Genomic DNA, 144,179 nt, shown 5'->3' on the forward strand with positions numbered 1-144,179 from the left:
TCCCACGAGCATAACAAAGCAATCTGTGGTCTGTATCCAGCCTTCAGGCTACCATTTTGCAAAGCGTGATGTACATAATGTGTTCTATACTAACACCGGCCCCAAGAGGGAATTCTATTAGTTTCTTAACTTGAAGGCAAATCTATTACAGTTGACTCAATATTTATCAGTTGCTTTCAATTTCAAATTTGTTTACAATCCAATTGCTTGATCCAGTAGTGCCTTTCCAGTATTATCAAATCTTCTCAACAGCCTGTGAAAGCTTTTTTGCATCCTAAATAGAATCAAACCTCCCTCAAGTCTACCCCCATCCTTCATTATTGTCTGTTCATCCTATTTCTAATTTCTTCGAAGAGTAGTCTCTACTCACTGCCTCCAGTTTGCTCTCCCATTCCCTCCCAACCCAGTGCAATTTGGCTGTTTTTCAGACTACTTCATTGAATGTGCTCCCAGGAAGGTCAGAAATGACCACCTTATCGCAAAATTCAATGGATGCTTTCAAATTCCCGTCTAATTTCTCTCTGGCATTTGATGTCACTGACCGCTTCCTCCATTTTGAAAGTGTCTTATCCTTAGGTTTCATAATACCCACTGTTTCTTGGTTCTTTCTCTACCTCTCAGGCTGCTCCTTCCATGTTTTTTTTTCTTTTTTCCTAGCTTGATTTTATTCAGCTCGTATTTATTGAGCACCTGGCATGTAGCAAGCACAGGGCTAAGCATTTTCCAAAGGTAGCTGGTATATATCTCACTGCACAAGAAATAAAACTTCATCTCCCTAAAATAAATTTCACGTCCTTAAGTTTATTTATTTATTTTGAGAGAGAGAGAGAGAGAGAGAGAGAGCAGGGAGAGGCTGAGAGAGAGGGAAAGAGACAGAATCCCAAGCAGGCTCTGCACCACCAGAGCAGAGCCTGGTGCGGGGATTCAAACTCACGAACCACAAGATCATGACCTGAGCTGAAATCAAGAGTCAGATGCTTAACTGACTGAGCCACCCAGGCACCCCAAATTTCACTTCTAACCTATGCCTCGCCTGGCTTACATGATGTTTTCATTCAGTTTTCTTGAAGCTCCCATCATCCCCCCAGGTCATACCAGAATCTGATAAACGAAAAATGACATGAGAAGTGCAGTTGGCATGCATTTCTTCACTGTACCTGTGTCTAGGTCCCCTGAGGTTTGCTGATCTGCTGTTTCCAAGTTGTGGCCAGGACCCCCAGGGCCTAGGGTTCCACCTCCCTGAAAGGATCACACAGCACATCCTGAAGTGTAACCACCTGCTCAAACCCACAGACTTCTCCAATCTGAATCTCAGGAAAGGTCCCTCTCTCAGCACTCTAAAGGCTATGTCTTTTCATCTCTTCAGTGGGTTTCCGATTCATAAAAGGCAGGAAATCCATGAACTGCAGACTGCTTCTGCTCTCCACCCCTACTCTGCAAAAAAGACTCAAAGCCAAGAAAATACTTTAAAAGGGGATGTCTTCCTTGGTAGGAAATGGAGATAAAAATGAAGGGAAAAATTTAACAAATTATATTCCAGTGAGACTTCCTGCCACAATTCTTATACCAACTCTGAGAAGTAGACATTACTATCACTATTTTACAGATGAAAAAATTTAGAGTGTACATCACCCAGTGCCATGTAACTGCAAATCTCCAGCTTTTAACCATGGCCTCATAGCCTGTCACCTTGCCTCCACCCTGAAATGCTGGTGGTCTTCTTCTTCCAGAATCCTGCAGAGGGTCTCGAGTATTCAGTCGAACACTAATCAGCACTTGAGGCTTTTGGGGAGGAACTACCTAAAGGCAGGGAAAGAGCCACCCGAAGGAATTGGAAGGAACAGTGCCCAGTGTCACACAAGTAATGGAGTTTTGCCTGCTCCCAATAACCAGAGTGCAAAATTCCATTGGGCAGGGGCACCATTTCCATTTTTATATTCCAGCCCAAACTGAACATCCTTGCCAAGAGGGGTCAAGCACATGCGCTTCCTAGAAACGCAGCCCAAAGAGGAACCTACCGCCACACGTGGTTGGTCCTCCGGCACTGCTCTATTTACCCCAGCCTACAAACTCAAACATCTAAATCTGGTTCCTCACTGTCCCATACAATCCCTCTGCTCAAAGCCATGGGAGAATTCCCTTTGCCTTTACCACTTCCCACCCACAAGGCAGCCCAGTCCTGACTCAGCAAAGACGTAGTGAAAGACAGTTGAAGTGAGAGAAGTATCAACAGGAGGAATCATCTGGACTTCACTGCAGCCACCCTCTTCCCAACCACCACAAGGAATAATGGGCACTGGACTGGGGGGGTCTCTGGCCCATAGGCAGTTATACAAACCCAACTGGCACCAACCACTTTCGTTCAGAGATTTTTTTTTTTAAGTCAACTCTCCTAAAAACAATTCAGAATGATTTTGCTCTTGGGAAACTATGTGGCTGCTTTCCTGGTTTACACTATTTACAATGAGCTCATTTTAGAGAGGCAGTTTCTGAATCCATCCACTAGAACAGGACCACCATGCTAGCAAGCAGTTGGCAACTTGCTCAATGAAAGCATGAATGGACTAAGGTCTCCATGTAAAAAAATACCAAGTACCCCAACTTAAAATAGTCTTTCGGTTCTCATTTTAATAGAGCCCCTGTCCATTCAGGGACTTTTGTAAATAACCCCACAATTAATGACATGTGTTTATCGGCAAAGCCACTCACCTGAAATACAGAGTGGTTGATGTTCTCTCTGGATATGAAGTTTATTCATGAGAAAGAAAGATCTGACCTAACGATAAAAATAGAGCAGAAGTACTCAACTAAATTTGCAACTGCTCACCCCAAAAGCCTCGAGTATAACCTATTTTGAGAAGAGTTCAATTTGAGGTGATCTAGCAATCTGGCTAAGCAAAGAGCTTGCGACCATTGCCACTATTAATAAAAAACAGAACTGCTCCTTCTCTTGCAATGTTGCTGTTGGGAAACAGAATTACGGCACCTAATAGGTATTAGGTGTATTTTGTGTGGAATTACATTTAGAGCATACTATAATTGTCGCATATCTATGTCAACATCCTGAAATTGTAAATCAGATTCTGTCACATCGCTGCTTGAGGTTTCTTTATTTTCCACCGTGCTTAGAATCTAATCCAAATGCCTCAATGGGCCTCTAAGGATCTACTCACCTGGTCCCTATCAATCTCGCTGCTGTATCAGGTATACCCATCTCCTTTCAGATCCTCACCCATTCCAAGATCTTTCCCACCCCCAGTCTTTGGCCATGCCCTTCTTTCTGGTCCCAGCTCTTCTCATCCTCCAAGTGTCAGCTATAATGTCACCTACAACGCTCCTCTCTTTCTACCCCTGTGTCTCTCTGCACCTATTTAATTCTTTCACAGCACATGTCACAAGCATGACATCTGGAACCGTGGTTATCTTTTCCAGTGTCATCCCCATAGCAAGTATAAATACTGGAGTGTAGCAACTCACCAATAAATCATTATTGACCATTAAATGTATAAGAAGTCATATTCCAACTCATTTCCACCACACCCTCACCCCAGCCCAAACTACAAAGCCCAATGCAAGCATTCTTCCATGTTGCCAATCTCGTTTTTCTCTGTCCCATAAAATCTTCCCTGAGCTCCTTGTTTCTCAGCGTTCAGAGACAAGGTACATGAAGTGCCAGAGATACGCCTGGAACATAGTGGGTGCTCAATAAATACAGCTGTCATCAGCATTGGAGTGTTCACTTCTTCCCATATATCCCAATAGCTGTTTTCCAGTAAGTACTTTTACTGTTACCACCTCCCTGATTTTTCCCAATGCCCAGTAAAGTCTCCCCCACTTCTGTTGTAAGGTGTTTTTTACTTGACACAATGCCTTCCTTCTTAAACAAGTTGATTTTACTTTTGTTTTATTGTTTTTTACATGTTTATTTATTTACTTTGAGATAGCATGAGCAGAGAGAGAATCCCAAGCAGACTCCACACTGTCAGAGCAGAGCTCAATGCAGGACTCGAACTCACAGACCATGAGATCATGACCTGAGCCGAAATCAAGAGTTGGACACAACTGACTCAGCCACCCAGGCACCCACAATTTGATTTTTAAAGGAAATTGTATAGAAATTAAAAACACACTTCACTGACCATAAATGGGGCAACTATAAGAATTAACATAATGAAAACAAAGCAATATGCTGTCCTCTTCTTTTTTTTTTTAATTTTTTAAATGTTTTTATTTATTTTTGAGAGAGACGGAGACAGAGTGCAAGCAGGAAGGGGCAGAGAGAGCGGGAGACACAGAATCTGAGGCAGGCTCTGAGCTGTCAGCACAGAGCCCGACTCGGGGCTCAAGCTCACCAACTGTGAGCTCGTGGCCTGAGCCAAAGTCAGATTCTTAACTGCCTGAGCCACCCAGGTGCCCCCAGTCCTCTTCTTTTTTTAAAAGGGGGATTAGCAACTGTTAGAGATATGAGGACACTAATGTGATCCTTTCTCCCAGACACAATCAGAAGGATTGAAAAATCTCTGAATGACTTCCTCATCCTGTTTCATTATTTAAAGCTGTGGCCATCTACAATCACCCCACCTAGCATTTAGATGCTTGGCATATTAATTATTACTAACACTTTTCACTTGGCATTTATTATTTTCTACCTGAATTGGTTAATTATACTTTTACAGCTATACCCACCCCACCTTCTTACTTCTCTTTATATCCTCCATGGTTCATAGGTTGGTACCTTATACAGAATATATGCTTCAGATAGTACCAGTTGAGTTTAATACTCAGAGCTTTGAATCAACTTATCAAAAGAACCTACTCCTCCAAAATTCAAAATATTTTTAAAAGAGACTGGTGACAGAGGGTATTCTGGAGGTCTTCTGGTTCTCTTGCCCTTCCGCCCTTCTGATTTCCCACAGATGTGTACCTAAACTATCTCGTCCAAGCCACTATGGCTGAATAGCATGGATGTTCCTTTGACTATATGAATTATATTCAACAAGGAAGAAGGCCCAATACAGAAAATGTATACTTTTCATGCATGAATATACCAGAAGCAAACACTCTAATTTATAAGTGAAATGAAGGCCAAATAAAACCAGAAAAAACTGAATGTGTGATTTATTATATTTAAGATTGGTCTAAAAGGCTTAAATATGTCTGTCATAATTAACAGTAAATGAATGCAACTTTACAAAATCAGTATTTCAATACAGTACAGGACTAAATGTGGCAACTGTGCACTGGAAAATTAATATTTCCTCAATGCAAATATCAAATTTGCAGCACCATTTAGAAGCTTCCACTAAAAATGCAAGCTGCAGTATTTATTACAAGCTCTACTCGGAACATAAGACTACCTAAATCAAGCGTGAGAGAAAACAGTGGAGTCATTCAAGCGTAATATGTCAGATTTGGTACAGGATTAAAATACTAACATTTTTTTTAATGTCCTCGTTTCAAATTAATAAATACAAAAACAATATAAAAATATACACCAGTTGATAAGACTGCACTGCAGATGGTCAGATCGTTAAATCTCACTCTCGTATGTATGCAGGTATGTCTTTAGCGTCAGAATTTCTGGATAGCTGCGACTGGTCTTTCGGAAGAAATCCAGACTGGTGAGATGTTCAATGTCCCGCACCCGAGCTGTGTGCATCTTTATGAGTTCTTCGACCCATTTCGACTCGTCCTCTGAGCTCTGCAATGGAAACAGAATACAATCAGAGTCACAATTTTCCAGAGGAGGTTCTCCAGATGATCAATTTGGTGCAGGGCCACAAACGACCCCTCCATACTCCTGCGTCCAGAGCCAGTGCCTGTGATTCCTTCCTGGCCTCCCTGGCCACTCTACCACATTCCTATTGGTAACACACCACAAATACCTGTCCTTGGCTGTTAACATTTTTGACAGCAATTAGCTGTACCAAATAAATGAGACATGTGGTGTGAAAGGGCCTTTGACTCAATAGGTTTTCAGAACATAAATCCAAATTACAAAAACCAAAGGCCCTGGAGAATTCAGTAATTACTTTCTTCCCCCGCTGCCGTCAAACTGCAATGTTGGGCACAGAGCAACTTGGAATGCTCTTCTGGCTCCTAAGGAAAGTGAAGAGCTTACGCTCAATGCACAGAATTTCACGTGTGCGTTCCTGGTCTTTCAGAAGAACCCGCAATATCAAGAACATCATCTATTAAATTGCAATGAATTGATATTCAAATAATGAGTTCAACTTAAAGCAGCTCAAGATACACCTGGTATTTTGGGGCCCAACAGGCCTGGGTTGGAATTGTGGCTTTACCACTTCCTGGCTATGAGACCTTGGCAACCCACTTGACCTCTCTAGGCTTTCTTCATCGGTTCACAAGGAAAAGAATGCTGACTTCAGCAGCTCCCTGGAAAGTAGGAAGAAGAAGAGAAAGGAAGAAGGGGAACAAAAGACAAAGTAGGGAAACATCATAGAGAAGAGGAAGGAAATCTCTTTCTGCCTTAGCTACTTGCCAAGACTGTCTCATTGGCACAAATTCCAGATGAAAGACATCCGGATGTCCCACACCAAACAATTTATTTGTGTCTCAGTTGAAATTAAAAGGCACTTTAGGACAAGTAATCCTTTATATTTTAAAAATACCTTCTTTCACTTTGGTGCGAAGTTGAGAGAAAGCATGAGATCTGAGAGCTCTGGGAATTGTGGGGGAAATGCCTACCTTCACTAGTAGACATGAGGCAGGAGGGCCTCTGCAAATAATTTCATTCCCAAATGCCCCCAGAACTGCAATGGCCCTCAAGAGCTGTTCCACAAGTTGAAGGGTGGCTGCGTGTCCAGGGCTGAGTATGTTCAGAAATGCCCTCGCCCAGCTCTTCCACCACCAGTGGTCTCAATGAACTCCCCACCAAAGTCCAAGAACCTGCAATGGGTTTTCTCGGAAAGCTCCAACCCACACAGACCTGGACAGGGAGCTACAGCAGCTTTTGCCAGTGCTAAATATGTACCACGAGGGTGTTGGTTCAGGAAACTGAGGCCTGGCCATCCCAGGCAAAATGAAGAAATAGGAAGAAATTGCTTTGCAGGCTGGGGAAGTAAGGATTTTAACCCTCCATGCCCCACCCTCCTAACCCAAGCTAACCAAGGTCTCTGCGATTCACAGGAAAAGACAGACCTAAATATAACTCTGCCCACAACGGTACTGACCAATCCTCAGTGCGACCATATAATTAACGAAGTAGGAGGTCTCCAAATGGATCAGGACCCCCTCAGAGTAAGCAGAGTAAGCATGAAGCTGTATTTTGGAAGAATTTTCATATTCAACTCTTTATTTGATTTTTCAGTGGTCTAATTTTTCCTCTTGTAAATACAGTCATTTGAATGTAAAGACAAAGGGGTAAAAAGGTTTCTCCTAATATAAATAGTGGCCAGCTGGGATTACAAGAATTCAGGGGGAAAATTGTCTTTTGCTAGTTCTTTCCTTGGGAAGTATTTGCCAGTTTCATTCAAAGGGCATTTTCTTCTGGTTCTCACATGCTAAAATCTAGCCTGTCACTAGTCATTAGGAAATGCTGGCTATGCAACACAGGAAGAAAATATCTTCTGCCTGATGCTAGCTGGCAATCCACAAAAGTATTTGCTAGGAGAGACTCTAGGGTGAAATGCAAAACTAATAAAATTCAAATAAAAGTTCATGTGTACCAAGGGAAGAAGAGAAGGAAACATTTTAAAAATAAATAAATAAGTAAATAAACAAACGAACGCCCACCCATGAACTTCTTTATTACCTGTCTTGCTATGGACATTTATTTTTCACCTGCCTTTTCTTCCTCACTTTCTCATAAGATTGTGAATTCAAGCCCCAGCAGTTTTAAAGTGACATTCACAGCAAGGACAGGTTTCTGTGTGGGCAGAATAAGAATAAGAAACATGCTGGCCATGAACTCTACTAGAAATATCTCTAAGCTCTGTGCAGAGTCAGGAGCCAGAAAGTGGAGGGAGACAGCTGTGAGGACATCTGTGGATTTCATTGGTCAGATGTACAATTTGGGGTGACTGAAGAATGTCTTTGAACTCAGTGTCCCATCACCAAATTCCCCTGATGACAGAGAAACTTGAACACATACTCGCCAGGAATCTAGCTGTATCTTAAATGACCTCCTATCAGTCTGAAATGTCTTTTCAGTCTCTATCTTAAAAGTGCAAGGCAATTGTGAATTTCACTCCATAATATATGGGTTTAGTTTTTTGCACAAATGTTTACCTCTCCATAAGTTTTTAGGAAAACTAAAGTTCAAACAAAGTAGATCATGTTATCCAGAGGCATGACATCCCCCTGGTACACCATTAGCCACCCTCGTGTTTCCGAAGAATCAAAATGGAGAAGGTCAAGTCGATAAGCTGACGACAGCTTGCCTTTCACTTGCAGTTCCTCTGCTTCTCCACCTCCTACCAAATTATTATACGATCTTATTGATCCTTCAGTATAATATTGCTGCCTTCTACTCTCTTTGTTACATTTCCAACACCACAACCTCACTTCCAGTTCTGTTCCCTCAATCCCGTGAATCTTGCCAAAGCACTTTGAACACCAGGCTTGACCCCTTCCAACTTAAATTTATCTCCCTAAAGGAGAGCCCTGAAATGTTGCTCTTAAGCACCAGCATTTTCCGTGGCTATTTAATGCTTGTGCAATAAGAAAAGTTTCTAAGGTCCCAAGTTTCTACTGTGGAAATCTGATAAATTTGAAGGAGGATGGGCTTTTGAAGTCAGAGGACTTGAATCTACAGTTCTGTTCTCCTACTGACTAACCAGGTAACAATGTACCAAACTTTTCGATGGGAGCGGGGAGAATAACACATATACCTGCCTCGCAGGATAATTAGATGATTAGAAATAATCTATGGAGAGGACCTGCCCAGTACTTGGGTGGTAACACATACTCAGCAAATGGTAGCGATTCTTACCTCTGCCACTACGGCTTCTATTACTACTACTTCCATTTAAAATTTATTCCAATCAACTTTTGTTTTCTTTTGTTTGGGGGGGGGTTGTTTTTTGTTTTGTGTGTGTGTGTGTGCTTTGAGAGAGAAAGAGGGCTCAAGTGAGCGAGGAGCAGAGAGAGAGAGGAGAGAGAGAGAAGCCAGGGATCACCTGGGGCTCGCGTTCACCTAAAGCGGGGCTCAAGCTCACCTGAAGCGGGACTCGAACTCAAGCGCTGTGAGATCATGACCTGAGCCGAAGTCAGACGCTTAATGACTGAGCCACCCAGGCACCCTCCAAGCAGCTTTAAAAATCTTATCTCCCCCCATTACCCTCAATTCCAATATTCTGGTCAAGCTTAATTAGCTATCTTGGCCATATTTCAAATTTTGTATTTGTGTCCTGCATCCCTTATTTTGCTCTGAACATCCATAGCCTCAGTCTCTTCCCACAGCTGAAGCCCTAGTCCAAAATCTACCTTGCCCATGAAACCGATAACCTCTGTTGAAGCTATTCTCGGGCCTCTTTGCCTTGTAGGGTAGCAAAGTCTGCACCTGTTTTCTGCTCCCCCCTGCTGCAGGCTGCCTTGAGTAGTGCCTATGTTTGACACACTGTTGTTTCTCCCAGAGCACCACACACAGTTTAGGAACTGAGTAGTGCTTGCTGACTAAGATCCTCTTCTGTGATTGTATCTCTGCTCCTGCTATTCTATAAAGCAAAATCATAGAGGTTACTGCTTCTAAAATCAATCTTGGAGCACAGTCTTTCTGTCACATCGAAGAGATCTGGGGAAGTGATGTGATGTGTCCCTGAGTGTAAGCAGAAGGAGTAGAGGGCCAGGAGCACACTGCATGGCTCCCACCCCCCTGCCAGGGGCCTTCTCGTGATGCCTTCCTGCCTCCACTTACAAATAAGGGTATTGGGTGTCATCTGTGCTGTTTGGGAACGGTGACCTGTTACAAGTGCCCTCATAACTAGCAGCAAATGAAAAATCTGATTTATAAAGTATATACTCCCATGTATATGTGTCTTTATAAAAAGTTTTTATTATAGAAATTTTCAAATGCCCGCAAAAGTAGAAAGAATAACATAATGAACCCCTATGAATTCTTATCTAGTTTCAACAATTATCAAAATGTTGCTATTTTTATCCTACCTTTACAAAATACATATGTCTTTTGCAAAACCAAAAACATTTGGGCATTTTATCATTTGACAAAATCAAACACGTAATCGGAACTACAGTGAATGCACACTTCCATGCCTCCCCACACCCTTACACTGAAAATTAAAAAGCCATTCAAACACAAAGTTCTGAGGTGATAAGCAAAGGTCTTTTCTTCTTTCCACTTGGTTTTACTGTGTAGTCCAAATGTCTTATAATAAGTGTATAAGAGCTTAATGGTGGGAATATAAATTAAGAAGCAAAGATGAATCATTTTAAAGGACTCTGTCTTTGAACTCACATTGCAGCTCTCCTCATTGTCTGGTCTGTGAGGGAGAATGAATGAGGAGACAGAGAGGGGGCCATCACACTTGTCGGCAGGCTGGGTGAAATCCAGGCAGCTGGTGATGATGCTGTAATAATGAGTTGGTACGGGAATGGAGCTGCCCTCCACATACCTGGAACAGGAAGGAAAAATAAAGTTACAACACATGTAATAGCTTTCTTGTTTAAATGGTGACCCACGAATATTGCCTAAGTCACTAAAATTAACTTCCATTCAACTGAATCATTTTTCACTTCTAAGAAAGTGGTCCACTTCTGTATTTTGAACCCAATGTTTTTATTGCCTGGAATTCCCTTTCTCTTACCTCGGCAGAGTGAAAACGATATTCCAGGCAAAGAAAACAGCTTGAACCAAGGATCAGACATTGGACACGATGAATGGCTCAAGATAGTAGAAATGTGAGGCTGGAAGAGTCAATAAAAGCCATACTTTGGAGGTTCTGAGGGCTACATTGTGGAATTTGGGTGTTATTGTTTACGTAGTAAGGCCTCACTGAAGGTGTCTGTGGCAGGGAGAGTCATCAGGAGATCCATGTTTTGGGAAGAGAACTTGCATAAAATTGTATAAAGTGGACCTGAGGCAGGAGACGCCGAAGCTGGGGCAATAATAAGCCCTTTCAAACTCCAATGAGATGCTGAGCTTGGTAGAGAAAACTCATTCACTCAAGGAAATACTAAGGACTAATGAGCTAGTGATGAGCGTAGAGATGGAAAAAAAAAAAATCTTTTCCAGTAAACTGAAGTGCAGAAACTCACAATTCCTTACCTGGTTCTCTATTATCTTAATTTTAATCATTTTTAAAATACTGAAATTACGACTAAAATGATAATTTTGGTTAAAAACTACAGCAATGATCAGCAATAAAATAAATGTACAATTAAGTTGACATTTCTCATATGGATGACTAGAAAGGGAGTAAGATAATTCCTATGTTATTAATTATGTGTATGAAAAAAATTATTGTTTGTTTGTAATTATCTGTAAATCACAATTAAACCTTCTCATCATTTGTGCCCCTCTGTTTCACACATGTATAAAATTAAATGACTTCTTATGAATTTGTCATATTTGTATCTACTTCCTTTCTCCATTGAACTGTTAGCTCCTTCTGAGCAAGTATGCCTTATCTTTTTTTAATCTCCCCAACAGCATCATGGAGAAGGGTAGAAACAACTAGATTTTACAAAAGTCTCCATGGAATTTCCTATTAAGGTATACTGATCCGGAAATCTAAGGGGTTCCAAAAGTGTCCTCAAATAATGGAGATGAGGGAAAATTATCATCTTTCCACTGACGAGTTGATAAAGAATAAATGACAAATTAAAAAAAAATCTTTTGATACTTTTCTCTCATGGAATGGAAAAGTACATTTATTTACCACAAAACTCCATTCCATTCCAACCACCAATAAGACATTTAATCAAGCGTCCAAAAGCACTGAAGAAATTACAAGGAGATTCAAAGAGCAAAGGCCGTTAGGGCTATCAGCTCTTCTCTAGTACGTGAATATTTGAAAAAGAGCCTTGAATGAGATCTTAGAATTTAAAAACACACACTGAGTAGAAAAGACAAACTTACTGTTTGATTTTGTCCTGTGTGTCATGTAAGCCATCATAGTCATAGTCAAAAATTGGTCCACTTATCACATTAACTCCATTTCTTTCTGAAGCATATTTCTTCACCAATACCCTTTGGAAATAATTCCAGACTCCTGCGGGGGGGAAAAAAATCTGTTCTTCATGATCAAAACTCCTTGCTTTGGTCAAATTCTCTCTGGGATCAGCCAAATGTCATAAGCCAAGAGACAGTAGAGCTCCTGCGATTCTTGAAAAGAATTCATCCTGAAGTACCAGCTGTGTGTGTCATTTATGAACGAGCAGAGAGAAAGGCATGGAGACACCAGTAGGGGAGTTTAACCCAGCCCAATAAGTCGGGAGAGGGTTCCTCAATGAAGTGGTTACTGAGCTGAGATCTAAAGGATAAGTGGATGCTTTACAGGCAAAGAGATGGAAACAGAACAGGCAAGGGGAATCGTGTGGTCAAAAGAGGAAAGACAGTGTTTGTGAGAAACTGAAAAAAAGGCCTTAATCTACTTTTTCTTCCTTCATGATCTCATAGATATACTTGTTCCCAAGTTTATGTCTCTAGCCCTGACCCTCCCAAGGAGCTCCAGACCTGTTATCCAACCACCCATTTCAGGGTCCACTTGACCTAATGACCATGTCTGGCAAAAAATGATCTAAACAAAATTCTTGGCCTCCATTCCCAATCCTGCTCTAACTCCCTGCTTTTCCATCAGGTAATGACACTCACTCACTCACGTGTTCAGGTCCAAATCCTAGGAGTCATTTCTGACCTGGCTCCTTCTTTCCTACACACGTGAACAAGCCCTTGTCAGTGCTACCTCTGAAATACACCCCCGTCATCCAAATCTGACCACTTTTCGACTATTTTCACTGCATCCATCCTGGTCTCAATTACTATCCTCTCTGCAAAGAACTACCACAAAAGACTACTTCCCAGGCTCCCAGTGAGAACCTCACTCTTCCCTGCAGCCCACTATATAATAGCCACTCGGATCATTTTACACCATACCCAGAATGTGTCACACTCTTCCCAACTTCCCGTTTCTAACATTCCAGATGATGTATCACTGCAATTAGAATAAAATCCTAACCTTGCACCGTGGCCCCTGCCTACCTGCATGACTCTGTTTCCTCCTTCCCCCTCTGGTACATGGCTTTCTTCCCGTCTTCCCATTTGCCAAACTCATTTCAGATTAAGCTTTTGCATTTTCTCTTCCTTTCATCGGGAAAACTCCCTTATCTGTGCTTGTCTGGTTTCTTCTCCATCGCTCATTTCTCATTTTCAAGATCACCTCTGGAGGGGACTTCCTTGTCCACATTAGGTCCAGGTAATATTATAGTCAAGCAGAGAGAGGAGTGGAGAGGAACAGAGTGGGGAGAAAGGAAAGGCAAAAGAGGGAATGACAGAGGACAGGAAATGCGAATAGTGAGTTGGTTCTGAAATGTTAGGTTTCGCTGAACTACGTGCTACTCTACATGAGGGCTGTGAGGCTTGGGCTATTATCACTTCTTATCTCCCCCTGTGAAAAGTACTTGGCTGTTTTTTCCCTAGTGCTTCTACCATTCTTTAGACCCTCTGATACTCTACTCAGAAAGAGCAGTCCACCGGAGCCAAAATACCACAGATAATTATTTGCAAGAGAGAAAGGAGGACCATGGGAGAGAAGTTCGAATGTTAAGCACAAAAACTGGAAAGGCAGAAAGGGAGAAAAATAACAATGAGAACAGTCAAAAGGCCAAACCCACAGAAACGTGGCATGTGAGAAAACCAGTCCCAGGGAAGAACAGGGAGCCCTCTGTGAAAGGCCTTTCGCCATGCCAGCCTCAGGGTGGTACCGTGTGTTTCCTTTATTGCTGCTTGGTCAAAAAAGCATCAGCAAAGAACAAAGAAATTCAGGAAACCCTGATGTGTGGACACTATGAAGATGCATTCCATGTAATATTATGACAAATCTATCTGTGTCAGTTTCTGAAACGTTTCTCAGTTGGGACTAAGAAAAAACTAGGGAACTGCCTTTTAAAAGCATTCTTTAATTTTTCACGCTTAAGCAATGGATTCATTCTACCTTTGAATTAACCTCCACTTACTAACTAGGACATCAAATAAACATTTTTTTCCTCTAAACCATGTTGGCCATTTCACTGATGTCAAATTCTGGAGGCCTGCCACTGGAGATGACACTCCACAATCACGCATTCTGAATCTGACACTTCATTTCAGCCCAAGAGTCCTGGAACACAACCAGTGGTCCTCTGCCAAGTAGAAGTAGGTAGAGGTGCTTCCTTTTCCTACCTTTCCTATAAGAATACAAGTCTCCTCACAGTAAAAGGAGGTAAAAATTATTGCATAATGCTTTCTCTATCTTTGGATGGATGGATGGATGGATGGATGGGCAAATGAGTGAATTATCTGTTATCAGAAACAGAAAATGGATTATTCCATTGGACAATTACGTCATATCCATATAAGCCATAGATGTCATGCAATAAAATCTCATAATTTTGTAAATGAGAGGTTAAATAGCATTTCTGTAATTATATAGCTAGTTGTCAGACTCCAGGGAAGTCAGTGTTTGGACCAGGGCTCACTGTGCCAATACCATCCACGGCATCATTTTCACCCACAAATATTTACGTCACGCACAAAGACATTATGGCTGTTCAAAGAAACTAAAATAATTTACAAAGCTCTAAGACCATCTAAATTTAATACTCTGATGATTCAGAAGATCCTTTAAAGTTCTTCCTGAGTTTCAAGGTCAACATTCAGAATACATCATTACCATCCACCCTAAAGGGGGAAAGTTCTGGTGGCTTTTACTTTAACATTCAATAAATAAACATAAGTGTTGTTAAACATCAAGTGGCCTCCAAAACAAAAGAAGACCCTTCTTAACCACCAATATAATGAGCATTGAAATAGAAGGAGCACCAGTTTAGAAGCAAAACACAAACTGGGTTTGGTTCAGTTTCTATCATTCATGAATTGGGTCATTTCTTGTGACTTTAATTTTTTAATTGTAAACAAGAGACAACCCACCAACCTCCCTCACAGATTCATATTTTGGATTAATAGTAGAGAATTTACGTTAAAGTTCTTCAACAATTATAAAGGCTAAACACATGAAATATATTATTATCAAACTTAATATAGAGGTAGAAAGGGTAAGTGGTAAATTTAGAAATATTTCTTTTCATAAATAATAGTTTACTAGGTAAATATCAGACTTACGTTTGAAAGCAGGATACATTGGAACCATATTGGTTACAAGGAAAGCATCATATTTAGCTTCTGGTGAAGAGCTCAGATCTAAACGTTAGGCAAACAAACAGTGTCCATTACTTCCCAAAATCGACATCAATAAAAATGTAATCTACTAAAATGGTCTGAACAGTTTGAAGTGAATTGTGTATAGATCTACTCTTTTATTTCTACTCATTCCCTACTTTAAACAGTATTTCCCAGTTCCCCTCCCACTCAATCTCTTTTCTTCACCAATAGCTTTCTCCCCCAAATTTTTACAATGCTTTTTCTTCCTACCTAGTCTTGGGTCTACTAAGCATTATGTATATAGGTTTTAGAGTTTAAAAAATGTCATCAAGGTAATGAGAGATAATTAAAGGGCTTCCCATATTCTTTTTTTTTTTAATTTTATATATTTTTTAATGTTTATTTACTTTTGAGAGAGACAGAGACAGAATGTGAGTGGGTTAGGGGCAGAGAGAGAGGGAGGCACAGATCTGAAGCAGGATCCAGGCTCCGAGCTGTCAGCACAGAGCCCGACACGGGGCTCCAACTCACAAGCTGTGAAATCATGACCTGAGCCCAAGTGGGCCGCTCAACCGACTGAGCCACCCAGGAGCCCCAGGGCTTCCCATATTCTTAAGAGATCACATCTCTAGTATTTAAAACATTAATGTCCTAATGATATACCATTTTACTGTCAGATTCCCATTAATGATGTGAGGGGCACGCTATATATTCCCTTGCACTTCAGAATTCTCCTGGAGAACAGGATTTGTGAAAGGTGGTCTGTTTTCTGACCAATTTTGGAAGTATCTCATAGAAGTTCAATTTTTCAATCTCTTGAGTGCTCCTCTTGAAGAAGACCTAAAATCCTGACAGTCCAGGAAATCCTAACAGTCCAGATTCTACGAAATAATATCCCTCTAGAATGGTCAGATCCTGATATGCTAAAACTTACAAGGAGGGAAGAGGAATCCATAGGACATCTGTTTATCATTTTTGTAGGCCAAACAGCTTTGACTGAAACTCGGAGACACACGGACATCAGGCCGGACGCAGTTGGTCAGGTGCTCAGGGATGCCAGAGACCTCAGCCTGCATGTTGAGTCAGAGGTAGTTAGCAATGCCATCACAAAGACCATGCCAAACCAACAAGGAAATACCAAAACCAAGTTGCTCTGTTACGAACAGCCAGAACCCAAACCCCTCTAGCTTTTACCGTAGCTCATACTTGGACGTTGACTCCTTAAAACGAGGCCTCCTCACCCAACACCCCCAAAAACCAGCAAGGATTCAGTTTTAAATATGGTAAGCCAGGAATTTGCAAAATCTTATTTTTTCTTAGTGGCAGAACACTTTTATCAGTCTTAAGTAAAGCCACAATATATAAAGCAGAAATTGCATTGTTGAAATAATGGATGGGATTCCATGGGAGACAGCCTTAAAAAATAACACTCTAAGAAGAAATATAGAAATACCCTCTATAAAAAGAGAGACTGCATATAAATCTGTGCACCAGGGCATATGTACATGCACACCGTACAAGCGAACAAGAAGCTGTGTTTGCAGCAGTAGAAGTGTTCCTTTGTAATCAGAAATTAAAAACATACTTCAACTGCCAAATAAACTTTTCTAATTCCATATATAAACTTACCTATCTCATCTTCACCAAAACTGAAACCCCAACATAAAATCTTTATTAAAAAACAGGATGTTGATAGTCAAAGAGGCTGTGCATGTGTGGGGCCATGGGTATATGGGAACTCTCTGTCCTTATTCAATTTTGCTGTGAACCTCAAGCTGCTCTAAAAAAATAAACTATTAAAACAAACAGTCAAATCTTGGCGGCTTCTGCAACTATCGGGCAATGGCAAACAGAGGAAAAGCAACAAGCATTAGTATATACTTCCTTTAATACGTTGATAATTTAACATATTCCTATGAAGCTCTTAGAAGAACATTGAATAAAGCCTAATTCAAAATACTTTGCAGGACTCCTGGGTGACTCAGTCGGTTACGCATCTGACTTTGGTTCAGGTCATGATCTCGTGGCTCATGAGTTCGAGCCCCGCGTCAGACTCTGTGCTAACAGCTCAAGGCCGGGAGCTTGTCTCGGATTCTGTGTCTCCCTCTCTCTCTCTGACCCTCCCCCACTCACACTCTGTCTCTCTCTCCTTCAAAAATAAATAAAGATTAAAAACAATACTTAGTAATAGATTCGATATAAGATTTCTTTCTTCAAGATAAATTAAAATCTTTTCTAAGACAAAATTCTGTTAAGCAAGCAATCATCACATTAATGCAAAGAATGTAATCGCATGAAGAATATAAGCCCCAATTTTTTCAGTGACCTGTTTGGAAACGGTGTATGACGTCCAGAGTGGCATTAGGAATATTTCACTATAACCGCTTTCAAAGTCAGTGTGATACAAGATATCGTATCGAGTCCGATAAAGCACTGCAGGCCGTCCGTAGAGGAGGTGTCGCTCTAGGAAAGAGAACAAAAATTGTGTTAAACACACATTAAACTTTATATTAAATATGAAAGAAATATTGGCAGAGTCAAGTTGTCCATAATTTGCTTGCTTACTTATTAATAGTGTAGTTCCTTCTTCTTAATTTAATCAAGTTAGTTTCCCCTAACACTTTGTGGTTTATCTGATCACCTAAGCATGGGTCAAATCTTACAGTTATCAAAAGTATAATATAAATGCCATATTTATTTTAATACTTTCTTTAGTTGTAAAGAATTTTAATCTGTATAGGAATGAAACAATATAGGAAATTTTTAAACAATTCAGCTGAATGGAAGTCAATAGGAGTGATTTTTATACAATTAATTCATTTGACCCCTGGAAAGGCTCATCAAATTAGCCAATGATTTAATTAAGAGGAAGGCACTCTTTGATCATTATTTGCAAACTGCAACTCAAATAATGCATTATTTCAGCATAAACAGTGAGTAGTGATGAGCATTTAAAGTAAGCAGATTTGTCACATGGAGAAACACTCTTTAGGTAAGAACTTAAAGGAACATGTATAGATAAAGTAAGTGGGCATTCAAGAGGGTGCTTTAAATACAGAGAGGGGAGGTCATCAGCTACCAAAGAGCTCGATTAAGACCATAAGAATGTAGACCTCCAAGAGAAAGCTCTCCTTTTGTGGGGTGGGGTGGGGGGGGCGGAAAGAGGTCTGAAACCTTACTCTTTTAAGGAGATGGAAGTTTAGTGTGCAAACCTTCATTCCACACCCACAATAAGTGCCTGGAGTTTGATCTGCACATTTTGGATAGACTAAAGTCAGAACTTCCATAGATTCTTGGAAATTGGGGTCCTACGGACCAAAATATTTAGAGATTGAGGCTTAGGTAATTCACAATTCCCTAAGTGATCATCAAAAAAAAATGTTTATGATTATTTTTATTGGAGAAAATCAGTTCTGGTAATCACTTGTTAAATTATGTATACATGTTGCTTTAATTAAAGTATTACCATTCTATGCAAGTAACAGAGAAAACTCTTCGGAGAATATTTTGCAAGCCTTTCCCAAGTAGAACTGCTGACTTGAGGCAAAGGGGCCCACACCTACTAAAGCAAAAGCCTGTTCTGGGTAATGTGGCTTCTTCAGCAAGCAGTCAATGTAGAAGCCTTTTTTAAGCTGCCAAATTTGGGGACCCACCCCTAAAAATTAGAACATAATATGATAACCTTATATAAACAAAATATAATGAACAAATAAAAAGCCAGCAAATCATAACAGTAGTACTTGGGGGCAGTTAACCAAGTCAGACTTTCCTTCAAAACTCAAACCAAACCTTTTCTAGGTTCAAAATTTCCATTAACGTTTTCCTTGTTTTCATTTTTGTTGCCTCTGAATTTCCTGGTTTCAGCTGGAAGCAGAAGTATCAAAATTCTTTGAGAAGCTATTCTCTTTTTATCATTCAAGTTTTAATGCTTACCAAACACATTCCTCCAAATTCAAATACAAGCCTAGCATCCAATCTATTCCATTAAGAGACAACAAAACAGCAGCCATGTTTTTCCATGCAATACCCCTCCTAAGAGCAGCCACCAACAATAGTCTTGGGCAATCTAAAGATTCCACCAAACCTGGCTCCCCCTCCAGTCCTCATTTACTGGCATTCCTCCGCATAACAGCCCCTTCCATGAAGGCTGGTTTATTTATAACACTCTGGTCATAACCATCCTTAGCAATTCTATGCTATTATAATGTGATTCCTTTTCATTCTACTGGGAATGGCTTCTCCAACAGACCTGTCATGTCTCTCCCTTCAAATTTATCATTAATGTATTCTCCCTCATCAGACATTTACTGAGTACCTTCTTTGTGCCAGGCCTTTGGCTATAGAAGAGAGATGCTGGGCAAAGATAATTAAGTTACAGCTCTTACCTTCAAAAAAACTCACAGTTCAATGGGAGAGACCAACATGGTACAAATAACTCAAATGCAATATGATACACACTATATCAGAGATATCTACAGAGTGCAATGGGAACACAGAGCATGATGAATATCGTGGATGGGGATGAGGTGGCATCAGTACAGTCTTTACGGAACGCACAAAGATAAGCCAGGTTGACCCCAGCCTTCCCTGTCATAATTGGTAATAGTGCCCCTTTCCATACCCAAATGTGGATGACAAACAACAAGCTCACATAGTCCAGCCCCCATGGAAGCGAAATGAAGAAGCGGGTTGGGGGGGGGGGGGGGACAAAAGGGAAAGAGACATCTTAAGATTCACTTTCTTTTGAAAGATTTCCTCAGTTGTTTCTGCATCTCTATTCACTCTTCTGCTTTGCGTGTATAGAAATGTGCACTGCAAGGTCGCCTGGGTGGCTCAGTCAGCTGCACGTTCGACCTCAGCTCAGGTCATGATCTCCCGGTTTGTGAGTTCAAGCCCCACGTCAGGCTCTGTGCTGATAGCTCAGAGCCTGGAACCTGCTTTGGATTCTGTGTTTCCCCTCTCTCTGCTCCTCCCGTGCTCATGCTCTCTCTCTCTAAAAAATAAACATGAAAGAAAGAAAGAAAGAAAGAAAGAAAGAAAGAAAGAAAGAAGAAAGAAAGGGAGGGAGGAAGAAAGGGAGAAAGAAAGAAAGAAAGAAAGAAAGGGAGGAAGAAAGGGAGAAAGAAAGAAAGAAAGAAAGAAAGAAAGAAAAGAAAAGAAAGAAAGATAGATGCACTGCAGGGGTGCCTGGGTGGCTCAGTTAAGTGTCTGACTTTGGCTCAGGTCATGATCTCACAGTTTGTGAGTTTGAGCCCCAGGTTGAGTTCTGTGCTGACAGCTCAGAGCCTGGAGCCTGCTTCAGATTCTGTGTCTCTGTCTTCCTCTGCTCCTCCCTTGCTTGTGCGCTCTCTCTCTGTCTCTCTCCCAAAACTAAATAAACATTAAAAATATTTAAAGAAATGTGCACTTCATAGCTCCCAAGCTAAGCACATTTGCTGTTTTGGGCACATAGCTGAAGTACAAATATCTCATGATGTGATTTCTTCTCAATTGTTAACTGGACATATTTGGCATGAAGAAAAAAACAATATACTGGTTTTGATAGTTTCCTAAAATTCAACTACTTTCCCCAATTAACCCAAAGAATCTACTTGGGTCTTCCTGAAGCATAATTGCTTCATCTAAGCAAGAGACGAAATAATCTTTGCAGTAAGAAACACAAACTTTATAGTCCAGAATCAAAATTTAGATCTTCCTTTTTCAGTTTATCAGAGTATCAACGGGCCACTGATTCTTGGTTACAGCCTGACTCTGTTACTTTTTGTGACGTTGTAGGCAAGCCACCCATTGCATTTCTGTTTAACAAAAAGTTCCTGTTTGAGCCATAAAAGTGTGCTTGAATCTCAGTCTCTGGACATGTAAGATCTTCATCCTGAGACCAGCCACCCTGCAGATGAGCCTGCAACCTTCTACTTTAGAAACATGCTCCTCATGATTTCTTGATATGGGTCTAATGCATTCCATGTTTTCCCAGCTGGGTTCCTCCTCCATCAGATTCCAGACAGAGTCTTCATTCCATACCCAAGTTCCCTGTTTACAACACTTCTCTGGCATTTTGGGCATATCCAAGGTTCTCCTCCAGACACCACATTTGAAAAAATACTTGGAGGCATATCTTTTTAAGTGGTGTGGACTTTCCCAGGGCTCATTCTTTTGTCTTCCAAAATTTGGTCATCCAGACTGGAGTTTGTATTTTTTTCCCTCTCAGCTTCCTGATTCATATTCCCACAGATTAGCTGGCTGACTTGAGAGCCACATGAAAATCTTTTTTTTTTGTCTTTTTTTTTTTTTAAAACATTCACTCCCACAAAATATGCCCTTGGATTTTACCACATAATCTCTACTCAAGGTCTTTCCTTTTCCTGCATCCTTTCTCCTCCTTCCCCTTGCAAGTGCCTGCTATCATTTATTGCCACGTCAACCTCCCCTGAGATTTGATTCGATGCTTCTGTTCTTTCTTATCTCAACTCTTAAAGCACTATGCTATAATTCATCAACTGGCTAAATATCACAATAAAATAACAATTTCATAAGGACAGGGATTTTATCTATCACTAGATCTCTACCTCTAACAATACCAAATGCATAATATCTACTTGGTAAATACTTGTTGAATAAATGGATGCTTGTATTATTTTTTGAAACACTGTTCTTTATGACTGTCAAGGACTGACTTTCCACATATGACCTGCCTCATACAACCCTGAGAGAAAGACTAGGCAGATCAATATCATCTCCATTTTACTAATGAAGGAACTGGAGGTTCATGATTTGTACAAGACAATTCAGCTACATAGCAGTACCCAGAATCTAAGCCTCCATCTTCCTGGTCCATTATTTTTCCTTAGCATTTTGGGCCGTCTCCAAGTGGATGCTAAGTGCTGGGTTATCTAAGGGAGGGTATGCTGGGATGAAGATCCAGCTACTCCCAGACGTGAGTTCTGCCTGAGTCATGACTGCTGCTAAGCTAATAAGAATAGCAATATGCCTTGAAAAAGAAAAGCAAAGTTGGAGGCATCACACTTCTGGACAAGCTGTAGTGATTAAGACAGTATGGTACTGGCACAAAAATAGACACATAGATAAATGGAAAAGATAGAAAACCCAGAAATGAACTCATAACTATATGGTCAATTAATCTTTGACAAAGCAGGAAAGACTATCCAATGGAAAAAAGAGTCTTTTCAACAAACTGGATAGCAACATGGCAAAAGAACGAAAACTGGATCATTTTCTTACAACATACACCAAAATAAATTCAAAATGGATTAAAGACCTAATGTGAGACAGGAAACCATTAAAATCCTAGAGAAAACAGGCAGTAAATTCTGTGACATCGGCTGTAGCAACTTCTTACTAGATATGTCTCCTGAGGCAAGGGAAACAAAAGCAAAAACAAACTATTGGGACTTCATCAAAATAAAAAGCTTCTGCGCAATGAAGGAAATAATCAACAAAACTAAAAGGCGACCCATGGAATGGGAGAAGATATTTGCAATGACATATTTGATAAAGGGTTAGTATCCAAAATATATAAAGAACTATAATTCAACACCCCCCCAAAAACAAATAATCCAAATAAAAATGAGCAGAAAACATGAATAGACATTTTTCCAAAGAAAACATACAGATGGCCAACAGACACATGAAAAGATGCTCATCATCATCATCAGGAAAATGCAAATCAAAACTACAATGAGATATCACCTTACACCTGTCAGAATGGCTAAAATCAACACAACACAAGAAACAACAGATGTTGGCAAGGATATGGAAGAAAAAGAATCCTCATGCACTGTTGGTGGGAATGCAAACTGGTGAAGCCACTGTGGAAAATAATATGGAGGCTCCTCAAAAAAGTTAAAAATAGAACTACCCTACTCTCTAGCAATTGCACTACTAGGTATTTACCCAAAGAATACAAAAACACTAATTTGAAGGAATACATGCATTCCAATCTTTATAGCAGCATTATCTATAATAGCCAAATTATGGACACAGCCCAAATGTCTATCAAGTGATGAATGCATAGAAGTGGTATATATATAGTGGAATGTTACTCGGCCATAAAAAATAATGAAATCTTGATATCTGCAATGACTTGGATGGAGCTAGAGAGTATTATGCTAAGCAAAATAAGTCAGAGAAAGAACAAATGCCATATGATTTCACTCCTATGTAGAATTTAAGAAACAATATAAATGATCATAGGGGAAAAAAAGAGAGAGGCCAACCAAGAAACAGACTCTTAACTATAGAGAACAAACTGATGGTTACCAGAGAGAGGTGGGTGGAGGGGTGGGTTTAAAGAGTGTACTTGTTGTGATGAGCACTGGGTGTTGTACAGAAGTGCTGAATCACTAAACTGTACACCTGAAACTAACATTACAATTACATCGTACGTTAACTAACTGGAATTTAAATAAATTTAAAGAAATTAATTCTTAAAAAAGAGAACAGCAGGGGTTCCTGGGTGACTTAGTTGGTTAACTGTCCAACTCGTGATTTCAGCTCAGGTCACGATCTCATGGTTCATGGGCTTGAGCTCCACATGGGGCTCTGTACTGGGAGCATGGAGTCTCCCTGGGATTCTCTCTCTCCCTCTCTCTCTGTCTCTCTCTGCCTCTCCCCTGCTCACACTTGAGCGTGCTCTCTCTCTCTCACACAAAATAAATAAATATTAATTAATTAATTAAAATGTAAAAAGAGCGGCAATTTGTATCAAAGTTGTACTTCAGAAACAACTTCCAAACCCTGATAAGCGCTGAGTTTCTCTGGACACTTCGTCTTCATTCCAACCCTTGGAATAAGAAGCATTTATAGAGAAAAGCACAGGGCTGTTGTATCACACAGACCTGGAATGAAATCTCATCTCAGCTTTTGATAGCTCTGTGATTCCATAACTTAACCTCCCAAAGCTTCACATCTCACTGGGATGTTGCATTGTTTAGAGGCAAAAGTGTAAAGTTCCCAGCTTAGTCTTGACCCAAAGTGGCTGTGGTTGTAGTGATTTTGTAAAGAACATATGCTCTACCTCAGTAGCAGCAAGGAACACTGGTAGGCAAAGGTTATTCAAATTCAGTGTCAATTGTAAAGAATTATACTATGTATTGATTTCTTCCAAATCTTCCCCAACACACACACACACACACACACACACACACACACACACAAGGATACACACACAGAGAAGCACAAGCATATCTCCTACTTTCTCTAGCACGGCTAACATGTCCAGAAATAACAAAAATTAGAAATATCTCAGAATTGGAAAGAGCTACAAAGATTGCCTGTCTAGCCTAGTCTCTTTATGCTTTAAGGTTAATAAGAATTATGAGTGTTTCAGTCATTTATCCATCCAAACTAACTTCTTACTGTGTGTGTGATAAAGAGTCCAATGTATACAGTGTTAAAATGATTTTTAATTACTTCTTTCACAAAGGTGATAATGAATATGAATCTAAGAAAATATAAACCATTTTTATATAAATGTAAATAGAATAAAGACTAAGGCGAAAATAAATAGTATAATTATTCTTAAAGTGAAAATTATACCTGATTATGATGCCCAAATTGCTTGCTATGAGAGATTTGAAATTTTTCATTTTGCTCATTCATTCATCTATTGACTCAATGGTTCAAAGAAATCAGCTTTCATTGCACAGTAAGTTTGCTAAGACATTATGTACATGTGATTTGGAAACCACAGTCATGCAACTAAAATCCAGAATTCCCCACAAATCTAGAAACATTAAGGCTTTAGCAAGCAGTTTAGATTGCTGTTTTTCCTCTTTATTTTAGTGAAAGACTTGATCCTATAACAGTTTAAATATTTAGAGCAAAAGATTGCCTAAGATTAATTTAATATGCCTCAAGTATCCCCTGGGCTGTTTCACTACCATAACGTACAACTTGTACATGTGTGTTAAGTATGAGAGGGTTTGCAGCATTTAACATCAAAATAGCCACACATGAATATTACAAACGGAATATGTACAACACGTGGTTTCTTAAAAAAAATTAGCTACCCACAGGTGTGTTTAAAAAGAACTAGGAATAAAAATAATCCAACTTTACATTTGTGTAGAATTTTAGGTTTACAAAATACAAAACTTCTATATTTATGTATAGAAGTCTCAATATATATTGAAAGATATTCAGAAGGGAGAATACTCTGAACATAACATGCACATGCACTTACACAATGACTCGAATTCATGAAGTTTTACTCTGGTGGAGCAGACATCCGATATTTCAAGTGGGAGATGAGATTTATGACCCAGGAAACACCATAAAGACCTGAGATAACTCTGACCAAGAAAATGTCACTTTGCGGCTTAATAAATGACTAAGTTATGACCCTTAAGGAGACAAAGACCAAGAGACAGAGTTACAAAAGGACAGGGGGAGAGAATACTGAGGCTTATACATATCCCAAAATCCAAACAAGGAAATGCTTTGCACATAATAAGTCAATGGTACATAATTATTTTTATTCCATGCAATAGTTCTAAAGTCTCCCTTATATCATTAAAGACTGTCCCACTAGGTCATGAGCAAACCAAAGAGATACGCTACCGTGATCCTCCCCTAACATTTTATGCCACCATTGTGATGTCACATGCAGGAAACTATCAGTGACACGGCTGACAAAACCAAATGATGTCTCAGAGAAATCAGTTCCCAGCCCAGGGTGGGCGCTCAACAAACACCTGTGAAGGTCCATTTCCATGAAAGCATATCAAGTTTAAGCTTCAGTGATGTAAAATCATCTTGAAACAAGACACTTCTGTTCACCTCTGAGTATTGCTTGGGGCAGGGGGCTCCTTCAATCCTGAAAGTCAGTGATTCACCTAGAAGATGCTTATTTTCATGCTCAGATGTTTGAGAGTACTCTTTATGCTGAGTTGTGAGACTGATTTTGTCACATGAGCACACTGTCACCAACAAGTTAAATGCATGATTTTTTTTTTCCCAAAATGGAAATGCCTCAGTATCATGAACAGCCAGATCGTGAACCAGCATAAATACGAGTCCATTAAAAGTTATTATAACTAACTATTTTACTGGTGTCTCTCTTTTTTTTTAGCATATTTATTTTTAAGAGAGAGAGAGAGAGAGAGAGAGAGAGAGAGAGAATGAGAGAACAAGCCAGGGAGGGGCAGAGGGAGAGGGAGACACAGAATCCGAAGCAGGTTCCAGGCTATGAGCTGTGCAGAGCCTGATGTGGGGCTTGGACCCATGAACCATGAGATCATGATCTGAGCCAAAGTCGGATGCTCAACTGACTGAGCCACCGAGGCACCCCTTATTGGTGCCTTCCATAAGAGAAACATCTTACTACTATTTCTCTGACTTGGTGATTGAATATTTGAAAAACTCAAATCATGAGACTCTGCACCCATTTACCCTGTCAACATTCCAGTTTTTCTAATTATAATGACCCTGTAGTTCACCAGCAGCTAGATGTCAAACATTTCAAATCACTTCTAGAGTTTGTGGAGGATTTGTATACCTTCTACTAAGTCCTATTTTTCAAAGCTGTTTATCCAACTACATGCCCAAGAGTCTGTGTGTTCTTTGCTCAAAGAGAGAAAAGGGAGGGTGGTGAGACAAAAAGGCAAAAAGGAGGAAGATGAAGATCTTTATCAAAAGGGAAAATAAGTCAGGGGCGCCTTGGTGGCTCAGTCGGTTAAGCATCTGACTTCGGCTCAAGTCATGATCTCACAGTTCGTGGGTTCGAGCCCCACATCAGGCTCTGTGCTGACAGCTCAGAGCTTGGGGCCTGCTTCTGATTCTGTGTCCCCCCCTCTCTCTCTCTGCCCATCCCCTGCTTGCCCTCTTTCTCTCTCCACCTCTCAAAAATGAATAAACATTTTTTAAAAATTGTTTAAGGGAAAATAAGTCAAGTAAATAAAATCCACTGGTTTCCTTGTTCTTTACTTAACCAGATTGAAAATAACACATATGATAAACAGGACCCTATGTAAGCTAATAGCTCAAACAATGCTCTCAGAAGGATTGACAACGTGCATTTGCTGCCTGACTTGGAGCTGTTGTGTTGAGTTCTATCTGCTTTTTAACATATTTTTCATCATTCATTTGCTGTTTGCTATCCCATCTACTGCAGTAATCTACCTTGGAGCCTTTCCCTCCCCTTCTATTTTCTTCTTATTTTCTGGAATTTCAAAACCAGAAGGAAGAGTTTGTGAGGTAGATGGCACCATTGTTCCTTATTATTTACTGCCCTTTCGTAAAGGAGTATATACCACCCATTGGCATGTATCTTGCAGGACGGCATCCCTGTGGAAAGAATACTTCCCTCCTCCGTTGGTTTCATGTGCTCTGGTTTCACCAGCCAACTGTGAATGGTAATGACAAATGCCTCATAAAAGCAGAAGCATTGAGGGGCGCCCGGGTGGCTCAGTCAGTTGAGCTTCCGACTCTTGATTTCGGCTTGGGTCATGATCGTGGGATTGAGCCCCATGTCGGGTTCTGCACTAAGCGTGGAGCCTGCTTAAGAGTCTCTCTCTCCCTCTGCCCCTCTCCCCCATTCACACTCTCTTTCTCTCTCTCAGATAAAAAAAAAATAATAATAATAATAGAAAGAAGAAGCCTTGAGACCCACTGCGTGTTCTGCCATTCGTCTCTTCCCTCTGCCATGAGAAGGGCATGCCCCAGCTAGGGGCTGTTCCTGCAGCTTGGATTCCAGAATAAAGAGTTCCCAGAGCCACACTTGGCCTGGAGTCAGTATACCGAAATGTGAACAAGAAATGCAGCTTTCTTGGTACAAACCACTGAGACTCTCTTCTTTAGTCACAATCTTGCAAAAGTTGACTAATACACGCATGTTATCATTGTACACTGCATTTTATGTACAATATACAAACAAAAGGAGAATTAGTTAGAGGGCTCAAGATGATCCTCATATAAAGAGGGAGTTCTGATACAGTTCATTCTGCATATCTCTCCTGACCACAACACATTCCTTGCTTCTCCAGGTACATAAGCTTCAGCATAAGTACCAGCTGCTATTATTTATACTGTGACTTCCAGTCCCTTCAGAGAAGTCCCCAACGGCACCTTCACTTATGACCCAACAGATACACAATGGTATGTCTGTTTTCCAGGAGCCTAAAAGCTATTGAGAAACAAAAAAGCTAGTGGAATTTTTCCAGCTATTTAAAGCTGGCATCTTCTGTACATAGAATAAACCAATACCCTTGGCCAGATGGATATTAAAATCACGTTGCAACTCCAATTTTAATTTTCAAAAATATTGTGCTTACACTGTGAAGTAAATAAGAGGTCTCTTCAATTTTTGAAAACTGAAAAACAAAACTTATCTGATTGTTTTTCCCATCAACTCCTCACCTTCTGTGGACCCTTTTATATGAAGGCGTTTGTTGAGTTCATCCAATTTGTTCTTCATGTGTGAAAACCAGAAAAGGAAAGGAGAAAAAAAAGCAAATCAGAAATGTCCTGTCTTTCCTGCATGCTTCTCTCTACTTAGTATCTTGCTAAATTCAAAACAGGACCCTAAATTCCATCAGTATCATAAGCCCTGTAGAGGAATTACTGTTTTATCTCAAACTGACATTCCAGGCTTCACCTCCCAGTGGATCTGTGGCCACGAGCACCTTCTTTAATCTTTCCATGACTCTGTTTCCTTTCCCTCAAACTGTGGACAGTCATGGAACCAGGCTCCCAAATTGGTGAGAATAATGATTTGGGTACCTATACAGGTAAATTAATTAGAATAGTGCCTCAATATTTCAGATTAATCCTAAGTACACTAAAGTGATTCCCAAACTGATTTATGAAGTCACTTTTCCAAGGTTGGAAAGTAATGGCTCAGCAATTCTATCTGTCATTATATACCCTAGGGACCCTAGCATATGTGTACGAGAATACTGGCAATAATGTCTACTGCGGCATTGTTTGGAGATGCTAACAACTGGAAATTACCAAATGTTCTCAAATAGGAAAAGGAAAAAAATCATTATGGTGTGTTTACACAATGAAGTATTAACTATTAGTGGTAAAAAATGAACGAGCTAAAACTCATGTATTAATGAACAAAATAACTGCAGAATACATATAGTATAACAGCGTTCGCATACAAATGTACAATATGCAAAACTATACCATAAGTTATTTTAGGGAATTATATCAAAGATTAATTAATATATTATTTAAGAGACATATATGCATGGAATAAAAATTACCTGCCTGGCAATTATGTATACTATCTTCAGGTTACTAATTACCTTTGGGGTAGGAACGAAGCAGGACTGGCAGGGAGTGTATACGTGGAGCTTCCGCTGAATTTATAACATCTTCTTTCTCATTATGTGTGTATTGTGGCATTTATTTTATTAATCTGTATACCTTTGCAGTATGTCTGGACTTTTTTTTAAGAAAAGGAATGTAGTCTTTTGGAGAAACCCATAGACAAAATAAAGACAATCCAGAATTCCTCTCAAATGGTTTAAGATAACAAATCCAAAATATTTCTTGTTTTCCAGAAGAAAGGTAATTCAGAAAGCAAGATACAACTAAAAGATTACTGTAGGGTTATGTTTGGAATCCACCTCAAAGGCCACTTCCTATTGACTTTGGTAACACGACACCTCCAGCTGAGGTCTCAGAAAGACCTGACGGATAGTAGTGGATGGTAATTAGCTTTGTTCATTCTCCTCAGGAGCCAAAGTAGGAAGAAGAAGTAAAAGGGGTCAGGGGGAGAAGAGCAAGCTGAATTCCTCCAGTGGTGAGCTTTTCTCATCCTGTGGCTCCCAGGCCCCCAGGAATCCTGGAAGGTAGCAAATAGTAGAAGGGGATAGGGCAGGCAGGCGGAGAGCTATGTTCCATTTTTCCAAGGTCTACTAGAAGGTTCACACATTTACCCATAATAAAACCACACATGCAAACACAGCAGATTGTTTTGCTTTGTGTTGGAATCACATCAACTCAGTGTGGTAACACTGATTATTTCTTGCTGTCCGAGCAGTGATTGGTAACCATAAAGGACTTTGATCAATATAAAATTCAATAAGTCAATTATTGCTTAACACTTACAGTTTGATATTCAAAAACTCTTCAAACACAATGTACTGGGCGGATTCCACTTGCACCACCACCCTCCCCTCTACCCCCCATGCTCTACCCTCCCCTGCTCTGCACCCTGGGAGACTGACCTCTAAGGACTCTTCCAAAGAGCAAGCTTGCCTCCAGCTCCTGAGAGACAACAATGGGTATCTACTCCCCCAGGTTTCTCTTCCCAGGTTGCAGTGTACTCACTACACCCATCTACCAAATCCAGGAATTCCTCCCCATACAGCTCTCTCTCCATGTTCTTGTCCCTTTATCGCTCAGGTCTAGGACCGGCACCCTCTAGCGCCAGGGTGCCTCACTGTCCCTCACTGCCTTGCCTCTACCCTGCCCAGCCCATGTAAATAGTCCTCTCATTAAACATGATTTACCCAATCCCTTTAAACTCTCTTTAAAAACCTTTTGTGCATAGGCCATCTGTTTCCTATTGGGACCATGACAGACAGACACACGATCCACGTTGAAAAAAAAGGAAAGCCTTTGGTTAGGAATTATAACGCTGCAGAATAGCAGCATGAATTCTAGTTTTTTGCCCTTTGTTCTCTATATCTATGCTGCCCAATATGGTAGCCACAAGCCATATATGGCTCTTTCAACTTCAAGCAATTGAACAAGACTTAAAATTTAGTTCCAAGTGCTCAAGAAACCATATCTGGTCAGTGGCCAGCACAGATGTAGACCATTTACATTTTCACAGAAAATTCTATTGGACAGCACTGCTCTATACCCAACAAGCTCCTCCATGATAATAAACATAAAGATTATTTCTACCTTTGGCTCTACCTTATCATCACAGTTACAGCCCAGGTCAAAATCAGACTGAAGGTACATAATCCCAGGATAGTTAGGTCTGGTAACTTCCTCTGGCATGGTTGGCCTGAAGGTATTCGTACGCAGGAGATGATTCAAACTTCCATGGGTCCCATTATTTGGAGCTGGCTTCAAGCCCAGGAGATCTGGTGAGTAGAGAAATGGAGTCAGGTGCTTGATAAATATTTTTTGAGGAGCGATAGTGAGAGTCAAAACCATGCATCTTCCAAGGGTCTGAAAACTCTGAACACAAAGCAGAACTGAATAAAGCCAAAATTAGTTTGTAAGCCCCCCTTTCTTAGCTCCTGAACCGTTCTAGCCTGAACATGTCTTGCCACAGCTTTCTGAAATAGCCATGTTCGTTGCCTGCCCATAGAGAGAGGCATTCCCAAAAAGAAAGAGTGAATGAACAGGGCCTTGACCAGCTATTGCTTATGTCTGTGACAGCTATAGGGACTACCAGAGTCAGTGTCAATGCCCTCCTGCATCTCTGAGATTTTTTATCCCACCTTTTGAAATGAGACTTATAATCAATAAATAACCCCTAGCCTGCCCTCTAATGCACTCCACAGAAGTATGGGGAGAAGAGGAGGGTTTGGCCCTGTGCCTTGAAAGGCTGCTCTGAAATGAACAGGCTGATTTCATAGCAAGGGAATAGTTGCCAAGCAGGCACACAGTGACTTGCCTAAGCTGAGAGGCAGGACAGGGGAGAGCTAGCAGCCAAGATGGGAAAAGAACCCAGGAGACCCGACTTTCAGACTCCCCCTCTAACCACCAGACCGGCACTCCCTTACTAAATAGGAAAAGTTGTCCTCATTCAGCGACTAGAAGCTCAAGGAAGAAAAATAATTAGGAGCGCATAAATAGCTGGCCAGGATGCAAGCTGGCACCATTTTAACCAGGCTGCAACACCAGAGATGGAGGTGGGAGAAAGCTCTGTGAGGAACTCTCCTTGCTTCACCAGGTCTCTGACCAGTGGTGTCAAACTGTCACGTGATGTTAGATCAGCCAGAGGCTGCCAAGAACAACACTAGGAAAACTCCCCATTAGTCAACTGTTAAAGGAAGACAAAGAAGCCTTAGAAGGGGATGATATTCTGTCCTTCGAACCAGTGGGCAAGTTACACCAATGTTTTGCAGGGAGGTGAAGTGGTCCTAGAAAACAGATACCTCAGTTCTTTCTCTGACCTCGCTGAAGTTCATACGATAACTCAGATTGCTTCGTTGGCTTTGATTAAATAGGTGACTTACCACACATAACATTGTAAAGCTCAATGTTTTCAAATGGAGGCACTTTAGTCTTGTACTTAAATGTCGGGCCATAACCTACAAAAACAGTCTTCCAGGAGAAAGGAAACAAAAACAATTAGACGTTGCTGGTATCTAGTAGCAGCCCTTTTTCCATTTATGAATACTGTTCAACTTCTCTCATGCCAGTATTCTCTAGCTCTTCTGAGAATCACTAAAATCCATTCTCAATTCACAGTTCTGTGGTCATACCTGCATGCTGTTAACTTTGTTATCAAATCCATGGTCTCCCTGGAAAAAACATTTTCCTGATGGTTTCTTATACACATCCAAAGGTTTCCTACATCGAAACAATCGTAGGATTAGTCAGGATTTCTCATGAAATCACTCCTAAGAAGCCAATTTTGACACACACAAAATCTCCAAGAAGTGGATTTTACAAGCATATTCATCTCTATTTTAATTGCATCGTTCTTGTAGTGATGAAAAGATGATGCTATTCATTTTCCCCAGGTGCCTTTATGTTGACAATTGGCACAGGACAAATGGGGGCCTCTGAAGACAAGGCAGCTACTGTCCTGTACCTTGCTTGTGCTGAGCAAAGCATTAGTCACAGGTAATGTTCTGTCTGCCAATGTGCTTCCCTAGCTCTACAAGGGTAAGATTCTCCACCCTGGGACCATGTTTGTCTGGTTCACTTCTATATCCCTATCACTAGGCTCAAAGCCAAGCACATAATAGGTACTTTTAAAATATGTGTTATTTAATCAACGAATGGAGACGTATTTTATAAAAGTGTTTACATACAAATTTACCTATCAATATAATACAATTAGAGGGTATAACTGAGTGGCAAATTTAACATGTCTTAGTGACATATTTAACAAAAGCCCAGGCTCCCATAGACAACATCACTATTTACAAATAAGAAAGTGAAAACATTGCTCTCTAGGCATCAAAACCACTTGACCTTTCTTGTTATGACAGGGAGATGTCTTTTGCTTAAATGTCATGCAGCACGTTTCCAAAATACTTCCATGTTTAGTAATATAAATACTCCCGTGGGTCCCATTTCTATGGATCCTTGTAAGTGCCTACAGACTCTATTGCACTGCACTGACATGCCTGGTGGAAAACAAATTGAACATTTGGGTCCCCACTCCTAGGAAAAGTACTTTCAGCTTGGGGTGATGAGATATGTGCATATGATAACTCAACAGTGCAAAGTTAAATTAAAAAGGTTTACTGATTGTTGGGGTGTCTGGGTGGCTCAGTTGGTTAAGTGTCCAACTCTTGGTTTCTGCTCAGGTCATGATCTCATGGTTTCGTGAGTTCCATCCCCGCGTCAGGCTCTGTGCTGGCAGCATAGAGTTTGCTTGGGATTCTCTCTCTCTCCTTCTCTCTCTGCCCCTCCCCCACTCACACTCTGTCTTTGTCTCTCTCAAATAAATAAATAAACTTTAAAAAAAAGAAGATTTACTGATTAGTAAAATGCCTGGCTTTGGTCTCCACTAACTTGGTCAACTGTCATCATCTCTCACTTCTACTCAACTACCAGCTTTTCTGCGTATCAACCTATCAACTGCACCAAATTTGCTCTCTCTTCCAAGCTACGCCATCCATAAAAGAACACAGCGAAACCCATTGTGTTCATATCTTGGTAACTACTTCATGAAGACCCCTTATGTCTGTTCTAAATGGTTTCAATAATTTCTGGTCTTCATACATCTCTCTTCATAATCCTAAATATTTAACTCTGTGTAGACCCTTGACAATTACAGTAGGATATTTATGTATGTGTCACATGTGTCCCAAAAGGTGGTTCAAACTGATACACTGATAGAAGTTTCTAGAGGACCACAATCTTATCATCATCTTCTCTCCCTTGTAAACTCATTACCCAACTATAGTAGTTGCTCAATTATCACTACAGACCAACTCCCAAAACTTTTCTTGAGGAGCAAGTCAGAGCAAGAGTGAGCGGAAAAGGGCTTCTGCCAGGTCTGTGTGAAAATGGATACCCTTTTAATGATTAATTCTTTGGAAGTGCTCAGAATTTCCAGACACATTCTACATCAGATTCAAGAGCAAGAAACAGTGTCTTAAATATTGGAGAGTCTTTTGTAGCTCAAAAGAAGGTAAACATTTAAAATATTTAAGGCAACAACATCTTCTAAACTCCTCCACAAATGTTGCTACAGGGTAAGTCTTGTCAAATGAGACCAAATCAGTCCAGTTGTGGTTAAGTCCATGTCCCAGGCATACTTTTGACCTACTCAAGCAATAAGGATAGAGGTTAGAATGTAAATTTAAAAAGTGAAAAGAGAGAGAAAGAGAGAGAGACCACACAGAGATGCACTGAGAGACTTCAAAGAGACACCAAGAGGCTGAGATCCAGAAAATAGAGATGTGTTGGCTCAGCGCTAATTGTTTATCTAGCATAAAAAGTATTTGGAAATGGTGGGATTTCCAACTGAGATTTCTTTTTTTCATGGCTAAGGACCTTGTAGCATTCCAGTTGCCAAAGAGGTGGTTATGAAGATCGAAAACTGGGACAGCCAATCCCCAAGTTACCTTGCGACATGCCATCTGCGGTCCACCAATAAATGGATGTCCTCAATTCTTCTGTTGTTGGCATAGTGTAAGCGTTTAGGAAGGTGCTGTTTCATGTAAGGCTTAAAGTGCTGATCTGGCTTTTTACACTGAAATATAAATGGAAATTGGACTTTTACATGGAGCGTTTTCTAGAAAAAGTCGTACATACTCTCTCTCTAGAAAGTTGAAGGAGGTTGTAAGCCAAACAAAGGGCTAGTTAGTGAATAAATGGAATCTGTTATCCCCTATCAAATAATACAAGCTAAAAACAAATAGGTTCAAAGGGGATTTGATAACTTGGTAGATGACATGGAAGGTTATCAGAGGGTAGTTAGGAATTTTTAAGATACATTCCTGACTTGTGAGACTATCACTAACAGCAACTCCAACACTAAAGCCTTTTCCAACTACTTGGAGTCAAGGATGGGAGGCAGGGTGGGAAGGGAGGAGATGAGCACTCAGGCCTGTGTGATTACATCCTGCATGGTGGGGAGGGTGATGGAACAGGGTGATGGGCAGATCTGCTTCAGAGAGAGTAAGGATTTGTTTACTCATGAATGAATACTATTCAGTTCTAATGGAAAGATCAAATATTCTCAGTTTGTGTCATTGCCAAGACCATTAGGGAGTCTGCAGCTGTCCAGTTTTGAAGTTTTGAAAACTCTTAGAGAAACAAATATATGGGACTGCCGGGCAGTAAGGAAAATGTTCCTCCCGCCCCACAGGGTAGATGAACCTAGGAGGTGAGTGTGTGGAAGCCGCTCCAAGGGCAGAGACCGGGTGACCTGCCATACTTACCGTGAGATTAGCAATAATGGCTTTAGGGTCATCTGTTCAAAGAGAGAAGGAGAGCAATTTCAAAAAAAGATGACAATAATCACTGAGAGAAATAATTTTTACAGCAAAGGACTCAATTATTTCTCTTTTTTCCCCCCCTCCCAGAAGAGCTATCACATTAGGCTCTATTGAAAATATGTGTAAAGTTGTGTGTGAGTATTTAATATTTTGGTAAGTGGAACGCAGCTATGTACGTGGAAATACCTCTATGGCACATTTCCTGGCAAGGTCTGGTTCTCCTCTTCTGGAAGGGAATTCCTCCTTCCAGAGCACAAAGATAATGCTAGGTAAACATCTTCTTGAAGTTTCCCCAGTGGTCCCTCTGGATCTTGGCTTCAGTTTATTTGCAATTTGCCATCAGGAACTAAATCGGGCACTTGGGGCTTTTAGTGACACTTCCTATTTATCTGCAGGTCTTTGAAACAAGCTATCATCCATTTTAAGATGAATCTTCTACTCCATTGAGTTATTTTTTTTCTAAATGGAGTTTTGTTTCCCCAGTAACATCATGGGTCTAATTAGGTAGCTGCCCTCTCCAGCCACAGACACACACAGGGATGCACCTCCTTTATTTTTACTAACCAGCAAACAAAAGGTATTTTAGTCAGTACCCTGAGCTAGCTAAAAGCAAAACTATGTAAATGATGACTGTGTTTAAACTGTGGACAGGATTACATTATCTGAAGGTCCCCTTTTGGGGGGTGTGGAGAGAAAGAGCAGATTGTAGGTTGGTTGGATTTTGTTTTGTTTTCAAAAAATTTGCCTTAGTGTGTCATTACAGAATCAGCAGAAAAGGAAAGCAGCATACGGAAGAGATACCAACGCTCGTGAAGCAGCCCTCCCTGAAATTTTTTTAAAAAATTTTGAATGTTTACTTATTTGGCGGGGGGGGGGGGGCAGCATGAGTTGGGGAGGGGAGAGAGAGAGGGAGACACAGAATTGGAAGCAGGCTCCAGGCTCGGAGCTGTCAGCACAGAGCCCGATGTGGGGTCTGAACTCACAAACTGCGAGATCATGACCTGAGCTGAAGTTGGACGCTTAACCAACTGAGCCACCCAGGTGCCCCAGCCCTCCCTGAAATTTAAGTATCAGTGGAGTAGGTCATGTCTATGTCATTTCTGGCTGTATCCACGGGGCCTGGTTCATGGTAGGCATTCAGTAAGCATTCGCTAATATAAATAAATAAATACTTGTTGTTATTTTTTGAAAATGCATCACTGGGGTGCCTGGACGGTTCAGTCCGTTAAGTGGCTGACTCTTGGTTTTGGTTCAGGTCGTGATCTCATGGTTCATGAGTTTGACCCCCACGTCAGGCTCTGCACTGACAGTGCGGAGCCTGCTTGAGATTCTCTCTCTCTCCCTCTCTCTCTGCTCCTCCCCTGCTCTTGCTCTCTCTCTCTCTCTCTCTCTCTCTCAAAATAAATGAGTAAAATTAAAAAAAAAAAAGAAGGAAAAAATGTAAAAGTAAGCTTGTCTTGCAGTGTAAGTACACATACTTCAGAGACAATTTTCAGAATCTTAATTCTAAAGCTATGAAATCCAAAGCTAAAATGTGGACTCCATCCTACCTAAATTGGGGTTTAATTTTAGTTGCATTTTTTAATGGAAAGCAAGAAAGTAATAATGGTAGCAACAATATGAACCCAAATTGTGTCCCTATCATGTGCAGTCTCTGTGAGAACTTTGCAGGCACTTTCTCTCTGGTCACAGCTACTCTGGGAGGTAGGTGCTAACAGAATCCTCACCAAGCCAAAGGGCATTTAGAAGAGGGTGCTTTTACACTGGGACCCTGGCAATCTGAATGAGCGGGCCATCCTCTGAACTTCTATACTCTGTGGACTCATAAACCACAATCCTCAAAGGGACCAAACAGGCTAAGTCACGTTCTTTGATGATGAAGAAAAATAAACAGCACGGGGCAATCTTGTGCTCAGATAAATCCCAGAGAACTACTGGAAAATAACAACTGCCTGAGTCCACGCTTGAGACACCAACTTCGAGTTCTCAAGTTCTCAGGCCTCTCACGCTGGCAGCTCCTGCTTTGCATGAGCGGAAGTGGTCACCCAGCACATGGCGGTGCTTAAGAACTGGTGAATGTGGGTTCACATCCCAGCTCCGCCACGTCCTAGCTCTCTTGTTTCTCACCAGAAACTTCACCTCTCTCTGAGCCTTGATTTCTACTGTTTGCAAAAGGGGATAATAACACCCGTCCCACAGGGTTATTAGAAGGATTGAAGAAGACTGTATACACATCTAGCTGAAATAGTGACATGGCCAAGACACCATCATCATAGCTAACATTTATACAACTTTGACTATGTGCTAAACACTGACCAAGGGGATATGTAGATAATCTCTCATCAATCTTTCCAACAATCCTTTTTTAATAGATGAGGAAACTGAGGCACAGAGCATGTAACTAGTTTGCCCAAGATCATAAAGTGACCACCTGGCCAAGCAGGGATTTGAACCTAGACATCCTGCCACCCTGTCTGTGCTGCTAACCATCCACTCTACTGACTCTCACGGGATGAAATCACATATAGGAAAGCGTTTGTAAAGTATGAAATATTTCATTATTGGTACTTATTACTTCATTGGCCCCAAGGTTTTCCTTTTCCCCTAAAACAACCTCGTCATTCCATTTACCATTCATTTGCTGAAAAGACCTTTCAATATAGACAAAACCTTTCTTGCACAAGCCCTAAAATGTAAGCACCGATTCAAGAGATACCACAGTGACCCGTGTCCTGTCCCTGGCCAGGGCCTTCCTGTCTCAAGTGAGCAGAGGAGAAGGGAGGATCCGGAGGACAGAAAGGGCATGGAAAAGAGACGGCAGAAACACAGAGGATTTGTTTATTTTACAACGTTGCCTGGAGCTGACCTTGGAACTGTTCCCATTTGTGTTGACTCAGGAACGCAGTTTGGGAAAAACTTAATTTTCCAAAGCTTTACACTTTCGCCGATGGTTTCTTATTCCCAAGGTTAAAACCTCTAAAGGATTTTTTCCCCCAAACGCAGCATGTCTCCAATAAAACTGTGGACTTCTCAGGGGCTAGGGAGGCACCACCTAAGACATCCTATTCTATCGATAAATGTTCTTGTCAGTGGCATATCATAACCTGAGTGTGTACAACATAAGCGATAAGACGGTTCCTGTTTATTTCTAATCTTTCAAAATGGCTGCCACTTCCCAAGGGCAGGACCCCAGGGTTGTGTTGGTCACTTTCATAAAGCTGAAGAGTCCCCTTTAACTGGGCTCCTAGGGACATTCAGGGTCTGAGTGTGGTTCTGACAAACCTGTCACAGACTCCCCTGCCTCAGCTAAAGAGTAAGCTTGAACCTCTTGTTGAAATGTTCCTCTGCTGTAAACAGAAGTTTATGGTTATGCGCATGTCTCAAATTAAGTGTATTTTCCACATAAAGAAAACAAGAGCAAATATTTACATAATGCTGTCATGTGCCAGGACCCTCTCTGAGTGATACACATAGATTCATTTCCACAACAGCTTGATCCAGTAGCTGTTATTAACAACCCATTTTTCAGATGAAAAAGTTGAGGGTTCGAGTTTTTACATAACTTATTCAAGGTCGCCCAGCTAAGAAGTAGCAAAGTGAGGATTTTTACGCAAGAATTTCAGCTTCAGAGAACGAGGCTTGCACCTACTCTACTCTATTACCATTCTAACAACTTAGCATTTTGAGAAGCAACTTACATTTAGCATTATTGCTAAATTTGGACCGAATTCTTCCTAGAGTTCCAGGCACTAACGTAATGTCATCCACGTTAGTCAGGTAATTGCTCAGGAACTCCGTTCTGTCACAGGTGACATCTTCCATTCCTGTAGGGGGCAAAGAACATATTTTCAGGTGATTGTAAACTTAATATCCTAACACAGACACTAAAAATAACACCCAGGCATGTCCCTAATTCATTTCTAACAACTTACTGTGAGGATCCCCCTCTTTTGAGATTTCTTAACTTGACTTTACATTTTTTAATGCTCCTTTCTATAATCACTTCACCAGATTCTGATATAGTCACATCATCTTGCACTGCCAGAAGGTGGAAAATGCATCATCTCAATGATCATTTTAAGTCGTTCAGCAGGAACAGCAAGACAGAGGAAGTGACTACGATCTTCTTTTTAAAAAGCTATTTACACAGTCATTATGGAAAAGATCTACTCTAAAAAAAAAAATCCTAGATTGCTTCAAACTCTTCCCAGCTGGGGGTGGTGTAAATAACTGGAATACATAGTTCTGTGTCTCTTTTACAAAATGTCATTTTCCAATTCTCTCTAATGTATCTCCTGACTTGAGTGCATAATCACCAGTCCTCAGCCTGTCTCCACTGGTGGCCTTGGACGTTACTGACAAAACAATACTGGCAACAAGAGATGAGAAAAAAATGTCAGCCCCAATGACCACCCAAACTGAAAAACAAAATATTGCTGAAAACAAGTTGTAAACAATGTAATCAGTCAAAACTGAAAGCTAGCAACTCAAACACAAAAAGCGTGTAGGTAGGGAATTTTTTTAACCGACAAATATTCCTGCCCTACCCAAGACTGTTTTCTGCCCCCATAAAAAAAAAAAAAATTCGTAATCAATATTAAAAATAGATGAATAAAAAAACAACATAAACTCAAATGTCACAATAATAGACTATGGGGACTGGTAGACACATTTATGGTCATTTTGGAATTTATGAGATGACACAGAACGATGAAGATTTAATATACTGCTTTGCACAATCCAATATATATTCTCTAAGAGGGGGAAAATAAGTGATTCTGTAAAGGACATCGTAAGGTTTTGGAATAAAGAAATACAACCCAGAGTGGCGCAGACCTGATAAACTCCAAATTATCACCTTCTGGGATCCCAGATCAAGACACCTCATCTCTTTTGCAATACAAATGGGAATGAAGAAAGACAAAAACATATCCCAACATTACACAAAGTTTATACAACTTGTCTTTTAACATTGAAACCATCATAAAGAAAAAACAATGAACAGCTACTGTTTTAGTACACTGTTAACTCAGAAAAAGCAAGTCTCAAAACACATATTGGTGGAAGACTGGAAGAATCTTCCATTTGTTACACGTCTAGGAAGTCAGTTTTGCCATCGTAGCGGTGAACCATCTCTCTTGCTTTCAAAGACCATATGTGAAGAGCTTCTCAAGCGTCATCACTCTCACCCTCTGGACTAACTCTGTGTAGGTAGTATTAGTGTTTTCATTCTGCAGATGAGGAGGCCGCATATGACGAGGTGGCTCCTTAGTGGCACAGTGCAATTTGAACTCCACTGAAATTACTTCTTACTCCAAAGCCCAGGCTCTGAAATACTAGACCATACTACCTTTTAAGAAAGAGACGCAAAGGCTTCCCAAAACTAAAGCAATCTACTCATCTCAGAAGCCTGCACCTGGTAAGACAAGGTTTTAAACTAAGACCTTTGCAATGCTCCAGCATGTGACTCGCTGGCACCCATCCACTTCTTAGACATGAGGCTCCAGCCTGTGACCAAATGCTCTTGACACCTCTGGGCAACTTAAATTGAATCAGCTGTGTCACATGCTCCAGAATCTCTGTCTTATCTGTGGCTCTCTCCCAAGTCAATCTTATGGAGCATGATTTTGCAGAGGGTCACATTTAGCCCCTGCCAAAGAGCAAGTAAGTCCCACAACTTCTTTTTTTAACTTCTCCTAGATTTTCTAGGACATTCTGGAAAGAAAACTACAGGCCCAAAGCAGACCTTTGACTAGGGACCCTTGCCTGCCATTCTTAACACAACTACCAAAGAGTCTACCAATTTTTTTTCTCTGAAGCCCTTTCCTAGAAGGGAGCAGGCCCACATTCCAGGGTCATTCTTTCAATTTGATAGTTCTGGAATGCAGGAGGCACTCTCTAGATAGAACTCAGGGTACACAGCTGTGAGTAAGAACGCCCTCTGAGGAACTCCCTGCAGCTCCATAATATCTAATGTTTATGATGTTCAACAAAGTGGTTATGAATTCTTTTACTTTATACAGTGATTTAGAAAAACTCTGCTTCTTCCTCTCTTTAACAGTTTCTGTACTGAAGCAAGGTCCTGTGGTTTTGGTTTTGAATTCTCTCAGTGAATACAGGGAAATCGTTGTACTTATATACCTCTTCTTTGACAAGAGTCCTATGTCTCCTCCTCCGTATCATATTTAGATTAATTTTTTTTAGCCACATAAACTCTATAGGCTCTTTTTGGGGATGTGGCTAGCAGAGATGAGTAGTATCACCTGATATGTCACAGAGAGGAAGCTATTAATACCACAAGAAAATTGTCTGCCACACTTTGGCAAGAGACAGATTTTTGTGGAAAGACTTTCTTTCCTGCAAAGAAAAGGATGACACAGGAAGTCCCTGGTTTGGGTCAGAATGATCCAGGGTCATCTCGTGTCATCTCACACTTTTGAGTCATGGCCTGACTTCTTTCCCTACCCTAAAGAAAGAGGGCAGAAGGTGAAGAATACAATCTGGGACTCTGAGGGCAAGCGTTCTCCATCAGAAACATGATCTATGTAGTTGTCCTATTAGCGAAGAAGAAACAAAGGTTTACCATGGTCTCCAACAAAGATGACATTGACACAGCGATGCAGCTTCAGCTGTTTCAGTCCATCCATTAATTGCCCCACTGTTTTGTCAATTTCCCTCAGAGGATTCGTCATCTGGAAAAAAAGAGCAAATCAGGCCCGGCAGGTTTTTGGGTTTTTTTTTTTCCTTTTAGTTTCTCATAGATCTTCTACCCCTAGAACATTCTGGAAAGAAAACTTCAGGCCCAGAGGCAGAGCTTGGTCTAGGGAGATCTGTCTGCTGCTCTTAATGGAAATCTGTTCTGATCACTTTTATTTGTATTATTTCAGGAACGTAAAATCTCCCCTCATTCAATCCCTTTTAAGATTCTGTGATACAAAAATATCAGAAAGATGAAGGTAAATTCTTTTTTGTTTTAGAGATAAACTGGCCTTTCTAAAATGTAACAATGTTATTTAAATCCAAGAATTTCGAGAGTAAGCAGAAAGTCAGATGGATAGTTTAAGCCTCTTTTTGCTAGGTGAAATCACATCAGGTTTTGAACCATGGCAAGACGATGGAGGCTAAGTGAATCAAAAACAGTTCTGAGGTAAAATGGTACCCTTCCATTTGATGCTAAATTAGAACATCATTAATACAATGGACTCCATCTAATGTCTCCAAGAACTTAACTGTCAATGTCTGAGAATAATAGATCCCGTAATAGAATCTCTTCCAAGAAACAAGGTTACTAGAAGAATCTCTTCTAAGAAACAAGCTATTGCTTCTCAGTTTAGTCCCTTTCAAGCTGATTTTGAGTGAATAAGAATCTACAAGAGTCTTAACTTCAGAAGAAGTGAACCACTGAGCTTGTTCTAGAATTCTTATTCAGCTTAAGGAAACACAAAAACTCAGTTGTCTGAAGATTTACAAATCTTAAGAAATATAATCCATCTCTCATTTTCTTGCCTCCAGTGGAAGATTCTAACAGCATGAATTCTCCCACACACTAGAGACTTCCCTCTCACTGTCATCTCTATGCGATGGAAAGACTTCCAAGAAACACCTCATCGACAAACACTTGGCTGTACTTCAGGTGAATTTTACAACTTAGCTGCAACCACACACATACACCCAAGATGACTGGTAAGAACAGAAGGGTCTGCATGTCATTTTTTATTTCAGACATATAATATTATCCTCCATTAGTGTCTTCTCAGATGACTCAAGACCTTTCCTCAAATCACATCCTCAGTAAAATCAGCCGTAAACTTGTTTTCCTTCATGGCAGGAGTCAGTATTTCAAATTCTGTCCCAAGGAGTAAGTCACAAGTGAAAAGTCTCAGAATGATATGTGCCAGCATCACCTGAAGGGCTACCACGTGTGGAACTAAATGGTATTTGCTTTGGGGAAAACCATGCTTTCTTCTAAGACCTTTGCCTCAACAAAAACATACCAAAAGCATTAATATGTCAATGCTTGGCAGTGCCTTATTTTCACCAGACAACTCAGGTGAAATCCAGGACCTGCTTCTCAGTGACGATTTCAGATGGTCATAAGCAAGAGAGTGCCTCAGAGGTACCTGAAGGTTTCGAGAGAAGTGACAACTTCTAACCTCTTCTGAATGTACTGAAAAGAGTCGATGTTATTCATGTCTCTATAAGAGACACACAGTTCCAACTACCCATTGTTTTCTCTTGCTTTCCACCTCAGCTATTCCCTTGTCTATAACCTAAGACCTTTTCTGGACTCTGAAGGTATGCACCATTAATCTGAGCCAATTTTCTATTGAGTTCGAATTTATATGGTCTTTGAGGAATCCCCTCGCTGCCTTGCTAGATTGTCTCAAGAACCAAGGCTACAAACCATTGTAACCAAGTCCATGAATAAGTGCAAGCAAAACCAACAGCCTTCCTAACGTTCGTTCAAGCCTAAATGTTAATACTAGGTTTAGGGCAACTGATTCTAAAGAAAGTGGAAGGTTCTTTTTTCCCATCTTGCTGAAAGTTCAGGAGGTCTTCACGTTAGTGTTAACCTCTGAAGTGCCAGATTCTTCTGGACTCAAAGCCAAGAATGACAAAACCAGAGTTTTTCTGAAACATATTCATCTGATTTTCAAAGCAAGGCACTAAAGAAAACCTTCAACTCAGACCTACCCGCCACAAAGCTTTGGAACAATAGATAAACTTACTTTGTCCTGACGAGTTTCCGCAGCATAATGATCCATCCTATGTAATTTTCTTCTTCTTTTCTTTGGAGGAGCAACTGGTCTTTCCTGTCTCCTCTTAGGGGTAACCTTCCTCTTAGGTCTCTTAGCCGGAGTAAGAGGTGAGCCATAACTACTCTCCTGTACTGGCGGATAGAGATGTCTGGACTCAGAAGTCGTCTGTCCCTCTGGGTCAGATAATAAAGCTCACACTTTGCCATCTTGGGTCAGCAGAGCCTTAGTTAAAAAGACTAAGGCTCCTTAAGTGAGAAAAAGTTGGTAGGAGAAATGATTCATGGAACTCTATAGAGAGAAGATTCCTAAACCCATCATGAGGCTGCAAGCAAGAATATAATTTAAGAGAATCTAGTCATGCGGGTTTCTCTTGGGCTAAGGAGACTGCTTGTGGATATACTGAAGGTGACATACAGTTCTGCATTCCATTAAATCCCACATTAGGGAGAGAGTGGTCTTTGGTTATGAAGAGCTCTCCATTTATAAAGTACTAGCAGAAAACCAAATAAAATACTAGCCATTTAGTCATTTCAAGGTAACCGTGGGATTCATGTAGGTGGCTCCAATTCAGGATCTGATGGATATCTGTTCACACCACCACTATATCAAAGCAAGTGTCACCTTCATTTGCAAGGATTAGGGGAAAATGTTTAAACCAAGGATGGAATGGAGCATAAATAATAAGCAATCCTCCTTGGACATAAATGTATACTTAGATAAATCAGGACTTTCAGCAGGAGAGAGAACTTCCTTCCCACTGATAATTTAGGTTTTCGGTACAGAGGACCTCTAAAGCCAAGAGAGAACCATAAATAAAACTGTCTTTTAAAAAACTATCTTGCGGGGCGCCTGGGTGGCGCAGTCGGTTAAGCGTCCGACTTCAGCCAGGTCACGATCTCGCGGTCCGGGAGTTCGAGCCCCGCGTCGGGCTCTGGGCTGATGGCTCAGAGCCTGGAGCCTGTTTCCGATTCTGTGTCTCCCTCTCTCTCTGCCCCTCCCCCATTCATGCTCTGTCTGTCTCTGTCCCAAAAATAAATAAACGTTGATAAAAAACTATCTTGCAAAATTAGGTAAAATTTAAAACTCATCAAGATCTCTTCATCTTGGTATAGATCTCAAGAAAGAGTCTATGTGCTTATACTCTTTCTATACACTCGTTGTGAAAATCTAGAGAGAGTGGTGAAGGCTGACACAGAACCTGAGTAAGGAAGATAACTTTTGGGACTTCCAAACGCTAGAGAAAAACAGGCCCCTGATTTGCTGATGGTGCAAAGGTGAATTAAAGCAGCAAGCCCTGACATCTCCCTGGCTGAGTCTCTCTTGGTGGGACTGCTGCTCCAAGAATCATTCAGATGCAGGAAGGGGCAGAAGGAGGAACAATGTTAGTGTATCCAAGGGGGAGGCCATCTGCCATGCCATTTCACCGTTTCCAGAGCAAGCCACTGCAAAGGCACTTCCGTTTCCGCCTCATCCTCTGTCCCTGGCAGAGCAATTGAAAGACACAGCCCCATGGACTCTGGTTTGGTGGTGTTTGGTGTTTTGTTTTGTTTTTTTAATGCATCTAGTTTCAGGCAGTTCTCCACGAGAAGAGAAGCAAAAGGAAAAAGACAGTTTCCCATTTCATGGTCACTGAATACATTTCAGCTAGTGCTCAAGTCGGCCCATCAGACACCCAGCCATTTGCAAGAGACCCCACCATTCAGAAGACTCCAAAGGTCAGCCCTTCTGGTTGCAGCAGGTTAGAGGAGCAGCGGGAGAAACAGGATTTAGCCAAAATGAGTTTTCATCCAGTGATTATATTGCACGTACTTCCTTCTTCAAATGTTAGAGGTAGACAAAAGCTAAGATTTCACTGACCAGCCATACTTTAGTCTGACTTTAGAAGATTTAGCCTGAGGTTATTAGGAGGACCGGAGGGAGAGGGGCAAATTTCCCTGCTTTTCAGAAGAATACTTTGCCATCTGAAGGTAGTAACTAGCCAGCCAAAGCTCTGCCTCTAGGCCTGGAAGAGCAGCCGAACGAGGAGTCACAGAGAAAGCACAGGTCAAAGAGAAAAAGATTGCGCCAACAATCAAAAGCAAGCATGTTTCTGAACATTCACCATTACACTATGAAACCAGGAGCAATAAACCATTTCTTGAAGCTATTAGCCCAAAGTTTGGTCATCTCATTTAATAGTCTTTGAGAATCGTCCTGGAAAAAGTATACTCAGACATTAAGCAAATAATGCACAGATTTCCACTTCGTTGTAGCACACAGCATTTTGAATTTTTTTCAATTAAACTTCAAATGCAAGGTATTTTCTCCTTAGATGTAAGTGAAGACATGTTACTGACTTTATGAATAATATTTCCGTTTGTAAAGCCTTTACACGCACACCACATGTATATAACGGATCTGCAGGTATATAAACCAATTCGTCTACTACAGAAAAGAGGTTTTGCTGGCTTGTTTTGGTTTTGCATTTTTAAAGCATAAATGGTTTTGTTTTTATTTTTCAGTAGAAATAGGATTCCTAGAACCAAATGAAAAATAGTTGAAATCTGAAAATATCTCTTGCCTTACCAGAAGAAAGTGACCAGGTTACCAAGTTATCGTAACTGAAGATACATTCCAAGGACCTAATTAAGAGTGTTTTACTCAAGGGATACATGAGAATATCCCAGTTAAAAGGAAGTATTAATACTAAAAACAACATAGCACGAATACCTTCAAGTCTTAATTCAAAAATTCTAGAAGAAAAATATCTCTGTTTGTATATTTAGGAGTAACCCTGAGCACAGCATCATCATTACAACAAACTAAAGCATCTTATATTACATTGCATTTATCACTGCTCAGTACTTTAAAAGAAACCTTTCAGTTTATTTCTTGATTAAAACATGCACACAGACACTTTCAAGTACGCAATTACAACTGAACTACACATTCTAGAAATCCAGAGATGTTCATGGATAAAAAACATTGCTGAGCTTTATGACTTTTAAGGAAATCAGGACCGTAAGAGTTATACTTCATCTACATTGTCAAATGCCAACTTTTGACATGAAGAAAATCTTCTGTATGAACTGAACATGGTTATTAATGACCACTCTGCTTATGTCCTGGACTAAAGGAGAGATAAATGGTTCTATGGGAAGACCCTGGCCCAGGAGTTCTGAGATTCTACTGCTCAGTCCACTTCCCCACCAGGTGACTCGAACGGCCCCAGTCCAGCTTCTTCCTTTTAAAAGAATGGCTAAACCAACCTCTGGCTTGCCTATGCCATGGGATCTTTTGAGGGTATTATTATTCAAGCAAAGCTGAACTTTTAAATAAGGCACATGGAACTACTTAGGATTTTTTTTTAACATTTTCATAAAATGTAGTTCCTTTTGTTCACTTTAGATTAATCTCAAAGAAAGTCATCCTAAAGATAAAACAGCCATGCTTGTTCTGGCAAGAATAAGATTTGTGTTTCATGCAGATGTTTATCTCATTTTATCATTTGTGTTTCATAATCATGCAACACTCGTTAAACATCAAAGGGACAGGAAAAAGAGCATCAGACTTATATAACTTCAATGATTTAAGGCAAACTAAGAATGGTTTCACATAGCCATTAGTTTCCAGTGTTTAAAAAAATCATGACAGAATTGATGTTAAAACATTCAAAAATATTTATAGCTTCTTGGTATTTACTGCCTTTGTTTAGATATACTGGGTTTTGTTCAAAAGTATTTAAACCAACACACTTCTCTGTATTTCCTACTCAATCTTATGCTGAACACAATGAACTTAATTATCACGAGCAGTGTTGTCACAGCCTATTAGAGAATGGAAGGCAGCTTCCATTAACAGAGTTTTTGAAATGATTTTTTTATCCCAAATCAAGTTTTATTGTGTCGATGTAGATCTCACCACACTAGTTAGAAAGAGAGATGGAAAACGTTTTAGATTTGCAAATCCTGTCATGTTTTAAAGTGATCTATGCTGCAACACTGCAAAGATTTCCATTTCCAGACAAATGAGGAACATAACAAAACACAACTATCTCTTTCCCACCTCTGAATTTGAAGTTATACTGGATATCATATAACAGATTGCTTCCAACTAAGATTACTGTTTGATAAAAGGGCATTACATTGCTCTGCTAAACAGATTCATTCAATAGTGCATCTCTCTCAATTAAAAATTAATTTCAGGCACCTGGGTGGCTCAGTTGGTTAAGCATCTGACTTCAGTTCAGATCATGATCTAACCATTTGTGAGTTCGAGCCCTGCATTGGGCTCTGTGCAAACAGCTCGGAGTCTGGAGCCTGCATGGGATTCTGTGTCTCCCTCTCTCTCTGTCCCTCCCCTGCTTGTGCTCCCCTTCTCTCTCTCTCTCTCTCTAAAAAATAAATAAAAGGTAAAAATTAAAAAAAAAGAATTAATTTTATTTGGGGGAATAATGGATACATTCATAGTCTTGATTGTGGTGATGGTTTCACAGGTATATATCTATGCCTAAATTTATCAAATAAAGAAGGGTCCAGTGCTATAACATATACCAGGTTGATTGCACCTGCTCAGGCTATTAGACCTACTTAGCTGACCTATCCTCTCTGACTGCATAATCATTGTAACAGAGCTAAAATTCAGTTGTAATGTTTTGTATTGTGTGTTTCATCTCCAGATGCCTTTCCACTCCTATCCCAGTGATGGCAAATGCCAACCCGCCCTGATCCTTCACCTTTTGACTAATGCCTTCAGGGATGGCATATACTTCTCCTGTGAACACCTAGATTAGGATATGTTTGAATATCAAATCAATCTGAAATGAAATTCTTATAAGAAAAACACGTATGCTTAAGACTTTTTAAAATGTTTTTAGTCTTGTAGTATATATATAAACCTTGCATATACGAGACATTTTGTACGAGACCTGAAATGAGGTCAGCAGGTCAGGTAGCCAGGGGCACAGGTTCTCCTCAAGCAGATGATAAGCTACTAACCTCAGGGCCAAAAGGGCCATATTTGTGTCCAGAGAAATCAGGCTGTTCCGAATAGAAGGCATAGACTGAAGGCCTACGGGAAAATTGGAAGGTTCAGAATCTCCCCCAAACCACATATAACAAAGAATATCAAGTGTCTCTTCACATTAAGAGAAAATTATCTCAAATCAAGTTAATTAATATCCCAACCACTGTTAGTATTAACATGGAAAATGTCTCTTGTTTTTTGAGGGGGTAGGAATTCTATTTTTTTCCACATCCACTGCCCCCTACACCACCCGCACTGTAGTAACCGCCTGGTACCGCTCTCAGGGACCAAACGTCACAAAGGATTATCTGAACGCATACTCAGGTCTTTGATCTTCAAGATAACAGAGCCCAGTGAAAATTCACATGGACCATGCAGTCTGCAGCCTAAAAGAACAACTCCATTAAAGTGAAAAGTCGGTCTTAATGCTTCCCCGGCATCATTGGGATGCTGCTGGTTCATTTATCAAAGCCAGGAACTCCCTTAACCTCTGCTGTAGTGGCCAGGATTAACAGCTGTAGTCCATCCATGTAATTAAATGGTCCCCAATAGCCTACGTCCATTATACCCTTCTTAGGGAAGGTAACGTTCAAGACTGAGAACCATAAAACTTTTAATAATACCAAACCTTGACCGTGCTTCTACTTCACAGCCCATCTAGTTTTCACCCAATTCTAACCTACAATGGAAACAGACTGAAGAAAGGAGAGGTTAAGTCAGGGAGACGGAAACAAATACCTTTCATCGTCTGGCAGGGTGAGCCACTGCAGTATGGTTAAGATTCTCCGCTCATGAGGGATGACTCTGTAGGGTGATAACAAGTAAAGCATGATGTTAGGTTGCATTTCCACAAACTTCAGCCTGATGACTGCTCACGCTGGCACCAGGACCAAGGGCTCTCTATTTACCGCCATTTGCTTTCACATCCTCGTCATAAAAGGCCATCTTTCGAATCAGTGTTTAAACTTCCACTTCCATTTGCAACATATCATATTGCTCAACCTCTGTCATAGAAGGTGAGACTGGAAACTCTCACTCACAATCAAGTGAGCAACCTGTCTGGCTGATGAGAGATTCTGCTACAGGCAGAAAAGGACCCTGGGCTCAGAAGCATTGCCATCCAGTGAGTAAAGCCATTAGCTATGGCCACCGAGGTTACCAGGACACCTCAATCTGCTTCTTGCTGGTGGTATGACCTCTCTTAACCTCTACCCCACTTTGATCTCTCTGGGCCTCAGTTTACTCATCAGTAAAAGAGAGATAATAGCAAGGCATACGGCACATAGCTTGGTCATAAAGATAAAATGAGACAAAACAGGCAAAGGGCACGTACAGGGCCTACCACATAGTAAGTTCCAAAAAAAACCCCAAAAAACAAAAAACCTTTATTTTTATTAATGATCATAATTAGTTATCATTCTATCTCTAAAGACTTATATGACTTTGGAAACATTATTTAATCTGAAACTTTACATTCTTCCTCTATAAAATAAGGGGTTAGGAAAGGTATTCATGAAATTCTCTTCTAGCTTATCAAAATCTATCAAGAATAGGCACCTATAATTATGAGACTGACAGAAAGGGTATAATCTTCATCCACAATGACTTTTGTGTTTAAGTCTCATTCCTCTGTTGAAATATAATTACCCAAAATCTGGCACCAGCTTTGGGAGCTCTCAGCTAACATGACGGTACTGTATCCTGGGCTGAGTTTCATTGAGATGCTCACAAGCTGAGCAATGTCTTTATTTACGGGGAAATTGGCTTATTCTTTCCTAACAACTAGCACAACATGCTTTTCTGCCCCCCCCCATCCAAGAACAGGCATTAGAGCTTGTTTATGACGAACTCAAACTAAAGCCCAAGTTTAATTGCGGTCAGTAAACATTACTGTGGCCAAGACTGACCCCTCATATGAACTGTGTTCCCTGGGCGATAATGGTGTCAATGTAGGTTCATCAGCTGTAACAGATACACCACTCGGGTAGAGGACATTGATAATGGGGGAGGCTATGCATGTACAGGGGCAAAGGGGGGCTTGGTAAGTCACTGTACCTTCCAGTTCCATTTGCTGTGAACTTAAAACTGCTCCAAAAAATAAACTCTATTGGAAATTTATTGTGGGATGTTGGGTGAGCCACTTACACTTTTACTCTTGGTGGAGGTGAACAAGAGAAAGCTGGGAGAAAAACCAAGCTCCAGAGCCATGGTGGAAGGCTGGAGCTGGCCGGAGCCCTAATCAAGCAGTTCCTCTCCCCAGGCAACCTCCACCCCCCAAGCCCCACCAACTCTCCTAGATCGGAGCTTTGTCCTTCCTCTGGCCCCCTCCCAGTCTAGAACTATCCCAACAGCGCCAGAAAATCATGTTTAACATAAAATGAGTCTTAATGTAAACAAATTCCAAGGCTACTGAATAAATGTGACCCTGTATGTTATAGCCTATAATTGAATGAGAAATAGGCATAGCAAAGCCAAGATCATCACTTAAGGTATTTAATTCATCAGCCTCAGAAATCCTCTGTATCTGAGCAAAATAATTACATATTTAGAATTCTTTCCTAACTTAAAAAAAAAGCCAAATGCGGTAGCCTTCTCATTTTACCTTATTTCACGACCTACCTGCCAGCTGCTTTATTTTACATAATTGGTGTTAAGTCACAAAAATGGACTCTGATGGACTCCCTTGATGCTAATGGAAAAATACAAGCTAATAGATTTTGTGTCGAGCTCAGAACACGCATCCTCTAACACCTTTGTTGGATGGGGCGTCTGACCAGCAAGGAATAAAAGCATCCACTCTGAGGCTGGAATGCTTGCGTTTGAATGCTGACTCCAACATGTGCTGGTGACTAGACTTTGCCAAGTTACTTAACGTTTCAGTGCCTCCATAAAATGAGGATAACAATAGCTCTTATCGCATAAGGCTCTTTTAAAGATTAAAAGAGAGAATACATGAAAAGCACTTAGAACAGTGCCGGGCACACAGAAGTTAGAAAAATGTTAGCTTTTATCATCATGTACTGGATCCACAGGTCCACAGAGATGACACACACACTCATGAAATATTTGTTAAACGTATAACATGTTCAAGGCATTTGTATGAATGTAAATAAAGATACAAAATTCTCCTACTAAAAAGACCATTACGGAGGAGTCGCCATTCTCTTCTTAGAAAGATAAGCAGGGGATTACCATTTTCTGGGCAGGAGCTGAGTATGTGTGTGTCCTAAGAACCAGAGATGAGAACTGTAGATGCCTGAATATCCATCCAAACTGTGACCCTCAGGCATGACATTTCACCTCTCTCGGCCACACTATTCTAACCTTGCCAATGAGGAGCTGGACAAAGTGGTCTCTAACTTTCCTACGAGTTCTACAGTATCTTTATGAAATTGCCCAGGAACCAAAAAGACATAGCCCCTAGCCATTAGTGTTTAAAACACAACCCAGAGACAGCACAAACAAATGTGGCAAAGGAACAGTGTGTGTCCAAATGGAAAGGGAATTGGTGCTTGTGTCGCTGTCTTTACCATCACTGTTTGATATAGAATTTGTTCTGAGACCAAGTATGTCAGAGATGGTCAGAAAAAGAAAAAAAAAATAGGAGGGATGGAAAATGAAGGACCAGATGAGGCATTTAGTGTTAAAGGGAACCAATTACCTTAGAACACATATAGCCATTGTATGGTCAGTGTTGGAAGAGATGATGTGGACTAGAAAACAAAAACCACTTATTGGTTACTCTCTGTGTACTAAGCACCCTACTAGGCCCTTTAAATAAGTTAGCTCATTCCATCTTCACAACACCCTATGTTATCGAGGGATTAAATCACTTGTCTACAGCCAGCAATCTATTAAGTGGCAGCGCTAGGATTAGAAGCAATCTAAACACTCATACATAAAAGGAATTACTGCTTTTGAACATGAATTGACACACACACACACACACACAAAATGGAATGGAGCAGCATCAGTACTTTGGAATAGAATACTATCATTTAAAAAGCAAGAATAATTCTAGGTTGCAGTACAGAATCACGTTAAAAAGATGGCCTTCCAAGTCTAACTCTGCACCTTGAATCTGGTTTTAAACTTAAAATTTTTCAGAATGTATCATGTGTAGATTCCCCTGACATATATTCCATTAAAAAACTGAAAGTATGACCCTGGTGTGTGTGTGTGTGTGTGTGTGTGTGTGTGTGTGTGTGTGTGTTATAACAAGATTTTTTTTTTTAAAGAAAAAAAAAACAAAAAAAACTAAATCCAAGTCACTCCTGGAATATAGAGATAAAAGAACAATAGCCTGAGAAGCAAAGCCAAACTAAGGACATCTTTAGAGCACACAAAAGCTACCTTCTTAGAAGTAGTTTGAAATGGGTGGAGAAAATTGCCATTCAAAATCAGAACACTGGGCCTTTTCAACGAAGCTTTGCAGCAGTTTCGGGGGGTAAGGGTGGGACCTAGGTATTAATTATGTTGTTGGCTCCTTTCCGTTCTGCTGAGCAAATATGTTGTGGAACAGAAGAAATCATTTCTGTAAGCATCTATGACAGTCAAGGGTTACAAAAATGTAATGCAGATGATTAAATTGGTAGATCAACATGTCATCTACATGTCATTTCTAACATACCCACACTTATTTCTCAACTCAGACGAGCTCTTTAAAAAATAGGGGCGGGAGAGACTTTTAAAGGGTCACTGTCTTAAAGTCACCAAACCCAGTTTCAACGCAGCCCTTCGAATCTGAAAAAGCTACTTTTATTCCTGAATTTGGAGAATATAGATGGTCCCATTCTGGATTAATCTGAACCTGTGATTGCTCTCAGCACACTACTATTATAGAATAGTCAGATTTTTGTTAAGGCATAAGAGGCAAATATGGAAACAGCTTTAGGTGGTTAAAAAAAAAAAAAAGATGGAAAGAACATCTCAGTGGGAACAAAATCCCCATGAAAGTTGAAACAGATTCCTTTTCTCACTAAGGAGCCTTAAAAATAATCAACATGTTGACACTTTTATTAGGTAAGTTTCACCTAAAGACTACTTTATGAACATTAACTACTAATCCCCCCATTAGCTCTGTGGGGAAGACAAGTAGTAGTTCCATTTTTCTTATTAGGGAAATCCTAGAGTTCAGTGGAAAATGGAGTGGAAACAGAGGCTTCCCCTTGTCTCCTGTCTGGAATTTCCAATCTCTAGACTACTACATCAGCTGTCTGAGACCACACTAGACTTTTAATGTTGTGAACCAAAATAAACATAGTATGTTATAATATATTTATAGAAAATGATAATGCAAACCACAGCAATAAATAGTCCAAGAGAAATATACGATCCTTGGTGGTAAGTTACCAAACCCTATAAATGGACAGAAAAATCTGAAGGATGACAAGAAGGGAAAATCTTCATATTCTATTAAGACAAGATGGAGGAAAAAGGAGGGAAGACCTCTAAAAAATGATTGGAAGATTATTTTCAATCAGAAAATATAGAAAAGCTCAAGTGCTTTTGTATTTAACTGAAATGAAATCAAATTGAGTTAATGTTTCATAAGCTGATCATAATTGCAATTTTACAAACACTGACAAAATAAAGACAACTTACACAGACCAGAAGAATGTCCCAGCTTTCACCCCTTGCTTGGTGGCTGTAATCCATAGCTAATGAGGAAAATATAAGAGGCTTACAACACGTTCTGAGATTTTTTTCTTCTCAAAGAAGAAAAAAGTTTTAAAATATATTAGATCAGATCTCTTATACTTTACCCACACCCCGTCATAAATTTCACATTATTTGCAATCATTCTCTTTTCACATCTGGAAGTCAGAAGCATTGTTTCCATGAATGTCATTCAATACATTCTCTGCAAAAGCTTTCAAAACCTCTGCTGTGATTCTAGTGGCATTTTTTAATTCCTATTTCATCTCAGAAGTCTCTTCTGTACCTGTCTTTTCTGATCATTGTTTTGAACATTTCACTTATATGACAGAATTCTGCTCATAAAAGGACCCAGGAGTGGACCATATGTTTCCTGTCCTATGAAAGCCTATAGAGGAGAACCCCAATTTGGTACACAGATGCCAGAATCCTGGAACCCAGCTTTGTCTTGTTTTGTTTTAAGCTAGGTGAATGAGAAGGGGAAAAAAGCTATTTTTTATTTTGGATTTTCCCTTGTGTCTTTTATTTAGCTTTTCAATAAATGGAAATTTAAGAATAAGTTCCTGGGACAAGTTAGGTGACCCAAGCATTTCTTTGAGGCTTTTGAAATATTCTTTCCAGCACATGCTGTTGCAAGTCAGAAGACAGGGCAATTAAGAACCTGAGCTCTGCAACCAGATAGCTGCTGGATTTTAAGCCTCTTCTCTGTCACTTACCAAGTATGCAGTCCTCCAGGAAATGACTTAAGCTCTCCTTGCTTCAGTTTCCTTTAAAATGTAGGTAATATTACCTAGCACATAGGATTATTCTAAGCTTTAATAAGTTAATACATTTAAAGCCCTTAAAGCAGTGTCTTAGCATTTGGTGAACACTAGATCTATTTTAATCTTTATTATTATGCATTGGAAATAAATATAATCCAGTTATTCTAGGAACATTAAAAACAGCTTGAGATGGCCAGTGTCCCATTGAACATAAGTCTGTAAGAACCAACCCTCCACCCCCACCCTGTGCTTTGGGAGGCAAACAGAAAGAAATATATGGCTCATTTGTTGTAAGACCCAAGCAAAATGGTCTAGGAATTGCAGCCAGCCCCTTTTCTGATTTCACTGTATCTAGACTTTCAGAGTGTCTTACCGACTCCAGTGAAAACCTCTGTTTTGGGGGGAGAGGGGATATTTGGAGGTGTGGGGCCTCCAGGAGGTTGGCCATGGTTTCAGAAAGGTCTGGTGGCCTGGCCCGGGGGATTCCACATGGATTCCCAAGCTCCTTTGGAGGGACTAAAGATCCTGAGAGCCCCGCAAAATCACAGCTGCTGCAGCTGGCAAGTAAGGAATGGGCAGGAGAGCACAGAGTGACCTCTCAGATTTGAGGAGGTGTGAACTGCTAGAATGTCATCTGCATGGGAGAGGTGGTTCCTCCTTCCATGGGGATGGGTCAGAGATATGAGGATCTCAGCCTGCGGACAAAATGGCACCGACACACAGGCCAACCAGGGTTCAAAATGTGTCCATTTGTTCTTTTTTTTTTTTTTTTCTCTTGGTTATCACATTTATTTAAATGGTTGGGGGGGGATGTCCTTTAGCTTAAGTATTTTTGAGTTATCTGCAAATCATTTCAGGAGTGGAAGAATCCTTGGTCGTTTCTTTTTTTTTTTTTTTTTTTTTAATTCTTTTTTTTTTTTTAATTTTTTTTTTCAACGTTTTTATTTATTTTTGGGACAGAGAGAGACAGAGCATGAACGGGGGAGGGGCAGGGAGAGAGGGAGACACAGAATCGGAAACAGGCTCCAGGCTCCGAGGCATCAGCCCAGAGCCTGACGCGGGGCTCGAACTCACGGACCGCGAGATCGTGACCTGGCTGAAGTCGGACGCTTAACCGACTGCGCCACCCAGGCGCCCCCCTTGGTCGTTTCTTAATATCAAAATTTACACAGAGTTCTCTTTATAATGTCTTTTGCATTTAAAAAGGCAATCATAAGAAGTCTCCTATATTCCACACACGACAAATTCTTTGGTTCAGCCAACTCTTAATGGAGGGCAACTAGTACACCATCATCTCCCCAAAGAGCATCGGAATATTCTGATATTTTCAAAAATATTTTGTTGATTTATACATCCCTTCGTATGTTTCCTCATCAGTTTCTATAGTAGTCACAGTTTCCTCCACATCTCCCAATGTCATATTTAAATGCTGACCATAAGCATGTACTCTGCCTCAAAGCTCTCTGTCGTTTCTCACTTTCACGTAAATTCGCTCATCCATGCTGAGCCTGATGAGATCCAGGGGCACTTCTACAGGTCTGGTAGTTTGTTGCTGGTCCTAGTCGTCCGCCATGTTTCAAACCCTGTACCCCTCCCGCCTCTCGCGAGAGAACGTGAGCCCCGTGGTCTCTGGAAACGAGGGAATGCAATGTGCCGAGAGTGAAAAGAAATTTGCTATGCACAGTCTTGCTTTGTACAGTTTTCATTGGTCATTTGAGGCTGGGGCGGAGCTCCAGGGGGCGGGGGAGTAGGCTAGACCTATAAGGAAAGAGCGTGGCCATGCCTCTCCATCCAGCACCTCCATTATAAAGAAGATGCGCTCAGACTAAATGCTGGACATCCTGCAGGTGCCTCAAAACTACATCAGATCCCAGAGAGACCAGTTTCTTATATTAAGTGATCTATTTCTATACTCATTTTAATTTCAGAGATTCAAATTTAGCGTATTCACATCCAAACAACTTCATACAAAATCTAGTGTCTTGATATTCATAAGGAAGTTGTACTAGGCAAATAGTTGGCAGTTACGAAATGTAAGATTAATCTGGGGTTTTCTAATGGAAAATTTTAAATGCAGTTTTGTCAAATGATGAACCTGCACTTTCTAAAGTTATGCTGTGGAATATATGCTGATGTTGGCATTATCTGGACAACAGGAAGCCCTATGGGTAAATTTTAGTTCCATAAGGCTTACGAGAAAAGTTCACCAGAAGGGGTCCTTGCGGTGCTATAAGAAAAGTGCATTGGAAGACAGGGTGGCAGAAGTGGGTGTGCTAAAATTTTCCCAATGGCAAAGTCAGGATCATTTGTTCTTCATACTTTTCTGAACTTCTCAAACTTTTTACAATGACAATTAAAATCTTTGTCATCAGAAAAAAATTAGCCAGTTGTAAAAAGCAAGTGGACCACAAAGACAATAAGAAGGTTAAAAAATATATATATATGTAAATATATATATATTTGAGTGCTTGGGTGGCTCAGTGTTAAGTGTCCAACTCAGGTCATGATCTCACAGTTCCTGAGATAGAGCCCTGTGTTGGGCTCTGCGCTGATAGCGCAAAGCTTGCTTGGTATTCTTTCTCTTTCTTTCTCTCTCTCTCTCTCTCTCTCTGAAAATAAACTTTTTTAAAAAATTTCATTTCTTCTCCAAAAAAGAAGCAAAACATTCTTCCTGCTTTTTTTTTTTAATATTTATTTATTTTTGAGAGAGACAGAGCACAAGCAGGGAAGAGGGAGAGAGAGAGAGAAGGAGACACAGAATCTGAAGCAGGCTCCAGGCTATGAGCTGGATGCAGAGAGAGCCCTACGCAGGGCTCAAACTCACAAACTGTGAGATCATGACCTGAGCTGAAGTTGGACACTCAACTGAGCCACCCAGGTGCCCCATCTTCCTGCTTTTTGATATGAGTCATGTTGACTATATTTTATAAAAGAAAAATGGGAGCACGGTCAGAAAAGTGCAAAAAGTGAACAAATGAGAGAATATTTAAGATTAAAAAACACTTAAAAACCTCAAACAAAAGGACCGTAGCAGTAATGAAGCCATTCTGTCAGGGTCTAGCAAATGGTAGGAGATTGAAACATAATGTTCTTGGGTTATCAGATCATAAGTAGCTATAAAACTTCCCTTGCAGTCATGCGTATACATTATATTTCTGAGCTCAGAAGTTAAATCTAGTAATTACACAGAAAAAAAAAAAAAGGCACCAAAACTTTGGTCTAAAAACAGAAAAGTGAAAGCAAGCCTCTGGGGCTATTTAAAAAAGAGAGAGACAGAGAAGTTCCTAGTTCCTTGTTAATTCAGAGAAACGGGAAATCAGTATTTCTCTGAATTTGAATGTAAAATAAATTTCCTCACAGACTGGTAAAACAGCACAACTAAAATAACCTGACAAGACCCTGGGTTTGGATTTCCCACCTTTAATGCCAGCGTTTCTCCATTGCTCTGCTTTATCTAGAGGCAGTTTTCAATATTTGTGTCTTACATGCTGTATTTTGAAGAGGGGACAAGTGGGGAACGTATTGTACCTATTTGATATGTTATCAGGAATTTTTTTTTATATATAAAAGCTGTCTCACTGGAATCAGAAGGATTTAACTGTGAAATCCAATACTTTCTGAAATGAAAGTATGCTGCTGTGGGAGGAGGGGGAGAAGTTTTGAAAAAGAAAACAAGCAAAAAACATTTTTCAAACACATGAACTACAACCGTGGTCTTTGTAGCAGTTCTTTGCAGGGAAATTATTCCTTTGCATTCAAAAGCATGGAGCCAGGATACATAGAATTCTGGGAAGCCAGAGGGGTGGATGGGGCCATAGCAGACGCCGGAATAAATCATTCACTGAGATTCAGGAGTGGGTTTGCAGCAGGACAGACTGTGGGCGTGGGTGGCTCTTCACAGGCGGTTAGGGCCAGAAGAAGGTGAGTGATACAGTACAGGATAAAAACCAGGCGTCAGAGAGGGTGCAGTGCAATTCAAGACACAGTAGTGGGACACCTAACTGTGTCAGGCTGTGGGTTAGGGATGGAGAAAAAAGAGATTCTACCCCCAGGGGACCCACAGACTAAAGCAGATACGTGAATAATTTCAAAAATATATGGTCGAATTTATGACAGAAATAATATGAAAACCCAAAGGAGGGTCTCTGAGCTTAGCCAGGGCTGGGGGAATTTAGTGACTACCTAGGGAAAGAGACTTCAACTGACATTTGAAAGGCTTATAAATAATTATGAGTCCAGTAGCAAAGTGGCCACGTGAGCATTTACAGCACTCTAAATACAGAGCAGAGCCCATCTTAAATACATTAATACAGTAAAAAAAAAGAACAAAACCAGATTTAGAGCAATCTAGGGAAAAGAAACAGAGGGTAAAACTTTCCTTAAAAGAAAGCAAAACCACGCACTAGCAGGTTAATAAAATAGACAGGAAGAGGGGGAAGCAACCACTTGTGCTTTGCATCAAGGCATCCCTTTGACCTGGAAATCCACTTCTGTTCTAATGTCATTCTTCTCTTTGCCGTCTCTTTCTCCAACATGCCATTGTGCTTGTATTTTCACACTACTGTAATTCATGAGGATGGTCTCAGGACCAACTCACTGCATCACCAACACTGGCAGAAACAACTGTAGACTAAGCAGCTTAAGGAATGATAAGAATGCCTCTGTTTCTCTTAGAAATGCCCTGCTCTGGAAACTGTGGCTTTAGAGAACTTGCATGATGGTGGGGTGTTGGACTTTTTTTCTCAAATCTCCACGTTTCGTGCACCCCTTGGAGTCTCATTCATTCTCCACTTTGCTGGGTCCAGATTGAAACTGAACGGGGAATTTCCCACTGTGATACCTTACTATCAGAAATTGCACGATTATAGCAGAGAGATTTTTCAAAGAAACAAACACACTTAAGGAACTCCAGGAAGAGTACAGAACATACTTTTGTAATTGGAAAAAAGTAACTACAACTGTAAAGCAACAACAATGAGAGGAATCCCATAAAAATATGTATGAGAAATGTGGCATCATAAAGTGAATAACAACTTTTAATAGCACATTCTGAAGATTAACAAATTAAAAGCAGACTTGAGTTTGCTAAAATGGCTATATCAGTGTTAAAAAAAAAATGTGAAGGGTGCCTGTGTGGCTCAATCAGTTAAGCATCTAACTCTTTAGTTCAGCTCAGGTCATGATCTCACAGTTGTGAGATCACGCCTCACATAGCACTCTATGGTAAGTGTGGAGCCTGCCTGGGATTGTCTCTCTCCCTCTCTCTCTGCCCCACCACTGCACTCATGCATTCTCTTTCTCTCTCTCTCTCTCTCTCTCTCTCTCTCTCTCTCAAATTAAATAAATAAACTTTAAAAATAAGGTGAAATTAAATTATAAAATTTTTTTTTGGAAGCCTAATGGTGAGATTCAAATTGTCAGATGGGACACTATACAAGTGCCTCACCCCATCTATTAAATTTCAAACTAGGATAAGAGTGGTTCTTGTTTACCTTTTAATCTGGCTCCTTTATTATTTAGCCAAATGTCTTTCATGCTTTAATCATTCAGTAAAAATAAGTTAGGTTTAATGTAAATACCTAAGGTTTTTATAAATATTTTCTCTACCTCAATTATTTTTTTCACTGGTGATTTTGTGAAATGTATAAACCTCTGAGAGGATGAGATAAATGCTTGAGAAATATTTATTAAGGCTCATCTTTTCTTATAATATTTATAGTTTCTTATACTCTTATTCTGTAGTTCTTAGAGTTTCCGTCCATATGTTCTTCTACGCCAAATTTCAGTAAGATGTTTTTAAATGATAGCTACTATGTTCCTTGAAATTCTTATGGTGTCCTCTTGTTCAAGAAGATAGAAACACAAATCAGTTTCTCTCTAAATCTCTGTCAACACTAGGAAAATACTGAACTTGGTCAAATCTATCAACTTTGAGAGTTAGATGGGAAACAGGCAAACAGGATTGAAACAGAGACTTCACTCCATTGGGCAAGTTAACAGCATTGCCTCTGCTCTGCTTCTGCAGAAATTAATGAAGATGTGGACTCATCTTCTGAGTCATGCCAACCTAGAGGGAAACTAAGGTCAACACTTGGTGTAAGGTGATCCACTTTGATAAAATTACTATTTGTCTCTATATCCTTTGTGGTTCTTCAGGCAAGTTTCCTTCCATGACAAAATTAATATAAAAAACCAACTAATAATAATAGCTTGAGAGAACTCTAATTTCAATCATTTCATTTACACGTAAAATGTTCCTCTGTCATAAACTTTATGAAATCCACCTTGTAAACAAATTTTACTATGCTCACAACTTAGGTCATCACAGACTTCTGGGAGTCCAGCCTGAATGAAGACAGCAGAATCAAAACCTCTACTATAAAGAAATACTTCTGCAGACATACAAGAAGTATTCCAATGTTTGTTTGTTTGTTTATGAAAAGCCCGCATTTAACCTTGCATACTTATTGGTTATGAATTTTTTTTATCACAAATGACCTTTTATCAAAGAGCATTACCATTTTCCTCTTACTTTATATTCTCCATTTTGCCCATAGATTGCAGCAAACATTTCCAGCTGTGGGACCATTTAGGGAAGGTAGATTCATGGGTACATGCAGACACTGGTCACTCTCTCTGCCATAGCAGATTGCACAAAGGTGGGAGCCTCCAATCAGAGTCGGCACGAGGTGGAACCATTTGCCATCTTTCTCCTACATGCGTTTCAATGACTGTGTGTACGGGGCTGTGCTCCTGTGGAGATTCTGACCCTTCTACCCGGGGTCGTGCGCACTTGGTTCAATTCTGCACATTCAACAACTATGGCCTCATGTTGCTATTTTGCTCATGTCTGACCAAAGCAAGTTGCCCAAGCATACACACAGTCATAGGAAAAATACTATGTAGAAAGCCATCTACCTCCCTCTTTACTTTCTGCCCACCCATTGGAGCTGAAGTAAACAGGAAGAGTTCTTTCAAAGTATTAATTTGCTGGTCCAAAATTAAGGTATAATTCCACTTACATGTAACTTCCAAGAATTTCAAAAAACGGATGAAACAAAAGAATTTATGAACTTACTGTGGGTTTCATTGTTGAGTTCTTTTTTTTTTTTTCTTTTCAGCAAGCTTCCCTGTTTCTATTCATATGGCACCTGAGCTAAAATTTTGGGGTAGTCATAGTCATTCACTTCTCTTTTTCATTGTACCCATAAATCTGGTAAATCAGTAAGATATGACTATATATTCCTTCCTCAAAATGTTTCTGAAATGCAGCCCCCTGTCACCATTTCCATCACCACCTGCCTAATGAAGACACTTATCACCTCACACTTTTATGATCATAACCTCACCTACACACACACACACACACACACACACACGTAGACATATGAACATATATATGTACACACATTATTTATGCATGTGTGTAATAGGTATACACACATACATAAATACTGTGTATACATATATGGATATATATACATATTGTGTGCACACATATACACATAAATATTATGTGTACACATATATATAAAATACCAAAAGACAGAAACATTACCAAGTATGAGGAAATTTTAGGCATCTTTTTTACAGGTAACAAATTTGGGGCTGAAATGTTTCAGCGCACAAATACACACATAAAAAATGCAAAACTTACCGGTTGACCTCCCCACCATCTATGATTAAATTTCTCTCGCCCTCGCAGATGGAAAGTGGCATCAAATACAGGATCATACATTGAATTGCCAACAATTCCATGTGATTCCGGATATAGTCCCTTTGTGTAAAAGCAAATTTATTGTTAAAATAACAATGTAATAGTCTGTACCTGTTTGATCTATCATAAATTTTTTTGTCATAGGAGGCTTTATAACAATATTTAATTTCCAAATTTATATAAGATATATAGAGACTTTATATATGTCTGGGCAAACATGAGTATTATCTATGGACTAATTATAAGCTATCTGAGAGACTTAACATGATCGTAAGAAATTTAATATTTGGGCTTTTTTAACTGTTGCAATTTAATAAGATGACAATAACTTTCATTACAGTAAATTAACTTTGAGATGGAAATTTACTTATTGCCTCCAAAGAAGCTTCTACTTACAAATACACTCTTCCTTTTCCTTAAGTTCTATTTCTATCCCAGAACCCCTCAAATCAACCATAATAGTAAAATAAATAGAGCTGCCTGGGTGGCTCAGTCGGTTAAGCATCTGACTTCAGCTTAGGTCATGATCTCACAGTGTGTGAGTTCAAGTCCCGCTTCGGGCGAGCTCAAGCCCCTCATGGGGTGAGTCCCACTTGTCTCTCTCTTTCTCTCTCTCTCTCTCTCTTTCTCTCTCTCTCTCCTTCTCTTTCTCTCCCCTTGCTCACTTGTGCCCTCTCTCTCAAAATATAATGATCATAATAATAATAATAAAATAAACAAATTATGTTTTTAAAGAAGAAAGCAAGATAGGATTGGGAGTATCTACAAACGAAAACAGAACGGCCTTGAAGTCAACACTGTTATTTGAAAATTCTGAAAATACACAATAGATCTTGTGGTATTTGAGAGAGGTTTAATATACGTGCTCCAACCGAACTGCGCCTGGAAAAAAGTGTTCGGTTTTGAACCTGCAATGAAGTTCAGCCATCCATAAAACTGTAAAAGACATATACTGGGAACGACTCACGCAGACAAGATAGAAAACGAAAAGATTGTCTTTAAACACTAAGAAACATGTTTTTGCGAATCTCCCTTTAAGTCACTTCAGGATGAGGTCTACATCCACACCCTCGGAATCTATATTATTTGAAAAAATACTTACAGTGGCCAAAGTGTATAAGTTAGGGAAAGTTTTTGTTGGGTACACGGGCCTCATGTAGGGAGAGTGTGTGCCACAGGACCCTAGGAACAGAATTTCAGATGTTAGGACAAGAGAACCAGCAGGAGCTACCTCATGTGTGGGAATCCGCTTTATAAACTATCAAAGACTTGTGTTACCTTCACTCTCGTATAATAAAATACATTTAAAGCCACGTGTCCGTAGCTCTCAAAGCCCACAGCTAAGCATTTACTGTGCAGACCACGAATACTGATGAGAATACAGCATGAAAATGACTTACTTAGCTTTTCGATGTTAGGCATGACCTTGCTGCCTTTCTTCATGTAGGATGCTCGGAAACCATCCACAGAAAAGATGATTAATGGAGGGCGAACAAACCTTAAACAGTAACATATTCCACTTTAGAAAACTTGCTGCTATAAAGGGTCCATTACACCTAGTCATTCTCAACAATTGGGACCAGGAAATTTCCAAGATGAAACTTCAAATGAGGATATCCATACAAGCCTGGGCTTCCGGCCACGTCACATTTGTGATGACCAAAGTCCAGAGTTAAATGACCAAGATCATAAAAGGGCCAGGCAAGGGACCGGACTCCAGATTTCCCCTAATAGACTTTCTCCTCTGTTGCCTCTCGCATTGCAAACAAGGTTGTTCACAGGGTATAAAGTTGCTATATTTGCCTGGAATATGTATTCTCCCATCTGCTGCCTGGAAAACTCCTATGCATTCCTTGAAATCCAGCTGAAGGCTTCCTCTTCTATAATGTTAGTTGTTCACATGTTTCAATTCCTTTAAAATATTAATTCATACCTCTTTTGTCATTCTTTGTATCTTATTTATCTTTCCATTTTGTGGACCTATAGTAGGGCTTCAATAAATATATTTATCAGACACATAAATGAATGGATGACTGAAGTCAATGAATATGAAATTAATAGCAACAGCACTCCTGTCACTGGAACTAAAACTTATAAAAGAATTCTTTTAGATTTAATCCTAAAATAACTTTAAAAATAATTAAAATTGTTGAAGATCTTTAAAAAGTTCATCAGTAAAGGACCTGACTATCCATACCCATCTAGGGCAGAATCTGATGAAATGTGAGATTCACATTTGTTACATTCTTTTGTCCTTTGTTATATTCAGAGGATGTAATTGTTGAGTCAGACCTAAGAATACTAAACCAGGTGCAAAACTTTTTCTGATAGCTTGAAGATAACTCAGCAAGCACCGGCTTGAGTTTATTGGAAGCCACATGATAAATGAGGTGTATTTCACATGGGTCACATATAAAGCACTTAGAAGAATACTATAAAAGAGTCCATTATAATCCTTACTATTATCGTTTCATTCTACCACTAGACTGCTTTTGTCTCAAAAATAACTGAACATATTTTAAGCAGTCAGAAACCATTGCCATTCCATTCTAAAAGTCCAAAGAAGTTCAAGTGGCTCATTAAAGCTAAAAAGGAAACGAAAATAAAGACAGTATCACAATGCTTGGATTTTGTGACACAGGCCGTGCTGCCTAAGACAAAAATACACTTGCGCAAATACATTCATGAAAACACACTTGTTGAAAATGTATTTTCTGCCAGGCATTTTAAGGCTCCATGAATTTTCAACAGTTTCCTGGAAGGCGTAATAAGTGCCTTATGCTGGTCGCACTTGAGCTGTGGGGTGTCGCTCCAGCTTGGCCGCACCCCAGCAAAACCCTGCTTCCGTAGTTTGTCAAGTTTCTGCAGCATCTGGTAGGAGTTACCATCTTGGATATTTTTGAGAAGCTCTATGGTCCTCCTCTCCTCCCCCCACCCCCGCCCCTGCCCCCTACAAGGCAAAAGCAGCACTTCAGGAAAACACACTGAAAAACAAAAACAAAAACAAAAAAACCCCAAAAAACCCAAATCAATGCCAGAAATGTTTCTTTCCGTCTTCAGCGATATTTGGACACACTTTGTAAAATCTTCAACTACAGTGAAACACAGAGGATATTCAGTCTCCAGGAACAGGCAGAGGCAATAAGAGAAAGAGGTACACTTTAGCTTTTGATTGATTAATCACTTATAGGTACTCGAGTATAAGTTTGCCTGTATAAGAGGATTTCAGCTTTACATTTCTTGTAACCGTTTACCCTGACAAACCTGTGACAGGTTGTCCACTAATATATAAAACTTCATAATCTTTATAAAATGCACTTACCCTGCGGGGCATTCCGGGGCCTTTATTTCCTCACAGTCATCATCGACCCAATGGGACTCTCCTAGAAGAAAAAGTGGGTCAATTCACTTGTGAATCTAATTGTAAATGCCAGCCAGAGCCTTAAAGGCTGCAATTTCAGGACCTGTGTCCTGTTTGATATTTGTTGCTTATGGGATACCATCGAAACAGAAACACTCAAATGAAGTCCAATGTTGGTTTGGCTCACTGAAGGACACCCATACATAATGGGAAAGCTAATATTTAATAGCCCCAAGTGGTGTTTACAAGAGCCTTCTGAGTCTAAATGGTTTGTAGATAAAAACACCAGTGGCGTCAGCGAACAAAATTCCATGTTTGTTTCCCTCCAGAAATAAACTGTTTGGTCATTAGATGGAACATTCTTTTCTCCACCACCGGACATCTCAAAGCCATAGAAAGGATGGCACAACTTCCCTTTAGCTGCGGGAAAAGGCTTAGACTACTCAGGGATGATAGATGGAAAACTGCACGAAAGAGATTGCTTGCCAGTGAATCTGTGTACAGCCCATGAATTTGGGAATAAAAATCAATGCCATCTTTCACTTTCATCTTCCACCAAGGTCTGAGAGCTTTCCTGAGTTAACCCATCAAGAACGGAGAACACAAAAGAGCTCAGGTTTAAAATCAAACACACACACAAACGAGGCTTCCTTAGGAGAAAAGGAAAATTATCACAAAGCATTTGCTTCAAATTGTCCTAAGACAAATAAAAATCATGTGTTTTGACTATAAGAAAAATTTGTGATCAAGACTTTGGAGAAGTGGGTCCCATGTAAAGAGCACTGGAAATGTCCCTGGTCATCAAGACTCTGACTCCTGACAACTGGGTAAGTTAGTAACAGGCTCCTTAAAACAGGGGGAGCTTTACCACATACGAAGCAACCCAGGGCTCACACTGGGCTTCGCAAAAGTATTGCAACTAGAATTTTACACCAGCAAAAGCCGATGTTTAATGATTCCATGACTGGTGACACTTAGGACTCTTTCTCTATTCTGTCTTTTAACAGCCTTTGTGGTTTATTGTTTCATTTATTACATAGGGAAATAAAAAAGGGATAAAATTCCCGATCAATTTTATGCTTTATCCAAAATTACGATAATTGTTTGGGTAGGGGAAATTTTCCAAACTCAGGATTAATGCAATACCTTCTTGCCACAAACTGAACACTAAACACATTTCAGAACAGATTTGCTTTCTCCCTGAAATCTCTTAACAGAAACTCTTCTTAAATGTTCCATGTCACAGTTAGGAAGAAGGACACAAGAAAAAGGGACTCACAAAGCTCACATAAAGATTCTCGGATCTTGCCATTCATTGCTGTTAAGTGAACGCTAGGGCGACTTAAACTCCTTAAAGACAGAAACTGCATCCTTCATAGTTTCTTTAGTCCAATGACTAGTATTTATTACTGGAATAAAACCATCACATTCTGCAATCAACCATACAAAGTCAGCAGATATGTATACATAGCTTTGGGATATAACAGGAGCTGCCGGTGCCCTGATCCTCTTTACCAGCTAGTACGCCCACCTTCAGGCTGCTGCTCATGCCTCGGTTTACAGCTCACGTGCAATGGGTACAAAAGCCATGCCCCCTTGCCTCAAGGGTAAGGACTCTGCAATTTAATTTCCAGAGCCTGCAGGAACACGGGCCAAGGTGAGACTTCACCTAAAACCACGTCCTCGCTTGGCTCCCCCCCTGCCCCACCTCCCTTGTTCCCTCACATGGTTTTGCTGCAGAGAGCATTCCCTCAATAAACTCCAAATATGGAGTCCTGCCTCAGGCACCGCTTTTAGAAAACCTGATGGAAGACCAACACAGGAACTTTAGTGGGAGAGAGCCAAAGCATAAGAGACTCTTAAAAACTGAGAACAAACTGAGGGTTGATGGGGGGTGGGAGGGAGGGGAGGGTGGGTGATGGGTATTGAGGAGGACACCTTTTGGGATGAGCACTGGGTGTTGTATGGAAACCAATTTGACAATAAATTTCATATATTGAAAAAAAAAAGAAATCTCTTCATTATTATGATTCCACCAAATTATGGAATGTGGGGGTATTTCCTGATTATGTCGGATCAGTGAAACGCAGGGAAGCAAAACTGAGAAAGAAACATGAGAAATTAAAAAACACAACTCATTCCTTCCTCCCAAACCCATATCCAAGGTGTTATATCCACAACATCCAAGATTCCTTGGAGCATCTCCAGTTTTTACTCGTTCAGAGCTCCAGCCAACCCACGGAAACATGTACCTTTGCAAACCACTTGGTAATTAGTACAGCAGTCTCCCCTGGCCAAGCAGTCTTCTGAGCAGTGACAAGCATTGTCTTCGTTCCTGACTTCTCCGCATCTGTCCTTCGTACACTCCCAGCCGCCGGCTGAAATCGGCACAATAAAACACTTTCACTCCTTCACACAAACCAAACGAAAGAGGCTGCGGTTGCTTACAGGCGTTGCCAGCAAAAAGAGCTAAAATCCCACGTCATTTAATCTGCTTGTGAAATTAGAGTTGGCCTAAGGCCTAGATGATATTTGGAGGATTTACAAATAGGTTGAATTCCTAATTTTTCAAATCAGAGTACAAAGCCAAACATAATTGGGCTCCTTTGGCACAATGGAACCCTTACCATTTATGAACTGTACTGAAAACCCCAGCAAAATGCATGGTATGTAAGGTTTGTGACAGGAGTTTCTATCCTTACAGGCATAGTCACGACATAGATGGCTGGGCTCTTTTATTTCCCAAAGCAGCTTTACTTGACTTTAATGAGCTGGATTTAAATACAAATGATAATGTAACCAAATGGCCTCTACTTGCCTTCAGTTGCAACCCAAGGTTAAAGTCTGAAACAGGCATGTAGAGAGTATAAAGGGATATAACAACACTCACAGTTCCAACCATTGACCAAAATGTGGTCCCTGCCTATACAGTGAGAGATCACAGTCCCTACTCTCAAGGAGACCAGTAGATGAGTTACAGATTTCTGTCTGAACATCATGGCTTAACTCTATCAAGAGAAAATATTTAGAAAATTGTTTTCATCTTAAAGAGAGTGCTGTACTTTTTGGTTTGACTTTTCGTCCACTAGACTGGAACCTCCGAAGCAGAAAAGAAAAAAATCACATCTCTCTTTTCACCACTGATTCTCCGATGCCTGAGACTGTGCCTGGCCCATGCTAGGTGTTCCATGAACATTCATTAAATCTCATTGCAAATTACCATGAAAATAAAATATGACTCTTTAAATTCAGGATTGATGTATTGAGAAACTTTATAATTAATTCATTTGTTCAATAAATATTTCTATTATGTTCTCCATGTTCTAGGTGCTGGGGAGGTTGTGAAGAACAGAAAGACAAGACACAATATCTTCATGAAGCTTACTTTCCAACTGGGAAAGACAGACCATAAGCAAAAACAAGATAAATTCAGCCTGTGCTAAGTGCTATGAAGGAAATAACCGGATGGTATTGACAGTGATAGGGTGGAAAGGGGATGCTACTTGACGTGGAATGGTCAAGAAAGACCTCTTGAGCTAAGGATACTTTAGGTCTTCATCTCTTAAAACTTGTCATATGTAGAAGGCAATGATTTTAGGAAGCAACTCACAGTTGGTGAGTTCAAGCCCCACGTCAGGCTCTGTGCTGACAGCTCAGAGCAGGGAGCCTGCTTCGGATGCTGTGTCTCCCTCTCTCTCTCTCTCTGCTCTTCCCCTGCTCATGTTCTGTCTCTCTGTCCCTCAAAAGTAAATAAACATTTAAAAAATTTTAAAACAATATTCTACCAACAGACACTCTGCTAAGTGAATAAATGGATACGGAGGTATTCGTTGCCATGCTAGAAAACCATGCAACTACTGTTGACTTTCCACTCTTTTAGAATTACCTTTGTATCCGAATTCCATTCTCTGCTTTTTGATATCCCCTACTTCCTCTGCCTTCTATTCCCAAACAGATTAAATGCTTGGAATCCCTTTTTCCAGGAACTGCTATTCCCAATGGTTAGCAATTTTCCAAGGTTACTTTGACTGATTTTTCCCCCCAATTCAAGGATAACTCTTAATCAATATGCTTTTATTCTTGCCCTGGTATATAAGAAAATCCCTTTGTTTACAAAAAAGCATCACTATTAACAAGCTAAAATTATTGAGGAACTACTGGCTTTGAGTAAGAATGGAATTTTAAAAAGTCAGGGTTCAGTGTGAACTACAAGCAAGGTATGAGTCAGTCAGCTATAGAATTTTCACAGCAAACATGGCTATAAAGAGAAAAAACATTTAATCTTATGGAATAATAAGAGTGTTACCTATCAGGTAAGATAAAAAAGATTTTTTTAAATGAGAAAATACATTTTAAAAGTGAGAACATGTTGAAAAGGGAGTGGTGGAAGGCTCTTGTGCCTTCGAGAGGAATAGAAACATTGCGAAGTATAATTTTGTAATATACATAGAAATTTGCACTGTGAGGGGCACATGGTGGCTCAGTTGGTTAAGCGTCTGACTCTTCATTTGTGCTCAGGTCATGATCTCATGGTTCGTGGGATAAAGCACCCCTGTCAGCACAGAGCCTGCTTGGGATTCTCTCTCTCCCTCTCTCTCTCTCCCCCTCCCCCTCCCCCCCACCCCCCCCCACCCCCGTGCATGTACTCTCTCTCTCAAAATAAATAAATAAATTTAAAATAAATTAAATAAATAAATAAATTTTGATTCAAACTCCCACTCCTTGGGAATTATCTTAAAGAAGATAGAAAAAAAATACAAATACGCATGAAAAATATTCACTAATACATTGTTCATAACAACAATTGGGGAAAATCTAAACGATGATCAATGAAGCAGGTTGCATCTGTTCAATGGAATACTGTGTAGGCATGCAAAAGGCAGACATACTCTCGCACAGGTGTATATAATACAAACACACACACACACACACACACACACACACTCATATAAATACACATACACACAGAGTAGTCAGGGTCTGTACTGAAACATTGTGCTTATCTCTAGAGAGTGCTTGTGCTGTTGGAGTAGAACCTCAGAGACTTTTGTTTTCTCCTTCAACCTGTTGTTATTATTTGATATTTGATTCTTCCACATTTGGTATATGTTATCTTGGTACAAAGGAAAATAAACTACTTTAAAAATGTTATTAAAGTCCATATTTATTGAACCTCGGAAGAGAGGCATGAACTACACTCAAGAGAGCTAAGCTGGGGTGAGGACATCCACGAAACTTTGCAAGGAGCCCCAAGATCAGGAACCCGGGCATCTGAAATGACATGTCTGAGGCCAGATGCTCATGGTAGAGAGGAAACACAACATCAGTTTCCCAGCACCAAGCAATCACAGGCTGCTGGTTTGAAATAATGTTTTAGAGCCAAAGAACTCAACTAGAACATCTGTTCCATCCATATGTTCAGTTTACAAGGTTCTCAGCATTTAAGTTTGCAGGCCCACAACTAAGGAACCTGGGAGAAATTCCAAAGGAAAGTAACAAGAAAAAAAAATGGCTACATGTTTGGAAAATGTATTATACAGAAAACAGCCTAATAAAACTCTCCTTATTTGGGGGGAAAAACAAACAAACCAGAACCAGTAAGGGAGCTGGTGCTGGTTTTCATATGAATCAAGGGCTACTTCTTTAGTAAAGGAGAATAATGTCTCTGTTTCTAATGATATTATTAGAAAGACAAGGCTAATATCAAAGATAATATGAGTTAGATTTTTGAAAGAATCATCTAAACTATAAAAGTTCAAAAACCAGTAACAACTTGTCAAGGAAGCTATTAAATCTCTTCCTCTAGTGATCTTAAGAACGGGGTTGATGGTCATCTTTCTCAGAGAGTTTGAATACGATGTTGCCCCAGAGGCATGGCCGAGAGCCTACCAGGTCCCTCCAGAGTCCTGTAAAGCGTCAGGATGTGGAACCAGGGAAGGTGTAGTGGCAAAAGTCTACGAAGGTGCTTCTTCTCAACTCATGCACATTCAGAAGCTCATATGTTCTATTGATGGTTCCAGTATAGAAGACATGGAAAGAAAGGTCAGGAAGACTGTAAAGGAATATTTAAGAACTACCCTGAGCATGTGACCCCATGAGCATGTTAGAATTCCATAACAACTTTCCACCTGCACAGAGAATGGGGAATTACATCAGGGTAGACCAATAGTTACCATATAATAAGATGAAATAAAACAAATGCTATAAACTGGGCAGACAAGCAAAAATAAAAAATTAAAATTAAAGCAGAAAAACCCATCCCTTAAGAATGTTCACAGTTTCGGGGCGCCTGGGTGGCGCAGTCGGTTAAGCGTCCGACTTCAGCCAGGTCACGATCTCGCGGTCCGGGAGTTCGAGCCCCGCGTCAGGCTCTGGGCTGATGGCTCAGAGCCTGGAGCCTGTTTCCAATTCTGTGTCTCCCTCTCTCTCTGCCCCTCCCCCGTTCATGCTCTGTCTCTCTCTGTCCCCCCAAAAAAATAAATAAACGTTGAAAAAAAAAAATTAAAAAAAAAAAGAATGTTCACAGTTTCAGCCCAGGTGCCCTAGCAGTGAATGTGGGAGTCGACAGCAAAAGATAGAAATGATGAAGATGAAGGGGGGGGGAAAAAAAGCCTGGCCATAAATACTTCCAAAACCAGTAGATAATGACTGCAATTGCAAAAAACCTCCTTTGGGTAGGTCTCGTATGCAAACAACAGTCACAGGGGGTATACTTATAATGCAATCGACAATCATTCAAGAAGCAAAACTAAACCCCACAGTTTGGTTTGGCCAAAGCAGGGTGGCAAGGCCAGGGAGGATAACAGCAGAGGGCCTCGTCTTGAGAGGACTCAAAAGTTACCTACCTGTCTTCAGACAAAGCTCATCAAAGTCATGGCAGCAACTGCTGTAGCTCTTACACAGGTTATCGCAACGACAATCAGGGGGTCCAATCTCTTGAAGTTCAAAGCATCTGCCCTTACAAGATCCAGAGGTGTTGGTCCAGGGGGAGTCCGATAACACTGCAAGATACAAGAGGCAAAGGCAATGATATTGGGAAATGGGTCACGTCACTGTGGAGAGGTGGCCCTGGGAAGGAGTACGGTGTGATGATGCAGTCAGACTCTAGCTGAGCAGTCTGGTGCCATCACCTACTAGCTCTGAACGCTTGGCAGGTGGCTAAACTTCCGGTGCCAGTTTCCTCATAGGTAAAGTGGGGGGATTAACGAAAGTAATTTGAGATTATGACGAGAATTAAATGAAACAGTCCAAGCAGAACACTTAGCAGGCTATCAGACACAGGGAGTGCAACAAATGTTGGCTATTGGTTTTATTTTACTGTTTACAGTTATTCTTACTACAAATCTGTGAGAGTTAGTGTCTCTGTAGATGCTAATGATGGCAACAGAGAAGAGAACATCGAGGTATACGCTTAGAAACAAGAGTTCATTGTCCTATTTGAAAATCCATAACTTTTTGTAAGGAGAACGGAGCGTAAATGTTCTGAGAACAGTCTGAACATACCAGATTAAAATAAAAGAATCGTAAGACTTCTTCCAGCCATTAAATCTACACCTATAACTAGAGTAACGCAAAAACAAACACCAAAATCTCAGCTTGTCAAAAATAAATCTTCTTTATTTTCTATGATCTGATTAGAATCAGCCAAAAATCTGAAAAAAACAAATTCAGCGAGATGAAAAGTCCACATATTTGAGAGATATAACCAATTAAGCCCAAAAATTAAAAGGAAGCTCCATGCATCATAGTCGCTAAAAGATAAAATATCTAGGTATAAATTTCCTAGGACATGTGTAGGACCTACATGAAGAACACATTAAAATGCCACAAGAAGATATTTCAAAAGATAGAATTAAATGGAAAGATATACCATCTTGGAGAAAAAAAAATAGTTTATATTATAAAAATGTCAGTCCTTCCTAAATAAACCTAAAGATTCAATGCAACTGAAATAAAGATTTAAGGAGGATTTTTTGGAAACTGGAGAGGATATTAAAGGTTTATAAAAAATAAATATATGAAAATGAAACAAAACTGAAAAGGACGAGTCATTGGGTGAAGACTAGGTAGTCAAATATATTCTGAAGTTAAATAATTAAAACAGCTTGGTAGGAAAGAAGTAGATGAGTGCTGGGGATGGGGATGGGAAAAAGGGCCACAAAGATGAGAATGTATTTATAAGGAAAGCAACATTATAAGTCAGAGAAAGAAAGAAGGAATTATCAGCAGGCGAAAGGTTTAATTAGTAAGTGGTGCTGGAATAACTACTGGCCAACTGGAAAAAGTTAAGCTGTAGCCTCATCCTAGTTTACAAAATAATTAACTTCTGATGAATGGAAAGTGTAAGCAGTATCATACCTGGTGCCAGGAATGAAAATTTTTGTAAAACAGACACAACGCCCATGGATCTTCCCTGCAGAAATTTCATTACTAGGAATTTCTCTCTCGTATATATTTGCGAAAGTTGACCGAGATATTTGTACAAGAAAGAATCACTGTATCCATAAATGGAATACTACCCAGCCCTTAAAAACAGTGAATCAGAACTGTGTAGGCTAATATGGAAAGATCTGTAAAATATATGTACAAGTTGCTTTTTTTAAGAGCAAAGCACAGAACAGTGTTATAGTATTAAATATTATATATTTTATGTGAAAAATAGAGGTAAAGAGAGCAATAAGGATAGAGATAAACATAAAAATAAAAACAGAGCTAGAGCCAGAGAAGAGAGGGGGTGGGCAGTGGCATTGAGAAAAGATGCAGGTGTCAATAACCTTCCCCCACACCTCCCACCCTCCTCACAAGAAACTCTTTACAGGAATTACATTTGAGCAGTCGTCTGTTTGTTTACTTCTATTTCCCTCATACATACATATATGTTTATATCCCTGTGTATGTATGTATGTATATGTGGGGGGGGTATAAAGTATATATTATATAACATATATTATATATAAATATCCTAACAAATATTATTTATGACATGCTATGTATAATTTTATTCCCTTATGTTTATAATTTTTTTATTTTTAAAAATAATTAGGCATTACTTTTAAAAACAAGCAAATGTAAGAAGCAGGGGCAGAACAGATGTTATAGAACATTTCCAGGTTCACTGAAGCCATTTACCTGAACATCCGGTTCATCCCTTAGTCCTTTGTGCTTTTAAAAATCAGAGTCGCCCAATCCTGGCCTTTATGGCATCAGATCAGTTCAAGGAAAGCAAACAGATTCACTAGACCATGAGATGTGAAACGCTTTTGCATGGTTGATTCTGGGATGTCGAAATACATACAAACCACACCAGCTCCATTTAGGAAATAATCAGGCTTCCAGTGCCTTCCTTACCTCTGGTTCAAAAACAGACTTTTCTATTGACTTTGGCCAACCTATCAACAGTGCATGCTGGCCATAAGAAACTGTGGGGGGAGGTGGGGATGAAACGGTGGAAACAGTGAAAGCAGAGAAAGCCCTATGGCGAAAATAAAGATAAGAAAAACGCTTATAATTGAATTATTCCCTTTTTAAGGATCAGTAGCCATCTAATAAATTCTGAGCAGCATTCATTCCCGTGAGTTGCTTACATCAATCTGCTTGGCTATGCTGATAGCTAACATAAGGGGAAGCGATCCAAAGGCACTATGTTTACAAGTGTTTCCTTGTCCCGTCTTCCCTTTATGGCGTCCAGCCTGCACCTGGAATATTTTTCCGATCGTGCCCTCTGCTTTCTCCCTCCTCAGAATCTCTTCCCTGTTTCTTTCTTTACTTTCAAAATAATCTGTCAGGATTTTTAGCCATTTTTAAACCTTTCTCCATCCATGCTGGCCACGTGATTTTTACTATTTGCTTACAGCATTGATTATTCTCTAAGTGTATCCCTCACTTTGCTCTTGAAAATAATCAACTCTCGCTCAATAGCCTTCCCTCTAATGATAATCTGCTTTGCCATACCTTAAACAGAAGACAGCTTTGTTGAGAAAGAGTTGCACTTATACTCATCCTGCAAAGATATGGATCATAAAAAGGGCTGGATTCGAGGTTTACCAACAGCCCTCAAGCAAGAGTAAATTCCCGGGTCTGTACGGGTGAGGCACACATATACCAAATTCATTCTTGGATGGCTTGGACTCAGCTGACAACAGCAGGAAGAGAAATGGGAAGGTGAATTGATCCACATAGTTCTTTCAATCCAATAGTCTCCAGAATTTGAACTTCTGTACCTCCTTTGATAAAATCAGGTGAAAGAATAGAATAACAGCACTTCACCTTTCCAGGGAGGGCCTACCTCACCCCTGCCATCTTTCATGACAAGCTCTGGTCCCAATGCTTTCGTGGTTCTACTGTTCATCCTCCAGGCTCTGGCTTTTTCACTCCATGACCAGGTCTCACATCCCCACGCCAGGCTAAGGACAGATTTTAGAATTTCTCTTTTTACTATACCTGGTTCCATGGCTAAATATAGAAAGATTTTCTTACTTATAAAAGTCTAAATTCTAAAATCTGTAAAGCTTTCCTTTACCTGACCTAAATCAAGAGAAGAATATCAATCTGAGAACCCAGGTTCTATAATTTATTGAACGGTGTGATGAAAACTGCAGGATCAGTGAACTTGTGTCTCACAAATACTGAGACTTCCACAGGATCTCAGAACCAACAAGGAAGACAAAAGACAAAAACACCTCAAAAGGATCCAGTCAAAAATGTGTGATAAGTATGGAGGTTTAGAATTTCATATGACACATCTGCCAATACTTTTATGAGATTCAAATTCTATTGCTGCCTTTCTTTTTTCTTTTTGGTGGGGGAGGGGCAGAGGGAGAGGGAGAAAGAGAATCTTAAGCAGGCTCTACTGTTCCCCGTGGAGACCGACGCAGGGCGTGAGATCACGAGCTGAGCCGAAATCAAGAGCTGGATGCTTAACCAACTGAGCCACCCAGGTACCCCTTGCTGCCCCTTGCTACATGTTTAAATAATGTTATTTTACTTCTAAGATGCAAGTCAGTTCCAGAATCTTAAAAAATAAATGTTACAGTCTATACAGACATATGTTTTCTTAAAATAGGGACTTCAAATTTTAAAACATGTATATACATACATCTGTGATAGGCATAAAAAAGTGCTACGTATTCCTTATTTTTCACAGAAGCATTTCATGATTTAAAGACACCAATGTAAAAACATGATTTATTCCATTCAAATTCATAATTCTGATAGAAACAAGTAAAATTATTTTCACTCAGTTAAGTAAAATCTTATTTCTAAAACATTCCATCTTAGAGGCGCCTGGGTGGCTCAGTCGGTTAGGTGTCCAACTCTTGATTTCGGCTCAGCTCATGATCTCAGGGTTAGTGAGTTTGAGCCCCACATCCGCCTCTGCACTGACAGTGTGGAGCCTGCTTGAGAGTCTCTCTTCCTCCCTCCTTCTTTCTCTCTGCCCCTCCCCCACTTGTGCGTGCACTCTCTCTCTCTCTCTCTCTCTCTCTCTCTCTCTCCCTCTCCCCCAAAATAAATAAGCCTAAAAAATATATCTATAACATTCCATCTTACCATACATATACAGAGGCAGTGTTGTAGAGCTCTGGTGCCACTTACATGTGGAAAAACTACAGATGATTCAATAGACTATTGGAAAGAACCTAATTCATGACAAGAGTTGTGACCCAAACATGACTTCATCCCGGACTCCCAATCATGTTTTCCTCTAAATCCCTCTGCAAAATGGAACTTTTCAGATCTGGATGACCGTCAGCGAGGGAAGCGGTACCTAAGTTTGAAAACATTTGGCTTCCTAAAAGCTGGAAGATCGTTTCTTCGAAGCTTTGCGTGGTCCTGCGGTCAGGGTTTGAGATAGGCACCCCGTCTGTTCCTCCCGTTCTCCGTGGTCCTCAGCCCGAGTACTTCCTAAAAGTGAGGGGAAAGCCTTGCGTGGCTCTGCCACCTCCTGTTCAAGGGCACTGAAACAGAACTGGTTCTCCTGTGTCTGCCTGCCCGTCTGAAGTACAAACCACAGGGAAAGGAGGAGGTCAACATGGATGACATTCAAGATGCTGACCAACTCTAGCATTTCATACTGTCTTCTGCCCCTTCTGGAGTATATGACTCATCCTTTCTGGCCATACTTTCTTGTGTTGCAGTGGCCACTCGTTCTTGATATTTTCGACCTCATCTCATAGTGAGCCGCACTTATGTACAGGCCTGTGTGTCAGGACCTCGGCTTCCAAAATACATCAGTTCCTGTCAGCACCCACTCCCGGAGCCTCTCTGTTCTCTCCTCCTCCTCAGCTTCCGAACCAGATTTTGTAGACAACCTTTTCAGTAAATAGGTCCACCTGGGAAGTTTTCAGACACCAGGACTTTTAAAGCATTTATAAACACAACATTCTCATGTAGAAGAACCCCATAAACTACAAGAAAAGAGATTTCTATGTGATGTAAATAAAAGAGATTAAAAACTCTAATTCAACTTTAAACCTCTCAAGTAGCATTTATGATGGTAATCAGTAGAATATGTCTGATTGGGTTGCAAATTTGCTCCCAAACGATGAAACGATGAAATGAAACGCTGTCATTGAAAGCACAGGTATTGTCCACTTGAAAAGGTAAAAATTTAGACACTGGCCTTCAAAGAGAAGTGAAGATAAATTAAACTTAGCCTCACATACTTAACACCTTATATTCCCTCCAACCCTAATATGGCATTTTGTTTTCAAAAAACTTTTCCGATAAAGAGGCAACATTATCCCCATTTTCCTGCTTGGAAAATCAGAACTGTCAGCCTAATTTGAGATAGCCAGGGCCTGGCTAAAATTTTAGATCATCCGAATACAACTATGGTACTGTCCTCATTCACAAAGGATTTTTCAAATTTTGTACGTAGGCTATGAATTTGATGAAGACATGATTTGGGACGATTTGTCCATTCAAGAATCTCTGTGGAACTCCACTGAGGACTGAGATTTCTGGTTATGCAGACAAGACAGAAGATTCTGTATAGTGTTAAGGAAGTGAAAAATCCCTACTCCAGAGCTCCATTTAACATCAACAATAACAACAACAAAAAACAAACAAAAAAACTGAAAAAGCTGTCTCCTTCTTAGATTCTAATTCAGATAGTTTTATTTCATTTACTCTAAAATGTCCCCTGACTCTACATTAGATTGAACATAAAGCCCCATAACATGACCTTCATCATGACAGAGGTCTCCTCACAGGGTCAGGGTCACAGCTGTTATCTGTCAGCTTTGCAGTTTCCTATGTGTTACTATCCCGTCGTCAAGAAAGCTCTTCACTGTAGAATGAAATCCCCAAACTTCTCATATGAACTCACCTTCTCGTTCCTATTACCATTGTTGTTTTCTCTGTGATTCACAAAGAAACACTCTACTCATCAAGCGACATTCTTCACTTCACATTTACTCATGAATTTTATTCCCATCCACATACTTTTAAACTTTGGAGCCACTAAAAATGACAGTGAGTTGAATTGAGCTTTCAAATCTCTACTAGCTAACTATTCACAAGTTCACCAATTTCTCTGTGTCTTCCAAGTATGTTGCTTATATTTCAGGTAATATCCCACTTCCATCTACAGACTGAAAGGGCATTTATCGTAAGCTTCAGGAAAATAGACTCCACTGTAACACCACAAACGTGCACCTATGCACATAGTTATGAGTGCACATGCACCTATATATATATATATATATATATATATATATATACACATACATTCTCTCGCAATCATCGAGGCAAATCAAGCTGGCTACACTGGATGTATGGGACAAAGATGTCAAACTGATTTGGACTTATTATTTACATTTTCTTTGAAAATTTATTCCAGCCATCCCATGTACTTGATTGCCCATTATATTTACCCAATAGAACCGTAATTAGCTTCGCTCATTTCCGATCTTGTAATAAATTCATAGATCTGTTATCATCTGGTAGAAGAAATCCTATTCTACTATTACTTCCAATAGATCACTAGGTCCTAACAATAAATCCAGCTAACAAGTGTGCTAGTTGGTTAATTATAACAGTTTGTTTGCATTGCCACAGCCTTGAAACTAACACCCCAGTCCATAGTACAGCACTGAGGGTCTGCCTGTGTGTAGAACATTCTCACCTATTGTTGAGGACTCTGAGGAACTACATTGACTAAGCAAGAAGGTACATGCTTTTAAATGGGAGATCTTGCTCTGGTCAGTGGGAAGTTGGCCGTATATTAATACCCTTTGTGTTCCATTTGGTGAAACAGTCTTGAACTGCTAAACTTCCCAGGATTTCTTTGGAACATGAAAGCATTGTTGAAAATAGGCATGGCTGCCTTTCTGCTTACTATCTTGCCCTAATACATATATAACAGTTCACCCAGTGTTTTCTGATGTGAAGGCCTTGCTGACAGAATCACCAACCACATGTGTTATATGAGGGTGGCCCTTTCTAAGCACAGAGAACATTTAAAAAAGATGAAAACGCTTCAACTCTCTGTACTATGCTCTCACCCAGTTTCCAAAGTACATCTCTGGTCTTTATTCAGGAGCAAGCAACCATAGTAGTGCCTGAAAAGCCGGTAAACTATAGCAACAGAAAAATCAAAAATAAGAAGTGTTCAGGCATACCAAAAATCCCCAAACTCAGACTTAAGTGGTATTGCATCCCACCAAAGCTTCACAAAGGTAGAAATTTCACTAAAAATTATTTTAGAAGATAACCATAAAGGCCTAAAATAATCAATGACTTAACTAAATAATTTGAGAAGCAAATATTTGGTACTATATTTAAGATCACTTAGGGGTGCCTGGGTGGCTCAGTCGATTAAGCATCCGACTTCAGTTCAGGTCACGATCTCATGGTTGGTGAGTTTGAGCCCTGTGTTGGGCTGTGTGCTGACTTTCGGAGCCTAAAGCCTGCTTGGGATTCTGTGTCTCCCTCTCTTTCTGCTCCTCCCCCACTCGCATTCTCTCTCGCGCTCTCTTAAAAATAAATAAACATTAAAAAATATCCAAAAAAATCACTTAGATTTGTAGATTATAATATAGATTATATTATTTTTACAGAAATAAGATAGGCTCATTAGCTCTTACAGCTGTTTCTTATAACACAGGGAGATAATTACGCACAAAATATATTTAAGGATTAATAAATCTGTTCTATACTTGGCAAGTTCTCCTGTAGAGTGCACACGAATCCAAGAGTCAATGAAACAGAATGGTTGGAAATCATAAGCTTTTTTTTTTTTTTTTAATCCATAAGGAAAATTAGAACTCATCTAGTCCTGGGGTGCCTGGGTGGCTCAGTCAGTTAAGCATTCGACTTCAGCTCAGATCACGATCTCACAGTTTCTGAGTTCAAGCACCACGTCAGGCTCTGTGCAGACAGCTCAGAGCCTGGAGCCTGCTTCGGATTCTGTGTTCCTCTCTCTCTTTGCCCCCCTCCCATTCATGCTCTGTCTCTGTCTCTGTCTCTCTCTCTCAAGAATAAACAAAACATTTTTAAAAATTAAAAAAAAAAAAAGAAAGAAATCATCTAGTCCTGCTTCTCATTACACAGCTAAGGAAACCGGTGTCACAAGTGACTTGCCCAAGGCCACACAGCAAGTTACATGGATCCAAGATGCTAGTCTAGGGATTTCATGACTGTTTTCCAAAAAAGTCAACTTTGAAAATAATGAGTGACTTGAATCTACACATTCATTATGAAAACAGCTTTTAATATCAGTTTTGGCTGAAGTAATACATTAATATGAAACAGAAAGAAAAGTTCCTTTTAAGGTGCATTGGAAAGAACCAGAAGTGGGCTCTCAAGCAGCTAGCTTGCCCACACGACCATACTTAGGATCCGATCCCCCCCCCTTCCACTCTGCACAGTTACAGTCAGTGTTAATGGGAGATGCACTCGTCTGGAACAAGAGGAAGAGGTCTTGGAAGACAGCATTTGTTACCAATAAAAACAGGATTCTCCAGCCTGGTGATCTCCTCTCTTCTCCCTCCCCAACAGAAAAGACAAATCATTTTGTCCATTTGGCTCCCTGGGGGTGCAATTTTTATGATCTATTTTCTTACGTTTCACCCTGACCACACCCCACTTTGACTCACTAAACTCCTTCTAATATCATTCTTTCAACTTTCTGGCATGACTTAAAAGCAACTTACTTGATGTAAGGAAGACCTAGTATTCCATCAATATACGTAGCATAGGGTGGTTAATAAAAGCTCATGCTGGCTAAACAGAGACAGGTGATATAGTCTTTTAGATTAGTCAAGTCAAAAAAAAAATACAGAAAAATTCAAAATTCACAGGAAGGCAGACAAACATGCTGAGATGTCAGAAAAAGTCAAGAAAATATTGCCCCCTAGAGTACCCATTACTTAATATGTAATTTTTATTTATAAAACCATCAGCAGCTCCAATTTCCAGGAAATTAACCAACTCATTACTTAAGACCTGGTCAGTTAAGCCCCCTCGGTTCGCACAAGGAGCTCCTTTATAAGAATTCCCACACTGCTTACGGCACAGTGTATTGTAAAAGGAAACTCTTTCACGTTGGTTCTATTAGTTAAGTCAAGGTACACTATTAAAACTTACCTTTCCTTATGCCAAAAGAAAAAACTGAGTGCAAGTGAATCCTGTAAATTCTTCAAAGCACCTCCTCTCTTTTATATTTTTCCTACTTTAGCTAAATCTTGATTTCATAGTCCTAAACTCTGAAGTTTCAGAAAGACAGTTCACAGCTTTTCTTAGTGGTGCCCAGGTGGCTCATTAGGTTAAGCGTCTGACTTCAGTTAAGGTCATGATCTCACGGTTCATGGGTTCAAGCCCCACACTGGGCTCTGTGCTGACAGCTCACAGCCTGGAGCCTGCTTCAGATTCTGTGTCTCCCTCTCTCTCTGCAACTCCCCCACTCACACTCTATCTCTCTCTCTCAAAAAAAATAAATAAGTGTTAAAAAGATTTTTTAAAGAAAGACAGTTCACTACTTTTTTTAACTTCCATTCCTCTTTTTTTTTTTTTCTGGGTCAGAAGTTTCTGGAGAAAAATACTACATCCTATATCACATGCCAAGAAATCAAATTCATGTATCTGCAATATTAAACCAGCACCTGTTCTCACCACTTCTATCTTAGCCTTGTCTGTTCACAAGAGTTTTAATTTTATCTTAACATTTATAAATATCGGAGTGCAAAGATTTAAATAGCCTGCTATCACGAAGCAAGCATAAATGTTCTCTAATTAAAACCACATTCTCTCACCTGAATTATACACACAGCTAGTTTTATTCCAAAGAAAACTAGGACTACATTAGTTATACCGCAAGATTATCTTAAAGATGCATTTCTTAATGAGCTTCTATTGATTATCCAGTCCATAATATTGTAAAAGGACTGAAAATGCTGATAGTCACTACACTTACCTGTAGGAGGCCCTTCATCCCAGCCTTCTGCCCTCTTAATTCGATTTGCTGTGAATCCTAAGCAGATATTGACTCCAACAGCAAAAGTGAACAGGGATATTACCTAAGGGAATAGGGAGATTGAGGTGTCAAACCAATGAATCCAATTATATGAAGGCAAATGAAAGGACTTCAACATCACCACCCAGTCCTACAACTTCCAAAATGCACTGTAAAGCTCTGTCTGGATTTTTAAAACAAAAAGCAAAATTGCAAATCAGGAACTGATTCTTAACATCAAGTCCTTCCCCCCATGCCATCTTTCTCCTACCTGGTAGGACTGGACCGGACTCCTCCTTGCCATGGCAGAGGGTTCTTGGAAAGCCTTTTGCAGTGTGTTCTCTTTTGCCTACACTGAATGCACTGCTTTTTGGGGCTCTGAGTTCAGTCTATTAACTACAAGTAATCCCACCTGGGAGGTTGACAGCCTCCCCTGATTTGTCCGGAGCTTGATTTCATCACGATTGATTCACAAATGGCAGCTCTGAGCCTAAGAGGCTTGAAACACCCCTCTCCTTCTCTCCACCCCCTTATCGGTCCCGCCCCTAACACACACACACACACACACACACACACACACACACACACACACACACTTTCATGTGGTTTCCTCTGGTAACATGAGGGTTTCTTATGTTGCTGTGGCCAATAACAGTGCATGTTCATTTTCCTTCCCTCACAAAAACATGGTTTTTAAAAAAGAAACCAAATGTATTTGATCCGATAAAAATGAAACAGAGCCGTAAAAGGGTTTCCACCAGCTTTAAGCTTTTAAGGTTTACAATGTAGTTATTCAATGTAGTCCACCTCACGACTTTATTTTTTTTTAAACAAGGAAAGTTTTATAATTTATAAACCTAATAACTTTCCCTGTCTTTCCCATGTATTTATTTTTTCTGGCAGTTTAAATGACCCTGTCCCTACTGCCACATTCTCAGCTACTCCCGACTACTCAAATATTTCTCACGTTAAATCTCCCAGGACTGTAACGAACACAAGAGATAGCACTATTTTTCCCCATGTTGTTGTTAGAGTTTAGAGAAGTAACTTTTATCAAAATGCTGGGAATTGCCAGCTAAGCAGTAGAGAGTCCTTCTGCCCTGTGAGGAAGGACAGAATAAGAAGAGCCTGGCTCTTCTTCCCTAAAAAAAACTGTCAGCTTGGTTTTGGGGAGGGGGGGCAGGGGGGGAGGGGTTGGATGGGGCAGCTTTATTAGTGATCGAATTTAGGAAGGAAATCTCAATGGCAGCCAGAATTTAGCTTTAAACATCGTTTCCTTGATGATTTCCCAGTTATATTGTCATCCAGTCACCAAACACGGTGTCCTTCAAGGCTATTGCCAATGTTCAACTTTCTTTACTAAGCATTTGGCAACCGGGAGACTTCTAAAAGAAATTGAGGTCTCTAAATCTGAAAGTTATTTAAATATAATACGTTTTTAAGATTCAGAATGAGGGAAGAAGGCTTGCCTTTGGTTTTCCCCGCACCAGGCCCGGGCACCATTAATCTCGCACTGAGCATATGCGCGTACATAAACAAATACAGCACTTACCATGCAACAGATTACTAACGGAGCAGTGGCTCTGCTCAAATAAAACATGATAGCATGAAAGCAAGCACTGTGGATTACACAGTAGGCCTGGCTTTCATTATATATTCTAGAATTCAGTAACGGCTAATTGAGAAAAAGAAAACGCACTGCCAAACTTGAAGTTGCCTTTCTAAAAATCCTTTTAGTCTTGTATTCTTGCGGAGATGGCAGGCTTATGGATTTTTCTAGAGAAGTCCCTTGCTTTAGTTTGTGTGCCATACTGAAATGATTTGGAGCTGGGTATTTAGCAAGTCTTATGAAAGATGTTAACCGCATGTAAGATTTTTCTACTATTGATGTTCAAGTTCAAGATGGACCCTGGCTTTTATAGTAGAAAACTATAAACCGAAAAGGAAAATCAAGGCAAAGGCCTGCGACTGCCTTGTGTTGTGTGCCACGTGTTCCAAACGTTCCCCCCGAAACCTGCCTCCCCTTCTCTCTAACCTCCCCGGCCCTTGCCAACAACTTTAGATTCTATCTGACATTTGAGTGTAGAAACCCAGCTTGAGGATAATGAAGGCTCTCCTTGAAAAAAAAAAAAGACTCAGAAGCTGAACATCATCCATTAATTTTTTTTGACATGCAGCATAGCTGTGCAGAGAAAAAAGGCTTCAGTGTAATAGTCGATCCATAATTGGCTTCTGTACAGCACTTGTTACCAATTATCTAAGAGGATTGAGCTCAGGCATTATTTCCGTCAACTGCTCTGTCAAAGAACTTTGTCTTCAGGTCATTATGCACACGGAACTCATTAAAAAAACACACATACACAGGTACACATGTGCACGCACACACACACACACACACACACACACACACACACACCATCTAACCCTAGTTAAAAAGAATCTTACTACTAAAACACCCCTATAAATTAACTGGCAGGAGGATGACCAAAGTCTCTACCTCTGGCATCAAATCAACTACAAAATACAATTACCCTTCTTTATCTAAAACTGAGAAAAACAAAAGTCTGGTAATAAATACCATAGGTCTAGAAATTCAGCTAAATGACTGGAATATCGTTCAAAACCTTCTGTAAACAAAACCAAACTGAGAAAGTCCATCTATCTGGTGTTTAAGATTTTGGAACAATGTCACCTATAGTTGGGTCAGTAAACAAGAAAGCGTTTGAGAAAGACTAAAATTAACTTCCAGAATGGTTTATTAATCCAGCTACATTTCAGAGAACACTGCCCCCTGGCAGAAGGAAATCCAGAACTTGCAACAGTCTTAGGCCCTAGAAATCATTCTGAGGTTCTCAAGCTTTCTCGAGAATAAGAATCACCTCAGGAGCTTGTCTGAAATGTGCGTGCTTGTGGTCTACTCACCAAGATTTGGATTCAATAGATCTAGGGGGGAAGGTAGAAAAACCAAGGATTCTAGAAGTCAGACAAGAATTGGCACGATAGGTTATTCTGACGTAAGTAACGTAAGGCGCACATCTAGAGACATAGAGCACTGGAAGAAATTACTCTGAATCAATTTGTTTATGCCCTGGATGTTGAGTTGCTTGGTCTAATGCTAATGTAATTTTCATATATTATTAAGAGCATTCACTATTGATTGGACATTAAAGTCTAGATCTCCATGGCTGTTCCTCCGTGGGAATCATCTCCAAACTGTAAGCAGCAAAACAGAATTTTATTTACTTTGCTGGTGGCACAAAGCAGCAGTGTGTGTATTGCTTAATTACACTACAGTAGTTGCATTTATACTAATGCACAGTCTATCTTTTCATGAAATGGTTCTGTGGATCCTTGTTCCCAAGCGCTGATTAAGGTAAGAGGGCTTGAGGTTCATAATGAGATTTGAGAGATAGATAATTGACGGTTGTCATTTTTGCCGCCTGCAGTAATTATGAAATTTTCATAAGCTGCTTCAAACTTTATCTATATCCAGTTTCTCATTAGGCAGAGTTAACTGCATGATGGTGTCTTGACTTAACACCATTCCCAGAACACTCTAAAACTTTAGTGTTAGACAATTACCAACCGCCTGATTTTTCAGTAGTATCGTTGAACAGCAAATATAGCACATACACTAAGCAAATAAGAAAATAATACCCACAGGTCTTCTCCCTATTTCATTTTAAAACTCTTTGAGCTAAGTCTTGCTTTTTAATTCTGCTGTGGTTGCTGGCTATTAGAAAATTCAGAATAAAAACAGGACAGCAGTCTTTGCAAAAGGGGTTTACCAATCTGAATTGAGCAAAAAATTATGATGGCTAATGGAGGAACAAGCTGGCCCAATTGCTCCACAATTCAAGACCGCAGATTGTATAAAGTAGACACCACTTAAGATTCTGAACCACAGATGCAAAGTTTTATGGGTAATCTTTGGTCCCAGGAGGTTCTCCAGTGGAGAAATAGCATATATCTGTTCAAATGCAAACAGGACTTGTGTTATTAGTTATTACACAACTGAAAGCTGAAATCAACACCGGCACATCTTTCAATGACTACAATTTACATCGTAAACTTCTATGCATGACACTCATTCCCGGTGGATCTAAGCGTAAAGCCCCCACACCAGAACAATCTCTATCTTCTAAGAATATTCATTCATTGCACAAATATTCATCAGCTCCTAAACTGCGTACCAAGCACTGATCTGGCACTCGTACTATATGGGGAGCTGAACCAAAACATAGCCCCCTGCCCTCCATATGAATCAAACAGACACAGAAATAAATGTGCGATCTCAACTGATTACGTGCAGAAAGGTAGAGGTAAGCACTGCTATGAGAACATATAACTCTGGATTGATCTAGTCAGGAGGATCATGGAAGACTTTGTGGAGTAGCAGTTGAGCTCTAATGTGCAGGGTAGGTGGGAGTAACTAAATAAGAGCAGGAGAAGATTCTAGGCAGAGCGAACAGGGTGTGCAAAGGTTCCACGTGGGGTAGAGGCACAGCACACCCATGATATGAAAAGACAGCTGGCTTGACTAGAGCAGCAAGAGCAAAAGCGGGCGTGTTGTGAAATGAGTCAAGGGATTAGTAGGGGCCAGTTTGTGTGGGGCTCCGTCCGTCGTGTTGGCTGCTATTGTCTTTGCCGTATAAGTGACGGATAGCCTTAAAAGAGCTTAAGCAGGTGAAAGTTACTCCAATGTTGAAGGATGAATCTCTGTATGGTGTGGACATGTAGTGCAGGGAGTCAAGAATGGACACAGAAAATCAGTTTGGAGATGATGAAGTAATCCAGGAAAAAGCTAGTGACACCTTGCACCAAGAGGGCCATGGTGGTGGATTGGGAGAAAACTGGGGCAGGTGGGGAAAAGATCCATTAATGAACTGGGTACACGGGTTCAGGGGCAGGAAAGTAAGAAGTGTGACTCCTGAGCTAATGAATATGTAATTGGATTATGATGACATACAGTACTCAGTAAAGTCACTCCTAAAGGTTTAATTGGATTGCAAAAAAGACATGGAGATTGATATCCACTTGCTAACATTCTAGACTTAGTTCAAATAAGGGATACGGCTAATAGCTTTAAAACATGTCAGTAGTTTTAAAAACCACTTAAGGCAGTTGTTTTCAAGTTCCTTTGGACTTTAAACACTGAAAATACATTTATTCATAATTGAGGTTTAAAAGGAATTACTGCCTGGAAATAACTCACCTTTGTTGCTAACTCTAGCTTACAGTACATTTTAAAACTTGAAAGTCGGTTTGTCTGCTTCTTTTCAGCTACTCTGCAAGCTGCATGCTAAATTTCCAGGCGAGTGGAAGAAGGTTGTAACAGTTTGGCGAGATGGCGAGATGGTATGTGTGAGAGCCTCCTGGTTTCATGCGTGAGTCCGCTTTGTACTGCGCACTGTGTGATATTCGCCACAGATGGGTGGGTATGACACTATAGAGAAGAGTTTCAGGGGCGCCTGGGTGGCTCAGTTGGTCAAGCATCCGACCTCAGCTCAGGTCACGATCTCACGGTTCGTGGGTTCAAGCCCCACGTCGGGCTCAGAGCCTGGAGCCTGCTTTGGATTCTGTGTCTCCCTCTCTCTCTGCCTCTCCCCCACTCTCTCTCTCTCTCTCTCTCTCTCTCTCTCTCTCTCAAAAATAAAATAAAACATTAAAAAAATTAGAAAAGAGTTTCACCACCCTTGCCTTCTAGGCTCTCACATGGGCAGGTGAGAAGCTCCTGTCAGTTCCACTTGCAGATGAAGAAATGGAGGCTCAAAGACTATGTGACATCTCCAAAGCGGGACAGTAAGTGATTGAGCCAGGTCTGAGGAACCAGATCTCCTAAGCCAGCTTAGTCCTCTTCCCGCTATGGCATGACGTCCCTGTACTACACCACATGGGGGCCTCAACTTGACACATGCAGCACGCAGCTACCCAAACAACCGGTTCACCTTCCAGCTTCTTTTCTTTTCCTGGAAACCTTCTGCAATCCTTCCATCTCTTGTTTCTCATCAGACACCATGTCTACCGGGTCTTGTTATTGATTACATTTATTACCATCTTTCTCAGGGCTTGCTGAGCGTTCTTAGTATCTAAATTGTCTTTCTTTTTTTTTTTAATTTTTTTAATTTTTTTTTTAACGTTTATTTATTTTTGAGACAGAGAGAGACAGAGCATGAACGGGGGAGGGGCAGAGAGAGAGGGAGACACAGAATCGGAAGCAGGCTCCAGGCTCCGAGCCATCAGCCCAGAGCCCGACGCGGGGCTCGAACTCATGGACGGCGAGATCGTGACCTGAGCTGAAGTCGGACGCTCAACCGACTGAGCCACCCAGGCGCCCCTCTAAATTGTCTTTCTATGTGAATATTTTAGATTCTCCCTTCATCCTCATTCTACAGGGCATGCATGAGCAGTTCGCCTCAAAATTGCCCTTCCTGTTTGCACCCTCTGCCCCCTTCAAACACCCTTTCATTCAGGTCTCTCTTAATTCATTCCCATTCATTCCCAGAGGGCCCTGCGTAAGATGCAAATTTGATGATGCTCCTCCCAATCTCAAAACCTTCAGTTTTTAGTGCTGCTATCACAGCAGTTTTCAAGAGGTGATCCTGGGGGCTACCTGGAACAGAATCACCTGGAAACTTGTTACAAACGCAATCCTTAGGTCCTACCTCAGATCTATGGAATCAGAAACTTGGGGGCAGGGTGGGTAGAGCCCAGAATCTGTGTTAACAAGCCCACCAGGCAAATTCTGCTGCCAGTTTGAGAACCACTGACCTAAAGCATAAAATCCAAACCCCTTGGCAACGCAAATAGGATTCTAAATCCAAAATCAAGTTGCCTATGGGCACCTGGGTGGCTCAGTCAATTAAGCGTCCGACTTCGGCTCAGGTCATGATCTCACGGTTCGTGAGTTCAAGCCCCGCGTCGGGCTTTGTGCTGACAGCTCAGAGCCTGGGGCCTGCTTTGGATTCTGCGTCTCCCTCTCTCTCTTCCTCCCCTGCTTGCACTCTGTCTCTCTCTCTCTTTCTCTCGAAAATAAAATACTTTTTAAAAATTCGAAATCAAGTTGCCTGGATTCAAATCTACTACTGTTTAACTGTGAGGCCTTACATGACCCTTAGGCGAATTACTTCTCCATCCTAAGACTCAGTTTTCTCATCTGTATGCAGCTCATAGGAATCTTAAGAGTATTACATGGAATAATCCATGTAAATTGCCTAGCACAATGCCTGGCACAGAAGAATGCTTAGCAAATGGTAAATTTTTTAATTAGAGAAATATTTGCTGTGCCTTGATTAAGTTGTACCCTGTGACACATCCATTCTTTAATATATGTTGTTGCTTTGGCCTAGAATGCCCTTCTCCACCTAATCTCCCTGGCAAACTCCAACATATTCATGAAGATTCAGGTCAGGTGTCACTCTTCTGTGAAGCGCCCCCCTCCCTCCCGATTTTGCCTCTCCTGTGCAGAGCGATGGGTTCCTCCACTCTGCTCCCATATTGTCTACAAATCCGTTTTTAGGCCTCTCTGTCCCTTGTGATATTTTTGAATGCAGGGATCAGTCATTCTTGGGCTTCACAGAGCTATGCATCTTTCCTGGGATGTAATAGGCAGGCAATAAATGTTTGTTGAAGGAATTACCTGATATCAAGAAATTCAAATTGGAACTTCAATCCTTACTCTCTTACTACTAGCTGTGTGACTTCAAGCCCATGTTTCCTCATCTGTAAAGCAGGATTATTGGGCTAATCAGTGATTTGTAACACTTTTTGAAGCAGCGAAACCTTAGTTTCAAAGAAAATCTTAAAATGAATACCAACATCTAAATGCGGAGCTGCTCTACTTTAAGTAGGGAGTGGGGAGCCAAGATGCTATCAGACCAGCCACCTCCCCTTCTCCCTACAGTACTTTGTCAGAAAACCGGACATTCAAGGAGTGCAATTTGTGAAAATAAACAAAGACAATAACCAAGTTAATTCCACTATTTAAACACTTTTTTAAAAGTTTTATTTATTTAAGTAATCTCTATGTCCTACGGGGGGCTCAAACTCATGACCCTGATCAACTGAGCCAGCCAGGTGCCCCTACCTACTTTTCTAAATCCAACCTTTTGTTGTAGTATTCAGATATATACATACATGCCAAAATGTGACCCAAATTACCCCCAGGCCAGATCTTTCATTGACAAGTGACAGAATCTTTCACTCCAGCCAAGCTCCTCCCCTAAGGAGTCCAACCAAATTTCCAGCCTCCTCATGGTGTTTCTCAGCTCTGAAGTCCTCCTCTTTCCATGGCACTCATCCAAATCTGAGTCAATTCACAGCCTTCCCAAAGCTATGGATTATTAATAAAAATAACATGAGTTCTTATAACACAGGGTTGATATGAAGACCAACTGATATAATGCACGTGAAGCAAGTAGCTCAGTGCTTGAAACTTAGAAAACGTGCAAATATTAGACACTATTACATACAGGAGGCTAAAGACTACATCTGTTATCATGTTCTCAGCATTAAGCAAAGAACTGAGCACATAACAGGTGCTTAGCAGTGACATAGGTTCTAGGAAAATTCCTTTACTTTTAGAGAGATTATGTATAGATTAAAGTTGGAGATGTTACAAACCCCTTGTCACATTCTCTCTAACCTCAAGAGAAAATGAGCAGCATTTATTTGGTAAAGGGTGGGGTGACTCTGGGGACAGCCTTGAAGGCACAGGTTTGAACTACAGTAACAAAGACCCTCTATTTGGACTGGAAAGCCCCAAGAATTTGAGCTTCAACTCAAGAAATTTGTTTGAATATAAACACAAACCTAAAAGGAAGTTTATGCTTGCTACTAGAATGCCATCATCACATGCTTAGCAGCACAATGGTGCCCTCTTGGAGAGGAAGCAGAACTGCTATTTCTGTGATTCCCCTTGCAAGCAAACAGGAGCTAGTGACATTCATCGATCTAGAAACAGAAGGGAATTTCCTCTGCCTGATAAAAGACTTCTGTGAAAAACTTACAGCTAAGTTCATGGTGAAAGACTAACGGCTTTCCCCCTAAGATCCAGAACAAGACAAGGATGTCTTCTCTAACCACTTCTATTCAACACTGCACTTCTAGGCAGGGCAATTAGGCAAGAAAACAAATACAAGGCATTCCAACTGGAAAGGAACAAATATAGCTATCTATATATAATACATGAACTTGTATATAGAAATCTTAATGAATCCTTTAAAAACTATTAGATGAGCACTGGATATTGTATGTAAGTGAGGAATCACTAAATTATACACCTGAAACAAATTTTACCGTATATGTTAACTAACTAGAGTTTAAATAAAAACTTGAAGGAAAACTATACAAATGAAGAAATTCAGGAAGGTTGCATGATGCAAGCTAAATATTTTTAAAAATCAGCTGTATTTCTGTACACTAGCTATGGAAAATCTAAAATGAAATTAAGAAAACAATTGCACTTACAATAATATCAAAAAGTCTAAACTACTATGAATCAATTTAACAAAAGAAGTATTAGATTTGTACGCTGAAAACTAGAGAATGTCATTGAACTACATTATGAAAGACCTAAATAAATGGGAAGACACCCACATTCGTAGATTGAATGACGTCATTGTCAAGATGGCAAGAAAGTAAAAATGTGGTCCATAGCATGGGAGAAAATATTTGCAAATCAATATCTAATAAGGGCCTAGTATACAGAATATGTAAAGAACTCTTACAACTCAGCAGTAAAAAGACACATAACCCACATTTTTCAATGGATTGGAATAGACATTTTGAGAAAGAAGATACATAAATGGACAATAAATACATGAAAAGATGATCAACACCATTAGTCATTAGAGAAATGCAAATCAAAATGACAATGAAATACCACTTTCACACCCACTAGGATGGCTAAAATTAAAAACAGACAATAACAAGTGTTGGGAAGGATGCGAATCCTCATATATTATTGATAGGATCATAAAAGCGCAGCCACCTTGGAAAATAGTTTGTCATAGAGTTATCATATGACCTAGCAATTCTACTCCTAGCTATACCCTGAAGAACTGAAAATATATGCCTACATGAAACCTTGTACACAAATGTTCACAGCAGAATGATTAACTGATGAATGGGTAAAAAAAATGAAGTATACCAATACAATTAAATTTTATTCAGCAATAAAAGAGAATGAAGTCCTGACACATGTTATAACATGAATGGACCTTGAAAATATCAAGTGAAAAAAGCCAGACACGAAGGCTACATATTGTATGATTTAATTTCTATAAAACATCTAGAACAGCAAATCCATAGAGAAAGAAGGTAGATAAGTGGTTGTCAGGTGATGTGGAAGTGACTGCTTTGGGTATGAAGTCTTGTTTGGGGGTGATGAAACTGTTCCAAAGTTACAGTGTTGTTTGCACATCGCCATGAAAGTAATAAAAACCACTGAAATGTACAGTTTAAAAGGGTGAGTTTCTATGGTTTATGAATTATATTTCCAAAAATGCTGCTTAAAAAGAGAGAGCTAGTGAGATTATCCCTGCAGTGAAGCAAATTCCAAAGTCTCTGGACCCACAGGAAAGGAACATTAACCCTGACCTTCAGCTCTCAGGTCAGTTCCTTCCAAGCTGTGTGCAGAGTCACCTCAGTTACCCTCCGAAACTTACAATTAACAGGGACTGAAGCATTTGAGTGGTGGTGTGAACCTTTTTTAACCAGCCCCTGTATGTGATGAAACCTTTTACATTCCTAAAAATAGGAGGATCTCTTTCAGAGTACTTCGGGGCCTCTGCCATAGGACTTTAATCAAGTTTCCTGTTTCATTTTATTCCAAAATAAAATGAAAACCCAGTTCTTGCCTACGGATCTCAAGGGACTTGAATCTTAATGGCAACAACCTGTAATCAGAGTTTGTGGGACAATTGTGGGAATTTAAGAACAATGTCTTGGAACGACATAGATGGGCCTTGAGGACATTATGCTCAGTGAAATAAGTCAGACAGAAAAGACAAACATGGAATGAACTCACTTAAAAGGCGGAATCTAAAAAAAAGCTCATAGACCCAGAAGCGGGGGGGTGAGGAGTGGGCAAAATGGGCGAAGGGGGTCAGAAGATACAAACTTCTAGTTATAAAATAAATAAGCCATGGGGATGTAATGTACAGGTCATGGTGACTATAATGAATAATACTGTATTGCATGTTTAAAAGTCACTAAAAGGGTAGATCTTTAAAAGTTCTCATCATAAGAAAATGAATTCTGTAGTTAATGTATGGTGACAGCTGTTAACTAAACTTATTATGGTGATCATTTTGTAATACATACAAATACAGAATTATTCTATTGGACACCTGAAACTATATAATGTTATATGTCAATTATACTACAATTTTTTTAATGCCTTGCATTTGAAGAACACTTCTTAAAAAAAAAAAAACCCTATAAGAAGAATGAAGGCTCACTCACTCTTTCTACTTTGCGATCAGTAAAACTGAAAGCTCGCTCATAGGCAAAGTCGCAGAGCTAACGTACCTCTGACTGGGACATCATGACAGTTCAGGACAGGATGAAGGGAGGGGAATCAAGTGTGGATGAATGGTACCATACCTGGAATGGAGCAGATACTCCATAGGTGGTAGCTAGGATTTCCTAAGTGCCTGCTCTTTGCTGGACAACACACTAGAGACACTTATATATACATATATTGCCTTATTTAATCTCCTTAAAAGCTTTCACACTATTATCATTGTCAATATATGAGAAAACAAGGTCAAATATATCAGACACCTTGTCCAAGTTCAAGCACCTGTTAAATGGAGGAGTTTTCTCTTCTCCATGATTTCCTAATGAGGATTATAAACTGGCAAGATCTAAAAGGAATGGGAATATTAACTATTTGCTGCAAGAAACATGAGTCTATTAAAAGTAGAGAATCCAGGGGCGCCTGGGTGGCTCAGTCGGTTAAGCGTCTGACTTTGGCTCAGGTCATGATCTCACAGTTCGTGAGTCCGAGCCCCAGCTGTGCTGACAGCTCAGAGCCTGGAGCCTGCTTCACATTCTGTGTCTCCCTCTCTCTCTGCCCCTTCCCTGTTCATGCTCTGTCTCTCTCTGTCTCAAAAGTAAATAAACATTGAAAAAAAAATTTTTTTTAAAAAGTAGAGAATCTGATAAATGTTTGATAAGTTTTAATACTTGATAATGTTTCCTAAATCAGAACACACCAGAAGCCACAGATTAACTTCTATCCTAGGCTGACCTAATTCTCACCCAAAAACAGAATCGGGTAGTAATGAGGAAGTGACTGGCCTGAACCGTGGGCGTCATGGCCATATCATTTCAAGGTTCCTAGGAGATCAGAGAGAAGGCTGGTCATTGTCAGACAAGTGACCTAAACTTCCAGAAACCAGAATTTTACAAATTCATATAATATTGATTCAAGGCAGATTTAGTGAGCACTCCCTACAACATAAGCTAATGGTTATTGAAACCTTGCTCTGTGCCAAGTACTACTTGATGTCAAGGATACTGAGATAAGAAGCATGTTTTAACTGGAAGACGTGGAAGTCTGTTAAACACACTCTGTTAAGTCATAGAGGTATGCAGTGGGTATGTGTGGGGGCTACTGAGTATACGCTCACTCAATCTCTGCTCTACTCCAGTACCAGGGAACCTTCTTGTCTTACAGATTTTTTGTAGGATGTGTTATAGATACAGTTCATATATTCTGCCAGTTATGCTCCTGAGGTGGTCTTTCTGCACATGCTATTTAAACAGCAGAATTGAGGGGCGCCTGGGTGGCTCAGTTGGTTGAACGTCTGACTTCAGCTCAGGTCATGATCTCACAGCTCATGAGTTCGAGCCCCGCGTCGGGCTCTGTGCTGACAGCTCAGAGCCTGGAACCTGCTTTGGATTCTGTGTCACCCTCTCTCTCTGCTTCTCCCCTGCTCATGCTCTGTCTCTCTCTGTCTCATAAATAAATAAAACATTTAAAAAATTAAAAAAAAATAAACAGCAGAATTGAGACAAGGTCCACCCTCCTGTCCCTTTAGCTGTTTCTCTGGTAACAATTTTTATAAAAGAAAGCTGGGAGTTTTTGTTACCTGCAAGTCCAATAGAAGTCCATGCTTGATCACAACTCTAAGTGACCTCATTATATCTTGGGTCCCTTTAGTAGACAATGACTGCCCAACCCAGGAGAGAAAAGTTCAGGTGGCACCTCCTAGACTCCCATCTGGGCTCCCATCTTCATTTTAGATGTCTTGTTTTAGTAAGTCACTAAAACTACACAGCATTGAGAAAGGCATGACCAGGATGATGAGGAGTCCATGTTACCCAATTCATTCATTCACTCATTCATTCATTCATTCATTCACTTGCTTATTTAGTCAACAAATTTTTACTGAGCACCTTGTATGCCATCAGGCGTTAGGGATGCAAAGTGAACAGAGCAAATCCTCTGCCTCAAGATCCCACATTCTAGTGGGAGAAGAAATGTAATATAATTTCAGATACTTTATACATGATAAGGGAAACAAAGCCAAGCAAGAGAACAAAGAGTAATGGCAGTAGCTACTTTCAATTGGGTGGTAATGAATGTCTTTCAGCAGAGATGACATCTGAACAAAAATCTGGATAGAGTGAGGGAAGGAACAGCAAATGAGACCCTAATTTGTAGGAGCAGCCGAGTATGTTCAGGAAGGCCTGTGTGGCTAGAGTGGAGTCAGGGGAATAATCCCAGATGATCTCAAAGAGGCTATCGGGTGCTGGTCCATGCAGGACCTCACAGGTCACAGTGGAGCCTTTGTGTTTCATTTTGGGTGTGATGAGAAGTGACTGGGGGGATTTCAATCAGGCAGTGCCATAATCCGATTTGTTTCAAAAGGCTCATTGGATGTTTAGAGAATGGATATTTAATGAGCTCCCCCATGGCCAATTGTTGAAGACTGTGCAGCTTGGGTGCCTTGCATAGACGATGGAAGAAGGTGGGTGTGGTTGTCCTTCTCAAATGTTCTAAGGGCAATACAAGACAGATGAGTTTTATTTTGTGTACTTCCTCAGACAAAACTAGAAGTTACAGAGAAGCATGCTTCATCTCACAATAAGAGGAACTTTCTAGCAATCAGTGCTGCCAGAGTTCTCTCATCAAAAATGAACTCAGTTACTATTGAAGAAAAGGCTGGGTAGGTGAGGTCAAGAATTATGGCAAAGTATGGAAATTCAGAAGAAGATTGGCTATACAACATTTTAGGTCCTTCCCAACTCTAGGCTTCTATTAGTTACCTCTCTTTTTAAAACTGTCTTTGGAGGCTGAGTTCTCTCTGTAATGACCAGCAAAGAGCTACTCAAATTAAATTAAATAACCAGAATTCAATTTTATTTTTTTCTTAATAAATCAAAAAGAAAGGGAAGGATCCTTATACACACTTTGTTCTTACTGTTTCATCGCCTGAAGGAAATGTACATATAGTTATAGGTGGGTATAAACAGGTATAGGATTGGCATGTGGAATTTAATATGCCAAAGAAAGAGAACACTGGTCAGGATTAGGCTAAGAAAAGGAGAAACACCTTCCACAAAGTCATTTGATGGATTTAAGCAAGAGATTAAGCAATCTACTTTGGGTACATCTAAAAGACAGGCATAAGACAAGCTGACCTTATACTGCCTCTCCTAGCCTTACAGGTCTCTTATAATCCTTTATAAACAGAGAGCCACTGCAAAGTTGAAATACAAATGACCTCAGCTTGCCACTAGAGTATTATGCAAGACAATGCAGAAGTTCTGGACCTTATATTGTCCCGCTAAACTTCTGTGGCTCTAATGAGAGATGTTATACAACTTGTTAATTACTAAAATCCTGGGCTGTCGGGTTTGGTTAGAGTCATGGCTCAGATGCTCACTAGCTGTGTGGCCTGAATTAGGAAATCTCTCCAGACCTCTGCTTCTAGATATGTAAAATGGGAGTAAACCCAGCACCTCCCTCATTGAGTTGTGGGGATTAAGTAAAATAGTCCTTGTAGTATTGATTGTTAATAATAACAGCTACCATATACTGAGCACATAGAATGTGCCAGACATTGCACAGAAATCCTCTCCACAGTCTTGCAGAGTACGTATTGGTTTCTCTTTTTGACAGAAACTCAAGAAGTTTAAGTAACCTGCCCAAGGTGATGCAGATTCATTCAGACTCAGGTCTGCCTAACCAAAGTCTAGCTTCTAAGTACTTCTTTTCATAGTACACTATGCTACCATACATTTGGTTTATTACAAAAATTCCTCTAACCTCACATTTGGAGGGCATTTGAAGGGTTTTTCGCTAGGGCCTTTAAGAGTTCAGATAAAGAAGGACTCTGTAAAGGATGGTTTCTCATTTTCACACCAACTACAGGTTGGAGCCATTATACCAATGTATTCTATTTGTGTCATCTGACTGATGCAGCCTGTCTTACATGCCTTCTAGGTTTGTGGCTGGCCAGTCTCAGTCACAGCCTTGTAGCCTATGGTCTCAGGTAACAAAGCATTTTGCAAAAGATGCTGTTTTCTCTTTTTTTCCCAGTCTTCTCTCCCTTCCTGCTGCTGTTTCCCCTTCTTGCAGAGAATTGATAAAAATTCTCTCACTCTTACTTTTGCAGTTAATCTCATGTGACCTATTGACAATGACCCAGTTGTTCTACTCAACTACAACACAGTTGAGACGCCAGTGTAAGGACAAAGATCGCCGCCTGACGGAGCTGGGAGCAATCTTTCTGTATCGGTTCCTCTCACTGCACCCAACACAATCTAATCATAACAAGGGCACTGAGCACAGTAACCCCTACCGGGAGTCAACCACTGGCCAAACATCGAACATGAACTTGCTCATTCATCCATTTATGCAGCAACTACTGTTTTAGGCAGAAAAGACACCAGCAATTAACAAAATAACCCAAGTGCCTACTCATGGAGCTTATATTTTGTTGGATGGAAAAGTCATAAATTATACAAATATGTCAATTACTGACAAGAGCTATGAATAAAGAATAAAACAGGATGGTGGGAACAAGGAGAGAATGCAGTTGGCCCTTGAACTACACAAATAAAGCCATTAGGATTATCCTATTTTACAGATGGAGTTTGAATAATTTGCCAAAAGTTGTCCAGTGTTAAAACAAGAATCTGCCATATTCTCATGGTGACAATAATAAATATAACACCATCTATGAAGGTGGTTATAAAATAGCATGAAGTAAAGAATCATATTTTACGAGTGAAGAACCAAGACCCAGAAAGATTAAATAATCTGCTCACAGCTACACAGTAAGTGATGGGGATAGAATTGAAATGCAGTCTGAATGGTTTGAAGTCCCTGATCTTTCCACCTGACCTTGCCCCTTCTGTTGTATTTGTTCCATCTGAAATTCTTTTCACTGAACTGAAAGTTTCTTGAGGACAGGGACTGCATCTCCACCATCTCCTGAAAGTTCTACAGCATCTGGCACAGAAAGTGTTGAACTTTCTGCATGTGGACCAGCCACATTCCCCAGGCAGAAAGCAAGATGGCCGCCCATTCTAATTTTCAGACCTTCTCATTCTCACTTGGCAGTGGGTCTCAGTGTATAATTAGCATTGTGAGCAATATTACCCTTGACCCCCAGAGTGCCAAGAGACACCCAGTGGCAACCTGCTAGCCTCAGCCTAATCTCTCAGAAATACCTGCATTCCCAGGCAGACTTGCGTCCTGCACAGACTTGTTTGCCTCTTTATTAGGCTGGTGTTTGTCTAGGAATCAAAGGAATAAGCAAGTAGGATGCACATGGCCTGCATGTTAATGAGGGTCGATCCTGTGGAGTAAAGGGGGCATTGTGATGAATTTGAAGGGCTTGCCGACTGGCTGTATCACGTCAACTCCAGCCTAACAATGCTTTCCTCAGCACTCCTCAGCAATGGTGCTCACAGCTGCACTTTGCACTTATGTGCACATTGTGCTAACCCATCGTAGATGATCAGATGGGGTGAATGAATGAATGATTTTCCTTCATATTATTCAGGTTGCTTCGCAGGAGTACAACACAACTAAGTGGAAACATTTTGAGAGCAAGTATAATTCTCTTTGGGTTAAGATTTAGGGCAAAGTGGATACAGCTTAGAGTCAGGCAAACCCGGGTTCAAACTTCAGTGTGGCCACTCACTAGCTGGATGGGTTTGGAAACTAATTCATCAGACTTCTCTGCTCTCCTTCAACCCTCAGTTCTCAGCCCAGAGAGCCCTCGACCCTGTTGCTTCCCAGTCATCTTGTTATTCCCTTTCTCCCCCCCCACCTATTTGTCTTTGAATACTTACCCTAACTCTTGGCATGTACACCTCTCCCACTGGACTGTAAGCTCCACAATATTAGTGAGTCTATGCCCCTTTCCTCTTACGTTCAGAGCCTAGCATGGTGACTGGCACACAGAGACATTCAATTAATACTGGCTGAATATATTAACAAAGGAAGAGGACGGTGAAAAAAGAGGAAAGAAATTGTAAAGAGGGTGTAGAGAATTCAGACAGAGGAGGAAAGGGATCAGGAAAGTGTCTTACAGTTTCACTTTCCTGTGAAATGGCAGCAGAGTTGGCTTGGGCCTTCTTCCGTCCCTCCGTCCCTACCCAGTCTGGCCCCCAAGGCCAGAGTTCTCAAGAACTCTCTGGATCCTAGAGGAGTGCTAAGCCTCAACGCTAGAAAAATAATGCCACTTTCTTGTCCCTGTCCCCAGGCACCCAAGAAATGCTGGGAAAATTGCAGAACCTTGCTGCTGATGCCCACGCACACTTATGTCGCTTCACTTTAACAAAGCCTCCAGGAGCCTCAACCATGTCTTTAGTTACTTCATGTTGACTAACCACTGAAGTGTCTGTATACAATGTCAGAAATTTTTCTAGATTTTTCAAGCCTTCTGCTCCCATCCCTCTCAGGGAATAACTTTAATCCTTAATCCCCTCAAAAGATCAAGGCCATTCTAACATGCTTATTACGTTCTACATACAGATTTTACTCCCAGTGATTCCATGCACAAAAGTTGCTTTGGAGGGTGAGGAATACTGGGAAAAACTTTTTTTTCCTTGTTTTTGCCTAAGGATCAAATTATAGATCGAGGTGTTTCTTAGGAAAATTGCTTGCCTTGTGTTATTTAGGAAGGTCGTCCTCTGGCAGCCTGACTACATTTTTAGTGAATTTAGAGCCACGGGGAGTGGACGTCAAGACTATAAATAATCGAGGGTAATAGTAATAAGGGGGTTAGGATCCAGTGAGCACTGGATGAACATCCTGTAACATCTCACAACATGCCTTCCCAAGGCAAACGTGGCTAGCCAAGGACTAAAAGACATAGTTAGGCCGAAGACGTCTCTCACAGAGAAGCTGGAAGAGCGTCTATCTTAGCTGTTACCTGACAAGCAGGGGCCGCCATGCTCTTGTAGATCTCCTGGTTGAGGTGTCCTGTCAACCAACCGCAGCAGATAAGCTCAACTTTGCCAAACTCTTTTTTAACCCCAAGTTTGAGATGATAGTTATTTGAAATAAAAAGAACAGGGGCCCCTGGGTGGCTCAGTCGGTTAGGCGTCCAACTTCCACTCAGGTCATGATCTCGCGGTTTGTGAGTTCATGCCCCGCGTCAGGCTCTGTGCTGACAGTTCAGAGCCTGGAGCCTGCTTCGGATTCTGTGTCTCCCTGTCTCTCTGCCCCACCCCTGCTCATGCTCTGTCTTTCTCTGTCTCTCAAAAATAAATAAACATTTTAAAAAATAATAATTTAAAAAAAAGTAACAAATGTAGACTACATGTCATGTATTTTTCTGATTTCTTTGTAGACATCAACTCATTGAACTTGAGGAACAATCACGCATATAGGTACTGTTATCATCTGTAATTGATGGGGGCAGAAACTGAGGTACAGAGAAATTCAGTGGTAGACACGGGCCTTAAACAGTGGCAGCTCCAGAGCCTGAGCACTTAAACACTACCCACAAGATCTGCCTTGTCTTTGAGATGAAGGGTATTAAATAAAAAATTACAAATCAGTTCCCCACTGCTAAGCCCATTTAGGACAAATGCAATCTACAATCAACCTTCCAGACCACCTGTAGTAAGAGCAGAAGTTTTGGAATCTAACAGACCTTAGTTTGAATTCTAAGAGCTGTGCGAAGCCCCAGATGCCTCATGGATAAGGCATTGGCCTCCTAAGAACTATGAGACCTTGGCCAGTTATTTACCCTCTTCAGGCCTTCACTTTTCCTCGTTCTAAAAATGAGAATAACAGGAACTCCATCCCAGGGTGGTTTTGAGCAGATGTAGGCAAACTTTTTCTGTAAAGGGCCAGATGATAAATATTTTAGGTCTTGCAGGCCATGCAATGATCACTATCATAACTATTCAAGTTGCTATTGTAGCATAAAATCACACACGGACTCTGCAGAAACAAATGGGGGTGACTGTGTTCCAATAAAACTTTATTACAAAACAGCCACCAGAGCAGGGCTATAGTTTGCCAATCTCTGGCTTTGAAGATTACATGAGATAATGTATGTGCTTTGCACGATCCCTAGAATACAAGAAGTCATCAAAAAAGATAGTATAATTATGGTTTCATCATAAGATGACTAGTGCTTTCAAGTTGATCCAAAAAAAACCCAACCAAAACTAAGTTAATTTAACATTGTCAGGAACCTCTGAAGCCTTACATGGGTAAATGTATAACTTTCATAAACTCTTTTGAAATACTGAGAAATTACCAACACTCTACTCCTAATTTTACTTTATAGGAAGGACTTCCAGAGACAATAGATTTTAGTGTTTTCAATATTTTGGACATATTTAAACTAAAAAATAATTTATTGTTTATTTGAAATAGAAATTTAACCGGGAAATCCTGAGGTTTCCCGTTGTTGTTGTTGCCTGTCTTGTTTTGCTTGTCTGTTTTTTCCTAAATCTGACAAACTACCTATAGGCTTCTATGATTCTGCAATTTGGAAATCACCGGTTTTATCGCATAACAAGAATAACCCAACACAAGCAACATTTTGTTCCTTCAGCAAAGAAAAGAATTACATTCTTATGGAATTATCCCCAAGGTTCAAAACTAATAAGTCCCCTGGGTAGAAGCCACTGAAATACTTATAAGACAACCAGTGCTCTGCACTCACGGGTGCCAAGAACAAGCTTAGGTCACCCAAGGAAAAAGTGCAATAATCTTGCATTTGTTCCTGCTGATTAGAGTCAAGCAGCTTCTGGAAACTGTGAGGCACCCCTCATGTCACTATGTTGAATTAATATCTGAGCAGTATTAATGATGGAAAAACCCAATTATGTCCAACACGTCCAAAGTTTTGCAATTGGATTTGTCAGCAATGAAACTGTGTACTAAGAGAGCCCAGTTTGGCAGTAAACAAAGCTTCTGAGTGGAGAAGAAATATTCTGCGCACATAAACACTGGCGCCTAAATTCCTGATAAATATTTGATAATGAAGATGTGGGAGGAGGAGCTGGTGCCTTCAGGCATCAGATATCTTCCAACAAGTCAGATTATAAAATCTTTCTCAGGGGATTTAGAAAAAGAGAGAGAGAGAGAGAGAGAGAGAGAGAGAGAGAGAGAGATGTGGCTTAGCATGCCACAGCCCATATCTTTTCAAACTTTAAAGACAAAAGATGGTATTTGGCATGTCCATGAAGGTGAGAGGCACTGTGTTTTAATTAATAGTATAGTATTTAGAATCAAAAGTCCATGTTTGAGTTTCAGCTCGACCACTTCCAAGCTGTACAACCTTGATCTCGTCTCAACTTCCAATTCCTATCCCTAAAACAGAGATCTAAGAATTATCATCTCTTATGCTTTGGTCAGGGTCAGAGGAGATCATGGATATGGAAATGCTTTGCTAACTGGAAATAGCAAGACTCTGTCATCTATCATTCCTATGAATAACAGCAGAATCTCTGGTGACTGAAGAGCAAAATAATGTATTGAGTGTTACCAGCTGAAACCATGCTAGGGGAATTAAGCTCTCATGAAATCTGTATTAATCTAAGTCTGTAGAAAGCCATGACAAAGTATCACAAATGGCTTAAGCCACACAAATGTATTGACTCACAGTGCTGGAGGCTTACAGTCCGAAGTCAAGATGTCGGCAGGGTCAGTTCCCTGTTCCCTGTGATCCCTGTGAGGGCTGTGAGGGCGGGATCTGTTCCAAGTCTCTCTTCTTGGCTTTGTAGATGGCCATATTCTCCCTGTGTTTCTTCCCACAGGAAGAATATTCATAGAGGGAAGAGATCCCTCTATGAATATCTCTGTGTCAAATTTCCCCTTTTTATAAGGACACCAGTCATACTGGAGTAGGACACACCCTGATGATCTCACTTTACTTTGATTACCTCTGTGCAGACCCTGTGATGGTTAGTTTTATGTGCCAATTTGATTGAGCTAAGGGATGCCCCAATAGTTGGTAAAACATTTCTGGGTCTGTCTGTGAGGGTGTTTCTGGAAGAGATTAGCATTTGAATCAGTTGAGTAGAAAAGATCACCCTCACCAATGCATCATCCAATACACTGAGGTCCTGAGTAGAAAAAGGAGGAGGAAGAGCAAATTTGCTCTTTTAGCTTGAGCTGGGACAACCATCTTTTTCTGCCTTCATATATCTACATTCCTGGTTCTCACACCTTTAGACTTAGACTGGGACTTACACCATCAGCCTCTCATTGTTTGGACTCAAACTAAATTACACCACCAGTTTCCATGATTCTCCGGCTTGTGGACAACAGATCATTGGACTTCTCAGCCTCCACAATCATATGAGCCAATTCCTATAATAACTCTTTCTATATTAGCTGACAGAGAGATAAAGATAGAGTTTATCAATAGAAGATGTGTGTGTGTGTGTGTGTGTGTGTGTGTGTGTGTCAGACTTATTGATTGTGTCCAGACTAATACAAACCTTACCTCCAAATAAGGTCACATTCTGAGGTATTCGGGGTTAGAACTTCAACTGGTTGGGGGTAGGGGAAGACAAGGGAAAGACACAATTCAACCCGTGACAACATCTTCTATTTATTTTGTTAAAAAGTCACCGAATTCATTCACAGTGTTTCCCAACCAACGCCTGCTTCCAGATGAAAACATTTCACTTTAAAATGGAGACGTACCTGCTTGCTGAGTGTCTAAGATGATAAATTATTTACTTCAGAGTAAGGATCTAAGGCCATGGCCACATACCTTCTCTAGACACCGAAACATTAGGCAGTGTCCTTCTTTTTAGAAAATTATCTTTATCTTATAACATACATGTCACCATTTTTCCTTATATTTGGCTTGGGAATAAAATTTTGTCATACTGATAGTCACAGAGATACTGAAGTTTGTAGATTTCAAACTCAATTCTTTAAAAAAAAGACATTTATTGGCTACGTCTCACTTCTGCATCAAGCTTACCTATTGTTGACACGTTTCCAAATCAGATGCCTTCATTAAATTTCAAAAAAAAGCTAATAAGTATGTCCACACATATAAATAAAATATCTTATAAATACATCTATATAACACAGAATAGGAATTAAGTTTTTAAAAGTGAAATCAGACTTTTTTTAACTCATCCTTTCTTAGCAACTCAGTATCCTGTTTTTGTCATAAACTGTCTTACCACTTTAGAAACTATAAATGTCCCCTACAGAATAGATATATGGGTGCATGGACATGTGTCTCTGGGGGTAATCATAACATTTTTTATACTATCAAAAAAGTGGAAACAGCCTGATGTCCACCAAGAGGAGTTTGTTAAACAAATAATGAGGCAACAGAATGGGACACAATACACCCATTGAAGATCATGTTTTTGAAAAATATTTAAATGGCATCGGGTAATATTCTTGGTATGTTGTTAAAGGAAAAACAGTTACAGAAGGATTTGCATGATTCTGATTTTATTCTTTTTAAGTTATTTATTTATTTGTTTGTTTGTTTGTTTAGAGTACAAGTGGGAGAGGGCCACAGAGAGAGGGAGAGAGAGAATCCCAAGCAGGTTCCACACTGATAGCACAGAGCCTGTTGTGGGGCTCGAACTCATGGACTATGAGATCATGACCTGAACCAAAACCAAGAGTCGGACACTTAACTGACGGAGCTACCCAGGTGCCCATGATTCTGATTTTAAATCTACATGTGCATAAACCTAGAGAAAGATATTCACCCCCGTGTTAATATGCTTATCTCCAGGTACTAAGATGTGGACAATATTTTGTTTCTTCTTGGTATTGTCCTTATTTAACTTTTTTCTACAAAATGCATGTATCACTTACAAAATGAAAATATGACTTTTTTTTAATAAATAGAAATTCCCTTCTGAAAGGTTCTTGCCTTAGACATAGCACCATTCATACCATAGGGTTACTGCATTTTTCACAGTTCTTAGTACTGGGCTTCTAGGGGATAATAGAAGAAGATCAAATAGGTATAAAAAATAATTACATACTCAACACTAAAATGCAGCCTATGACGTTAAAGGAAGGCTTGACAAAAATTCAGCATTTAATTTAGGTTAGGCCTTAATGAAAAAGTATATTCTCAATGAAGTAATAGGTTAGACAGAGGAGGGGTGGTCCTGACATTAGAAAGGTCATAAGTAAACAAACAGGCAGCAAAAACGCTGAGTCTCCTCTGAAAGTAACAAATAGTTCAGTATGAGTAGTTCCTAGGGTTTCTAACAGGATGCCAGGGGACCAGGCAGGAATATTAAGTCGAGGGCATGAATTGTTAGGAAATTTATTGTTCAAACTAAGGCCCTTCAGCAGTGAAAGTGAGGACTCGAAGTAGCTACCAGGAGACAGTAGGCACCAGGACTATGCAGGGAAACCAGGACCCATGGCTGCCCTACAAAGGCTTGGATCACACCAGCCAGGCTGAGATATTGGAATTTCATACACAGAATCCTGGAATCTTTGTGTTGGAAGGAAATGTCAGTGCCCATCCAGCCAGGCCACCTCTATTCCTGCCTCTCCAACTTGGCCAAGAATAGTTACAAAGTGTCTGTTTTTGTTCAAATATCTGTGACAAAATGCTTATTGCCTTGGAACAGCTCTGTTAGAAAATTCCTCCTCATGGGCGCCTGGGTGGCTCAGTCGGTTAAGCGTTCGACTCCTGATTTTGGTTCAGGTCATGATCTCACAGTTCGTGGGTTTGAGCCCCACGTGGGGTTTTATGTTGACAGTGTGGAGCCTGCTTGGGATTCTCTCTCTTGAAAGAAAGAAAGAAAGAAAGAAAGAAAGAAAGAAAGAAAGAAAGAAAGAAAGAAAGAAAGAAAGAAAGAAAATTCCTCCTTGTATTGAGCTGAAATTTATCTCCCTGACTCTCCCACCCATTTGGCCCAGCTCTGCCATCTCAGAGAGAGAAACACAATGCTAATCTCTCTTCCACATGAGAGTAAAAGATGTAAAGACAGACATCCTAGCCTTCTAGATCCTCTCCTCTGCAGCTGAAATGTCCTGTAGGCGCCCTCCCTACAGCATTCCCACAGTAGGTCACTACTTGCTTCCTATCTCCTAGTTCGCTCTTGAGTTGTTCCACGCTTGTCCTTTTCCTGCTCCCATTGGGGATGGGGCCACCATCTTCTCTTGTTTATATTACCACAACACTTCCCTCGTCAACCATCTCTCCAAGCCACTGTCCATTCAGCAGCCAGAATGATCTTTCCAAAACACAAAACTGAATGGGACCCTGCCCTGTTCACAGTCTTCAATGATTCCCTATTCTCCTGAGGACCAATTACAGCTCTAGTTCTAGCTCCTACCACCACTCTATCTCATCTCTCTCATCCCCTCAGCCCTCTGCACCCCCTCTTTCAGTTCCTTGAACAGGCTTCTTGCCCTCAGCCTACTGAAGGGTACCATTACGTTTGCCTGGAACTCTTCCCTCCTGCACTGTTGAGAACCCTTACTCAGCCTTCGGGTCTCAGTTTAAACATCACTTCCTCTAAAAGTCTACCCTGGTCCCATTAAGCTTGGATTAAATATCTCTTCCTAGGTGGTTCCACAGGGATCTGAGCTTCCCCTATGAAAGCAAGTATGACATTGAATTGAAATCATCTCCTTATTCTTCTGGTACCTTTGCCAGACTGTGAACTCCATGAAGGCAGGTCTACCATTTTCAGCACCATTAATCATCAGCATCTGGCACAATGATTGGTACATAATAAATGCTTTAAAAAAATGCTAATGGGGGTGCCTGGGTGGCTCAGTCGGTTAAGTGTCCAACTTTGGCTCAGGTCATGATCTCAGGGTTTGTGAGTTCGAGTCCCACATCAGGCTCTGTGCTGTCAGCACAGAGCCTGCTTCCAATCCTCTGTCCCCCTCTCTCTCTCTGCCCCTTCCCCACTCTCTCTCTCTCTCTCCTTCTCAAAAAATAAACTTACAAAAATTAATAAATGCTAATGAATTAATATGTATCCATCAGAACTAGACACAATTGTTCTGATACAGTCTGCACAATACAGAGAATGACTGTCACCTTCCATATTCTATTTTCTATATCTTTTTACATAAAACCTAACATTATTTTAGAAGAAACATATCACTATTGGTTTTATTGTCAGTTTAAACTCTTAAATCTTAACTATATGAAACCACAACTTCCATCCCGAACTTTCCCTCTCTGTCACTTCCTCCCCCTCCACTCTGTCCCTCCTCTCTCTTCCCCTCTCTCTATCCCGCTTCCTCTCTTATCTCTCACTCTCCCATCCCTTTCTCGCTCTCTGTCTCACACAGATATACCCAGTAATTTTGCAATTGACTTTTATGATCCACGCAAAATACATTTTGTATCTATTTCTGCATACTTCCCTACAATCTAAAAAGGCAAAATAGACCACAACTGATTGATAGCTTCTGGACCCCTAATCCTTATGCCCTTTTCTAAGCAAATGTGATCAATGTGTTATGCCTTCATGGACATCAACGACATTGAATAAAAGCGGGGTAAGGACACAGCCCAGAGCATACCACCAAAGACATCCACCTGCCAATCCAATCTCCTTTAACAAATGCGTTCACCCAGGTATTAATTTAACCCACGTGCATCCTTCTAATCCAGAAGAATTTTGCAAGATCGGGGCCCTTCCTAAAATCAAGGTTTTTTTAATTGATTGATGATAATTCCGTACAACCATATTCAAGGTGCTTTATTTTAGTTAAAACCCCCAATACCTATTATCCCTTTTTAATAAATAATACAACTCTGATTCAGAGAGAAAGTCACACACCTAGTGAGTGCCAGAGCAGGGATGTGAGCCCAGGTCCTGTGACTCCAGATTCAATACCACACATTACACTGGGATCCTCTCAAAAGAGAAAATACACTTAATTGGACATGTGCTGGCTCCTACTAATCACCACCTACCCTCCCAAATGTCTGTTGAATGAATTAATCCTTTGACTAGAGATTTTTAACCTGAGGTTCATGTCAACTCAAAGGAATCCAAGAGTGGACTTGTATGAACTTCCTGAAAGTTTACAGAAAGTGCCTTGTGCTGCATATTGTCCATTTTTGCTGAGAAGGGTGATGTCCATCCAGATCTCAAAAGGACCGTGGGTCCAAGTGAGAACAGCTTGCAGTTTCAAAAACTCTCTACAGAACCTAATTGTCACTCACCTCTGTCTAGAGTTTCAGACACATACCTTTCTCTCTTTGGAAAACCAAAGCTGCATTTTCTCATCTCTCGTCTCCCACAGCCTCTACCATGCCCAAGCCGCCCTTAGAGATCTCACCTGCTGGTGCCTTCCCAGGCCTTGCAGACCTTCTCTGGTATCAGAAGACACCAGCTTGTGTCTCAGGTACCACCTTATCAAAAGGCTCAGAAGCCCACCTATCTTGGCCTTCAGTACCCTCTTCCCATGCCAGGTTCCAAGTGAAAAGGATTCCTTTGCCTTCACAAAGCCAAAGCAGAATTGGAAAAGACTTTTCCTGCAGCTTTTCCCGGTCTTGGATAAGGTTAGGATAGATGCAGGTAGCAGTCTGAGACACTCATTAGTTGAGATGTGGACTGGAGAGTGAGTTGGTAGAACTGGATACTTGGGGGATTATCTCAAATACCTAGAAAGTCTAAACCCTTCCTTTGTTAAAACCATGAAGACTATGACTTTTCCTGATAATCATTGTTGACCTTCACTCTTTGTTCTTGATCATATTGTATTTACAGATTGTATCTCTATCATCCTAGTCAATGCCTGAACATAACAGTCACTGGCAAGAACTGCGCAAGAATTCACGCAAATTCGTTGAGCATCCCAGCGGGGCTGATGCTAAGACAAAAAGAGCTGATCCCTGCAGTTGAGGAGTTTACAGGCTAGTAGGAGGCAGACAAATAGATATTTGCAAGAAAGAAGGGTGAACGCTCTGAAAGAAGGAATAAAGAAAGCTCTGGAAAAATATGGGAGGGATACCTAACCCATTCTGGAGGATGGAGAAGCAGATGGTCTGGGTGGTTTCTAAAAGAAAGTAGCTCTCAGCTGATTCTTCAGGAGAAAATAGAAGTTAGACATTGACCTAAGAGAAGGACAAGGAGGAAAGTCATGTTTTATAAATAATTTAATGTGCCTACATTTTCAAAAAAACGTGCATAAAATGTGGAGAGGAAGTGAAGGATAAGAAGGGGACGGTAAAAGGCAAGTTGTGGAGAACCTGTGTTTGCCAACACTACTCTCAAAAGGGAAAAAAAAAGGAATCTACAGACGACTTTTCAGAACAGATCTGTACGATGATATTTGCATTTTAGAAAGCTCATTGGACATAGTATGGTGACAAGATAGAGGGCACGAGATGGGTAGTGCTGGCCTCAAATGAGACTAATGGGAAGTTGTGACCAGAATCCATTTGGGGGTGGTACTGATTTCAACCAAAACCGTGGCAGGTAAGACGGAGGGGGGTTGTGCATGTGAATTATATTGAGCAGGTAGAGTAGAGACTGATCAGGTGTGGTGAATGAAAGAGAGGAAGTCACCTAGGACGATTCTGTTGTGTCTGGCCCGGACACTGGGGAGGCCATTTGAGTAGTGGCCAGTGGAAGAGGAGGGGCAGGCCTGGGAGGAGGGGGGAGAAGACAAATTCAGTTTTGGGCATGCTGATTTCAATGTGCTCCTAGGGACACCAAAGTGGAGACGTTCTGTATTAAAGGCTGGTATTTAGAAGAAAGATCAGGGTGGGCCCCAGATTTGTACGTAATGGTTGCAGCCATGGGAATAGATGAGATCTCCCAAGGGAAGAGAATCTTGAACAGTCGGATCCGCCAATGCCCATGCAGAGAGGACCTCTGAAAGGCACTACAAAGTCAGAGGAGACCAGGAAAGTGTGGTATCACAGAACCCAGGAGAGAGTGATGACATGGAGCGGGGGTGGGGGAGGGGACGAGCAACAGTTCAAAATGACACAGAGAGGCCGGCGGAGAGATGAACTTGCTCTAGGGTTCAGAGAGGTCTCCGGCGGCCCTGACCGAGCTTTGCGTTCAGAAGCGAGGGTGGATGTTCAGAAGCGAGGGTGGACGCCAGCTGAAGAGCAGGGAAGCAGTAACTGGGCGGTGACGGCGTGGAGACGCCCAGTGTCACCCGCCGTTTGGAGAAGTGCAGTGGGAAGGTGGACGACAAAATGGAGATGGCAGCTGCAGGGGAGGGAGGGCAGCGGCTCAGTTAACATCTCAGGAACTGCAGCGTGGAGAGCTGCGGTGCTGTGTGCAGCTGGGGGTGCGTGCGGTAAACGACATAAACAAATACCCCCGCCGGCTTCCCTCTCAGTCCTGCTGAGCGCAAGAAAGCCTTTTGTTTTCATTCCCTTTATCAGTGAGAAATGGCTCTGGGCTTAACCTGTTAAACTGAAACCAGAGTGTGGCAGTGCAGCGGCCGAAACCCTTTGACCCGCCGCTAGCGCCCGAGCGCGGGCTGTGCCCACCGCCCCTTCCGATCCTCCCCACCTGCTCTGTTTGCCCTGGGAGGTTTCCAAGTCCAGATCAAAAGCACCCCTACTCCGCCGAGACCCCAGGCTCCCTCCACTCTTATCCAAAATTAGCCAGATCCATTTGCAAGACTTGTTCAAATAGTTAAGTACAAAGGGCCGAGAGACCGGCCGCCCGGCTGTGTGCACGCCAATCAAATCTTTCCTTTGTGGCGCCCGGGAGGGGGACCCCGCCTTGTGGAAGGGGCTCCCTCCATCTGCGAGATGATTCTGTTTCCTTTGGACGCAAGTGTAGGCTCCCAGAGAACATTACCGAAACAGATGGCTTTAAAACTCCCCATCCCTCCTGCAAAAAGCCGTTGTCCGACAGGTAATAAACAAAACGCGGAGCCTCTCGCGGCCGCGGGAGGGGAGAACTCACACTCACAGCACCCCGAGACTGGCTGTGCCCCCGGGGAGCTCCCGCTTGGCACGGGTTCGAGCTCTGGTGAACGGAGACTCGTCCACCACCCCTCTCCGCCAGTTCCACCGGCTCGTTTTCCAGAAACGAGAGGCGCAGTGTTCGCAAACCCAAACATTCCCTGGCAACGGAAACTCGGAACGAGTTAAGCTCTGCATCCGGCGCGCCTGCAAATGCTCCAGCTGAGTGCACGGGAGCGCAGCCCAACAGGGACCGTTTTCCGGCAAATCTGGAGGCCCCTTGCAAGGTTTCCCGGCTGACAGAACGGCAGCTTGGACTCGGGAGCCCCAGCAATGGAGGACGGGAAGAGAGAGGCGCCTACCGTACCCGATCGGCGCGGCGGGTCATGCTGCGGGCGTCTGGGCGCCTGGTCGGGCCCCGGGCGCTGCGGACGCGGCCTCTGCTGCGGCCCGGCGGACCTGTGAGCTCTGCCCCGGGACGGCTGCCCCGGGCTGCTCTTGTTTGCACTGGGCCGTTTGCTTTTGGGATTTCTCCAATGCAGATGTAGTCAGGGGGCCGCTGTCCCGGGGGACAATGATTCCATTGGAAGCTGGCCTTTGACAAGACTCACACATGACCTTTGACTAAAATGGCTTTGGGGAAGGAAAGTGTCCGGAGGCCGAAGACGGGGCATCCAGGGCAGGCGTCCACATTCCCACCCCCAACTGTGCCAAGTTAATTTTTCATCCCGTAATCTTTCAAGGAGAGTCTCCGCGAGGTTTGATTTGCGTTTCTCCTTCATTCCGTGGGATTTTCTCCCCTGCTTCCAAAAGGATTTTGCTGCACAAGTTTCCTGCGGTGCCGCTGACGAGTTCCCTGAATTAGCGTTTCCAGGTTAACCGTGGGCAGCGGTATACTGTATAAGTTCCTGTAACATTCTCCGAAATAATACCATTTTTTTTTTTTTTTTTTTTTTACTCTCCTTCGAGCATGCTACAATTTACAAAAGCGCTTTTCACAATCATGCTATCATTTGGCCTCCAAACAATGCCGGGGAGGCTCGCCTATTACTGACATTTTAGACAAAAAGAAACAGAAGCTCTAGAAAAATTGGGTATTTGCCCAATCACTCAACCAGAAAGTGAAATCTGGGTCCTCTAAATTGGCATCCTCTCCACTTCCACAAGGCACCCACCTCCCTGCTGGGTGACCCACTGCTCAAAGTCAAGTATAACACAAAGACACTATACAAAAACACTAACACATTATTATAACATGTAACGCAAAGTAGTAATGGCTATAACTATTTTAATTTTTGAATTATGAAAGCGTTAGAAATTGTTTTAATAAAGTAGCTGTTTTGGTTATTGATGTCCACAGATGTCTCAAATTCATTGACTACTTTTTTTTTTTTTTTCAATTGTCTAAATTTTTCCTTCAGCAGCTGTTAAAAAGATGCTGTGGGAACGAGCCTGGCCACTCCCAGGTGTGGGTACAAACCAGGGGTTCCTTGGGCCGCTGCCAGAGTCTATCACCAATGATGATCAGAGTCTGTTCCCCTCTGTTTTCTGGGTCCTTCCAGATGATGAACAAGGAGTCAGCATCCCAGAATTTTATTGTGCTGAGAAGGGCTTGAGGAAGGTCTACAGAAATGCCCTGGAGCCCCCCGGCAACATGTCGGGTGGTATCATTCTCATTTTTTTTTTTCAGCTTATAGAAGGGGAAAGGGGGTGATACTCACACTCATTTTGGAAGGACTGTAAGGAGTCAGCCAGGAGGAGAAGAGGGAGGAGGACATCACGGAGCAAGACAACACCACCGACAAAGGCTGTCCATTGCCATGAGCGAACTGAAAATAGTTCCTGCAGGCAGGAGCCCCAGGTGTGGGAGGCGGATTCTAGAGAGGAGGGTGTGGGTTTGGACTCCGACCAGCCTCCTGTGCCACTCTAGGGAAGCTGGACATCACCCTGCAGGGCCAAATGGGTTCATACAGTTGGCCCGGGTTATCAGCTCACAAGAAAAGGATGCAGGAGTCATATGTTGTTCTACAACAAGAAAAAAATATATAGACAGATAGATCGAAAGACAGATCGATATATATATATAGATATATATATATATATATCTCCACCTAGCTTGGTAGTTATGGGCCTTAACCTCATACACGAGGTTTCTTCTTCCTTGCTACAAAAATGTGAGCAATCGGGGCGCCTGGGTGGCGCAGTCGGTTAAGCGTCCGACTTCAGCCAGGTCACGATCTCGCGGTCCGTGAGTTCGAGCCCCGCGTCGGGCTCTGGGCTGATGGCTCAGAGCCTGGAGCCTGTTTCCCATTCTGTGTCTCCCTCTCTCTCTGCCCCTCCCCCGTTCATGCTCTGTCTCTCTCTGTCCCCAAAATAAATAAACGTTGAAAAAAAAAAATTTTTTTTAAATAAAAAAAAAAAAATGTGAGCAATCTATTTAACCTCACTGTGCCTCAGTTTTCTCACCAGTAAAATGAGGATTGTGGTATCTGCTATGCGGATAAAATGCAGTTATGTAGGTAACACTCTTGACCTTTCTTTGGATATACGGTGGCATTTGAAAACAGGCAGCTCTTGTCATGTCTCACAGGACTTTTGAGTGTGCAGTGCCTGCCACGGAGACCCGAGGAGAAAACAAGGAGCCCTCTCTCTCTCTCTCTCTCTCTCTCTCTCTCTCTCAGTAAGAGAGCTGGAAGGGAAGGAGCCCCTTGTTTTCTCTCCACCGCACTTTTGGCCTTTGACTCATGAGGGTTTGTCCTTTGTTCCTTCCACTTGTTATCTTTCAGCTCGACACGACTTCCTTAAGGTCCCGGTCTAGACTTTAATATCAGTTGCAATCTTTCCCTCCGTCCAAACTCTGAGTTTGTTCATTTCCTTGTTCTAAACCACTGCCACACCCCTCTATCTGCAAATCCCACCAAGATGTAGCCATCGGCTCGCGCCACACGTCACCACACAGCCATGGCCACGGGTCCCACCATTTGTATGTGCTCGGCAGCTTCGGCTGGGCGCCCATACCCATGCTTGTGATCTTTCCAAAAGTCCCTGGTCGTCCCACCTCTCCAGTCACACAAAGTCACTCTTCCCACCTCCTCAGAACTCTGAGCTCACTTCCACCTGGCTCCCTTTCAGCAAACAACCTCCTCTCCCCCCACAGAACACTGTAGACATTGGGAAGGAATGCTACTTCCTGTCTCTGCACCAGAAATGGTATTTCCTGCCCTGCTCCTTCCCTCCCACCTCAGAGATGCCCCTCCTTCTGTGTGCTTTGGAATCCCCCTCTTCCCATTTCCTCTGGAACATTCTTTCATCAACCTTCACCCTATCTTTCAGTTTCTTCTCTGCTGATTTCATTAGTTCGTGTAATCAGTAAACATTTATAAAACGATTACATGCAGTCAGCATCTTTGATTCTAGGCATACGAGGATAAATAACACACCATAACCTACAAACACATTCAAGTTTCTCCCATACAATGAACTCTCTTTTTCCTAACGTGTTTGAATATGACCCTGTTCCTTACAACGACAACAGCAATGAACACACACATACACACACACACGCCCACTGTCGGGAACATACTCCCCATGAGTCTTCTGAGGCCAGTTTCTTCCTTTAGAACCTGGCTTAAAGTCACTTCAAAGAGACCCTCCTTGACCAGCCAATCTAGGGAACCATTCTGTCCCTCGTTGTTGCTGTTAATCTTTCTTATTTACTTCATATCATTTATCTCACATTGTAATGAGAGACTCCTCCATTTGCTTGCTTGCATATCTTCAACAGACAATAGTGTGAACCTTCCACTAGTGTGAACCTTTATGAGGTCTGGGACTCTCTTATTCGCTGCTGTATTCCCAGTGCCCACGGTGTACCTAGTACGTTCTCAGAAAACATTTGTTGACCCTAAACTTTTAAGTGCCAGGACCATCTTTGTTCTAAACATTTTTTAAAGGTTTTTAATGTTTTTATTTATTTTTGAGAGAGAGAGAGAGAGAGAGCGCGTGAGGGAAGGGAGGGGCAGAGAGAGAGAGGGAGACACAGAATCTGAAGCAGGCTCCAGGCTCCCAGCTGTCAGCACAGAGCCCGAAGGCAGAGTTCCAACCCACAAACCGTGAGATCATGACCTGAGCCCAAGTCAGATGCTTAACCAACTGAGCCACGCAGGCACCCCTCTTAATTTTTTTTTTTTTAAATCTCCATTACACAGCCTACTGGTATTTGATGCAAATAGAGTTTCCTGAGCGGCTTTGAAAAATTCTGATGCCCAAAGCACCCCAAGACCAGTTACTTCTGGGGTGAGACGTACCTATCAATTTCTGTAAGCTTTCCAGGCAATTCTCAAAGCCAACCTCAAGACCACTGACCTAACCTCTGCCTTACACACAGGTGATGCTCACTCAAGAAATGAATGGTTGGGGGCGCCAGGGTGGCTCAGTCAGTTAAGCGTCCGACTTTGGCTCAGGTCTGATCTCACGGTTCGTGAGTTCAAGCCCCGCGTTGGGCTCTGGGCTGACAGTTCAGAGCCCGGAGCCCGCTTCAGATTCTGTGTCTCCCTCTGTCTGCCCCTCCACTGCTTGCACTCTGTCTCTCGCATTGTCTCAAAAATAAATAAACGTTAAAAAAATGTTTTTAAAGAAATGAATGGTTGAAGGAATGATTCAAGGAATAGAGTCACTCAGCTCCCACTTATCTTGCAATTCTCTTCTCCCTGGTCTTTCCACACCTGATCTGCTATCCAGGCGTGCAAACCACCAAACACGCACCTGTGCTCTCATGTCTCCAAGCTTTCCCATGCTGCTAGTTCGACCTAGAACCCCCATACCCCGTCTTGGCTACCTGCGGTTGGCCTCCCTGGTAAGGTCTGGCTTTGGGCTCGGTACCACTGCCTCTCCCAGGTCATCGCCATGTCCCCACAGGGCTCTGGACCTCCTCTACCCTTGCATATATCCCTGTGAGAGAAGGCATGCTGCCGCCTGATGTTGTGTCAGGACCCTTCTTGACCGGGGGCTCTTCTCTCCTCGTATCCTCATGTGTAGCAGCCACTCCACAGATATTGTGGAATGAATTCACAAATTAATGGATTAACATATTGATGAATTTTTTTTCTTTTCAAATTTTTATTTTAAGTTCTAGTTAGGTAACATGCAGTGCAACACTGGTTTCAGGAGTAGAATTCAGGGATTCGTCACTTACATACAACACCCGGCGCTCATCGCAAGTGCCCTCCTTAGTACCCATCATCCATTTAGCCCATGCCCCCACCCACCTCCCTCCATCAAGCGTCTCTTATGGTTTGGTTCCCTCTCTCTTTTTCCCCTCCCATATGTTCATCTGTTTTTTTTTAAACTCCATATATGAGTGAAATCATATGGTATTTGTCTTTCTCTGACTGACTTATTTCCTTAGCATAATACACTCTAGCTCCATCTATGTCATTGCAAATGGCAAAATTTCATTCATTTTTTAAGCTGAGTAATATTCCATTATATATATATGCACACACACACACTATATATATATATATATGCACACACACACGTGTGTGCGCACACACACACACACACACACACACACACATATATATACACACCACATCTTCATTATCCATTCGTTAGTTGACAGATATTTGGGCTCTCTCCATAGCTTGGCTATTGTTGACAATGCTGCTATAAATATCAGGGTGCATGTACCCCTTCGAATCTGTATTTTTGTATCTTTTGGGTAACATATTGATGATTTTTTTAAGGTTTATTTATTTTTGAGAGCGAGAGACAGAGAGACAGAGCATGAGTGGGAGAGAGGCAGAGAGAGAAAGACACAGATTCTGAAGCAGGCTCCAGGTTCCAAGCTGTCTGCACAAAGTCTGACATGGGGTTCGAACTCACCAACTGCAAGATCACGACCTGAGCTGAAGTCAGACTCTTAACCGACCAAGCCACCCAGATGCCCCCATATTGATGAATTTTTAAAGAGATAACTGTACATTTATGTTTTATTTTTTGTTTTTAATTTTTGTTTTTTAAGAGCTTTATTGAGCTATACATTAAATAACATATAATTCCTCCATTTAAATTGTACAATTTAATGGTTTTTCAGATATTCACAGAATTGATATTTCTAGAATATTTTCTTCACTCCAAAATGAAACCTTATAACCATTAACAGCCACCTCCTTGTCTCCCCTGCTTCCCAAACCTAGGTAGCCACCAACCTACTTTCTGTCTCTATGGATTTGCCTACCGTGGACACTTCATATAAATGGAATCATGGTTTTATGTGTGTGTGGTTGGCATCTACTTCCACTTTTGAAGATCTATTTGGCCACAAGCATCCCTTTCACATTGAATTGATGTCACAGAATACAGACCCTGGAAGAGATCTTGGAGGACAAACAGGTAGAATTTCTTAGACCTATTACACAACAATCTAATAAATTACCCAAATTCCTGAGCTGGGAGAAGGAAGATATACAAGCTTAGCTATACATGCTACCATGGAAGAAAGGGAAAGGGGACAGATTCCAGGATGGCTTAGCTCTGCCTCACCAGCCCTGTCCAAACTACACCATTAGGACAGGACCTTCTGTGCCATAAGGACTCCATACTGAAGGCAAATTGTCCACAGGTCAAGTTCTAGCTTTGCCACATATTAGCTGTAACTCCTGATTCCCTGCTTCTTCATCTCTAAAAAGAGGATGCAAATAGTTCTTGTCTCATAAGCACCACATCACAGCACTGTTATAAGAGTAAATGAGGCGACACATATCAAGTGCATAGCACAGCACCTGGGACATTATCAATGCCTGATAAATATTTATGCTGTTGTAGCTGTTGAAGTTTGGCCACAGCTGTTTATATATTGTTCTTCTAAGTAAAATTTAATGTGGAAAGAGGGTTCTGGTGCTTTTAAAAAATAACACAAGCCATTATTCTAGGAAAACTATACGCACCATGCAGATAGCCACTGCCAGATGGTCATCTGTGTTCTGCTTGATGAGAGTGGGGACAATGGCAAGATTTAGCTGAAGCTGAGGAATAATCATTAGTGGAAAGTGGGGAGGTAGTGGGTTAGTCCATTCCTGGCATAAAAAGCTGATGGAAATACCCTTGTTCTGCCCACCAAGGGTACATGGGTACCATTAGCAAGCAGAGGTTACAGGTTCCGTGGACCCGAGGAACTAAACTCCTCTGCAGCAATTTCTTTATTTTCCTTCTACTCTTCTTGCATACAGACCTGCCTGTGGCATCTTCTGCTAAGCCCTCCTGGGGTGTCTCTTAAGTACATCTGAAATCAGCCCTTGGTGGCTGACTCTTGGCAGGCAATCTCGTGATCAGACACAATCACCCATAGCAAACGGTCACAGGCTCGCCGAGTTTGCTACCAAGTGGTGGCAACTGTTCTGACCATTATCCTTCCAGTTCCAGGGCAGCTGTCCTTACACGTAAGTATCAAGGGCCTTGGTAGACCTTCATCTGACTTCCGCTGCTTTGAATGGTTTTTCCGGCACATCTGGCCAGCCTCTGTTCAGATTCTGCTCAACTATCTCTCTTTCTTGACTTCCTTCCCTCTAGGATCTCATAGTTCCCTGTACATGCCTGTGGGGCAGCGCCTGGACAGTCTCCAGTTATCCCCTGTGTAGATGACTGTGAACAGCCAAAAACTAAAACACAAGGACACTTTTCACTTACCTTTGTGTGTCCCATTAACAGCCCCGGGCCAAGCACACAACGGTCATTCCTCTAATTTTACAGATATATATCGAGGGCCTACTAGGTGCTGACACTTCAAGATGCAAACATTCATAGAAGCATGGGATTTTAACCCTGAAAGGAATTTTGAGACAAGAAAATGAGGCCCAGAAAAGGTTGTGTCTTATCAAGTGTCCCAGTGGCTGAGTACAGAGAATGTTGGAGATAGAATTCAACTCTCCTGACACCCTGTTCTTTTATGATAGGTTTTCTTTTAAATGTGCTTTGAAAACTGGAGAAAATATGAATGATTATTTTGTTCATTAATGGTTTTTTGAACTCCAGAGATAGCCCTCAAAGCACCCCTGAGTTGGTGACCAAGGATATTAACACAGACCAACCCAAAAATGCAACATTGCTAATGCCACTACTGTCTGACTCTCTGTACTTCTACACCCCCACCCTGCTTGCTCACATCTCACCCACGCCAGGCCAACCAAGGGCCTGTAAAAATTTAACTTGATGTGATTGCACAACCGTGAAAGCCTGAGTTGCTTTTTGAGGTAATGAATGATTCCTTAATTGCCTCGTGAAAATGTTTCCAGTGGGAAGAAATACAGAACAAGCTGTCACAAACATAAATGTCCCTGTTAGGCTCTGGTGAGGTTATTATACAACTAAAAGTTTCAGGGGGACGAGCTTCGGAGACACACTGAATCTGGTTCTGTTTCTCTTCCTACCCCTTTGTTGAATTTCTACTGTTAAGAATCCTTTTGGAGGCGATTGGTAGGTTTCTTACTTTGATTGGCATATGTCCAAACTCATCAAATCATATATGTTAGATACTCGCAGGTTTTTTATATCAGTTATACCTCAATAGAGGTTTTGTTGTTTTGTTTTGTTTTGTTTTTAAAGAATCTGTTTCTTCACTGTGTTGAAATCATGGTCCAGCAAGCCCAGTGTTCTGTGTTCCTCAGCAAGCCAAACTTTGGGTAAGAAAGAGCAAGACTATACTTCCTGCCTACCTCCTTAAAGGCTGCTGATGAGTTTCCCTTAATGACTCATGACGGCACTAATTCCAACGAATGCCACTGTGTTAGGTCAGGCTACCATCATCTCTCAGCTGCACTGCTGAGAAAGTCTCCTTGACTCCAATTTGAAGTCTTCTAACTTACCTCCCATGCTGCAGTCAGAGAGATCATCTGAAAGTTCTAACCCGACCACCTAATTCCTCTGCTGAATATCCTGCAGGGTTCCCCATTTGTCCTGAAGATAAAGGGTCAACTCCTTAATATAATGCAGCAAAAACCTGGTCAAGAGTGCTGCCAACAGACAAAGGTGCTGCCCATAGCTGAGGTGACTGAGCTGAAACCTAGTCCGTATTCCACATGCTAAGCCATGAGCCCTGGCACTGTCCCACTCCTGCCTAAGACCCAGGAAGGATCAGAGGTGTCCCCTGCAGGGCCTATTAGTTCCTGCTGGAGATTCATATCTAATCACCCCTACACTGTTTCCATCCTAACCTCAGCACTATAATTCCACCATATTAGCATCTCGAAACTCCCCTTTGTCTTGCTTCTGACCCTTTGCCCATGTCCTCCTCCACTCGTGCTTCTCTTCATTCTTCCTATCACCTGGATAAGTCACATTTTCTTTCTGCTCTCCTCTTAAACATCATCTTTCCTGACTCTCCTTGGACTGTGTTAGGTGCTCCTAATATGTGTTCTCAAAATACCATGTGTTTTTTCATAACACAACACTCATCCTATGGTCTTATAACTGCCTATTTATCTGCCTTTCCTTGAGAGCAGAGACTGTACCACAGTAATCTGTCTAGGTACTCAGTCTAGGTACTCAGTAGTTATCTGTTGATCAAAGAAGTGAATGAGTAAGTGGATGGATGCATAAATATATTTAAAAAACCCTTGAATTCATATTTCCCATAAACATCACGTTTTCACTAAAAGAGCTCCAAAACTTTAATACTTATCATCCCATATTTGTCTTAAATCTGTTTTTGTCTGCCTTCACAGAATGCACTTCAAAGGTTGGATCTCTAGGAATTGGGAACTCACTCATCTTAGTTCATCCAAAACCACAGCTTCCCCATTTTACAAACAGTTGAATGTTTCCAAATGGAAAAATGGTCTTTATATGGTGTCTTCACTTATGGGTCTTCCCACCCTCCCCTAACTTGCCACCCAAGGCAACGTAGTGAAAGGCTTTGGAAGTATTCACATCTGTCCTTTGGGTCATAGTGAGTTCACAAAGCATATTAAGCAGGGGAATGGTATATCATATTTGTGTTTTGAGTAATTGCTAGAGCAGAGGTAAGGAAGGTGAGAGCCTGGCAGCAGGGAGCAGAGAAAGAAAGCCATTATTAGACCAGACAAGGCAAGAAATGAAGTCCTGAAGGGATCATGGCCATGGAGATAAGGACGAAAATCAAGAAATATTTAAGAAAAAGAAAATCTTAATATGGTTGCAAATGAAGGAGAGGAATCAGGGATGATTCCAGTGTTTTGAGCTTCAACAACTGGGTTGCTCCTCATGTCATCATCTGACATCATTTGAACCTGGAACTATGAAGATAGGGAGTTCACTTTAAGATGTGTTCAGTTTAAGTTATGAACTTCCATAACTTAGAAGTCAAGAAATCCATAAGAAATCAAGGCAAAAACCATATTTGTATACCCAGTTTCCAGCATACCTTATACATGGTAGGTTCTCAAAATGTTTCTTGAGTTGAATCAAAGGTGCAATACATCCTACTTACAGAATGCTCAATATCTAACGTCAACCATGTGCTTTGTCAAATTCGAAGCAAAGACCCATCTAACCATACTGCTCTGTATTAACATAATATAACATTTATCCATATGACAAGCTAAGAAATTTCAACCCCCTGGAAAGTATGACTAAGAGATTTTACTGCAATAATAATTTTCACTAAGTGGTGGAAGGAGTCAGGAAAGGGGATATTATAGCAACCACAAATAGGTCCAGGGCTACACTTGGCTTGCAATTCCACTACAAATTTCAGAGAAGCCATAAAAGATTCAAGTGAAATCTGGTTGGTTGATTAGAAACATGTGAAGAAACCCTAAACAGGCACGTGTTTCACATTTCCTACTCTGAAGTTGGCCAAGTATTAATCATCCTCCCTGTGTTATTCCAGAAAACAGAATCACTCCAGCTGGCCTTTTGAACGGACAGGACCTCGGATAGGAGACAATCCACAAATCTGGGACTTCCATAGACAGAGAATTAGCAAACAAGTGCTATGCAGAACTTTCCCCACCTTCCACAACGCTGCTCCGTGTACTACCCTCTACACCCCGGCCCTCAGCCCAGTTCAAGCTCACCTCTATATTACAAAGGAAGAGAGACTCTGGGGACATAGCCTCTCAAGTGAGAACACCGTTGCTTCATCTTGAACCCCCTCCTCCCCAGAACACAGATTCCAGAATGGAAGAGGTACAGACTTTGGAGCCAGAAAGTCCCAAATTTGAACCAAACTCCACCATTTACTTTGGGTGATTTACCTAACCTCTTTGAGTCACGGATTTCTTCATTTACAAAACAAGGATAATAAGACCTACTTTGAAGGGTGAAGACAAAATGAGGTAATTTATATAAAACACATACAATACATGTGTGTGATATTAGCAAACATGGATTTGGAGCCTTCTTGCCCCTTCCTTCTGTATGATGACCTGTCCAAGCAAATGTGAAGCCCAAACTGTCTAACACAGGCCCCACTCACGGAAGTCTCAAAGGAATGGTTCCAATGTACAAGGCAACTGGAGAACTTATCAGGGTGCTCTGTAGAGAGCTCAATTTCACCGAGTCCTCCCAGGACTCACAGAGCAGGTGAGGTGACAATGAATCTGTTCTTCCTCAGATGCAAGTAAGAGCAAGGAGGAGGGAAAAGCTCACTTTGGGTCTGAACAGTCAGGTCAGACCTCAGAGATGAGGCATCATTTGAACTGGGCTTTAATGGATGAGCAACATTTCCTGGGATAGAATCAGAGATATTTCATACAAAGGGGGTAAATCAATAAAGACATTGAGGTCATGATGTGCTCAAGAAACAATAACTGGTTAGATATGGCTAGAGGAGAGGCAAAGGAAAGAAATGCTGGGGGAAGTGATGGGCAAGGTCAACTGGATTAGTTTGCCAAGTGTTTACCATGCTAGGCGGAGCGTCTGGACTTAATCCTATTAATAATGCAAGCACATTAAAGAAATCTGAAAATTTCTCTTTTGCGTCTTATTGTATTTTGTTTTTAGCATTTTTCTATTCTCATTATGAAAACCAAACATACATTAAAAAGTAATTTTTTTGAAAAAAAGGGGTGCCTGGGTGGCTCAGTCGGTTAAGCATCTGACTCTTGGTTTCGGCTTGGGTCATGATCTCACAGTTCATGGGTTTGAGCCCCAAGTCAGGCTCTGCGCTGACAGCATGGAGCCTGCCTGGGATTCTCTCTCTCTCTCTCTCTCTCTCGCCCTCTCTTCCTGTCCCTTCCCTTCTCTCTCTCTCTCAAAATAAATAAATAAACTTAAAAAAAATGAATCTGCCTTCATCCCAGACTGTGTCTACTCCTCAGCATTAAATCTTTGTTCTCTCTCCTTCCAGAAATTTTCCGCATAAATACTCTTATAAATCTGCCTGTGAATGAATAATTATACACTGCATTGTACGTGTTTATTTCCTGCTTTGCAATGTATCTTTACGACTCAGCATATATCATTTCACCTCATTATTTAAAATAGCTGTACGGTAGTCCACACTTTAGACTGTTGCATATCTTTTATTTAACTAAATCTCAGTTGGTAGATATTTAAGCTGTCCCCACTTGTTTATTATTACAAACAAGGCTGCAATCCCTCCTCATATCTTTGGAAATACGTGAGAATATTCCTGTAGGGGAAAAAAAAAACCACTAAAAACAGAATTGCTGGATCAAAAGGTATGTGCTTTTAAAATCTGAGAGCTATTTTCAACTTGGTCATTAGAAAAAGTACCTATTTATACTTCTATCACCAGAGTATGACTGTATCTGTTTCTACATATCCTTGACCTTACTCTGTTATCAAACTTTTAAATCTTGGCCACTCTAGCAAGTTAAGCTTTTTTAATTTCCTGTTTTGACTTACAATTTTTTGAGTGAAGGCGAGCAACTGCTCATATGTTCATAAACCATTTGTCCTTCTTTCCCTGGGAATGGCTTTTTTTTTTTTTTTTATTGTCCTGGCCAGTTTTTCTATTAGTTTGTGGTCTTTTCCTTGCTGATTTATAAGAGCTCTTTATATATTAGGAAAATAGGCAAATTGACCGTGAGTTTGTTTATGGCTTCTGGGCTCTATCCAGTTCTTAGAGGTGTCTCTTCCACTCCAATATTATTTTAAAGTCCACCCATGTTTTCTTTCATACTTTTATGACTTCCATTTTATGTTTATAATTTTGGTTGATAAAGAGTTCATTTTGCTATAAGGCATCAGATATGGATTTCATTGTTATTCCTTCTCTGTGACTTTCCTTTAATAGATGATCTTACCCCCATTTAAATTTATTGAGAGTAAGACATGTTTGTTCTGAGTTCCCTTCTCAGTTCTGTTTTTCTGTTTTTAATGCTTCCTCTGTTTTCCAACTTTTACTGTATGGTCTGTTTTTTATCTTCATTGATATCTCTGCCTCTTTTTCTTGTTCTTTCTTTCTTTTTCTTTTTCCTTATGGAAGACTGTTAAGGAAGAACAAGGAAGCCTCGCATGTGAGAAGTGTTTTATGCGTACGTGTCTGCCTGTATATAGCGATTGGCCCCCCCAGTTGTTGGTAGGATGTGGTTGACACCTACCTTCTCTACTGTCCCCTCTCCTCCGAGAACTCTTATAAAGATGGCCATCTGCAGGAGTCTCTCTTGGCACCACTTCTCATGACACTTCCCAGTGCACAAGAGGGACTTGGACACCCTGTCCTTGTCTACCCACAACCCTACACGATGCTGTTCCAGGCACAACTGGCTCTTTGACAATGTGCTGCCTCTTTTTGGCGACCACTATGGAAAAGTGGATTTACTCGAAGTGTCTTCCCTCATTTAGATCCAAATGTTACTGGGTTCAGCAATTATTCTTCAGAGCTTGGGGTTGTAGGTATTTTCTAACTTATGCGAAGACAGAAACTTTCTTTTCCTTTTTTCAGTTGGTTTTAAAAAGACAGAAGTGGGCTGGGAACAGCTTTACCTTCCTGTTTTTGCCAGAATTTCTCCAGTAAAGATAATTAAGCAGGAGAGAATATATCGATATAAAACTAATGATGCTTTTGACAGGCAGACTGGAGGGGAAAGAGAAGGGAGGCAGGGAAACCAATTAGAAAGCTAGCATGGTGGGGGCGCCTGGGTGGCTCAGACAGTTAAGTGTCCAACTCTCGATTTCGGCTCAGGTCATGATCTCATGGTTTGAGAAATGGAGCCCTGCGTTGGGCTCCACACACTGTGGAGCCTGCTTGAGATTCACTCTCTCCCTCTCTCTCTGCCCCTCCCCAGCTCATGCTTGTGCTCTCTTATTCTCAAAATAAAGAAAATTTAAAAAAAGAAAATGGAAAAGAGGTGAAGCTAAGGTGGATTAGGGTGGCATTTGGAGGAAGAAACGTCTGGGAGAAAGCCTGCCGGCCAATCGACAGAACTCTGTAGCTAATTAAAAAGGAAGGTTAGAAAAGATGTGGAGAAGACACGGAGAAGAAAGGTAACTTGGTAGATGGCCATGCGTTTGCTGAGGGAGAAAATATAGCAGAGGAAAAAGTTCATGCTTTCATATGTTGAAGTTGCTGGAACATTCAGAGGAAGATACAAACCAGGTTGTTGGAAACGTACTACCAAAAGAGAGCAGCGGGTGTCAAATTAGACGTCTCCAGCAGACTGAACGCTGTGGTGGCTGGAGTCGTGAAATAGGTTAACTTGCGAAGAAAGATGGGATGGAACAAGAGGAAGATGAAGATAGAGGCTGGAGAATATCAGTCTTTCAGGGGCTGGTGCAGAAAGCTGCACCGGCAAAGGATAGAACTGTAGGTTTGCAGAAAACAAGAGACGGTGGCATCGTGAAAAGCAAGGAAGGCACGTACCGAGAAAGGTTGTAGAGTCAGCAATGTCAGCTGTTGAAGAGGGTTCTGCAGCAAGCACTGACAGTTGCCCACTGAAGTCGGTAATTGGTGACAGCAATTTGGAGGGCAAGGAAGGCAAGTGGAAGGGAAGATGCTAAACTCGTATTAAGGATCCAATACATACCAGGCAATACACTGGTGTTTTGCATATGTCATTCCAGTTAATCTCCATAAAAATCCCCCAGAAGAGGAAACCGAAGCTAACAAACATTAAGTAACCCTTGCACCATCATGAGGAAGCCAAGGAGGCAGCTCGATTTACACACAAATCCTGCAGTTAAAGTACTTTCCTGTCTTTACTATGTTAACCTTCAAGTCAGACTATAGTAAATTAACAAACGCCTGCAGCCTGAGAAATGTAATGTGTTTCAGATCATAGTTTCCTAGTGAACTTCTATTAAAAAATTGTTGCCGGAGGGGTGCCTGGGTGGCTCAGTCGGTTCAGCGTCTGACTCTTGATCTTGGCTCAGGTCATGATCTCACGGTTTGTGAGTTCGAGCCCTGAGTTGGGCTCCATGCTGCTTGGGATTCTGTCTCTCCCTCTCTCTGCTCCTTCCCTGCTTTCTCTCATTATCTCTCTCAAAATAATTAAAGAACGTTAAAAAAAAAAAAAAGAAAAAAATTGTTGCTGGATTCCTTTTATAAATTCTGGCTGTCACGCCTAACATAATTTATCACAGCAGTCAGGACTATGTTGGTTTGATGCTAGCTGGACTGCACTGGCTTCATTCCTGACAATGGTGAGCACTCAGTAAATAGTAACTAAACTAACAGAGGTCACAAAATTAGTGTTAAAAGAAAGGCAACAATGCAAATATCGTTGTATTTTCCCTGCCCATTTTTTAGCAGAAATGTCTCCATCCTGAGTTCTGTAGAATTTCCGCCTATGTCATAGAATGATGAATACACAAACTTTCTTGACTTGAGAGATTATAATTCCTCTTTCTTGAAGTATCATGTCCTCTCTTGGATTCCGTCTCTCCTACAAGACATCAGTGCTCTTTGCTGCTGAATATTGTGCTTGACACATAGCAGTGTTCAATGAATGTTTGTTCTCCTGAGTTGTTGTTATTGTTGTTGTTGTTGCTGTTTTTAGGCTGAGGCCACTGCAGGTGGTTCTATAATGCATTTGCCTGTCTTTAAAAAAGTCCAAAAACATCAAGACAGGGGCACATAATTGGTGCTCAACTTCACTGCTAAACCAATTCAAAACCAGCCAACCAATGAAATTGGCTGACAGGGGTACCGGCAACTTTATAGTTTTCCTCAGGATGGGAAAAAGGACATACTTAATGTTTTATGGACATACGTAATAATGGGAACATATTTAAGGATTCTGGAATTCCTCTGTGCCATTTCTATCCAGAGCACCTAGCCCCCACACACAGAGAATCTGACAAGTAATGGCATTTCCCGTGGAGCCACAGGAGCAGGCCCCATATATACAGAATATTCACAGGAACAATTCCCCATGCCGACCTAATCAGAAGGAAAGCATAACTCCTTGTTTTGGCGCTGTGGTGACTGGGCTTGTCATGCATGCCTCTTCCAGCTGATGGGAGGAGGATGAGCTCCTCACATCTTTTACTAGATGTGTTTTTGGGTATACATTTTCTCAGCAGGGAAATTAACAAGAACAAATGACAATAAACACCATCATTTCTTGCACATCGCCCGTGTGCCAGGACTTTGGCCCAATTCCTCCAACAATCCTACAAGTTAAGTTTCTTAACCAAAGTTACACACGTGTGGTAACCGGCAGAAGCAGGGTTAAGTCAGGTCTCTTCTTACTAGATCTACCACCTTTATCATAAGACTAAAGACAACTGACCCTCTCCCCAAGTTAAAACAACAACAACAACAAAACAAAAACTAAAAACTAAAAAAAAAAAAACCATAAAACTGAAACATTTCTTTTAGGAGCTTGGAGTTGTGTCAGATCCTGCCAGTTTTCTTCCTGATCTTCCCTCTCCTTCAAACGAAATCCCTATATAGGTGGCCCTCTGAAGAAAAAGACTACATTCCTGAGCCTCCTTTGCAGCTTGGCCATGACTAAATTTTGGCTAATGCGATATAAGCAGAAGTGGTACGCGCAATTTCTTGGAAGTACTCTTAAAGGGAGGGGGTACATCATTCTTCATCACTTCCCTTCTTCCTGTTTGCTAGAATTTACATGTAATCACTATAGTTCTAGCAGCTATTGTGGATCGGAAGCCATACTCAGCAGTTTATAAGAAAGAAGGTGTCATGGGGCGCCTGGGTGGCTCAGTTGGTTAAGCATCTGACTTCAGCTCAGGTCATAATCTCACAGTTCATGAGTTCAGGCCCCTCTTTGGGCTCTCTGCTGTCCACACAGAGCCTACTTTGGATCCTCTGTCCCCCTCTCTCTGCCCCTCCCCGACTCATCTCTGTGTGTTCTCTCTCTCTCTCTCAAAAACAAATAGACAGTAAAAAAGAAAGAAAGAAAGAAGGAAAACAGGAAGGAAGGAAGAAAAAAGAAAGGAAGGAAGGAAGGAAGGAAGGAAGGAAGGAAGGAAGGAAGGAAAAGAAAGAAAGAAAGAAAGAAAGAAAGAAAGAAAGAAAGAAAGAAAGAAAGAGAAGAAAGTGTCTTGATCACCATGGAGCACTGGCTACCGCCTACAGACATCTTGAATGTGAGGTAGAAATACATTTCCACTTGTTTAAGCTACTGCCTTTATTTCCTGTTTACCACAGTTGGGTCTAATTCTAACTGATACAGCAATCTTATGAAATCTCGTGTATGATGACATCTTGTATTGTTGTTGAACATACGCTCATTAAGTTAAACTGGTATTGGGCATGCTAAGTACTGTAGATAGAAACAATTGTGATACAGTCTTAATTCAAGAAGGTTTCAATTAAACGGAAAGAGAAGACATGTCCATGAGACTACGATAAAGGGGATAACTGGTATGTGAGTCAGTTCTATGCATAGTATATTTTTAGGTATGTTTTGAAGTGTTTATATCTAGTTCTCCTACACCGACAAGGGGAGAGCACAAAATCGCTTTTCTGTTTTGTTTTGTTTTTTATCCTTGCGTATTAACAGGTAGTCAATAGTTTGACCAATTGAAAAACACATTCTTCAATGGATCCACTGCACTTAAAATAAAACTGGAACTTTGTCTATTTTCTTGTTGGAATCTCTAACCCTGTGCCATCAGCCTTCTGTACAAAAGGAAGATAAAGATTTTAAGGAGGGGAGCCCCAAGTCCCATGCTTCCTTCTCTTACTGTGAGATACAGACTCAGGGTCCCTTTCACTAGCTCTGTGCACAATATACACTCAGAATGTGTGGGGAGAAATCCTGGAGGAGAGTTCTCAGAATAAAGAGAATAAAGATGTAGATTCCAGTTCCTGGCTCTGACTTCAATTTCCTGTTACCTCAACAGATTGTCTCACCTTTCTGGACAACAAGTCCCTTAATTAATAATGAATTAATTAGTTATAACAAGAGGATTGGACTCAGTGGTCTCTAAGGTCTCATTGAGCACAAATGCTCTGTGACTATGGCTGGAACCAGCCTCCAGTAGGAAGTTGGGGAACCTTGAATGCAGTTGGGCTGAATCCTGATTCATCCACTGATTCACAGGGTGACCTTAAGAGAGACACACAGCATTTGCTAACCTCAGTTTCCTCCCTGTAAGATAAGGGAGATGAACAAGAGATATGCTTTATAACATCTCCAGCAGTTCAACTATTCTATAAATACTCAATGCAAAATTGTTTTACTCATGGAAAAAAATTAATAATATTATTAAGCTTAAAATGAATAGGTAGCACCATTCAAAATAATCCCAAACTGCATTCCATACATACACAAAATAAAGATTTTTTTTTTTTTTTAAGTTACCACGCTGTGATAAAAACAAAATTGGCCCAGGGGTGGAATTTTGCAGTGTCTTTCACCATTTCACACAGGCACTTCAAGGTCACGACTAAGGTCAGAAATGAAAACGTCCTCTATGGAAACAGAAGTGCCTTTAACAAGCATAGAGGTTCCTGTTGATAAGCATAACCAACAATCTTAATGGCACGTTGTTCCCCTTGAGCCCAGGTCAAAATGTTTCTTCTTATCCAAGTCCAAACACATTGTCTATGGCCACTGGAAGAAAATCATGCGGCATCATTTATCCCTTCTTTTACCACACTTGAAATCCTCCTTTATAGTAAGTTTCAGCCTCAGGCCAGCAGAGTATGTTTTTTCCTCTTCGAGCACTTGTATACTGTGTGCACATTGCCAGAGCAAGACATTCTACGTCAACTCCAGGGTTGTAACTAAGGCCTTAGTAAACAAAACAGGGCTGGTTAACATAGCTGAGTGCCAAAAAAACTGAAAAATTACTATCTTCATCAAACAATAAAATCCTGAGTAAATGGAAAATTTTAATGGTTTGGATTTTTCAAGCTGGTTTTCATTTTGTTAGAAGAACATATATTTGTTTACCTATTAAAGGTAAACTTTAATAAAATAAACAGTCCTAAGCTTCTCCCTTTCCTGTATTGAGGCTGAAAGTTTGAAGCTTCAGGTTATGGGCTGAACTGTGTCTTCTCAAAACGCATATGCTGGAGTCATAACCCCCAGGGCCTCAGAAGGTGACTATATTTGGAAATAGGACTTCTAAAGAGATAAGTAAGGTAAAATGAGGTCATGAGGGTGAGCCCTAATCCGACTGGTGTTCTTTTTTCCTTTAATGTTTATTTATTTTTGAGAGAGAGAGGGAGCGCAAGCAGGAAAGGAGCAGAAAGAGAGAGAGAGAGAGACACAGAATCCAAAACAGGCTCCAGGCTCCGAGCTGTCAGCACAGAACCCGATGTGGGGCTCAAACCCACTAGCAGGGAGATCATGACCTGAGCCAAAGTCGGACACTTAACTGACTGAGCCACCCAGGTGCCCCGTGACTGGTGAGATTAGGGCACAGGCAGCAACACAGAGGAAGCTATGAAGACAGAAGGAGAAGGTGGCCATCGCAAGTCAAAGAGAGACGTTTCAGAAAAACAACCCTGCTGACATCTTGAACTTGGACTTCTAGCCTCTAGAACTGTGAGAAAATAAATTGCTGTGGTTTAAGCACCCCCCCCCCCGAGTTGTAGTACTTTGCAACGGCAGCCCTAACAAACTAATACACCTTGAATATTCAATCTCAGATTTACACAAATGGTGAGTCTCTAAAGTCTCTCAGAGCTTGACACATTGCCCTGGACATCATAAACACTCCATTTGTTTATCAAACGAATTAGTTAATTTTTTAAGTTTATTTTTGTTTTGTTTTGAGAAACAGAGTGGGCTGCAGAGAGACAGAGGGACAGAGAATCCCAAGCAGGCTTCAAGCTAAAGCTTGGAGCCCAGCATAGGGCTCCATCTAACAGTCAGATCATGATCTGAGAGATCATGCATGACCTGAGCCGAAATCAAGAGTCAGATGCTTAACCAACGGAGTCACCCAAGCGCCTCTTAGTTAATTCCAAACTGGGACCACAGGTCACCTAGACCTCCCATGCTTAATTCTCTGGGTGGTGATAAATGGAAATGAAAAGACCAGCTGTTTCTTCTTTCATTCTCCCCTCCTTTTCCCTCAATCTCTGGCCAGCATTTCCATTTGCATTCTTGTTCAGTCTGTGATGAGAGCTGATACTCTTCTCATATTGTTTTTATACGTGCTCAAGAGTTGTGCTAGCTAGATACACTTCTACCCAAAAGTCAGGATGTGATCTGAGCCTCCTGATCTGACAAGTTGCTGGCATAGTGGAGGAAATTTAGAGTCAGCATCCAAGGCCTAAGGAAACTGATCCACTTTAAGAGTTGAGAGGCTGATAGGAAAAAGCCCCACCTTGCCCATTCTGTGTCTTCTCTTTACGTTTTACTGAGTTGAAAATTTACTTGCACTCTTCCTTCCGGTCCATCCAAATGGAAGGGACCCCAATTACAAAGTTTCTCTTGAGGCATTCTTGCCTTCCTACTTTGCATTTCAGCTCTTTCTCAACACACCTCTACAGGACTATGGAGTTGTATGAAAGCAGGGTCTGCATCACTTTAATCTTTGCATGTAATGCCTGGCCCCCAGAGTGACCAACACAGTTGTTGTTGTTGTGTGGTTTAAATGAACGAACATCTCCAAAATACATCAACATTCATTCAACCAATTATTGTTTAAGTGCATCGTCAGTGCTGGCACTGTGCCAGATATGGTGATCTAGAAGTGTCATCAAGGAACTCCAGACCACATGAAAGTGCCATTAGTGAAAGGCACTGACGTGATACGAAGTGAGCCACAGTGTATGTGAAGTGTTAGTGGGAACACAGCAGAATAAAAAACCGAACTATACTAGGGCAAGGGCTCCCATCTTCCTCCCTACTTCTCCTATCTGGCCTTCAGCTTCAAGACTTCCAGGGTATTTGACTTGTTACAGAGATCATGCATTCATCTTATACATTTTTCTAAGTCCAATCGTCTCAACTTGTAAAAAGCCCAGCTTATGTTTTATCCCCTTTGGGAAATCTTTGATAACACCAGGATTATGTTCTCTCTCTGCCTTTTCTTTTTTTTAAAAAAGATTATTTATTTTTGAGAGAAAGAGAGAGAGTGAGCATGAGCGGTGGAGGGGCAAAGAGAGAGGAAGAGAGAGAATCCCAAGCAGGCTCCGCGCTGTCAGCACAGAGCCCAACACAGGGCTCGGTCTCACGAACCATGAGATCATGACCTGGGACGAAAGCAAGAGTTGGACGCTTAACCAACTGAGCCACCCTTACAGTTTTTACCATTGATTTAGCAATGGTTCCAACACCACCTAAAGAGATACTTCAATCGTTCACTTGAACTTCCATTCTGCACCATGCATTGCTTGTATATTCACATCAGCTCAGAGACTCGAGCTTCCTGAAGTAGATACTGTGTATACTCATAGAATGTTAGAAGTGAAGGAATTTAATGGTTATTTGACCCAACTCCGTCTTTTACAGGTGAGAAAACCCAGAGTCAAGGACATTGCCACTTGCCCATAAGAACTTACAGAGCTAATGAAAGAACAAAACTATAATGCAAAGCCAAAATGATTTGAAATAGTCATTAATCAGGAGGCTGACAGTTCTGACCTATTTTTTCCAAGGGGCAACATATTTCTGGGTTTTTTGCTTCTTTCCTCTAATTCCTGTCTCTCTTGGGGCGCCTGGGTGGCGCAGTCGGTTAAGCGTCCGACTTCAGCCAGGTCACGATCTCGCGGTCCGTGAGTTCGAGCCCCGCGTCGGGCTCTGGGCTGATGGCTCAGAGCCTGGAGCCTGTTTCCGATTCTGTGTCTTCCTCTCTCTCTGCCCCTCCCCCATTCATGCTCTGTCTCTCTCTGTCCCAAAAATAAATAAACGTTGAAAAAAAAAAATTTAATTCCTGTCTCTCTTGAACCTGGTCCCTATAAAATGAAATAAAGAAATATTTTGTCCCTAATAATCATCCTTCTCTATGTGCATATGTGTGTGAATGTATAGCAAGTACCGTGGAAAGCTACAAGTTTAGGAGTGTGTTAACTCCACAGACTTTGGAAGCAGATGGTCTGGGTTCATATCACAAATTTTCAACTACTTGTTGTTGTTGTTTGTTGTTGTTGACTTTGGACATCTCCAAGTCTCAGGTTTCTCTCTATAAAATAAAAATTAGAGTACCTACTAGGTAGAGTACCTACCTACCTCTTGATCTCTCTCTTTTTTTAATTTTTTTAATGTTTTTATTTATTTTTGAGACAGAGAGAGGCAGACCATGAGCAGGGGAGGGGCAGAGAGAGGGGGAGACACAGAATCCGAAGCAGGCTCCGGGCTCTGATCTGTCAGCCCAGAGCCCAACGCAGGACTCGAACTCACAGAGTGTGAGATCATGACCTGAGCTGAAGTCGGACGCTCAACCCACTGAGCCACCCAGGCGCCCCTCTTGATCTCTTAACAATATGAGATGTCTAAAGTGTTGCTAAGCTTGGGATAAAGTAAACATTTGTGACATTACAATGGTTATGAAATTAAATGCAGAGCCTTTGATATGATCTTGATGTGATGAACATGAAAAGTAGAGGTAAAAATTATAAGAAAGCTCATGATATGTAAAGTTATCATGTAAATTCTTCATACGCAGCTATACAAGTCAAACCTCAACATTCATATATTACTAGTTCCCTAAAATATTTTTTTTCAAAGATACAAAAAATCCTTCCTTTCCAACCAGAAATGAAGGCCCCTAGAGTTGCCCCTTTACTTCGTTAAACTAGTTCTCTGAGAAAATACTTCAGGGTGTTTGTTTCTGTTTGTTTCTATTTGCAAGATTGGAGGACAGGCATGAAGGTGAAAGCCATTATTCATTATGTCTAATGCCCTTTCCACTTGATACAAAAACAGGAATCAATAATTTCCTTCAGACATCAACCAGTCAAGTCTAACTGGCAACCCTAGAGGTTTCTAAGGACTTCCTTTTGTAAATGATGTCATTAAGAGCCTTGTGAGTTTCCTTCCTCCCTGGCATGTGTCCTTCTTAAGAGCAGAACATTCAATTTACTGCTCTTTTTCTTTCCTGATGGGTAAAAATTTATGGTAAAAATATGGAAAATAACCCCCATTATAGTTTTCCTTCAGCCCTGCCAAAACAAAACAAAACAAAATAAAACAAAACAAAGCAAAGCAAAAGGTTGCCACAGAACTTACAGAATACACACACCAGGAACGGGATTGAGTGAGTTTCTGAGTTACAGCAGATTGTGTTAAAGCTCCCTGGAGATCTTTTTGACTTGTCCTGAGGATCTCGTAAGAAGCTGCCAAACACCTTTTCTCTCCTCCTTGAAACTCCAAGCAAAACAATTCAGATATGCTCACAGTGGTGGTCTACTGAACACAACTGGGATCAAAGGACATGTGTATTTCTACCTGGGAGTAGTGCCTTTGTTAGTAGAGAATAAGGAGTGGCTGTGGAGGGGACAAGAAAGGGCATCTTCCCCGGGGCTCCCACGTTTCCACCTCATCCAGTCAGCGCACGCACCCCCCACATGGTGCATACTTAGCAGGACGCGCTCTAGCAAAAACGGTGAGGCCCAGTAGATGAATTTCGTCTTCAGGAACAATCAAGTAAGCAAAGCTATCAGATATCTGGCTGCTTAAAACCAAGCATGGTTCACCCCCCTCTCCAAAAGGGCAGGGGCTCTCAAACAAAACTGTGGTCAAATTACCCTAAGTGTTAAATGCAGATTCCCAGATCTTGCCCCCCTGGAGATTGATTTGGTGGGGCAAAGAAATCTGAATTTTTAGTAAGCGGGCCAGGTGGGACTATGAGCATATGCTCAGACCGTACTTTCTGAAAGACTTTCCAGGATAGTCTGTCAGGCACCACGTCCTCATCCTCACCCTCAACTAGCTTTCTCTCTGGAAACCAGCAATCTAACACAGCAAAGGAGGTGATAACTGGAAAACTCCTCTCCCAGAAATGTTTCCTATTTTAATGAGAGAGAGTGAGATTGAGAGAGAGAGAGAGAGAGAGAGAGAGGGAATAGAATGGTTGGCTTAAAAAAAACAACAAAAAGGGGCGTCTGGGTGGCTCAGTCGGTTGAGCATCCGACTTTGGTTCAGGTCATGATCTCACAGTTTGTGGGTTCGAGCCCCGCATCGGGCTCTGTGCTGACAGCTCAGAGCCTGGAGCCTGTTTCATATTCTGTGTCTCCCTCTCTCTCTCTCTCTGACCCACCCCTGGTCATGCTCTGTCTCTCTCTGTCTCAAAAATCAATAAACGTTAAAAAAAAATTAAAAAAAAACCTTCATATAAAGGAAAGGGGTGGCGTCTGGGTGGGTCATCTGGGTTGAGCATCTGACTCTTGATCTTGGCTTAGGTCATGATCTCGTGGTTTGTGGGTTCGAGTTCTGTGCTGACAGCACAGAGCCTGCTTGGAATTCTCTCTCTCCTCTCTCTCTGCCCCTCCCCTGTTTGCTCTGTCTCTCAAAATAAGTAAATAAATAAACTTAAAAACAAAAAAAACAAAAAAACGTAAAGGTGGACACCCAAGGCAATTAGGAGCATTTCAGCAGGTGAAGGAAGGGGACAGTTTAGCTCTGAGTAGTTAGGGAGGTACCTGCTCACAAATCACTACAGGTGCAGTGCCAGCTAGAACAGATGAACACAAAAAGCCCACGTCCGGGTCTGTCAGTTGAGCCCAGGGCTGGTGATCCTATCGGGCAGGGAGCCACTGTGCCCGGCTCTTTGGCATTTCCACCTATCTATCCCCAAACCCCAAATTTCTCTTTCTTAATTCTCTAAGTTACTCAGGAGACTTATGCCCACACTGAAGCTGGCTCCTGTCCCACATTCTACCCACCAGAGTTGTGAATCAAACCTGATTGGTTGGGAGTCATCAGTTATCGATTTCTTTTGCAGTTGTGTTTTATTTTGCACTTTTCCAATGCAAAATATCACTGATCATTAGAAAGCCCTGGCAAGTGCAAAAGATGATGTCCTCAATTCTCTGTGGCACTCGCCTCCCAGTACTTGCCGCTTGGTGAGAAAATGACTGAAGACTGCTCCTCCTGAACTGAAGACACCTAACGCAGGCATTCTGATGCAGGCTGTCCCAATGTGACTCATCATTTTTGCTAATCAGGGCCACTAAGAGACTAGGGGGTGGTGATTCTGCTGTTCGGAGCACCCACGAATGAAGTCCCAGAGACTGGGCTAAGTACTCAACATGTACAGTTTACATTTCCTAACTGCCCTGCGCTGAATGGGAGATGTTATTATGCCCATTTAACAGATGAAGAATGAGAAGTTCAGAGAGACTGAAGTGACTGGATGAAGCCTCACACCTGGAAAGCAGACAGCTAGAATTTGCTTTTCTGACTTCAAAAGCCCCCATTCTTACTATCATACCATGCTGCCTCCCTCCTTAGCACATTGAACATTCTTTTTTTTTTTTTAAGTTTATTTATTTTGAGAGAGAAAGAGAGCACAGGTGCATGAGCGGGGGAGGGGGCAGAGAAAAAGAGAGAGAAAGAGAGAGAGAAGAGAATCCTAAGTAGGCTCCTCACTGTCAGCGCAGAGCCCCACACCAGGCTCTATCTCACAAACTGTGAGATCATGACTCGAGGCGAAATCAGGAGTCAGACACTTAAGTGAGACACTGGGTGCCCTGAAAATTCTTTCATTAGAAATGATTCATTTGCGAGTACCAATGTCCTGGATTAATAGACTGGATACTCTATAAAAGCATGTCCTTTTCATTACTGAAAACCCACACTATGTGGATATGTTAGGCACATTTCCCCCAGAATTTTGAATATAATTTAATCAAAACCATACCGTGCCCCAACAGCTAACAGACATTCGTAAAGTGTTTAACACACTAGAGAAGGGAATACTGCAACATAAAACCCATCTAAGCAACAAGCTTAAAACTTCATTTGCAAACTCCGTTCTCTATTCAGCCAGAGACTGGCTGGCTTTTTAATTCCAGGGCATTAGTTCAAATCTGTTCTAGATATGAACCGTCAGAAAATTGTTCCTCCTGACAGCCATTCAGCAGTCCATGCTCATTCTCGGTAAATTGGTGCTCCCAGGAGGCAGAGTGGTCTGTGCACAAACTCTGACTGCCACTGGCCTTTCCCGAAGCACGTGGCAGAGTCGGGGAACCTGAGGAAGCGATCAGTTTCCTTTAAAAACATTCCCTAAGGGGACTCCATGCTTAAGGCAAAACAGCTGCTCCTGAAAAACAACATCAGGCTCAAGGGAAGCTCGCGTCCTGCCCAAACTATCCCTTGATTCATCCCCTTGTCGAGGTCCCCTCTTTTTCTAATCCTCTTCTTTTTGACGTCTTAGAAGCAGTGTCCGCGCAGGTGCACCACAGTGACCAGAAGTCCGGTGGCAGACTTCCTCAACATCTAATCTCAGGACAATGGGGAACCTTCCAGCTTTGCGCCAAGTTAGCTATGTGTGACCCTGTCCGACAGCAACACAAGAAGCTACAATTTATTGAGCACTTGATGTGCCAGGCCCTGGGCCAAGAGCTTCCCGTGGAGGAAATGGAGGCTTACAGAAGTTGTTATTTCCAAGATCATGCATCTAGCAAACGGTGGTCCCACGGTGCAATTGAGGTGAATCTGACTCTAAAATTCAAGCTCTAAATCCCCAACCTCTACAGACTCCAAGTCATGGCTCCTCTACGAGCCTTATATGAAAAATGGGCAAATTAAACCAATTCGAAATTTTAGAGAGCCCAAACAGAGTCCATGAGGCATTGCAGGGCGTTATTTGTTTCTTTGTTTTGTCGTTGTTTGCCAGAATTTTCAGACCATCCACACTTCTGTTTATCCAGAGCCCATCTCCTGCTTTAGGTCCTACTCTTAGCCTGCTGCCCACTTGTCTTCTGAAGGGCATGTGAATTTTCAAACCCTAAACATTCTATAAAAATTTCCTTAGCTTGACCATTCTATGATCTCTACATGGCTGATCGAATATGGCCATGAAAGCAGGTGGGGTGTAATGTAGAAACTAGTAAAGTCAGTGTGAGGGGCACTGAAATTAACTGATGGCTATATGATGAGATATGGGGTTTGGGCTTACATGAGGAAGGGAAAAAATACTTTTGTCAATGTTTATGTATTTATCTTGAGAGAGAGAGAGAAAGAGAGAGAGAGAGAACAAGTGAGGGAGAGGCAGAGAGCAAAAGAACCCAAGCAGGCTCTACACTGTCAGTGCAGAGCCCAACGCGGCTCGATCCCACAAACCGTGAATGATGACCTGAGCCGACATCAAAAGTCGGATGCTCAACCGACTGAGCCATCCAGGCACCCCAAGGAATGGCAAATATTATTCATCGGAAGTGCCAGTTTTGAGCTGATATTAGAATAGGAGTGGAAAACTGTCTTGAAGACTCTGAGGCTGCACCTTGACTAAGCAAAGAGTGCCAAGACGTATTCATAAATTGCTAGTTAGCCACAGAACGCATTCCTTGAAGAAAAGCTTTTAAAGACTCCATTATTACAACAGATAAAAGTGGAATTGCTCAGGCTGGAGCAGAGATGAGCCTGAATCACTACGTTGCTGGTTTCCTTTAATTCCCATAATGACTGACATACCACTTTCATAGAGGTCTTATGGCTCCTTAGAGAATCATTTAAAAATTATCGATGCAGATGCTCTCCAAGATTCTTTTATGCTCTTACTTTGATTCCCTGAGACATCAAGAGATTTTGTAGAGAATCAGAAGCATCACAAAGAAAAATAGAGGCTGTAGTATACATTCATTTAATCACACTTAATAGCGTGGCAAAATGACCTCAAGCAAAGACAGGTGCCCATTTACATTGTTCCACAAATGTTTATGTGGTGAGGCACACCACCCCCATCTTGTCTTCTGTGGTTCAAGATGCCATCCTCTCTCACCTGGACTAGTGTGCCCTAAGCAGCCTCTCTGTTCACTCTGGGCCCCCCACAGTCTATTCTCCATGTACACAGAGAATGAATCTTTTAAATGTTATACAGCTCACTTCACCACTCAAAACTCCACAAGGACTTCACCTTTGATGGAGAATATATTTCCAAGTGCTCATCGGAGCAACAGGTTCTTACACGTACTTCCCAATGGCATCTTCACCCCTCTTTCCTCACTTCCTCTGCTCTAGAGCAATGGTTCTCAAAGTGTGGCTCCTGATACCCTTCCAGGGGGCTGAAGGTCAAAATTACTTTTATTCTAAAACGACTGTGTTGTTTTCATGCCTATTTTGTCACAGGGGTACACAGAGCAAATACTTTCCTGATATAGTTTCAGATTCCACATTGTAAGTACCCTCTAAAAGACTACCGCTTGTTGAGTTTTGATGTACAGTTAACCTCTGAACAATGCAGGATTAGGGGCACTGACCCCTGTGTGTAACTTTGGACTCCCCCAAAACTTAACTACTAATAGCCTACTGTTGACCAAAAGTCTTTTTTTTTTAATTTTTTTAAGTGTTTATTTATTTTTGAGACAGAGAGAGACAGAGCATGAGCGGAGGAGGGTAGAGAGAGAGACACACCCACACAGAATCCGAAGAAGGCTCAAGGCTCTGAGCTGTCAGCACAGAGCCCAACACAGGGCTCGAACTCACGAGCTGTGAGATCATGACCTGAGCTGAAGTCGGACACCCAACCGACTGAGCCACCCAGGTGCCCCGACCAAAAGTCTTACCAATAAAGTCAATTAACACATATTTTCTATATTATATGTATTATATGCTGTATTCTTACAATAAAGTCAGCTAGAGAAAAGAAAATGTTATTTAAAAATATAAGGAATTACTAAAACAAACAAACAAACAAACAAACAATAAACTTTAAAAAAGCAGGGGCACCTGGCTGGCTCAATCTGAAGAGTACGTGACTCTTGATCTCAGGGTATTGAGTCTGAGTCCAATGTTGGGTGTAGACATTAAATAAACAAACAAACAAACAAACAAATAAGCAAACATAAATATTTTTTAAAAAGAGAAAACTACAAGGAGAAGAAAATACATTTACAGTGCTGTGCTGTTTAGTGGGGAAAAAACATCCATGTATAAGTGAACCCATGCAGTTCAAACTCATGCTGTTCAAGGGTCAATTATAGCATCAAGGAGAATAACTGCAAATATCCTAAAGGTTACTAAAATACTTCCATTTTCCAACCATGTATCTGCGTGAGGACAGATTTTCTTCATCCACTAAAATCAAAGCAAGATACTACAACAGATTGGATACAGAAGCAGCTATGAGAATACAGCTGTCCTCTAGCAAGTCAGACACTGAAGAGATGAGCAAAAATGCAAAACAATGTTACCCTTCTCATTAATTTATTTTTTGTTTTGGAAAATCGTTATTTTTCCTAAAATATTATTTACATTAGCATGTGATATGTTTATTATTGTAATTTTAAATGAAAGAATAAATATTTTAAAATTTTCTGTTTTAACTTCTAGTATGCCACGTATGGATAGAATCCATGTAACCAAACTTCTCAGGGATCCTCAATAATTTTAAGAATGCAAAGGGGTCCTGAGACCAAAATGTTTGAGAACCACTGCTCTAAACTCATTGGATTTCCTACTGTTCCTTCCTGTGCCAAAAAGAGATTTACTCTAAGGAATTGGCTCACGTGAATTCCAAGTTCAAGATCTGCCATCAGCAAGCTGGAGACCTGGGAGAGCTGATGGTGTACGTTCCAGTCTGAGTGAGACTGGAGGCAAGAGAATACTGATGCCCTAGCTAGAAGACAGCCAGGTAGAGAGCAAGAATTCTTTCCCACGGGGCCTTTTATTCTATTGAGG

The 144,179-nt window shown here is 41.1% G+C and overlaps 1 protein-coding gene across 1 annotated transcript; it reads right to left on the reverse strand.

Moving 5' to 3' along the window:
* Positions 1-5,117: 5,117 nt before the first annotated feature.
* Positions 5,118-84,974, reverse strand: ENPP2 (ectonucleotide pyrophosphatase/phosphodiesterase 2). The gene is made up of 25 exons (XM_047073872.1): positions 84,942-84,974; positions 84,632-84,734; positions 74,064-74,219; positions 69,471-69,596; positions 67,180-67,240; positions 65,258-65,355; positions 64,960-65,039; positions 63,798-63,917; positions 55,323-55,378; positions 50,457-50,522; positions 49,691-49,763; positions 42,539-42,647; positions 39,654-39,779; positions 35,899-35,930; positions 35,080-35,207; positions 32,758-32,845; positions 32,509-32,596; positions 31,232-31,404; positions 28,712-28,763; positions 17,664-17,800; positions 16,272-16,407; positions 15,299-15,376; positions 12,059-12,191; positions 10,436-10,592; positions 5,118-5,701 (listed from the first exon to the last, which is right to left on the reverse strand). The coding sequence occupies exons 1-25, from the start codon at positions 84,972-84,974 to the stop codon at positions 5,531-5,533; spliced, it is 2,580 nt and encodes an 859-aa protein (XP_046929828.1). The 3' UTR covers positions 5,118-5,530.
* Positions 84,975-144,179: the final 59,205 nt, after the last annotated feature.

This window comes from Lynx rufus, unplaced genomic scaffold (genome assembly GCF_022079265.1).
Source record: "Lynx rufus isolate CCGP_SWC_20201006 ecotype Redwood Valley unplaced genomic scaffold, mLynRuf1.p SCAF_12, whole genome shotgun sequence".
NCBI classification, from domain to species: domain Eukaryota; kingdom Metazoa; phylum Chordata; class Mammalia; order Carnivora; family Felidae; genus Lynx; species Lynx rufus.

Bases quoted from the DNA above. Each gene is read 5' to 3' on its own strand.
- ENPP2 (XM_047073872.1), bottom strand. From the start codon at position 84,974: ATGGCAAGGAGGAGTCCGGTCCAGTCCTACCAG. The intron at 39,780-42,538 runs GTAAACCTTTGT...TGCCCCCTACAG, and splicing joins CATCTTTGTTGGAGACCATG to GAATGGAAGATGTCACCTGT. The intron at 10,593-12,058 runs GTAAGTTTGTCT...TTCCTGTTCCAG, and splicing joins ACACAGGACAAAATCAAACA to GTATGTGGAGGGCAGCTCCA.